The 139,965-nt window shown below is 35.3% G+C and overlaps 17 protein-coding genes, 2 long non-coding RNA genes, 8 other non-coding genes and 2 pseudogenes across 32 annotated transcripts in view; 12 read left to right on the plus strand and 17 right to left on the minus strand.

The window, feature by feature from the left end:
- Window positions 1-6,780: 6,780 nt before the first annotated feature.
- On the plus strand, window positions 6,781-12,121 carry LOC149379944 (Zincin-like metalloproteases family protein). Its single transcript, XM_089604413.1, has 17 exons — window positions 6,781-6,986; window positions 7,083-7,164; window positions 7,249-7,301; window positions 7,400-7,454; window positions 7,741-7,879; window positions 7,995-8,049; window positions 8,499-8,718; window positions 8,856-8,951; window positions 9,164-9,283; window positions 9,371-9,496; window positions 9,635-9,790; window positions 10,064-10,180; window positions 10,420-10,545; window positions 10,625-10,692; window positions 11,168-11,303; window positions 11,386-11,551; window positions 11,672-12,121. The coding sequence occupies exons 1-17, from the start codon at window positions 6,811-6,813 to the stop codon at window positions 11,914-11,916; spliced, it is 2,136 nt and encodes a 711-aa protein (XP_089460539.1). The 5' UTR covers window positions 6,781-6,810; the 3' UTR covers window positions 11,917-12,121.
- Window positions 12,122-13,317: 1,196 nt separating this feature from the next.
- LOC149379945 (DNA photolyase) lies at window positions 13,318-17,029 on the minus strand. Its single transcript, XM_089604491.1, has 14 exons — window positions 16,622-17,029; window positions 16,404-16,537; window positions 16,152-16,301; window positions 15,949-16,066; window positions 15,524-15,833; window positions 15,189-15,402; window positions 14,923-15,012; window positions 14,517-14,772; window positions 14,318-14,430; window positions 14,128-14,226; window positions 14,006-14,053; window positions 13,806-13,916; window positions 13,630-13,720; window positions 13,318-13,541 (listed from the first exon to the last, which is right to left on the minus strand). The coding sequence occupies exons 1-14, from the start codon at window positions 16,869-16,871 to the stop codon at window positions 13,438-13,440; spliced, it is 2,088 nt and encodes a 695-aa protein (XP_089460617.1). The 5' UTR covers window positions 16,872-17,029; the 3' UTR covers window positions 13,318-13,437.
- An 874-nt stretch (window positions 17,030-17,903) lies between these two features.
- On the plus strand, window positions 17,904-19,364 carry LPA2 (low psii accumulation2). The gene is made up of 2 exons (XM_089603477.1): window positions 17,904-18,327; window positions 19,085-19,364. Exons 1-2 carry the CDS (start codon window positions 17,931-17,933, stop codon window positions 19,228-19,230), a joined length of 543 nt encoding a protein of 180 aa, XP_089459603.1. The 5' UTR covers window positions 17,904-17,930; the 3' UTR covers window positions 19,231-19,364.
- Window positions 19,365-24,446: 5,082 nt separating this feature from the next.
- On the minus strand, window positions 24,447-25,741 carry EXL3 (EXORDIUM like 3). Its single transcript, XM_089603808.1, has one exon. The coding sequence runs from the start codon at window positions 25,639-25,641 to the stop codon at window positions 24,616-24,618; it is 1,026 nt and encodes a 341-aa protein (XP_089459934.1). The 5' UTR covers window positions 25,642-25,741; the 3' UTR covers window positions 24,447-24,615.
- A 15,410-nt stretch (window positions 25,742-41,151) lies between these two features.
- Window positions 41,152-44,703, minus strand: LOC149379948 (uncharacterized). Of its 2 annotated transcripts, none has more exons than XR_016294222.1 (2): window positions 44,470-44,703; window positions 41,152-44,277 (listed from the first exon to the last, which is right to left on the minus strand). It is a non-coding gene; the product is annotated as an uncharacterized LOC149379948 (long non-coding RNA). The 2 variants fall into 2 exon arrangements; XR_016294223.1 differs by having other exon boundaries at window positions 41,152-44,300.
- Window positions 41,570-41,673, minus strand: LOC149379949 (small nucleolar RNA snoR100). Its single transcript, XR_016294335.1, has one exon. It is a non-coding gene; the product is annotated as a small nucleolar RNA snoR100 (small nucleolar RNA).
- LOC149379950 (small nucleolar RNA snoR99) lies at window positions 41,880-41,987 on the minus strand. Its single transcript, XR_016294329.1, has one exon. It is a non-coding gene; the product is annotated as a small nucleolar RNA snoR99 (small nucleolar RNA).
- On the minus strand, window positions 42,376-42,496 carry LOC149379951 (small nucleolar RNA SNORD14). Its single transcript, XR_016294336.1, has one exon. It is a non-coding gene; the product is annotated as a small nucleolar RNA SNORD14 (small nucleolar RNA).
- On the minus strand, window positions 42,855-42,936 carry LOC149379952 (small nucleolar RNA snoR116). The gene has a single exon (XR_016294330.1). It is a non-coding gene; the product is annotated as a small nucleolar RNA snoR116 (small nucleolar RNA).
- Window positions 43,156-43,276, minus strand: LOC149379953 (small nucleolar RNA SNORD14). Its single transcript, XR_016294340.1, has one exon. It is a non-coding gene; the product is annotated as a small nucleolar RNA SNORD14 (small nucleolar RNA).
- LOC149379954 (small nucleolar RNA SNORD14) lies at window positions 43,380-43,499 on the minus strand. The gene has a single exon (XR_016294325.1). It is a non-coding gene; the product is annotated as a small nucleolar RNA SNORD14 (small nucleolar RNA).
- On the minus strand, window positions 44,203-44,322 carry LOC149379955 (small nucleolar RNA SNORD14). Its single transcript, XR_016294306.1, has one exon. It is a non-coding gene; the product is annotated as a small nucleolar RNA SNORD14 (small nucleolar RNA).
- A 2,472-nt stretch (window positions 44,704-47,175) lies between the features above and the next one.
- Window positions 47,176-48,092, minus strand: LOC149379956 (small ribosomal subunit protein uS10y). The gene is made up of 3 exons (XM_089604280.1): window positions 47,854-48,092; window positions 47,634-47,747; window positions 47,176-47,558 (listed from the first exon to the last, which is right to left on the minus strand). The coding sequence occupies exons 1-3, from the start codon at window positions 47,963-47,965 to the stop codon at window positions 47,416-47,418; spliced, it is 369 nt and encodes a 122-aa protein (XP_089460406.1). The 5' UTR covers window positions 47,966-48,092; the 3' UTR covers window positions 47,176-47,415.
- A 1,136-nt stretch (window positions 48,093-49,228) lies between these two features.
- Window positions 49,229-49,424, minus strand: LOC149379957 (U2 spliceosomal RNA). The gene has a single exon (XR_016294311.1). It is a non-coding gene; the product is annotated as a U2 spliceosomal RNA (small nuclear RNA).
- A 921-nt stretch (window positions 49,425-50,345) lies between these two features.
- LOC149379958 (nucleotide-sensitive chloride conductance regulator (ICln) family protein) lies at window positions 50,346-52,216 on the minus strand. Of its 4 annotated transcripts, none has more exons than XM_089602301.1 (7): window positions 51,941-52,216; window positions 51,723-51,846; window positions 51,343-51,457; window positions 51,171-51,230; window positions 51,013-51,072; window positions 50,811-50,902; window positions 50,346-50,602 (listed from the first exon to the last, which is right to left on the minus strand). In XM_089602301.1, the coding sequence occupies exons 1-7, from the start codon at window positions 52,105-52,107 to the stop codon at window positions 50,531-50,533; spliced, it is 690 nt and encodes a 229-aa protein (XP_089458427.1). In that variant the 5' UTR covers window positions 52,108-52,216; the 3' UTR covers window positions 50,346-50,530. The 4 variants fall into 4 exon arrangements, with proteins under 4 accessions (XP_089458427.1, XP_089458426.1, XP_089458425.1 ...); XM_089602300.1 differs by having other exon boundaries at window positions 50,811-50,905; window positions 51,941-52,214; XM_089602299.1 differs by having other exon boundaries at window positions 51,013-51,075; window positions 51,941-52,214.
- Window positions 52,217-52,966: 750 nt separating this feature from the next.
- On the minus strand, window positions 52,967-54,736 carry LOC149379959 (small ribosomal subunit protein uS15). The gene is made up of 5 exons (XM_089603673.1): window positions 54,626-54,736; window positions 54,467-54,539; window positions 54,224-54,362; window positions 53,516-53,702; window positions 52,967-53,213 (listed from the first exon to the last, which is right to left on the minus strand). The coding sequence occupies exons 1-5, from the start codon at window positions 54,646-54,648 to the stop codon at window positions 53,180-53,182; spliced, it is 456 nt and encodes a 151-aa protein (XP_089459799.1). The 5' UTR covers window positions 54,649-54,736; the 3' UTR covers window positions 52,967-53,179.
- Window positions 54,737-59,794: 5,058 nt separating this feature from the next.
- LOC149379960 (glutamate receptor 2.7-like) lies at window positions 59,795-65,687 on the plus strand. Its single transcript, XM_089603532.1, has 6 exons — window positions 59,795-60,090; window positions 61,783-62,201; window positions 62,819-63,754; window positions 63,841-64,153; window positions 64,228-64,622; window positions 64,956-65,687. Exons 1-6 carry the CDS (start codon window positions 59,814-59,816, stop codon window positions 65,457-65,459), a joined length of 2,844 nt encoding a protein of 947 aa, XP_089459658.1. The 5' UTR covers window positions 59,795-59,813; the 3' UTR covers window positions 65,460-65,687.
- Window positions 65,688-65,918: 231 nt separating this feature from the next.
- Window positions 65,919-70,091, plus strand: LOC149379961 (glutamate receptor 2.7-like; annotated as a pseudogene).
- A 1,646-nt stretch (window positions 70,092-71,737) lies between these two features.
- Window positions 71,738-73,765, plus strand: LOC149379962 (glutamate receptor 2.9-like). The gene is made up of 5 exons (XM_089604081.1): window positions 71,738-71,828; window positions 72,243-72,299; window positions 72,455-72,763; window positions 72,861-73,252; window positions 73,559-73,765. Exons 1-5 carry the CDS (start codon window positions 71,738-71,740, stop codon window positions 73,763-73,765), a joined length of 1,056 nt encoding a protein of 351 aa, XP_089460207.1.
- Window positions 73,766-78,509: 4,744 nt separating this feature from the next.
- LOC149379963 (glutamate receptor 2.7-like) lies at window positions 78,510-84,084 on the plus strand. Its single transcript, XM_089603568.1, has 6 exons — window positions 78,510-78,769; window positions 80,073-80,491; window positions 81,109-82,044; window positions 82,129-82,441; window positions 82,538-82,932; window positions 83,528-84,084. Exons 1-6 carry the CDS (start codon window positions 78,547-78,549, stop codon window positions 84,029-84,031), a joined length of 2,790 nt encoding a protein of 929 aa, XP_089459694.1. The 5' UTR covers window positions 78,510-78,546; the 3' UTR covers window positions 84,032-84,084.
- Window positions 84,085-85,730: 1,646 nt separating this feature from the next.
- On the plus strand, window positions 85,731-87,758 carry LOC149379964 (glutamate receptor 2.9-like). The gene is made up of 5 exons (XM_089604082.1): window positions 85,731-85,821; window positions 86,236-86,292; window positions 86,448-86,756; window positions 86,854-87,245; window positions 87,552-87,758. Exons 1-5 carry the CDS (start codon window positions 85,731-85,733, stop codon window positions 87,756-87,758), a joined length of 1,056 nt encoding a protein of 351 aa, XP_089460208.1.
- Window positions 87,759-92,501: 4,743 nt separating this feature from the next.
- On the plus strand, window positions 92,502-98,076 carry LOC149379965 (glutamate receptor 2.7-like). Its single transcript, XM_089603593.1, has 6 exons — window positions 92,502-92,761; window positions 94,065-94,483; window positions 95,101-96,036; window positions 96,121-96,433; window positions 96,530-96,924; window positions 97,520-98,076. Exons 1-6 carry the CDS (start codon window positions 92,539-92,541, stop codon window positions 98,021-98,023), a joined length of 2,790 nt encoding a protein of 929 aa, XP_089459719.1. The 5' UTR covers window positions 92,502-92,538; the 3' UTR covers window positions 98,024-98,076.
- Window positions 98,077-98,454: 378 nt separating this feature from the next.
- On the plus strand, window positions 98,455-102,016 carry LOC149379966 (glutamate receptor 2.9-like; annotated as a pseudogene).
- Window positions 102,017-103,602: 1,586 nt separating this feature from the next.
- On the minus strand, window positions 103,603-104,239 carry LOC149379967 (uncharacterized). The gene is made up of 3 exons (XR_016294121.1): window positions 104,184-104,239; window positions 104,036-104,119; window positions 103,603-103,712 (listed from the first exon to the last, which is right to left on the minus strand). It is a non-coding gene; the product is annotated as an uncharacterized LOC149379967 (long non-coding RNA).
- A 4,513-nt stretch (window positions 104,240-108,752) lies between these two features.
- On the plus strand, window positions 108,753-114,080 carry LOC149379968 (glutamate receptor 2.7-like). Its single transcript, XM_089604084.1, has 6 exons — window positions 108,753-109,020; window positions 110,283-110,695; window positions 111,363-112,298; window positions 112,383-112,695; window positions 112,789-113,183; window positions 113,521-114,080. The coding sequence occupies exons 1-6, from the start codon at window positions 108,753-108,755 to the stop codon at window positions 114,010-114,012; spliced, it is 2,817 nt and encodes a 938-aa protein (XP_089460210.1). The 3' UTR covers window positions 114,013-114,080.
- Window positions 114,081-119,844: 5,764 nt separating this feature from the next.
- LOC149379969 (uncharacterized) lies at window positions 119,845-120,920 on the plus strand. Its single transcript, XM_089603318.1, has 2 exons — window positions 119,845-119,909; window positions 120,031-120,920. The coding sequence occupies exons 1-2, from the start codon at window positions 119,850-119,852 to the stop codon at window positions 120,694-120,696; spliced, it is 726 nt and encodes a 241-aa protein (XP_089459444.1). The 5' UTR covers window positions 119,845-119,849; the 3' UTR covers window positions 120,697-120,920.
- Window positions 120,921-125,205: 4,285 nt separating this feature from the next.
- On the minus strand, window positions 125,206-127,814 carry LOC149379970 (uncharacterized). The gene is made up of 3 exons (XM_089603603.1): window positions 127,454-127,814; window positions 125,369-126,151; window positions 125,206-125,261 (listed from the first exon to the last, which is right to left on the minus strand). The coding sequence occupies exons 1-3, from the start codon at window positions 127,461-127,463 to the stop codon at window positions 125,227-125,229; spliced, it is 828 nt and encodes a 275-aa protein (XP_089459729.1). The 5' UTR covers window positions 127,464-127,814; the 3' UTR covers window positions 125,206-125,226.
- Window positions 127,815-130,263: 2,449 nt separating this feature from the next.
- Window positions 130,264-134,330, minus strand: LOC149379971 (Pentatricopeptide repeat (PPR) superfamily protein). 2 transcript variants are annotated; one of them, XR_016294271.1, is made up of 3 exons: window positions 134,298-134,330; window positions 130,989-134,220; window positions 130,264-130,549 (listed from the first exon to the last, which is right to left on the minus strand). XR_016294271.1 is itself a non-coding variant. In XM_089604354.1 (2 exons), exon 2 carries the CDS (start codon window positions 133,929-133,931, stop codon window positions 131,604-131,606), a length of 2,328 nt encoding a protein of 775 aa, XP_089460480.1. In that variant the 5' UTR covers window positions 133,932-134,220; window positions 134,298-134,330; the 3' UTR covers window positions 130,651-131,603. The 2 variants fall into 2 exon arrangements, 1 of the variants encoding a protein (XP_089460480.1); XM_089604354.1 differs by lacking the exon at window positions 130,264-130,549 and having other exon boundaries at window positions 130,651-134,220.
- Window positions 134,331-138,838: 4,508 nt separating this feature from the next.
- Window positions 138,839-139,965, plus strand: part of LOC149379972 (uncharacterized) — a 1,311-nt gene continuing 184 nt past the window's right edge. Inside the window, exons 1-2 of the mRNA XM_089602311.1 lie at window positions 138,839-139,233; window positions 139,655-139,965. The exon at window positions 139,655-139,965 is cut by the window's right edge and continues 184 nt beyond it. Of these exons, the coding sequence (XP_089458437.1) occupies window positions 138,901-139,233; window positions 139,655-139,965 (644 nt within the window). The 5' untranslated portion in view covers window positions 138,839-138,900. The remainder of the gene's footprint in view (window positions 139,234-139,654) is intronic.

Genomic DNA, 139,965 nt, shown 5'->3' on the forward strand with positions numbered 1-139,965 from the left:
CACACCCCGACATAAATAGAAGTGAATCTAATAACAAGTACAATAATAACTTATTTTGTGCATATTTCCGATAAAAAGAAGAACAAAAAACATATTAAATCGAACGAGCGTTGCTAATCATCACGGGCCACGACCAGGGAACGATCCACACATATTTTGACACGTGGCACTGTGCTGCCACGTGTCAAAATATGTATGGATCGTTCCCTGTCGTGGCCCGTGTCACAAAGCTTTTCCGTAAATCGAACACATATAAGTTTTTTTCAAAGTACTTAAATTAGTTGATGGATAGATCCATTCAATTGATATCTGAAAATTATGAGAAAAAAAAAACTTCAATTTGTATATATTCAAATTTAATAAAAAAAAATCCAAACCTAACATAAAACTCAAATTGTATTAGGGGATAACAGCTGATCCGTTTTTCATCAAAACCAAACAAAAACAAAAATCTAACAACAAAATAGAATGTTCATCAAAACAAAATGTGGTTGGAAATACAAACCCATAAGGGAATCAAACATAAAAGTAAAAGTACCGTTTAACTAGGCGACCCAATTAGGTAAGATATTATTCCAAACATACAAGTACATGGAATTGAAGAGTTTTTCCAATTATTTGTAAGGGTTTTTTTTTTATCACTTTTACGTTTATGATAACATGTGATGAAAGTTATATTTAACAAATACTATATCATATAAAAATTGGTATTTAACGATATTTAACAAATACTATATCAAATACTTTTGAAAAAATCTTCCAATTAATCATATTTTTTAAATAATTTCATAATCATTTTGTTTATTTAACAAAAGATAGAGAATCCTAAATTAAAGACAAGAATAACGATTTACACTCAAATAAACGTGGTCATGGGAAAGGGAAATTTAAGAGAATTCTATTCTCTTCTCTTTCTTTAGGGGGAAGAGAAATTTCTCTTCTATTTAAATGTGGAAAGAGAATTTCCCTTCTCTTTGCATTTCAGGGAAGAGAAAAAACCCCAAAATATATTCTCTTCTCCTCCAAACCGTAGGTTTATTTTTTTAAATCTGAGCCATTGGATTTATGACCGTTGGAGATCCAATGGCTCAGATTTTTTGACCGTTTCAGCCCAAATATTATCATTTTATATCCGTTGGAACCCCAAAAAATTTAAAAAAATTAATTTTTAACCCCCTCATTTCTTTCTCTATAAAGACACCCATATATCTCCAATCTTTTTTTACAAAACACTCTCAAATTCTCCCATTCTTCTACATCTCTCTCAAAATTCATTTCCCATAGTTATAAATTTTATCATATAGTAATAATTTTATCAATGTCCCGTAAATCGTCTAACTCGTCCCGATCCCATCATCCGCCTCCTTTACCCCAAAACACACCTCCCACAATTCCTCCACCACCCCAACATTCCCCGACCATCCAATTTCCTCAAAATTGGTTAGGATTAAACCAAATTCCTAATTTTGAAAACACCGAGTTTGACCCGACTCCATTACCTTCATCTTCTTACCAACCTCCATCATTCAACATAACCCAATACGAAACCGAGTTCAACCCAAATCCCCCTTATGTTCAACCACCTAGTCAAATCCAATTTCAAGTCTAAAATTCCCAACAAGCCCGAATACCACAAGAGGATGATGATGAAACCCCAGATCCTTGTATAGTATATCGACAATATGAAAGTGAACATATTAACCCCGAGGAGGAGGAGGAGGAGGAGGAGGAGGCCAATGAGGAGGAAGACAATGAGGAGGAGACCAAGAGGTGCAACCACATCATCCTCCAATCCAAATACCACAACCAAGACAACAAGGGCAAAGGCCCCGAAAGAAAAGAAAGGTTCGATCCCACGTATGGAAATTCTTCGAGCAAATGGGCGAAAGGCTCTACCCGTCGAGGAAAATGTCTAGCATGTGGAAATGTCATCAAAGCTCAAAATGGCGTGCAAGGAACTTCTTGTCTAAAACACCACTAAAAGAAGTGTTCCTCGATTGGTTCTTCAAGTAATGTAAGTATTCACAATCCCTTAGAACATAGGACACATTTAGTTGAGTACATCATTTCCACGAACCAATCGTTTAGTCATGTTGAGGATGAAGGTTTTATTAAATATGTTAGTTATTTGGTACCTGGTATTCAAATTATTTCTAGATCAACATTGAGGCGTGACGTACTCAAATATTTTTTGGAAGAAAAGGAAAAAATGAAAGCCATTTTATCTTCTGGAACGTTTAGTGTAGCCTTGACCTCTGATATATGGACGGGTAAATCTAGGATGGATTTTATGAGTGTGGTGGTTCATAACATAGACGAACAATGGAACCTTAACAAAAGGATTATAGCCTTTAGGAGAATAGAATGAAAGCACACCACCAATAACATATTAGAGATTATATTAGGTGTTATTCAAGAGTGGGAACTTAGTGCTAGAATTATTTCCGTGACCCTAGATAATGCCACTAGCAATGATTCCATGATTAGAGGACTACAAACCAAAATACTTTGTGAGGAAAACCTTATGCACCAAAGATGTGCCACACACATCATTAACCTTATAGTTCAAAGTGGGGCACGAGCTTTTCATTATGGGATTAAGAGAATTAGACATGCTATAAGTTGGATCAATAGTTCAACCCCTATGGTAGATGAACTTAAGAGGAGATTTTTACTTCATGGACTACATGAAAGAACCTTTCATGTAGACAATAAAATTCGTTGGAACTTCACATACTTGATGTTAACAAATTTCTTATCCGAGGGTTATTATGAGGTTATTGTAGCTTTTTACAATTCAAGTTTGAGTGAAGGTGAAGGTGCACTAAGCGAGGAAGATATTAACATGGCTAAAGTTTTTGTTACTTTTCTAAAACTTTTTTATGACCAAACTTGTTGTTTATCTGCTGTTTATAAACCTACTTCTCATTTAGCAATTCATAGTCTTTGTGCAATTGCTCAACATTTTAAAACCAATATGGACAATGTAATTTTTCAAGATTGTATTTCCTCTATGAGAGACAAATTTTTAAAATATTGGGGTAAAGGCAAAATTCCTTACTTGTATGAGTATGCTTGTATTTTAGACCCTCGTATTCAAATGGATGGTTTTAAAATGTTTTTAAATTTTTTACAAGATATGTTCATCGGGGAAGATTATATTACACATGATCACAATAGGATTGTGGAGGGTTTTTATAATCTTTTCAGGGTCTATCAAGAACGAGTTCCCCCCCCCCCCCCCCCCCGTATTCAAATGGATGGTTTTAAAATGTTTTTAAATTTTTTACAAGATATGTTCATCGGGGAAGATTATATTACACATGATCACAATAGGATTGTGGAGGGTTTTTATAATCTTTTCAGGGTCTATCAAGAACGAGTTCCCCCCCCCCCCCCCCCCCCCCCCGAAATGCAAGGTAAGAAGAAGAGTATATGTTCTTGTCTGTTCACCGACACTTTCGTGGAGTTGATGGATCTCCACAATCGTCTCCAAGAGGGAGAGGAGGGAGATGATCTCCACAACCGTCTCGACCGATATACGAAAAAATATCAAGATACACTACTCATCTTCACGTTGAGTACTCGAACACCAAACTTGACCTCTTGGATTGGTGGAGGCAACACGAAGGAATGTTTCCCATTTTAGCAAGTATGGCTCGTGATATTCTGACGATTCCTGTTTCAACCGTTTCCTCTGAATCCGTATTTAGTTCTTCGGGGCGTATTATTGATGATAGGCGTTGTAGTTTATCACCTGAGATGGTCGAGGCTTTAACGGTGGGCAAAGATTGGATTCTACATAGCCGACGAGCACAAGAGACATTTCGCGAAATTGAAATCATTGATGATTTTGATACTCGATTCTCAAACATAAACCTTACCAACCCTTAGTATTTTATTTGTAATTTCCTTTTAATTTTGCTTTGCTTTGCATTTTTTTTTTTTTTTTGCTTTGTAATATCTTGTGTAACCACGGTTAAACACCACGTTTCCCTTAAAAAAAATATTTACATACAATTAAATAGAACAACACATTTAGTCATGAAATAATTATACACACATAAAAATATCTTTGTTTTTTAGTCCCTTCAATTAAAAACACTAAAAATAAAATACCATTAAATTTAAATCAAAAATATTTTAGGAGAAGGGAATTCTCTTTTAAGGGAAGAGAAATTTTCTTCCCTTATTTTAGGGAATTCTCTAACAAAAGAGAAGAGAATTTGTGTTCCTTTCTTTTGGCACCGTTTACACTCAAAGAACGACACCAATATAAGATTTAAGCATCAAACGATTGTTCCACTTTAACCTCTTTCTAGATCATCAATGATTCCACTTTAACCAAGTCTCTTTCTAGACCATTGATGTTGTTGAGATTTTTGCTCATCGTCAAAGACACTACATTCAACTTTGTTAATAAACACTAAACATTACCTAAACAAAGACAATTGTGTTAATAGAATGTTACTCTGTAATTGCAAATAGGATTTTAGTTGTTGAACTATTTCATTTATCGCCTAATGTTTGGCGGCGTTTATAAAAATGAGTGTAGTGTAATTAACTATATAGTTTTACATACAAGAAACAGTAAAACTTATCAATCCATGTGGGAGAATTGCTAAATATGGCAATGAGTAGAGTTTGATAGGGTCATGCAAACCCAAATTCCACCCACAATTTTTATTTTTTTAATCATATCATGTTTATACCCATTTATTTTTAATGGGTCTGGATATGAATAAAACTCTAAAAAGTATAAGATAACCTATGAGTATTTTTTTTTACCAATTTAATATTAAATTTATTAATAAAAATTGAACAAATCTAAAAAAAATACTTAAATTAATAAATACATACACTAAATTTGCTTATAATTTATAAATGTAGTAATAAGGGTAGGCTTGGTATCTAGCCCAATAGCCCATCTATTTTAAAATTATAGTCCAACTATTAACATATTTATGAAAGTAGTCAATTTGTTATAATAACATTCTAATATTCCAATAATACCCTTAAGAGTTGTTATTATTAACTGTCACAGTAAATAATATTAACGGTAACAAGAAAAATAGCAAGTCTCATTACCCGTAACAAGAACAACAGTAAATCTTAATAACTAGTAACAAGAACATCAGTAAATCTTATTAATTTCCATCTCCGCCGTCTCCGGCGCCGAAGTCCGAGTTTTATCAAAGTTTCAAACGGAAAAATCTCAACCATACCTTCAAACGGTCGGATCCGTGGACCCGCAGAACTCGCTGATATTCGATATCGTTTCCGGAAAAGGATCGTCACGGTTAATCGAATTAACCTTCACAGTAAATTTGATTAACTATCACAGTTAATATGCAGAACTGAACTAACGACCTTCGAATCGGCGCAATCGCGAGTCTCGCTGATGTTCGAAATTGTTTTCGGAAGAAGTTCGTCACAGTTAATCAGATTAACTTTGACAGACATTTAATCAAATTAAATGTGATAGTTAATCAAATTAACTGTCGTACGAAAAACCCTGGAATCTGAAAATCGAACCTCCACCGCCGTGTGCCCCGGCTCCGCCTCCGCCGCCTTCAAGTTTGACACGCGATTTAACTCTAAATTCGGCGACCCGAGCGACAACCATGTTGGAATCAACCTCGGAACCACTAGTAAAGAGAATCGGTGCGAGCTTCTCCGAAAGGGACACGAGGCGGTGGCGATCGAGTCCGGAGCTCCTTCTTCGGCGCCGACTACGGCGAGTCTCCGGCGAAGATCAAGTGGGTCACTGAAGAAGATTGTGGTGTGGTGTTTGAGTATGGATGTGGTGTTTGAGTTTAGTGTTTGGGTGTGTGAGAGAAGAATATTTTTGAGACTTTAATCAATATTGGCTATCTTTTAAAATAAATTGATGATTTGACTACTCATAGCGTGTAAGACCCTACTCATGGCGGGTTGGATCTTGCGGATACCTAAACCCTACTCTCACTCTCAAGGGAGAATAATGTGGCTTATATGCTTGTGAGTTCTATCCATGTGCCAAATATTTATTGACTTACTAGTTCTATTTTTTTAAAGTTCCATTTTTTTATTGACAACATAATTGACTATAATATTAATATTGACCCTAATTTGAATTTGTAACTACAATTTTGTCCTTAATGTATATATTTTTAATAAGATTGCGTTATTACTTGAATATAAATGTATATATTTTAAAATACATCAATTCAAATGCAACTCACACATTAAAAAAATTAAAAAAAAATATTACAATTAAACCACACTACTACATAGATAATTGAAATAAAAATAATAAAGACATTAAAAAAATTAAAATAATTGCAATTAAGCCACAATACTACTACATAGACAATTGAAATAAAAATAACAAAGTATAAATTTGATGATATAAAAAAAAATTATTTTAGGAAAATTTGTAAAATATAAAGTACTATAAGTTGAACATTATAATTCTAAGAAAATTAAAGTGGGAAAAATATACTTAAAATACTCTTTAAGTAGGGGTAAAATAAGATGAGTTTGAGCTGTAAAATAACCCTAAACCCTAAAATATTGTTCACTTATGCAAAAATGTTTTAGATAAAAAATTTGCATTTGTATCGGAGATGCTCTAATTAACAAGACAACTTTAAGTTTGGTTCTAATAGAAAAATCATTAAAACAAGAAGAGAATAAATGTTTATTTTCCCAAAAACGACATGTCGTCAAGAACGGTGGAAGAAGTTGGCGCTGAACTGGAAACATATATCACAAATTGATCTTCTTCATTCTGCCGCCACTGCTAAAAGAACGAGGAGGAAGAACCAAATGGCGATAGTCAATCTCATCCGACGAAATAATGGCGGGAAACTCGTGAGATACTCTATTCTCAACCGCCGAACCTCGTCGCCTCAGAGAACCTTCACAACCACCGGCCTCTATGGCTTCTCTCACCTGAAAATCCCCGTAGGCTTTCAACGCTTCGTCGACGACGCAATTGAACGGTATTTCCAAAGCTAGGGTTTCGGTTTTCCTTGTTCGACTGCAAAGTTTCAATCGACGAATTTCCGTAGTCCACCAGTGATTCAATTGTGATACAGGTCCGGTGAGATAATCGAGTACATCGCGAGTCAGCCTTCTTCGCTGGAAATCGTCAGAGCGATGGACGAGCTCTCCGACACAGTACGTGTTACTTTGAATAGGCGTGTTTTTTCTAATAATAATCTGCGTGATAGTGATTGTTTTTCTTCTGCCTGATTTGATTAGGTTTGTTCAGTAGTAGATTCCGCTGAGCTCTGTAGAAGCACTCACCCAGACAGGTTGGTCTTCGCTTCTTATTTTAAAAAAACTGTTTCCATATCTGATTATTTTTTGTTGTTTGGCTTATTACATTGATATTACATTTTGATGTTCGTAGGGAGTTCGTTGAAGAGGCAAACAAAGCTTCAATGCGAATTAACGAGTATCTACATGTGAGGTGACTGTTTCGAATGATTTAGTTTTGATCGGCTTGAAACTTTATCTTGCGTGTTTCTCGTTGGTTGACGTGTTGGTCAATTAGATTTCCATTTCCAGATGTGTTGTGTTTTGGTTGGCAATTCCTGGATTTGTAAACAAGCTTTAAACTCGGTATTGAGTTGAGTATTCTGATGTATTGATTAGGAAATTTGTTTAAACATTTAGGCGGAGATGTATCAAGCCAATGAATCGCGACGTTATCCTGTACCGTAACATGATAATTTTCGTTCTGAATTTCAGTACCTCAATACGAACCATACCCTGTATGATGCAGTGAAAAAGGCTGAGCAAGAAAAACATTTGCTTAGCGAGGAAGCTCATAGAGCAGCACGCTTCCTGCGCATTGACTTTGAAAGGGGTGGAATTCACCTTTGCAGTGGTACCTATTGTGTTCTTTCAATCTTCAATTTTTCCCCTTTTGCATGAGATTTAATTCTACCTAGCTAAGCATTGATCCATTATAAGAAAATTCTTTTTGACCTTCACTTTTGCAGATAAATTGGACCGGGTGAATCAACTAAGTCTAAAAACTTCTCAGATGTGCAGAGAGTAAGTATTGTACTTTATTATCAATCATTCACTTTGAGTGTTAACAGTAAGTTTAATGTATATATGTATTGCGTGATGTTTCCAGTTATATGTAAAGGTTGGGTCCGAAACTAACTCGAATCGTACTCTTTCCAGATTCACAAGACTCTGCAAAGAGGCTATTTCTTAGATCTTCAGTAGTTTTGACGAGGTCCAATAATATTTTACAATATGTGCACCTTGGTTTAGGAATCTGCTCCTCCTAAACCTAGGACTGCTAATTGAAATTTCTTTACTGTTTGATTCTGATGTCTGTGTCGAAAGGACTGCTAAGTTCCTCATTCCGAAAGAAAAAAGGACTGCTAAGTTCTAGGAGTTGAAATTGGTTGGGTTTTGTGTGGAAGTGTTTTTGTATTGCAAGTGGCTGTTCCGAAACCATTTATCTCAGAGTTTGTTTTTGCATATGTCAGGTTTAGTGACAACATCATCATCGATCCAGGCTTTGTGGATATATATCCATCGTCACGCTTTCCCAAGCATTTGCACCACCTCGCTAAGCCCATATATGGTTTCTCATCTGCAACAAGTCAATCAATAAAGGGAAGTAATACTTCGAAACAGAAAGGATTCCGCATAAGTACAGATCCCTCTGCTCTGTCTCTACTTTTGCAATCGACCCCTAATGAGGAGGTAGTTTTCTTCATATTGGTGAATTCTAATATAGTTCTGTGAATTGTATGTATTGGATGCTGGTTGAGTAGTTTTGGACTCTGTGGATTTTTTCTTCTTGATGTGGCGTAATAGTTTTGAGTAATTAACTTCTGTAGGTTAGGAAGTTGGCCTATGTTAAAGGAAATTCGTGCCCTCAAGCAAACCTTGGCGTTCTTGAAAAGCTTATAGGTGCTCGTCATGAGCACGCCCAGGTAATTATATGCAATGCTTGCTGGATCTTTATTTCTGATCAGATCGTAAAATTCGATTCACTTCAATCCTCATTTTTATCTCATAATACCAAAAACTTAACAATTAAGTTCATGGTGCACTACTACCAGACATGGTTTGTTTTCGGTAAAGAGTTCATGTATACCACTTTATCATGCTGAATTAATCACATTACTTATTGTGGTGAATGCAGTTATTGGGGCATAGAAACTATGCTGAATACTTAGTGAGTCTGAACATGGCTTCATCACCCCAAGTTGTGATGTCATTCTTAAAAGAGATGAGCAGGATGATCAGGCCTAGTGCTGATGAGGTATCATTTTTGTCTTAATGGATTTACGTTCCAGTCTCGGTACTTCCCCACAGGTCTACTAAGAAAATGATTCAATAAGTTTTGCAGGAGTTTAGGCAAATTAGGGAATTCAAGAGAGAGAAATCTGGTAGAAGAACTGCAGATCTAGAGCCATGGGATGAAGCGTACTACACATCGTTTATGAAGTCAGAAACCTATGACTTGGACTCTACGGTAACTTACACAGTGCTTTACCTATATTGGCATTATAATTTCTTTATTAATCTTCAATTACATGTGTGGTTGAATATTAGTCTGTTTCAACCCTCACGATTTAGATTAACATTATTTGAGCAACCATCTTTTCTGCAGGTTGTAGCATCATACTTTTCCTTGCCCCAATGTATTGAGGGTTTAAAAGCGTTGGTGCATTCATTATTTGGCGCAACATTTCAAAGTGTTCCACTTGGACATGGTGAATCATGGCACCCAGATGTGCTCAAGATGTCACTTCATCATCCCGATGAGGTATTTAAGTGTATTATTGCAAATCCAGGCCATTGAAACTCCATAAGATTTGAAATCTTTTAAATGAAGCTTAGCCGAGCATAACACTATAGATACTTCTAATCTACCCGGCATAATTCTATAGACAGAAGTAACTCTTTATAAAGAAAATAAGTAGCGCAAGGAGAAATGTTATTGACAAATCTAACTGATTTTTATAAGACATACTGTTTGGAATACAGTTTTGCTGCTTATTATATGCCAATAGGGACGATTGACATACATATGTTTCAGGGTGACTTGGGATATCTGTATCTTGATTTACACTCCAGAAAAGGCAAGTATCCAGGTTGTGCTCATTTTACAATTAGAGGTGGCCGCAGAGTTTCTGAGACAGAATACCAACTCCCTGTAAGTTTTCTCTCTGATTAGTTAAATAACTAGAACATCAAAATTGGTCACTTATGTTTATGTCAGTCTAGTCTTCCACCGAATTTTCTGAGAGATGCATGGCATTAGGAACTTAGATATCGAGGATACGCTCAATAAGTTCCCTAAGCCATTGTCCTCAATAAGTTCTATTTACAGATGATATTTCCAAAATATTTTAATCCTTCTGAATCTGAACTCTGCTTCTTGTGAAACAACAGGTTGCAGCTCTTGTCTGCAATTTTTCAGCTTCTCGAGATCCATTTAATGTGAGATTAAATCATTCGGAAGTAGAAACACTTTTCCACGAGTTTGGACATGCACTTCACTCATTGCTGTCAAGAACGGTATCAGAAAACAGTTCAACCTTTCTGTCTCGTCTGTTTTTTTTTACCTTATGACAGATTGTTTTCTCTCTCCCTGCAGGATTACCAACATTTTTCTGGCACCCGGGTGGCTCTTGATTTAGCAGAAGTGCCTTCAAACCTATTTGAGTGAGTATTGTTTTGCAATCTTTTCCAAGTGGTTCAATCAATTTTGTTACTTTTTTTTTCTTACACAAAAAGAGCTTGCTAGAACTTAGCAATTTAGTTTGCATTTTTTTCGTAATTTCTGTTGAAAGAAAGGGAAATAAAAATAATTGGTTTTCGCAGCTACTCTAAAAAACTTGAGATGATAATACCCACTACCCAGTACACCATCCATTATATCGCAACAAAACATAGTAGACAACGAAATTTTCTGAAATTTTACAAACATTCCACTATTAGTATTAGTGGCCATTATGTTCTCTCTTCACCCATATCTCGGTCGTCACAAAACTCACAAAGCGGGAATGTATGATAAAAATTTTGGTACTAATATTATGTGCTATGAATTTTTTCCCCGTACACAAGTTTTCTTTTGTGTATGTTATTGATTCTTTTTTATTCGGCCTTTGGGTGGTAATGATCTAGGTGATATTCGTAGGTACTATGCATGGGATTATCGAGTTTTGAAGACATTTGCCAAGCACTATTCAACTGGTGAAGTAATACCGGAAAAGTTAGTTGAGTCGATGAACGGAGCCAAAAAGATGTTTACAGCGACAGAATTGCAACGCCAGGTCTAAACCCCTTTATATGTTCACATGATTTAGTCAGCCCCGACAATGAGAGTGCTGACCGATCTTTGCTTAAATTTCTCAGGTATTTTACGCAATACTAGACCAAACACTGTACGGTGAACAGCCAATCCCGCCAAGAGACACAAGTTCTATTTTTGGAGATTTGAAAGTAGAACATACTAGCTGGACACACGTAGAGGGAACAAATTGGTGCACTCGATTCAATCACCTCTTAAGTTACGGTGCAGGTGAGTCAAAATCATGCGAGATCTTTACACAATTGCCACTAAACTAACACTGCTATTCCAATTGTTTTAGCGGACAAAAATAGACATTATATTCGAATTTTATGTGGACAAAAATTTTAGGTTATTATAGCTATTTGTATGCAAAGTGTTTGGCGGCGAGCGTATGGAAAAATGTTTGCAAAGAGGATCCGTTGTCGTTGAGCACAGGGACGGCTCTGAGAGCGGAGCTTCTGCAGCACGGGGGAGCCAAGGAGCCGGCTGATCTGTTGAAAGGTCTCGCCGGGGACGGAATTTTGAGATATTCGAATGGCGGGTTTGTTCCTGATATCACAACGCTTTGTGAAGAAATGAAGCTCGGGTCTTGACACCACCACAAGGTAATATCATTCAGCCACCCACCATTCCCATACAGAGACTGAGACTTCGAGGGGGTTGTGCCAATAAAAATGGATTGGTAAAGGTTAGACGAATATAAGTGAATGCTTGATTCCTCACCCTCTAATCTACCAACTACATATTCAAGTTTTCTCTCGAATAAAATAGGGTTAAATGAAATATTATTATTTATTCTGATTTGTGTTTTGTTATTTAGTTGTATTTTTAGATTCGTGGACATGTTTGTGTGGTTATTGCTGAGGGAAACCGTGTCTATTAAACTATTGGAGAGTTAAGTCATGATGTTATTTCAGTTAGTTTCTTTATAAAAAATCAAAATGCATTAAAAATATATTAAATAACTTGTTTCCGATAAGTTTTCTATAGAAATTATCTTATTTTCTGGGTTAAAATATTTTAAATATTTCTTATGACAAAAAAAATTTAAATGATAGATTTCATAACACTTTATTAATTGATAAAAAAAAAGCTGTACGTTTATTTCAAAATTGAGAAACTCTACACATTTTGTAATATATTCCAAGTATTTTTAATCATTCTTCTATGTTCATATTTATCTTTCAAAATATCAATAACTACATTCTGTTTTTTAACAAGTGAAAAAATTAAAACATATTCAAAATTGAAACTAATGTAACTTTTTTTTTTTTCTTGTTTTTTTGGATCGGAGAACTAATGAACTTGGGAAATAGCTCAAATTTGTTAAAAATTAGAGAAAAGAATATTCGCTGTCAATAACTGAAATATTATTTTTTTCGTTTTTTATTTCGAAGTAGACACCAATTAATTCAATCGGTACCCATCAAATATTTTGACGTCCATTGAAATGATCTGAAAATACGAAGAATCTGATTTTGACATTTAAATTTCGACGAAGATTGAGAAGAAAAAGAAAAGCAAATATGAATTATTCATGGTTAATTTTGTTTCTATCTGAAAATGAAAAATGTATGTTGCTCTTTTATTTTGAAATAAGACTGTACTTATAAATTAAGGTGAGTGTTTAGAGATTTTATTAAACTTTGCTATATAAAGCCAAGACTACTAGTGCCTAATTAGTAATTAGCTACTTCAACGTAATTTTTTTGTAAACTACACATTCAAGTTCTAAACAATTAATTAATTAATCAACTGGCGTATCACTGTTTCTTTCGGTGACAAAAAGAAAAGGACAATATCGGTGCAACGAGCAGTGTGTTATTTTTTTAATTACTACAATTAACGAATAATTTTTAGTCTTTTTTCATCATCCTAAAAACTAACATAATATTTTAATATAACTCAAAAATATCAAAAATTTTTATAAATTATGTTAATTTATTTTGAACATTTTAATCAAGTGTGTGCTTTCAAAACAAAATACGCATTGATACAATACTTTTTTTTTTTTTTTTTTTTTTTGCTGGGGATAGAAGAAATGCCATAACCAGCAATTGTTTCCACATGTTTTTGCCATTTTTTTCTTTAAAAAAATATTCAAGTATAATTAGTTAGGCAATTGTGCCCACTCGAGTCTTACTCTGTTGGGCCTTTTTTACCCATTCACAAATGATCGAATTCACCAAATCCGGAACCTCATCGTGGGGACAATGACCTACAATTTCAAATGTTTTATATTTCACACAAATAAACATAATATATAAATATTCAGCAAAAATATAAGAACACAAACGCAGTCTTACCAGCATCCAGTTCCTTGATCGCAACCCCCTCGCAGTGCTCTTTGATCATGTCCAATTTTGATTTGGAGTCAGAAATGGGATCTTTCATTCCCTTAAAAAAAAAAAACAAACAAGATTTAGACGTTATCAAATTCGGCCGAATTCATTATTAAACAAGATATAAGAAATAAGTTTACCTGTATGACTAGAACTTTGTCACTCAAATCTTTCAAGAGAAAGTTGAGCGGGAGCGAGAGATTAAAGCTGAAAATACTTTCCAGCACCACTAGCACCCCCGGATCTTTCGACTGTTGTAATTTTATGTTAAAGACAAAAACATTACTAAAATACATATTTGGTTATATTGATAAGAGAAGCTGGGAAAAATAAAGGATACTGCTCTCAGCATTTCGTCAATAAGCTGATCATCAACTCTCTCTTTTCTCTGCAATGTACAATATATGAGTAAATATAGAACAGGCGAGAGAAAGTAAAAAAACAATAATGATAGAGACTCACAGTAGGGTAGCAATTCTTCAGTAAGTTTTTAATGCTCGACCTCAGGTAGAACGATATGAAACGAGCTCCAAGCCACGTGGCCCCTGAAGTTTGTCTCTCCTGAAACAGTTTTTCGTTGGTTAATTTACAGATTTTCCCAAATTTGTAGCGCTTTGGCACAACCATTTCTATTTTGACTTATTATACTTACTTTAGTGAATGGCACAAATGAATACCCCGGAACAATATTTCCAGCACTGTTGATAAGGACAAGAGATTTGGCCAAAGCGGGCCAGAGACGAGCAACGATAGCAATAAAATAACCTGCAGACAAGATTGTAAAAATTGGAGACAAAGAACCAAAGCAATGAATCACATTCTTGTAGCTGTGAAAACGGGTTATAGCGTACCGCCAATTGAGTTCCCCACAAGATTGGCTGGTTCACCCACGACTTCAATGATGAAATCTCTGAGTAGCTCTGCCCATATGAGTTCCGTATAGACGATATTTGGCTTTTCTGATCTTCCAAATCCCAACATTGTGATGGCCCAAACTCGATTTCCTGCTTCAGCCAAATCGTTTGTATTATCCCGATAATGCTCTAAAAAGGCTCCAAAACCATGGACGAGAAGAACAGCTGGACCCTTGTGACCGGATACTGTGTACTGCAAGAAAATAAAAAATAAAACGAAAGAATGCAGATGATAATTGAGTTATGCCGACCTACGGTCATCCAAGCTAGATACGACAATATCATAACATAATATGAGGGAACGTGATAAAGACACTTCAAATCAGTATATGAAATAGCTTACCTGAATCAGATGATTGTTCCATCTCCAAATCCGAACACCGCACCTTGTGGCATCACTTATTTGACTTTTACATGACATGAGCCAATACCACTGTTATGAAAATCATTCACATTAAATAATTATGCAAAACATGTACCTTATCAAAGAAAATTACCAACCAATCATTACAATCAATAACAGTCTGTACTTCTCCATCCTAAAAAAATAAATCAAGACGAAAAAAAAAATTCCCAAAATGACTGTTAAATTAGTTGTAAGACTAGTACCTCCATAGAGCAAACTGCATCAATTGCTGCAGCGACCCAGACTGTTGAATATCCAAATGGAGAGAGGAATCCACCGTTTCGCTCCCTCTCGTATTTCATGGCTTCATAGTGCACTCTCCTTCTAGATATAATCCCAAGAGCAAGGGCAGGACCAAAGAGTTTGGTGAACGAGGCTCCTTCTCGAGCTTCTGTTCTTCGCACACTTTCGTGAAGCCTGCGTAGTATTTAACTCAATGAAGCTGAACGTATATATCAACTGAAGTTGCATTGAAGACTGTGAAAGAAAGTGTTTACACACAATTAAAAGAAACGCACGACTAGAAGTGACAACTTACTCTTGCCAGTCATCTCGGGCTGTTCCCTCTAAATATCTCAAATACGCAGCCAATGCGTTTGACACAGTGCCTGTCCCACCTCCTACAACACTACCTCTACGTGTGACAAACACAGAACTGGAAACTCTCTTCCTCTGGAAATTCTGGTCATTTTCAAAACTGGAAATGTTCTGATTACTTTGACCAGGCTTCAATAGCTCCATTAATACAGCCTCAGCTGACTTCGCCTTGATCGAATTCCAACTCTTCACAGGTTTCGGTGAATTTTCCTCCATAAAATCCATCAGATCACTAAACGATGGAATTGAGCCTACCACCAAAAAAAAAAAGCCACTCTCTTAACTCCGAAACACAAATTGCACCCCGAAAGCTAATCTATGTTCATTCTAATTTCACGATTGGAAGTTAAAGAAAAATTAAATTACCCCAATCTATTTCCATATCTACACCAGGCAGAGCTAGCTCTGAGGTTGGAAGCGGCGAGGAAACTCTGACTTTACGTTTTTTGAAGACATCATAAGAATCGGGAATATCCATCAATCTCTACACAAGAACATACAGTCCTAACTACTTGCAATGGCGAAACTATATAATAAAAAAAAAACATATTAATGGCAATGAAAATAACCTCAACATCATAAAACTGAGTTCGCCAAAGAACAAGCTCCGGTCCTCCATTGGAAAACTGCATTGCCTTCAAAGACTCATCGGCCAAATACATCAGCTCACGAAGGTCGTGCTCAACCTCTTCCTCTGCGTATACATGTGTGGAATTGACCTATTTCCCAATTTCAACTATCAAGTTCGAATCCTCAACAAAAATGAATATAACAGTGACTATGCTAAGGTTAACTATTTATCAACAGCCATGAACAACAACCTCTATCGCCAGCTTTGGTAGCACATTTTCAACTCTTCCAAATCTAACCATCAGATTCGATCCACGGCTTCTCAAACAAGCTCTCAAATCCTCCAACGCCAAAATCACCATTTCCAACATTTCATCAGAAAATCCTATATCAAAATGTAAATGCATATGCATAAGTATAAACACATATTTCTTAAGTTCAAGAGATACAAAAGAGGAAGAGAAATTACGGCGTAGAATTCGTCGATCGAAGACGTAGAGAGGAAAGAGACTTCCGTGCTTGGACGCCGCGGCGGCGAGTCCGGTGTGATCGTCGGCGCGAAGGTCGTGCTTGAGCCAGACCAAAGCAGAGCTCCGATCTTCAGTCTGAGCTCCGACAGAAAGCAAGGAGAGTCGGCGACGCTGTTTCGGCGGCCGTAGAGCGTTCGGGAAGAATGAAATGGAATGAGAATGAGGGAAAGAAACGAAGAGCGACGCCATGGGAATGGGAAGAGGAGCGAGCGAGAGCGAGGGTTTTCCATTAACGAAATAAGAGACAGACTAGTTTTGTGTTTATGTTAGGGCTCGCATTGCCAATGGTTGAGACTGCGAAATTCGATTCTGTGGTGTTCGAGTGAAGTGAGTTGGAATTTCATGTGGAGTTCAGACTATATGCTTTTCTTTTCTGTTTCTTGGAATCTCTCTCTCTCTCTCTCTCTCTCTCTCTCTCTCTCTCTCTCTCTGCCTTTATTTGCTTTCCAAACCCCTATACTCTTTGTTATTACCACTGATGCCCCATATTTTGTGAATTTATGACTTCTTTCCCAGACATTAATATATAATAAGTAGGAGGGCAAGCTCTCCAAGCCATAGAGGGTATCTTTGACATATCTCGAAATATTTTGTGTTGTCGTTGGAAAATTCGGCAAAGGAAACTTCGCCGGAGACATACGATAAAGTTGTGTGTTCCGACTATAATTCTATAAAATCAACGGAATTAATGTGTTACGTTTTAATTATAACACAAATCTAACGCTCATATAATGATCGAATTGATATTAACGTGTGTAATATGAGTTTCACTTTGTAGTTCAAATAACTTTTTCTCAAATTACTTGAACTAAATTTTTTACATGCGACTAAAAATTCTATTATGCGGAGAGACAAATGGTTCAAACGTACGGTAATTGTCGAGTTTATGTGTATTCAATAAAGTTTATGTGGCTAAACATATGTGAGAGAAAATCAATCGAAATTCATAAACATATACGTGAATTTTTTTTATTATTATTATTTAGCTCATTGTCGATCAACTAAACTACTTATCGATCATCTATTGCACTTCTTCTTACGTGGAGTGAGTCAATACTTTGCCTAACATTACTAATTAATGATTTTGTTAAAAGTGTTAATTGAAGAAAACAGTTCCTTGGGAATTATAACTGAAATAACACAAAAGCAAAGGGCGTATTTAGAAAATAGGAATATCACACAATTACACAAATAATATCATATCCACTAAAAAAAAAAAAAGAAGAAGTTAACCAACAAAACAGAAAAATGGCGCTAATAATGAACACATCGACTTTGGGCATCACAGTCACCACCGCTAAACCCTCTCATCGCCTTCCTCGCTATTTCCGCTCCGCCGTCAGATCCCAATCGGACCCTCCCGTCGAGTCGGAGGCCCAATCGCAGGCCCAGCCCAAGAAGCTCGGCTTCGGATCTCCGACTCCGACGAAGGAGAGCAGCAAGAAGAAGCGGAAGGGAAAGAGAGAGAGGGCTTCGATAATCCGTCGGTCTCCGGTGGAAAATCCGGCTTTCGCGGCCTCGGCTGTGTCGGCGGAGGAAGAGAAGAAAGCCAAGGAAACTGGAAGGAACGAGAGCGCGTTTCTTCTGGCTTGGCTTGGTCTCGGCGTTATCATCCTCGTCCAAGGCCTCGCTCTCTCCGCTTCTGGTACGCTTTTTTTTTTTTTTTTTTTCCCTCTTCTGCTTGGATTCGAACGAGTCTGTGATTTGTTGCGGAATTTGAGTTTATTGAGCTGTGTTGTGACTTGTGATGGTTTAGCCAGTGATAAGTGTTTTTAGCCTGTGTGAATCAAAGCTGAAATGTGCGCGATAAATTCAATTGATTCTATTACGATCGAGCAGAATTGAGATTCACAGAATGAGAGCTTGAAGCTTCTCAATCGTAATTTGAGTTTATTGTGCTGTGTTGTGATGGTTTAGCCAGTGATATGTGTTTTTAGCCTGTGTGAATCAAAGCTCAAATGTGCGCGATAAATTCAATTGATTCTATTACGATCGAGCAGAATTGAGATTCACAGAATGAGAGCTTGAAGCTTCTCAATCGTAATTGGGATGAACAGAACGAGAGCTTTGAAGTGAACAAAAACTGACAGCTTGCTAAATATTCTGTAATGACCTAATCATACGAGATTGTCAAACAAATCGGAAAAATAAGTTGTTCAAAGAATTGATTTTATAGCTTCCGTCTTCGTCGTGTTGATTGGAAAAAAGCAACACATAAATGCCTTGCAACTAAGAACTCTCCGTGGAGATTTTTGAAGTTTAAAAGATGTCCAAATATCGTTTTTTCTTCATTACCACTTAGTACTGCTTTAGGTTCATATATTTACTAAACAAACAGTAATTTTCAAATTTTGTTTCCTTAATAGTGCGTAATGGATAAGCTGATTCGATGGTTTATGCAGGTTTTCTGCCGGAAAAGTGGGACAAGCTCTTTGTGAAGTATTTGTATCCAACATTCACGCCAACGGTCGGGTTGTTCGTCGCCGGAACAGTCACTTATGGAGTGACTAAGTACCTACAGAATGAAAAACTCAAAGACCAAAAATGACTTTGTAATTAATTGGCTGTTAACTTTCTTGTGTAATGCGACAACAATTTGCTTGCGGCTATGAGAAAGAGTGATTGAGTATATTTTTAGGTTTCACCTGTCAAGTTTTCCAAGCTATTGTCTTTCACTACTGATTTATTGCTCTTAACGGTTTGGATTGACATTGGATATGACTAAGTAAGAAAATAAACTCTAAGAGCATCTTTAATGGTACATTGGCTTAATTTGTCAAATCAATTTTTTAAGGTATAATTTTTTTAAGCAAAATTGCTCTTTAGTGGTAAGCCAATCTCCATCTTTTTGCTTAAACATTAACCATATTTTTTTTTACATTTTATTGCATTCTCATTGGTTGAAAAATAAGTGGGACCATTAGCTTAGTTTAGAGCCAATTTGCTTAATAGAGCTAATTTGCTCTACCAAGCAAATAGCTAAAATGTGCAACAATGGTTAAGCTAATAGCTTAAACTTTTCAAAATTGCTAGCAAGTCCCTCTTTTTGCACCATTAAAGATGCTCGAGCATCTTTAATGGTGCAAAAAGAGGGACTTGCTAGCAATTTTGAAAAGTTTAAGCTATTAGCTTAACCATTGTTGCACATTTTAGCTATTTGCTTGGTAGAGCAAATTAGCTCTATTAAGCAAATTGGCTCTAAACTAAGCTAATGGTCCCACTTATTTTTCAACCAATGAGAATGCAATAAAATGTAAAAAAAAATATGGTTAATGTTTAAGCAAAAAGATGGAGATTGGCTTACCACTAAAGAGCAATTTTGCTTAAAAAAATTATACCTTAAAAAATTGATTTAACAAATTAAGCCAATGTACCATTAAAGATGCTCTTAGACTGCTCCGGTGCGGTTTTTAGACCCTTTTTAACATTATTTTATTTAAAAAAAAATTAATTGGAAAACGTATTTAACGTAAACAAACAAAGTTATCACATCTTGAAATAAAGATGTTGATACTTAATATTTTATAACCAGTTTGCTCCGGTCTAATTTGCGATTTCAATGTTTGGAACAGGCCGTTTGAAACAGCCAAAAAAAAAAAAATCTTAGACCAAACCGGAGTTTAAAAAAAATAGTGGTATGGTCTGTTTTTCAGTTTTTATTTATGCCTTTAAATTGTTGAGCTTGATTTTTGAGCTACACTAGGATTATATAATTGAGCCTAGGCCAGCTTAGCCTTCTTCTATGACCAATAGTGATATAACCTTTATGTAATTTTACTCAGATAGGTACAGTCAAAACATCTTTATCAGCCTATAATCATCAATCTTCAGTAAGTAAGTACAAACACAGTTGACATGAAATTCACTTCTCAGTTCATTTCCTTTACTATTCACTTTTTTCTTTCTTTCACCATAACTTGGTTGCTGTTCCTGCTTTCAGAACCATTTTTTACTGCTCAATACACTCTAAATGCTGTTCATATTAAAACCCTGCTTCATTTCTTTCCAATTCCAGTGCTAGTCTCCACTGACCTGTCTTCTACTCTGTATATGACTATTTCAATCTCTGGCCCTATTAGATAATATCTTATGCTAAGAGTTTAATTTCTGAGAAATTCGCTCAAAGCTCCCTAACTTTTTTGGTACCAACCGAGCAATTAATTCTATGGTAATGAACAATGAGCCAAATAACACACACGCACACAAGTGCACGTGTGTTTGTGCGTGTGTGAATGTATATCAGCTCAAAAATATCCAAAGAAAATGATGGATCTGAAGTACGGACTGGATTTATTTCTGGTTGTTGTTCACTTCATGGTGTTGTCAAAAAAAAGGTTAGGCCTACACTAGTTATTTTGACAATTTAGTTGTTCTTCAAATTATTAGATACATACAATGTTTATTATTTTATCCTATCCTTCTTCCTTCTTTTTTATGTTTTTTTCTTATCTGTCATCTCATCCCTTAAATTGAGATGTTAAGTGTGAGAATGGATATATAGTCAATGCCATAAATGTCAAGAAGCATGAGTATGAACTACTTCAAGTTTGAGACCTGAATTTCAACACAAGTAGAATTTGTTGAGACTTTTTGACAATGTCTTTTGGGTGCATTATACTATGAACTGTCATCCAAATAATTTTGGAACTTTTGGTATGTTTGAGTACCCAATATTTCTTCTTGCACAAGCTTTACAAGTATTGAAACTCGGTACAAGCTTTACATATACGATTGCTTATACTATAAGCACCGTATATTTTTTTTTTAAGGCAGTTTTTGCTGCAGTGGAGATTGAATCCACGACCTCCACACAGGAAGTGGCGTGGAATTCCACTAGGCTATCCTAGGTACCACATAAGCACCGTATATGTATAGCAAGTATACATAGATAGATAGGTACAATATATGGCCAACTTATCAGAATAAATGGGCTAAAAAAGACCCCAATATTTTTAATTTCTATTTTTTTCCGTGCAAAAAAGAAAATCTTGTTGAATTCGAATTCTTCAAAGATAAATGTTTTTTTAGAACGAAAAACTATATTATTGATGATAATGATATTGATGAATAGTTAAATACAGAGTTAGCAGAAGATAAAATGTTGAATTTCATTATTAGCAAAAAGAAAACATTGAATTTCATTTGAAGAATAAATAAATAATTTGTTTTGGAAGGGCCAATCAAGTGGGTCTTCTTTTCTGGGGGTCATTTTCACTTTCGTATTCTCTCCTATAATTTCTTTAAAAAGACCGCATAATCATTAGGATTAGTCGATTGTGGTTAGCTTCAGCTTCACAATCACCGAGTGTCACTTCATCAAAATTGTAAGAAAAAGAAATGTTGCCACCAAATAATAACAAAGCCATACAGTTAACAAAAACTTACCACTACTCTTGTTATGAAAAAAAAACAGTAATAAAAAAAAAAGTGAGTGGAAAGCAAAGAAGTAGAAATTTTAAATAACAGCATAATGAATATTCCATGCGCTCTTATTTTTATTTCCATTAATTTTTTTTTCAGGTTTTTGGTCACTGGCCACTGACAAACTTCTTCATTGTCATGTCAAATCCAACCCTATTCTTACGAAAAAGATTAATACAAAAAAAAAAAAAAAAAAACCCCTTCAATCTGGCTCAAATTCCTTCAAGAGAACTTAAACTCATCCATGATGGACCTTTAAGGGGACATGGTACATGTACCATTGTTGTTTTCTAAGTTAACATTAGCAGTAATAATGAAATGAAAGAAGTAATTAAAAAAAGTGGTCACATTTTTTCAGTTATAATAACAATCCCAAACGTGCTTTCATAAGGTCATACAATAGGTCACAGGCGCCGCTGCCACTTTACGGCCTATAAGAAGATTTGGTTAAGAAAAATAAGTGTTTAATGATTACAAAATTAGAAGAAAAAAATTAGTCAAAATTAAAAAAAGGCCAAGTATGTGTGTGGTAGCGAAAGAAAAATACAATATAATGCAATAACTTGCATGGTGATGTTAATTGAAAGTGAGAGACAGCTGGTTTTCTCCTAAATGAGATCGACAATTGATCTTTAAATAACCGGAAGAGAAAAACATTTAATGAATTTTAATTGCCTAATGGACTGTCTTTTTCTCTTCTTTTCGTGGGGAACGATACCCCAAGTCCACATTTAGTGATAGTTACGAAAGTAAAGGTGCGATTTAGGTTTAATCTTTTTTCCTTGGTATGTTTTTACTGATAAATTATACACTATTTTAGAAATTAAATTTATGCTTTGTAATATTTTTTTTATTTGAAAAGGCTAATTCATATTAATAGAGTCTTTATGTGAATATATATTAATAATTTCGGTTTTATCGGGAGGGAAAACATTGGAATCACCAAAGAAAAAAAAAAGAAAAAAAGAGCTATTATCTCGTGAAAATTGTGGAAGAATCAAAAAGCCCAAAATTCGTAGTCAAATTTTAGGGCTCTTTGAGCCACTCTAGTATCGTGTCTCTTGGGTGGGTTTAAATCCAACACACAACTAGGTTTTGGTGCCCTCTTGTCTTGACTCTTGACTACAAAACAAAACGTGCCCACTTTTGAGTAAAAAAGAGCACTGCGAAAGAGAAAGAAAAAGAAAAAGAAATCCATTTCTTAAATTATAATATTTGGAAAAAATTAAATTTAAGTTAAAGTATTATTTTTTTACATAATTATTAAATTCTAATCATTTTATTAAAATCGACAACAATTTAGCAGTTTTACTATTAAAATCAAGCGAAAACATTATTTTATTTTCGTGATCATTTTCTTGTTTCGGATATTTTTTTATTTTGTGATTGATATTCATAAAATTTTGTTATAGAATTGTCACGAAATTTTGTAATTTGTGATCAGTTTATTGCGAAATTATATAGAACACTATAATTTTGGTAACATTTATTTAATAATAATAATTTTAAATAAATTTTATTTAATTTTTAGTAAAATTTATAAATTTTTGTGTCAAAATCAAATACAATAAATAAGTGTCGTGGCTCAAATCCCTATAAAGTTTTCACCAAAGAAAATACTGAGGAAAAAAAGGAATAAGTGGGTCCTATTATATACACTAAAAAGTACTGCCAAGTGCCAAGAGTTGTTGGATTTAGAAGACTAGTTGTCTGAAAATGACGCTTGTCTTTTTATTTTCATTTCCGTTTTTTCAATATAATCTACAATTAAAAAAAAAATCTACAACAAAAAATCCAAGATTAAACTAATGTCTTCTGGATAATCATATAAGATTACAAACTAAATAACAAATAAATTAGCTAGATTCTACAAGCATGTGAATTAAACCCAATAACTAATAGTCAAGAGCGTTATATAAACTGCCAATTTGGGGTCTTTAAAAACTGACCAAAATTCCAATTTTGATTAAAGTGTGACATCTCAACCTCCTCAAATGGTATTCAATTAACGTTATTGCACAAATATGAGTAGGTTCTGATATAATTAATTCTCAGCAAATGGCCCACTGAAATTCGCTTCTAAATTTATAAGTACTTTCTCAGAGTAGAGAGATATAATATTATTATCACCTACCCTCCCTGATCTATGTTTTCTAAAGCATAATAAAAAAAATACTGTAGATACTTAAACAAACAGTAATTCTTCAATAGCAAGCTTGAAATAAAAAGGCGGGAACGCCGTACTACTTAATAGTAATTATACCAGTATCCAAATTCCAAATATATATTATAATAATAATAGTATATAGCAAAATATCATAATAATCATTACAACAATTATAAAAAAAAAAAAAAAAAAAGCTTTCACTAATCTCATAATATATAACTAAACTTATAATCAACATCCCATAAAACAAAAAAGCAAAGCACAGCTTCTTCACAAGAAAATGAAAAAACAGGAAGAAAAAAAAAACAATTAAAAAAAAAAAAGTCTCTTTTTTTTTTTCTTTTTTTAGTGGTCGAGAGCATTGGGCCCACTACAGTATCCCAAGAGATGGTTCCAAACCCACTGGACCAAAAAGCGCCGTCTAAGTCCGTTCATATTATACGTCGCTCCGTCACGTCCGTCAATAAGCTGCCCAGTGTAGGACCCTCCTCCACCGGTCCCGTAAATCCCCTCGCAGAGATCCGCAATCTCAACGGGAAAGCTCGGATCTTGACCGGCGTACCAGGCGTTGACCAGCGGGTTCGTGGCCAGCTCAGCAAGCTCGTGCCCAATCACGCTCACCATCCCGTCCACGCCAGCATCGCCGTTCGGCGCGCGAAGCGGCTTCAGCCCGTTCATGTACTCGGGAACCGCGAAAGGATAAGCACAAACCCCGGGACACGTGGCACCGGAGTTTCCGACCCACGCGTAGGGAAGGGTATATCCGACAATCGACGGGAACGTGAAGTAGTGGAAGCCGCAGACTTGGCGGCAGAAGTCTTGGACGTAGACATCGTCTGCGGTGAGGACCAGGTACACCCCGCTCTGGGGGTTCACGGGAAGCGGACGCGTGGAGGCATTGACGGCGCTTTTGATCACCGACTGGATGTCGAGCCGGGTCAGGGATTTGCCGTGGGAGTAGAACCGGTCGTTCTTCTCCGACCCGAGCCGGACGGTTCGGGAGATGTTTCGGCCGGTTTGGTCCGTGTACATCTGGACCGTCCGCCACCACCCGGCCACGGAGGGGCTCGGGGTTTCGACGGCCGAGATCGAGTTGATGAAGCCGCGGATTATCTTCTTCTGCGAGGGCTTCCATTTGCCGTACCAGATCGTGTGGACGGTGATTTCGGCGGTGAGGACTGGTCCCATGTGGTACTTGAGCTTCACGAACTCCGACGAGCCTTCGTACTTCTTCGAACCGCCGTAGAGGAGGTCGGTGGGTGACGTGGCTGTGGTGTTTGGCCATGGACGCCACGAGAGCGAGGGTTCCGGGGAGAGGAGGAGTACGGTAAGTACGGTGAGGATGAGGAGCACCGGAATTGGGGTCTCCATTTTTAGAAGGGTGTCTTTGAGAGAGGGATTTGTGGAGTGTTCTTGGAGAGTGTTTGTAACTTTATATAAGTGGGTGATTTTTTTTATTTAGAAAAGGGTAAATAATAAATAAACGGAGAATTTTATTTATTCATTTTGAAGTTTATTTGATTTTTGAATTTTTTTAGTTTTTATTATTATAGGGGCATTGGATTGCGGGTAATGGAGGACAGATAGATTCTTAAAGCGTAGAGAGTAGAGACTAGAGAGAGAGGTGGGTCCCACAAAGTCAGGCACTCATGATGATCAACTCATCGTCATCTTATTAATCTTATTCATATTAATAATCAGATTGATTTTGTTACTTTTGTTTTTAGGGAAAATAACACATTTATACCCTGTGTTTTAGTGAAATGTCAAGTTTAACCTTCGGTTTTCAAAAATGTCGAGTTCATACCCTCTGTTTAACTAAAATGACGAAATTATACCCTTTGTTTAACTAAAATGACGAAATTATACCCTGAAATAGACAACAGTGTCTTAAATATTCTTTTTATTGACTTTTCATTGACGTTGACTATAATATTTATAATATAAACACCAATTATCTTTATTCATTCGCGTCATATATGTAATTTATTTAAAAACTAAAAAATAAACAACAGTTTCTTAACCGTGAAGAGCATAGAAAGAGGCAAAGGGGTAAACATCGATAGTTGATAGTCATCAAAATTGCATATTCGAACAGAGAATCCAAGATTTAGAGTTACAATTTGAACACAGAATGAAGTCATTTCTTAGGCGGTATGAGTTTTATTATTTAATTTCAATTTGAGGCTATTTTTATTTCAAAATTGAGAATTTGGAAATTAGGGTACTGATTTAGATTTGATTCGGTTTTTCTTATATAAGAGTTAATATCAATGAAAGAGAGATTTGTGACGCTGTTATTCATTTCATGGTATAATTTCGTCATTTTAGTTAAACAGAGGGTATGAACTCGATATTTTTGAAAACTGAGGGTTAAACTCGACATTTCACTAAAACACAAGGTATAAATGTGTTATTTTCCCTTGTTTTTATGAAGCGCGGGAATTAAAATTTAATAGGGGTTTAAAAAAAAGTTAAACTTGGTATAGGGGAAGAGGGTTCGGGGAAATGATACTGTGGAACCGCGATGACACGAGGTACGGGAACGTCACGGGAAAGGTAGTGCCACGTGGCGATAAAGTTTAGAGTGTCAGTGGTTCTGGCGATAGTGTACCATTGCCATATAAGGTTAAGCAAAAGTTACAGCCCACTCTCTCTCGAGTCTCGACCTATCCTTTGAATTGTTTTTTCCAATCGGGTCTTTATCAATCAACACTCTTATCCAACGAGTTAATTAGGAAGACAGATTCTTTGATTCTATCTGTGTGTCTACATATATATAATTTTTTTTTGGGATTTTAAGCACAACTAGTCCTTGAATTTTTATGATTGCGCTTTATTTATCCCTAACTTTTCCTAACACTTTTAGGCCCCGTTTGGTTAAGTTTTCCATTCCTGTTTTCTGTTTTCTGATTCTAAATTCTAGAAAACAGTTTTTGAAAAACTGTTTGGTTATAAATTCAGAAAACAGATTTAGAATCATGTTTCTGTTTTCTTTGAAATTTGTTTAGAAAACAGAAAACAATGAAAAGTTGTTTTCTATTTTATCTCTATACAATTGAATGGAAAACATAACCAAACAACATTTAAAATATTCCGAAATGTAATTCTAAATCTGTTTTTTAAATTTAAAAATTAGAATCAGAAAACAGAATTTAAAAACAGAAAACGAGTTTAGAAAACTAAACCAAACGGCCCCTTAGTATTTTACGAAGAAATTTTTTCTATAAAATTCTACATCTAAACAACTTAAAATATGAGCTGAAATAACTTGTTTTTAATTTTAAAAAGAATAATTTAGATAAATAATCCTTTTAAAATTTTAAATTGTCTGACTTTGATTTAGTATTTTAGGGTTAAAATATAAGTTTGTTACTTTATCTTATCAAACTAACAATATATTTTAGTTAGTAAATATGTGTTAATTACTTAAGTGTCAAATTATATTTTGAAAAGGACCAAATAAATTAGTGACTAAAATGTTTGAAAATTAGGGGCTAAAATAGCATATGTACATTTCAGAACCTGGTTAACAAAAATTAAAAATATATATTAAAACTACAATCACAAAATTCCTATCGAGATAAATTTATGATCTTATATTTGTTTCAGTGCTCGTGAATTGTCTAGGGATAATTTCACTTTATGAAAAGATATATGATATGTAAACTTTTTATAATACTATGGTATGATTTGGATTGGATTCATGGCTAGTGGACACGGAAACAATATCAGTTTTGTTTGTTGAACCTTATTTCATTTTCAGAACAACTTGAGTTTTGGCTTGATGCTTAGTTCTAAAACTCAGGTACAACTGAAAGTAATGTAAATTAAATAAATTTTGGATTCCAATTTTCATGTATTTAAAGAAGGCCACCACTGATCGGTGGTCCTTTGATTTTGTTCTTTTGTAAAACAATTGCAACAGAGTTCGGGTTACTACTATATTTTTTTTAATTTTTTTGTTTCCTGAAATTCTGATGGTTCGGATGACTACTTAAAAATATTTGTCCACAAGAGTAGCATTGACGTGGCAAAGATAAACTGTTTGCTATCTTCTTTCCAAACATAATTTTTTTTATCTATTTGACAAACTTGTAAATTTGTAAATATGTCAAAAGAATTCTTTAATGGGAAATTTTGTGTACTCTAAACAAGTATAGTCAAATAAGATAGAATATGAACGTCAAATAATTAATCGTGCAAAAGCACAAAACAATTAACACTACTAACTACATGGATGTTGGTCATTAATCCGCGATTTACAAAAATATGTGGTTATCGAGCTGAGAAAGTGAAAAATAAATTTATTATCACCGTGGTTGTCATTATAGGTTTTATTCGTTGAGGGAATTTATGAATCGGATGTCACTCTAATGGTTTGTTTTCGAATTATGGTCTCGACATTCAGTTGTAGTCGCGTGAAGATTGAATTTAGCTAGCTTCTCTTATTTGACACGGATAATTGCAATTTAGTTGTGTGGACGAGATAACGGCAATTTTTGTGGTGGAATTAAGCAAAAAAAAATGTAATAATAATAAAAAGCCGTCAGCATAATAAATTACGCAAAAATAATCGAGGGATTTCAAACCCCTAAACACACAAGTCACAACCCTCGTTTCACTCACACGAGAAAAAAAAAATCTCATCAAAAAACTTGAATCTCATTAATTTAAGACCTTCGACGAATAAAATAAAAAGAGAGACAAGTAAATAATTGTGAATACAATATGATGCTCATGAACAATCAAAACAAAAATTAGTCGTACGTATATTACAGTAAATAATTGTTAATATAGTGGTAATGCGATTTTTCGGATAACATTCATGAAACACATGTACGGGTGCGAGCTTGCGATGTGTAAAATTTTTCATGGTTTCGAAAGGATCGTAACGGAGAAAGGATATCCATAGTGTAGCAATAATGGTCAACGTCTCGTTTTCTTTTTTAGAAATGAAACTTCACCTGTTTGGATAAAATTCGTTTATATTTTTTAACTAGTTAAGACATAATTAACCTTTCAATAAGGTTAAACGCTCGTGTTCGATAGCTATCAAGTTCGTTTTTTAAAAAAAATTATGATATAGAGAGAGGCATGTTAGTCTCCATTCAGCTAATATAAAGTTTTATTATTAACTAAAATCAGCGGCTAAATGACGAACCATTAAAACAGACGACTAAAATAGTTTGGTGAGTTAAACTAGTCCAATAATGTCTTCATTGTGTACTCACAGCTCACAAATTTAGCAATACAATATTTAATCTATTACAAAAATTCGGTATATATTATATATATGCAGTTATGCACAAGCACAACGCATGGGAGACAAAGTTGTACTGAAAGTACTGTCTTTTTACGATCATGAGGAACAGAATCCTCTCAACTCGCCTCTCATCCTCAGTGCTGACCATATGATATCATTTTCTGATTTTTATTGAGTAAATAAAAAAGGACGATAAAAGAAAAAGAAAAAAAAAAGAAAAAAGAAGGATAATATCATCATTCTGCACAAATACTGCATCCAGTTCAAAAACTATCAATAGCACAATTTTAGGAACGTCGCTAGTTTAGTGACTTTAGTCACAATATATATATATATTAAAAAAAAAACCTAAATAATCTCTCTCGACTGAATTTTTCTTAGAACCCAAGACAGTGCGTGCAGAGAAGACTGAAAGTTAATATAAAGCGACAAGGAATACGCTGAATACGTACGTACTGTATATTTCTGTGTTTTATTTTACTTATTATTTTTTTTTTATCACGAATAATCTATAAGGTTAATTCGGGTATATTCTTGAAGAGGAAAGGGATTTTTGGCATTGGCAATCACGGAGTAAATTGCGCAGCTTCTCAGTGCCAAGTAGGAGCGAGAGAGTAACAACGCTACAGCAGAGCCTGAAAGCGACACCGTTGATGGGACCCACAGGGCAACGTGTGGGCCAAGTCAGTGATTAATATCGGGTTATCGGCTAATCGCAGCAAAAAACAACTTTGGCCGCGAATGTGGGTCCCGCATTCCAATTCATTGCCACGAGTAAGGTGACGTGTTCAACGCGCTCTCGAGCTAATTCGGCGCGCGTTTGTTTTACGTGCCATAATAAATGATCTAATTACCTCTAAAATGTTACTTGTTAATGTTATGATACAATAATGTCTCTATTATTTAGGACTCGTGTCGTGTAAGGTGTTAGTGGGATAAAAAGGTTTATGAAGGGAATATTCACCATTCAATTTTTTGTTTCTATCTCATACCACCTATATAGTTTTACTTTTTTTTATTGGAAAAAGACTAAATTAATTAATTTATATATTAAAAGAAAATAGTTTATCTTAGTGCTTTCAATTGAGCCGGGCCGCCTATGGGTTAACCTGCCCAATCCGGCCCTCTTTTTTGGAGATTTTTGGTTGACCCGACCCTTTACGAAAAAAAGATCAAGATGAACCGAACTTGTTGACAAAATATAAAATGTAGTGTAAATGGATATTGTTGTGCAAATATAATCTCTAAATAAGTTATAAACGAATAATCGGAGGAAAATCCGCTTATATATTGTATTGTTTGTCCGATTCGGTCCGACCATTTTCCAAAAAAAAATCTGACTATCCAAAATCTCTAAAAAAAAAGATCGGGTTGGGGCGGACCAATTAGTCCACAGGCATTCCGGCCTAATTGATAATACTAAGATATGGTTTGTTTCTATGGGCGCGAATTTCGATTGAGAAATGTCCCATAAAACACAATCGGCAACATGTGGTGATAAGTGTTACCTTAACATATTGATAATTTAGTATACTTATTGTATTATTGTGATTATGTTTATAACCACTTTATATCTTTTAAGCAGTTTGAATTTTTGATTGAGCTTGATTTTTACAATCTAAAAACTTACTTTTCTTTAATCAATATATACATGTGATCCAATTTTTTTTTTAATATATTGATTAAAGGTTTGGTTAAAAATAATATATATATTGATTGAAAAGGCTTAACGAAATTAGTAGAGTTTAATCAATGTTATATTAAAAATTATTATATTTTACCAAAACTAGAAGGGTCTAAAAAAATGTATTTACCATAAATTAATTTAAAAAATTAACTGAAATTTAGTTTTAACCAGTTATAGAAAAAGTATATAAAAAAAAGATCAAAATTTAACCTTTTCCTCGTACCTCTGTAATTTAACAAGTTAATTATTGCATACAAAACCCTAACTAGGCGTGCTTGATGGTAAAGTTCTTACGCTTTTGGGGTTGAAATTTGTGTGTGTGGTCTTCTGTTCGTGGGGGGCCATACAAAATCGTAAGACAAAGGGCTTATGAAATGCCCTTCAATTTAGGCCAATTTAGTCATGTAATGAATCAATGTTTAATAGTGGATGACTGCGTAAAGTAAATGGGGGAGAAAATGGAGAATTTTATACGAGAAAAAAATGCACATCTTTAAATGATTAAAAAGTAGTGTATTGTATTTGTATACTAACTCAGAATCTTAATTTTTACCAATTGGACTTTTAAGTTTTAAAAATCTTTAAATTTTACAATTTGCTTAGAATTATATAAAATATTATATTAAGCTCTTAGCTATTCGCACGTAAACACACTTTTGGAAAGGTGATAAAAGTAACAAAATAACAATGCTTGATGTATACACTATGAGGGCAGAATTATGACGGTAATTGATAACTGAAAAATAATATATGTTTTGGATACAACTTTTATTAAAAGCAAGGAAATTCAACGGACTAGGAGTAGTGGGAATCGATACAATAGTCGTCAAGACTCAAGACCGAATAAACAACAAAGTTCTAAGTATCTTTTTTCTTGGAGTGGTGCGAAATGTCAAAGATATTAAAGTAGAGATATTTAGAAACAAAATGTACTATACTTAGATCTTTGACTATTTACACAACTGATTTCACACTTGTTTCCTTGAAAATATTACAATTATTGAACTAAAATCACCTCAATCTTGTTGTAGAGTAATTTTTGTTTATTTATCTCAAATGAGTATGTCACAATTGTCAATAGGGTTAGTTTAGTAATTGGCACCCATTAGGGAAAAGGACCATTTTTTTTATTTAAACCATTTTCCTATACAGATTTAATAATTATATGCAATTCTAAATAATAATATATATTTGATGTAAAATGTATGACAATTATGGTGCACATTACTTACGAAAATTCCAATTACTATATTTTCATGTACGTAGCTCAATTACTATTCTAAAAATTTATATTTTCAATGTTTTCTTAAGGCCTCTAAATTTGTTAAACTGAGCCTAAATGATCAAATGAGTTTGAGTTAAGATAATAAATTATTATTAACATATATATATATATATATATATATATTGCCACGTATGTACCCAGCTACATAAATTTTGCAATGACTTTTCGCACCAACTTAATCACCAAATAATCATAAAGGTGAAATTACACATTTCTAGATAAATTATTTCAGGTATATACTATATACCACATTTATTTTGTTACCCCCACTAGAATGCATATTCCAACACACAAAGCCTAAGTCTAAACAAATAATGAGTTATAGATTTAGATGGCCCTAGAAGGGATCTAGAGACTAGATATGTATGTTATGAATAACATGCCATGCGTGTAGTAATGTATATATCAGTAATTAGACGGGTCATTTTAATATTGTCACCAATAAGCAGCTGCGATCTTGATAGGGAAATTAATGCAATGTTTTCTTCACGCGATTTGAACTTGCAAGATATATACCTTTCAAATTAGGCTTGTTTGCATATATGTCCTCTGAATTTTACGGCTTGTGACAAATTGGCTAATTTTTTGGTTTTTTATTTTACTTTAAGAGTCCTTGAACTTTGACATTTCGAGAGTCATACATTGGACAACAAATTTATGCCTTGTATGTTTTTTTTTTCAATTGGTTGACAAAACAATACTCTGTAAATGACGTGAAAAATAGCTGAATTTGAGTAGAAAGTAACATATATGTTGTTTTACCTTTTAAATAGGGTCACTATGGTTCCTCACTTTAGAGAATTCATCCAAAAATCGACCAATGTTTAAAGAAAAAGACAGATTACAAGTTTTCAAAATTCAAAGATTATTGATGAAAACAAAAAGACAAAAAAAATCAATCTGTCAAATTTCAAAAGTCATTAGACGATGAGCCCAATATAAGTCTTCAAGCTATTAGCTAGCTCATACATATAGTTTTCAGATCTGACTGGTATTTACTATTTAGTGGATATGAAAATTGAATGCTTTGCTTTAGAAGGGCTTTGTATGATGCAATAAGCATATTGTCATAATTATATATAGTCTTTTCATAATCTTGACGGATATATATTTTTGTATTTATAAAAAAAAAACTCAAAATTTTCATTTCATTATATAATGGCAACTCTGTTAGTTGCATAATATTTGAATTATAATAATAAACTCGTTACATAGCTCTTTCTTCCAAATTTTATCCGCCGCACAAATTCTTCCAAATTTTATCCGCCGCACGCCCTCACAAAAAATCAAGATTTGAGTTTTCAATCTTCGGTGTCGTCGCTTTCCCTGAGATACAGAGACTCTGATGGTCTCGACCAATGGAGAACTTTGGTTTTTGTCATGTGATATCGTGAAAATTTTTCTCGACCAATGGAACTTAATATTTGCTTATTTTTTCATGTTTTTTTAGTATGTTCAATAATCTATACTTATTATATATGGCTTTTGTATCGTCCGATCTTTAATTGGAATGGTTTTGAATATTTTTTCGTATATGAATCTCATATCTAAGATATTTTTTTCTTCGGGTGTGAATCTCAGTCGGGCAATACTCATATAACCGATATTTGCAATAGGCGAAGACCGGCGTTTTCGCTCGTGATTCGTGAAATAATATGATAATGACTAGTTATCTAGATAGACGGGTAACACACATGTTATTTTGTTATATTTATGATTGTCTGTTATCCATTTTTCATCTTTTTCGTAAAAGTTTTAAATTTTAGTTATTCTTGTAATCTAAATATTTTGCTTTTTATCAATATATCAATTTGAAAAGCCTTTTATAAAAAAAAATATTATTTGAATTATAATTGGTAACTTTGGTGATTTATAGTCAATGGTAATTAGAGAATAATTAGATAAAAATGAAAAGAAAAAAAAAACACAGATTTTTTGGGAAAAAAAAAAACTCTTTTATGCAAAAAAGAAACACAAAGAATGGGAAAGAAGTTCACAACATTGACAGAATGAGAGTATTTTAGTAATCTCGTATATTTAACCGCACCGAAGAAAAGATTATTATTTTGCACCAAACAAAATTTATGTTACCAAACCTCTTCCACTTTGGTCTTCCCCGATTTTCAACCTCAACTCTTTGGAAAAGCGTACACATTTGTCGTCGCTTCACACACACACATAGATATGCAATGCACGTATAAATTATTGATATTAATGTTATATATTATTTTCCGGGATTGTGCTATACGCAATATCCCCAAAAGCACTAGTCATATACAGAAGACATATTTACACCGGAAAGACTATAGTAATTGATCCTGCATCATTAATGTTGGATTTATTATTATCGTTGTTGATGTTACAAAGGGCATATATATATATAAGGCAGTTAGCAAAATAGTTAAAATGAAACTATAAAATTTGTTTTTAGCATGTTTCACAACTATTAAACAAATAACCAACAAGTTTATGTGGCAATAAGTAAGGTTTGATTTGTCATTATTTATTAACAAATTCGTCATTTTCTCTCTCCTACTTTTTTCCTACACATTTTTTTACATAAAAACTTCAAAAAACCATATCTATCTCATATGAACTCGAAATTGAGTGATTCCAAATCATACGGATTCTTGATGCCGAGATCTTCAAAAATAGATCCATTGCGTTTGATGAAAATCATGTTTAATATCATAGATGTAGAAAAATCACGTTGCTACCTTAAATATGGAAATAACTGAATTTTTTTAAAATTATCGACATAAATATAACTTTTCACCAAACATAATGGATCTATTTTTGAAGATCTCGACGCCACAAAGTTGTAGGATCTGAAATCACTCAATTTCGAGTTCGTATGAGAAATATACAAATTTTTGAAGTTTTGATGCAAAAAAAAAACTATTTGAAAAAAATAGGAGAGAGAAAGTGACGAATTTGTTAATAAATAAAGGTAAATCATACCTTAATTATTGTCACATAAGCCATTCGACTATATTCCTAAAAATTATCAAACATATGCTAGATCCAAAATCACATGTTTAAAGTGGCCTAATTAGTTACAAATCTCTGTATATTAATGTATGTATGATATATTATAGAAGAAACTATATTACAACCTCCACGGATACAATGCATTTCCTATTGAAAATAAAATAAAAAAGGTATTTTAAACACCCTTTGTGTGTTTACGTTTATGCATTTTTAAATGTGTTTTAGATTTTGGGAAAATAAATAATTTCATTTCATCTATTTGATTTTTGTTTACTTTTAAATAAATTATTAGTTAAAAAAACTAAGTTATTTCTATGAAGAATTTGTTGAAACTAACCAATCTCTTAGTTTTTTTAAAAAAAAAATTATAGCCAAAGTTTTATTTTATTAAAAAAATAGATTATCAGGCCCCATTAAATTATTTAACTAAAAAGTAAATTTAATTTATTGTTTTAGTTAATTAATTCAATTTACTCTTTAGTTAATTAATTTACTGCGCCTCTGGTGAAACATTTTCTTAATAAAAAAAAAACTTTGACTATTTTTGAAAAGAGACCAAGCTATTGAGCTACTAACCTAAGTATATAAATTATAGTCAAACATCATGTGATATCAGTGAAAAATCTTTGTGATTCTAATGATTGAAATTATGAGTATTGGAAATTTTATTAAGGGAAAATAACACATTTATACCCTGTGTTTTAGTGAAATGTCGAGTTTAACCCTCGGTTTTCAAAAATGTCGAGTTCATACCCTCTGTTTAACTAAAATGACGAAATTATACCCCATGTTTAACTAAAATGACGAAATTATACACTGAAATAGACAACAGTGTCACGAATATTCTTTTTATTGGTTTTTCATTGACGTTGACTATAATATGTATATATAAACACCAATTATCTTTATTCATTCGCGCCATATATGTAATTTATTTAAAAACTAAAAAATAAACAACAGTCTCTTAATCGTGAAGAACACAGAAAGAGGCAAATGGGTAAAAATCGATAGTTGATAGTCATCAAAATCGCATATTCGAACAGAGAATCCAGAATTTAGAGTTACAATTCGAACACGGAATGAAGTCATTTCTTAGGAGGTATGAGTTTTATTATTTAATTTCAATTTAAGGCTATTTTTATTTCAAAATTGAGAATTTGGAAGTTAGGGCACTGATTTAGATTTGATTTGGTTTTTCTTATATAAGAGTTAATATCAATGAAAGGGAGATTTGTGACGCTGTTATTCATTTCAGGGTATAATTTCGTCATTTTAGTTAAACAGAGGGTATGAACTCGACATTTTTGAAAACCGAGGGTTAAACTCAACATTTCACTAAAACACAGGGTATAAATGTGATATTTTCCCTTTTATTAAAGTTAATTTAGTTAATACTTGGTATCTATGGTAGAATTAGACATTCCTTAAGATAAACAATATAGATTTGACATAAATACTTTTATATACTACTATTTAAAATAAAAATAAAAAGAGCAAATAACTCAAACAAATTTGAATTTCAGAATTTTTAAAATTAAGAAAAAACACTTCCCAACGAAAAAAATCATATCTATTAACATCAGAAAAAATATAAAGATACGTCGACGCTTGTTGGATTGTCTCATTAAAGTGTTATTTCTCTCTCATGGGTGCTAAAAAAACCCGAGTAAACTCCTCCAAAGAAACGACGACGTTAAGAATTAGAAAATATGAGCACCCTAATTCCCAACTCCACCTACCATAATAAAGGAAAAAGAGTCGAGGATAGTTTTCGAATAACTAATAGTATTCGATGTGTCTCGAATGAGAACATCAGAAACGATTATTTGAATAACGTTAAAAAATGTTTTAATTTGTGAAGAAAAAATCCAAATACGATTTCAGGAGGTAAAAAAGAGGAAGAAGTAAGGAATCTACCACACCACCAGACCCGTCGATTTGGTCGGTATATCCTAACTCTTCTACAAAATTTGTGTTATTTTTTGGGACTCAAACCGTGCGTTGTTAAGATAAGCCTATTTATACAGTACAACATCTCTTTTTCAAATGGAATTTAGAATTTCCATTTCCCTTCACAAATTTATGGTGTTTTTTATACATATTTTGAGCATCAATTTTTTTTTTTTTTTTTTTATTAGTTCCAATTTTTTGCCAATATATAATCGATTTAATGCATCCCGTCATGAGTAATAGGCCCTAACGAGTAATAGTAATCAGATTTAATAATATCGTTTTGATGAATATATCTCTCTCAATAATTTGCCGTAAAATGAACGATTTTCATAATTTAAAGACTCTTTGAGTTGCATTTTTTTTTTCTAGTAGATGGAAGACGAAAATAGAGATGATATATTCTTAGAAATAATTTTTTTAAAATGCATTTAACTAAGTTTTTGGTTACATGCACGGCGAACAAAAAACAATCTCTATGCTAACTCATATGCGAGTCGACTATGATATATGTAAGATCAATATAATCGCTGATTACCAGATTTTAATCAACTAAATCTTTGATTATCAAACCCGTTCTACGCTAGAGCTTACTCTATTTACGCAAAACGTATGCAAATTTCGACGAGATAGTTGAAAGCAAAATTGAGAAAAAGCCAACGAAAGGACGACACACAGGATACAAAAATGTAATTACGGCCATTAATATTGATCTTATTAAGTACATCAACCGAAAAGAGCACTCATCAAATCTGTTTTTTCTTTCTCCTCTTCAACCTAACTGTTTATAAAATAAATTGCTTGTCCTGCAAATATTAATTAATCGATCTAACTAGCTGAACGATTGTACGTATGCATTTCAAGACAATATAATAGAGTATATGGTCTTTGAATACATGCATGGATGTTGCGGCAGGATGTATTTATTTTAACAAATTTATTTATTAAAAAATTGCAATAGTAATTAATAGATCATGTTTTTCACTTTTGTAAATGATAGCTAATTTTTTATTTTATTTTTGAAAGCACGTAAAGAATATAAATATTGTTTATAAAAATTTACAATAATAATTTTCGATTAAGACAAAATGATTTAAAAAGAGTTGTGATGTTCATTAGCGCGCTGATGACCCTCACACATAATATGTGGGGCTCACCTATGTGAGAGCCATCACCGTTGATGAACATCATTATTGTTTAAGAAAAGCTTGCACACATAATTATTATGCTAAAATTTGGACATCAACGAAAATGTAAAAGGACAATAGAAAGAGCCGAAAGAGACTGTAGAATCATTCAACATTTTCCCGGAGAAATACATAAATTTTAAAGCAAATTGAAAGGCTTTAATTGTATGATATAGTGAGTGAACGATCGATCATTAGGATCACCAATAAAAACATCACTATTAATGATTGAAAAAGAATTGATGGATAACTACTTTTGGTTATGGTCATTGAGAACTTGGACCTTCCCAAATATCTCGTACATTGTCTTTACTCGTATATTATAATCACGGGTTCGGAATATTTTAGCTAACTTTCGTATTTTACTCTTGAATTACATTTACTTGTGTTGCCAAAAACCCTAGAAGACATATAACATACTCTATAATTGAGGATAGGCCAACACTTGCACTGTTTATTTTGTCATTTATTTTCTTGAATACTTATCTTCCTTTTGTAGTTCATAATCTTTTGTTGGCAATAACAAGATTAATAATTTTTATTTTATTTTTGGGATTCTTTAATGGGTGTTGTGTGGCATAAAGAGACAGCAAAGCTGTTGTTGAGCACTCCAAATTTCTGAGTCAGCATAAAATTTCACTTTTTTTATTCTCTTTTTTGCTTTAGGGATGATTTTATTTTTCTTTTTTGTGAATATTTACTTTAGGGATGATTGAATAATCATAATTACCATTACCGAAAAAACAAAGGAAATTAGGAACCGAAAGAACCCTTGCCCACAAATCAAGGTCTCACGGACTTGACATGCGATTATTAAGTTGTAAATCTTGTTTAAGAGGTGAATTAATCAGTGGACATGAATGACATTTGAATTTCCTTTCAACATTGATTTATTTATATGAACGAGGTTTATTTATTTGTTTGCATCACGAGGAATATTATTTGACTGTACTAAACCAGACTTTTTTATATAGTGAAATTGATTGGACCTTTTTTCTTTCACGTTTCCATATATATTCGCTCCAATGACAATATCCAAGTAAAAGCAGGATATGTATCTCCGGTTCCTCATGATATGTCTTATCTGAAATGCATCCATGAAGAAAAAAACAAACATACCAAAATTAATAATATATAATGTGATGCAGTTAATTCGCCACATCTTCTCGGATTGTCTCTTTGGCTTGGTCACCTCGAATCATGGCATAGATATCATCTTCATCCTCATCACCACAAAATTGTGCCCCTTGAAAAAATATGAATTTCTGTATGATAATGTGGTAAATTTTACAAACTTGTAAGACAATAATAGTTGGAACGTAGACGCTTCATAATAAGGTCGTGGATTTACACCAGATTTAGAGAAAGCTTAGGTGCTAGTCAATTATGGAGATTGTTTCAAATTCAGACCACATTTTAGGAAAATGTGATTTTGGACATATAGTTGTGGTGATGGTCGGCTGTGTTTTTGGTCGAGTGCTTCTTGAGCTACTAGATCGATAAGATAAAAGAGACACGGTGTCTTTTTTATAGAATGAATATTTAGGAATTTTGTATCTTGATTGAATGAGAAATCAAATGATTTTGAAGTATAATTTGAATGAAGGTACTTGTTAAAAAATTACCGGTAATTTTTTTTGGTAAATTTTGTATACAATAATTGAAACTACGCCTCTATTTTTTTGAAATACAACTCTACATTGGAAGAGAATGATTTAGAAGGGAACGCCGATGAACTTTGCAAGTCAATTCCTAAAAAATGAGATTAACCTATGTTAATGTCAAAAATGGATGAACATTAGAACTCACGTGGTTCAGTACAATAAAACAATTCTTTCAAGATCCCAGATTAGTCCATACCATAAATCTTACGACCTAAATTTACACCATGAAGAAATTATATAAAGGTCCCTTATATAATTATAAAATACTGCGTGTTCAACTTTAACTCCTACATTACAGTACACCCCGGATCAACATTTAGAACTCCAATAAAACAAATCTTTCAAGATCCCAAATTAGTCCATACCATAAATCTTAGGACCTAAAATCACACCATGAAGAAATTATATAAAATACTGCCTGTTCAACTTTAATCCCTAAATTATAGCCCATTCTACGATATACATTCTCTATTTTGCCGTTGTGAATCTTTTAGGAATACGACATTCGTATATAATATCGCAACAAATAAACCAATTATCGAGTTTTTCCCACCTTTTATACGCTATGGCAAAGTTACTTATGACCATGTCAAAATGTCAGAAAACGTTTGTTTTATTTTCTGTTTTTTATGAGAACAATTCTGAGCACAAAAAGACACAGAAAAAACTTAGGAATTGGCTCATTTGACATGACCTACCTAATCACCATAGTGCAAGTTACAACATTTCTTTGGTAATATCTGAATAAAAACCACTGTTTAGATTAAGATTTTTTTTTTTATAAGAGAAATTTTTTTGCAGAATTTTTAAAAAAATTTAAATACTGTCCAAGTAATAAAATGGTAGGCAGGTAAACCCCACAGCATATTTTTTTTTACTTTGTATTCGAGTTCATAAAGATCAATAGTGACAAAAACATAATGCTCGACCATTTTCATACTACAAATACAGTTGCAATCAGTTGATTAATAAAGAAGGTAAAACAGGGCCAAGATATTAAAATATATATATATATTTTTCATTAAAATTAATTAAACATTAGTTGTATATTTTATAATTAGAAAAAACTTCAAACGCAAAGATGAATACTTAAAAACACAGTATTCTTCTTGATTCCCTCGTGTTTGTCCGTCCAACAAATCTCACTGACCAGAAGCTAGTTTCCGTTGTGCTCTTGAAGTTGCCTTGATTTCCAAGCATAGTCCAGCTCATCCCGAGGCAGCTTTGGGATTTTATGCAAAAGAAAACAATAAAAATGAGATAAAAAGAAATTGTAGGTCATCAACCAGGCCCTGAAATCAGAGATCAGAGAGGGCAGACATGATGACCCAATACTCTTGATTTCCGTTCACACTACCATGCTTCCTTCATAGCTTTTGATCCAGAGCATCGGCTTATTGTGGACGGAGACTCATACTAAGTATCTTATGCCCAGAAAAATTCAGAAAAACACAAATGCATCATCTGAAGTGAGTCTCTACCAAAACAAAAATTTCTAAAGGGTCAGAAATTTTGGAAGACACTTATAAACAAAGGACGAGATTATACCTAAAGCTAAAACATGATGATTCAAGAACCGAAATTTTCCGACCAATAATGATCAACAGGACAAAAGGGTCGACAGCTGACAAAGTGATAGGGCGGATGAAGATTGATGTTGGGGGACAAAATTCATCCCTGATGTTGATATTGCAACTTAAAGGGCAAATTGAAAAAAGGCCCCCGAAAACATAAAATCATAAATTGACCTTCAAGGAGGCAAAACACCCAAAAAAAAATGACAAATGAATCGAGTTTCAAACATCCAAGGAAGGATAAAGCAGCGATAGCTCTCAAACGCGAAAAGGAAAAAGCCCCAAGGCTGCAACTGCGGATGTTATGAGAAACAAGCATTGAATTTATCGTCGCAAGCAAATTACCAACATGACATGGAAAGCAAAATCAACCCAGCAGAAAACAGACTTGACATGTAAGGAAGAGATCCATGACTTGATTATATAATAACAAAACAGAAACTACCCACAGAGAAAAGAATTCAACATAGAAACAAGACACTAGACCAAACAAATGAATTAAGTTTCAGACATCCAAGGAAGGATTAAGCAGCATTAGCTCTCAAGCCTGGCAGGGCGAAAACTCTTAGGCGGCAACTGCGAATGTGATGAGAAACAAGCCTTGAATTTGTCATCATAAACAGATATTCAAAGGGAAACAAAACTATGAATTGAAATTCCATATACTAGCAATTAAAAGATGTCAAATTCTGTACGGGTTATGAAGTATGATGAATTAAATATACGTATACATAATTATATTTTAATGTAGGAACGATTGAATGCAAAAGCCTCAGTCATAGAGAAAACTGCCAGGAATCAGCTCCTATAAGAATCACTATTGGCAATGTACAGCGCTGTATACACCATTGAAATGAAGCGCACCAGAGACTCTAATTTATTGCCTTTTTAAGTTTATATACTATTAACTTCCCATACACGATTTTAATTTTCTAAATTTAGAATCTAGACCTTCACATTATATTAGTAAACACAGTAGTAGGCTCAGGATATAAATTTTTTTAGCATCAACGAGCAGATGGCTCTCATAGTTTGATGGTATAATTTTCATCTTCATAGCCTCCCCTTTTACAAGAAAAAGCGTAGTAATTACTGAAAACTTGAATACATAAATGGCAGAGAAAACATATTTCCAACTGAGATAACCAAGCGACAGGATTCACCTTATTCTATTTCTTAGCTAATGAATCTCTTGACAGCAGTGTGACATGTCAGAGAAAATCAAATGCACCTACAAAGCAATTGATATAAAGAAAGAAACCAACATACAAAAGTGAGATTAATTTCAGACATCCAAGGAAGGATTAAGCAGCAATAGCTCTCAAGCCCGGCAAGGCGAAAGCTCTCAGGCGGCAACTGCGAATGTTGTGAGAAACAAGCCTTGAATTTATCATCATCAACAGATTATCAACATGCTAAAAAAACAAGACCAACAACAGAAACAAAGATGACAAGTCCTAAAGACAACAGTTACTTAATGAAATGGTAGTAACAAATATAATTTGAGTTTCAGACATCCAAGGAAGGATTAAGCAGCATTAGCTCTCAAGCCTGGCAAGGCGAAAACTCTTAGGCGGCAACTGCGAATGTATGAGAAACAAGCCTTGAATTTATCATCATCAACAGATTTGAAAATTTAAGAAAAAGGGAAACGCGAACTTGAGATCAAATAAAAATTCACCACTAGAAATATGGTGAGGGCTGGGTAACAAAATTACTCCACACAGAGAGGCTTCAAATAAAGATCTAACGACAATCAGATAATTTATCATCTATTGGCTTCGGCTACAACCGAATTGTTAGTTCAAGGTCAGGGCAAGCCTCCATATTGAAATCAAAACTGAGAACAAGTTAAAAGAGTTCTTTTTAAAATATAGGAACGATTGAATGCAAAAGTCTCAGTCAAAGAGAAAACTGCCAGGAATCAGCTCCTAATAATATCACTATTGGCAATGTACAGCGCTGTATACACCAAGGAAATGAAGCGTACCAGAGACTCTAATTTATTGCCTTTCAGTTTAATTTACCAAAATCGAACTTAACCTAATTTTGAGTTTACTCTTTAGAGCATATACAAAATATATTAATACACAATAGGATAAGGGTGTAACTCTATCATTAACAAACAAAGAGCTCTCAAGGTCGCAAAGTACCAATACTTTCGTAAAGCTCTCGATCCTGGCAAGGCAAATCTCTCACGAAGCAACTGCGAATCTCGTGAGCATAAATTCTGTAACATCACTATCAACTATTTCAAATGCATAGCTAAAAAATATATGCACAAGACAATCTATAAATGTAAAGAAAATAATAATCAAAATTATTTCGAGTCTCAGACATCCAAGGAAGGATAAAGCAGCATTAGCTCTCAAGCCTGGCGAGGCGAAAACTCTTAGGCGGCAACTGCGAATGTATGAGAAACAAGCCTTGATTTTGTCATCATCAACAGATTTTAACATGCGATTCATACAATTCCGTTAATAGTAGTGAAATTCCAAATAACAGCTTACAATAACATTACTACAACTCTGTAACATATAAATACTACTCCAGATTTAGATCAGAAAAACAAGAACGGACTTCGGTGAGAAATACCTAATCCTCAACGAGACGAGTTCTATACCCTGAACCGGCATTAACGGCCGTTGAGAAAGCTGAATGAGGCTTCGGCGAGGATTACTGTAATCAAAGAGAGCTATTAGATCAGCGAAAGAGTAACAGAGACGGTTCGGCGATGTCTCGTAGCCGCCGAAGCGTTTCTCTAACTCTCTCGCCACAGTGAGAACCTAGGTTTTGAGAGAGAAAATACAACGAGTAGAGAGAACGAAATGAGTTAGGGTTAAACGTTGTATTCGTCGTCTTCTTATAGAGCGGGATGGGACATCAGAATTTAGTATGGGCCTATACCAGTCCGTGGCCCAACAAAAAATTATAATAAAAACTTGTTTCCCTATGGTTTAACCTAATTATTTAAAACTTTTTTGTTCCTTTTTCCAAAATAATTTTAGAAAATTTTAAATCTCACAATTTCGAAGATTAAACTGATTTTTTTTATTAGTATTCACCGGGAAAAAAAAAAAGTTGGTAGTCTCGTATTTTCCACGTAAAAACTCTAGACCCGCTATTTTCGCAATTAATTTCAACAATGTAATATCATATGAAAATTCCACGGAAATAATAGATGGATGTAATATATTTTCAATAGATAAGTGATTGATTTTGAATTTGTGATCGCTATAGATTTAATGCCAAAGAAAAAAACTACAACTAAAAAAAAAGATGTAGCATGAAATTTTGATTTATGTGATGTAGCATGAAATTTTGATTTATGTGATGTAGCATTACTATTGCTGGAGAAGCTTTATAAATGATAAAATGAGGTCAAGTGAGGTCTTATTGCTCTCCATGACAAATAAGACAATTGTAAAATGAAATTAATTCACATAATACATGTAAAAAAATGAATTTTATATACAACATAAAGACACAATTTTTTTAATTTAAGATAAGAGAACAAAATAAAATTCAATAAATAATACTTCATAAAAATAGAAGCAGTGTTAACTTCAAATGTTTTCCTTTAATATAAAGGTAGATACAAAATAAAACGTTATTGTTAAGTTTAAAAAAAATTAATATTAATTTTGTCCTCATTGCTTGTTTATAATTCTTTTAAAAATAATAATTATTGGAATTACAATAAATAGGGATTGAATGCATTAATTTCTCAAACAAATGAAATGAAATTGTGTTATTCTTTTTCAAAAAAATCCATTACAAAAACATTTATACTTCATGCTTTCTTAAGTTAGGTTTTTATTTTTTTTTATGACACATACCATCATACAAATTGTTTTTGAGCTATTCTTTTTTATAATATTGTATGATTGTAGTATCATTGATAGCGTATTCAACGTGCCCGGTTTATTTGCGTTTCGAAAATAAATTATGTGCTAGCTTATTTTAATAACTTCTCATGATTTTTTATTAAAAAATATATATATATATATATATATATATATATATATATATATATATATGTGTGTGAACAAAAAGACCTTAAAATGATTCATACGTACTGAATAGATACACAATTTAAATTTAAAGATATATGACCTACTATAGGCAATAATCCGCAGTAACACGCGGGCACCCTACTATTTTTTTTTTATAACCGTGGTGTCCGGGTTAGACCCGACTAATATCCACGAGGCCCTGGCATTATCGACCAGGAGACTACCCCAGTGGCCCCAATTGTTGCGTCCAGGCCCTGATCGAACCGGGGATGTGCAAGATCCCAAGAATCGCCCTTACCACTAGACCAACCCCTTGGGGTTACGCGGGCACCCTACTATTAAATAATGATGGTAATAAACTTTTCGTATTTATGATGATGAAATTCAAATTACGGATTTATTTAGGAAATGATGTATTGATCATTCGAATGAAGATGGTCTATGACTTGAATGATATGATCAAAATAAGCGAGTCGGTAGCCGACTGTTGGTTCGATTGAGGGCTTCACTTCATCCACCGATATGGAGAGACTCATCGGAAGGTGTTTCTTGAACTCAATCCTTGCGAAGTCCCGTGTTGAGCTCCTGATTGACATCGATTTCCTGGAGAGTCTAAGCGGGTTTGAGATGTGTTTTTAGCATTTATGTGGCTTTTCACATACAACTTCCTAACCTAAAAGAACTAACGGGACGCTTGGGATTTATGGCATAAAGCATTGTTTGCTTCTTTTCTTTTTTAGTAAAACATATTCAGCTGTTGTAGGAGATTTGTCATCTCAATTCCAATAAAATGTCACTAGGATAGCCAAGTCCAAAGAAATGAACTATGAGTTCATGCAATACACGGAACATTTACACTCGTACCGCCCAATTTATGCTCATTAAAGTGAGCATAGACTGAATCCCCGCGTTTCTGATAATGTGATTAGGGGCCGATAAGAGAAGGTGAGTTTGAAGATTCAGAGATGATACGGAGGCAAAGAATAGAATCAGAAAATCAGTCAGAGATGATAAGGAGGCAAAGAATAGAATCAGAAAATCAGTGATGGTGAAGGAGATAATGGTGGGTTGTTATGTAAGTGTGATTGATTGTGGAGAGGTTGACGTGGTTAACTTTTTTTTTTGGGGGGGGGTCAATAACCATAAACTAACATTCATGAATAAGCAATCGCTCTCCAAATCTCAGTTTGGTATAAGCATCAGAAAACACACTATCTTAGAGCGAAACACAGTAACCAACCAAATTGAACTTCTATATGAGAGAGAGAGAGAGATAGAGATAGAATTGTCTCAACAAAATTTTGCTCGACAGTTACAATTCAACTATAATTCACTGGCACATTGCACTCATTTTTCGTCAGTCAAAACCCGAAGACTAGAAATCCAACAACAGAGAATCATCAGGAATAATAAATTACAAAATTCTAAGAAAGCTGAAAAAACAAGCAAAATTTAAAATAAAATGTGCCTATAGAGGCTTAAACTCTCTGGTAAACAGAAGAAAAAAAAAAGCAGAGATCACCATTTAAGAGTCGGCGATGGTGACTTCAACCTCGACACCGGGCTCGATGGTGATGGAAGTGATTTGCTTCACAACGTCCGGCGAGCTGAAGAGATCGATCACACGCTTGTGAACTCGGAGCTCAAACCTGTCCCACGTGTTTGTACCTTCGAAAACGAATTCAAAAGAATGAACAACAATAAACTGTACTCGGAATTATCGAATTGATAATCGATCAATACCTTCACCGCAAGGAGATTTTCTGGTGGTGATGTTCAAAACCTTGGTCGGCATTCTCACCGGTCCCTTCACCTTGAGCCTCTTGTCCTTCGCTCCCCGAACCAAATCGCCACAAACTATCCACACGATACACGCTAATTATAACCTAAATCTCAAATTGCCTATTCGATCCGCTATGTTTGATTTGAAGAGGAGAAAAATGAGTGTGAGAGAGAGAGAGACCTTTCTCGAGATTCTTGACGTTTTTGGAGGAGAGAGTGATTCTGATCCTGTGGACGAGCTCTTGGGGGTCCTCGAGACCTGGCTTCGTCGGCTTCATCGCAGCGTACGCCATGGTTGGACCTTCTGTGCTTTATTTGGCGGCGGAGGGATGGAAAAGGACGATGAAGAAGCTTTAATACTCGAAGTCGTGAGAAGAAGAAGAAAGCTGAAAGAGAGCTTGTTCTCTCTATATTAGGGTTTCTTTTCGTTCTCTGCTCTGATGAGTCTATTATTGGGCCGGGTCTAATAAGCCTCCCAAATTATTAACCCAAGCCCGTTTATTGGCCCATTAGCTTGTGAATCGCTTTAAACGTTTTGAGGAAATTACCTCCATTACACCTCTTAAAATATATGCCCGTAAACGCTACATAAACATAAGCGTTTGCGTTTTAGCCAACGTTTCATAAATTTTTCGTAAATAGTCAAAAACTTTTGTAAATGTTTTATAAATAACCATATTTACTAGAAATTTACTCTGCGTTTTTTTATTATTTTGATAGCGTAAATAGATTTACGTGGCTATTAACAAAAAATTAACAAAACGAAGAAAAAGGGGATGTTTTGTTAATAGGAAAAAGCCTCAAAAAGTCAAAGGCATTAAACAAAGAACTCTACCCATTAAATTAACTGCATTAATAGCTTTCCTTAAAAAGGAAGTTGATTCCTTAAAAACTCAAATTAAAAGTGACCGATGGAACCTGGATCTTCGATGCCTCGGTCAAACTGTCAAAACTATACCGTCACTTTTGGTATTACTGTCTCGGTACTCACGAATTTCATCTAAGGTGTTTCATCCTATTTCCTTTTTTATAGAATGAAGTGAAAATCCACTCTTTGTTCTCTAATTCTTTGTTCTTGCTAGCTATTTCAAAATTTATAACGTTTCATATGACTAAATAGTCACTAGACCTTTTTTTTTATTCTATATACATATCTATCTCAACAATATTTAATTTTTTTAGAGTTTTATTTGACTTTAATTTTTCTTTTAACTTTCTCTTTTTACCGCTTTATTTGTGATTAAGGAAAAATTGTGTGAAAACAAAAAAAAATATAATATTTATGCAAGGTTTAAAAATGAGATATTCTACAAAGTAAGATTTTTATGAAATTTCACCATAAACTTTTGATCTAGTATTTTTTTTTTCTTCCTCTGTAAAATGAGACGTATAAACTATAATTGTACTTTTCAATGTTTTTATTCACTTGTACCTTGGTAATTTAGGGGGGAAAAAAAAAGAAACATAAAAATTAGTTTAAGGTGATGTATAAATTTACTAATGCATGTTACGTAGTAAAATAATTAAGACATATAAACTCCTTTAGACTAGATTAGGTGAGGTGCGCCAAGCCCATGCAGTAGTGCAAAACATGGGCGACACTCGTAGGCCCCATTAGCAAGCTAATGTGGCGGACCCACCCTCATAAAAAATTAATTTAATATCGTGTGGACCATTGGTCCACATATCAGATATTAAACTGATAAGAACAGATACTACACTTGATCTTAGCCAAAAGGCCGAGAAAGGTATGAATTGTAATTGGCTATCTTAGTCAAGTTATACTAAGCTTCTCTCAAACATATTGGTTTTCCTTGTCGATGTGGGACTTTGAGAAATAACAAACAGACCAAACACTTACTTGAGAGTTGACAGATATCTATCTACTCTCTAAAGTGAAGTTAATTGACACAAACATCGGCAAAAAAAAGGTTTATCTCTTAAGTTCTTAACATTTAAATATATAAAGAAGAACTTGGAATCTAATTTTTAAATTTTAGTTTTAAACTTTTAATGCAATCAACAAGCCAGTAAATCTTAATTTCATCTCCAAATTTCAGTCTTGATATCTCAAGTTGGTTTGTATTGTTGATAGCTCCCAGTGATTCAAATTTACATTCTTGATCCATGGTTTATCGACCAACGATAAGTTTACTCTTAATACTAACACTTCCCACTATAACCCCCATCCAAGCAAGCAGTGAAATGTGGGAAAATCTTGATAAATTATATGCATACCAACGCATATATGAGAGAGGATATACAATTACGCAGCTATCTAGAAAACCAATTTTGTATAATGAATTCAATTGTTTGTTACATGAATGGCATGGTATACTGGGTGTTTCTGCAAATGTCATTCCGGAGAGAAAAAAAAAATTCATTTCAAATTAGTAGGTTTAGTTATTTGGGTAGCAAAACTAAAACACAAAATTTCTTACCATCCTCATCGCACCTCGGAAGAGATTTAGTGTCATTCACCAGCTATAACTATACGAAATATAACATTAAGAATGATCTATTTAGGAGACCCTGTCTATTGGTATAGCGACAATTCTTTTTAGAAGGCCTTACTTTTCCAATAAGAATGAGGAAGCTGAGTAGTTTACCTTGTGTCCTGAATTTCTTTTGCTCAATCTATATAAATTTTATATGAATATGTGAATCTCTATCTACACAATGTTAAAAGGGCACACACTCACATTATCTTCATATGTCAACACTACATCCGGCATTGTTATCTGCGTTCTAACTTTCAAACAAGTCCTAGAACCAAAAACTTGTAAATATTTGCGCGGATATACAAAAAAAAGACACTGAAATGAAGGTAAATAGAGATCGAAGAGACACAAAGAAACTCAGTGCCGGCCAGTGTCAGCATCACGTTCCATTTCTTCAGCATCCTCAAACCGCTGGTCATTGATCTGAAGCTGCAAGATTTAAGTTTAACCACCATTTATTAAATCAATAAACTACAATGATGGAAAAAGCTAACTTAATGTGAAAAATAACTTTAGCCCACAACTTACTACAGCCTAAACCACATAACTTTTGTTGCTTATAAAATTATTAAACAGTGTCATAATAAATTAGTCGAATGACAAGCATCCGCAGAAAATAAGTACTTTCCACGCATACCTCAAGCACTGTACGGACTAGATCATGATCCCCGTTGGAATGGCCAATGGTGCTCGGCGTATTTTGAAACACAGGCCAATCAGGTTCTTCCTCTCCTAGAAGAACCAATTCGAACATGAATAGCATTCACACTTTATTAACTCCTTAAAATTCATTTTTAATAACAAGTAAAAGACAACCTAATATTGATGCGTATCCATACCTTCAGCCTCATCGACGATCTGATCAGCATTGAAAATCCAGTTATGCTCTTCTTCCTCGCCTTCTAAAGAGAGTAGCATATTAGCACGGACAGGACATAAAAAGATGAGACGATTAAAAAAAACAAAAAAAACTATCTACGGAAATGTTGTTTTATACCTTCGATCGGGTCTGGGTTAAGCTCTGCACAATCGCAAAACACCTCGAACAACTCATCCACTAAAGCAGAAATGATTTCGTTAGACACGGTACAATTAATTGAGTAAATAAACAGCCATATCACACCATTTAAAGCCTAAGTAAACATCAGAGTGTGGTGTGAGAGACATACGATGGGCTGGGTCCGAAGGAACAATCCTAATCTCTTTTATGGTGGACAAATCCAAGGCGGCGTTACTTTCTGAACCTGAATCATCGGACTCATTCTCTTCATCACCTGTTTCAATCTTTCCAAAACAAAACCAAAGGAATGGAAATCGGAATTAGTTTAATTAAACTTGTCTACCCCTAGAGCTTTGAAACAAGTCAACAAACACGAACTTTTAGAGACACAATCGGAGCCAATCTCAGTATCAAACCGACGATTACCACAGTGCTGGAATAGAATAGACACACGTGATCAAATTCAAAACTGGAGATATCTACAACTTCGACATATAATTTCTCGTATAAACGCAAATAACACACTGACACACGAACAAACGCACAAACCTGAGCATAAATACACGGAGATGGATAAGCTTCAGGGTCTCTCGATATGGCATGAAGCGATATTGACAAGAAATCTACGGCATAACCTTTCTGCAAATCAACATCGCTCAGCCAAATAACCTTTCTGCAAAATCCAATCAGGCGTGAAAATATGAGATGAGAACTAGGTTCGATGCAACAAGAACTAAATTATTTGTTCGTTTCGGGGAATATCATACTTGGAGGTGATGTAAAGAGTGCCATGAGACAGAGGAGCGTGGTTTCCGAGAGCAATGGAGACCTGAGGAGAAACGTGCATGACTACTTCGCCGTTTTGGGAGTCCAAAACCGGTTCACCTCTTCCTTCTCCTACTCTCTCCCTGAACTCTCTCATTCCCACTGCCATTTTTCTTGCGCTGTGATCGTTTCGTGCTGGTTTTTAGGGTTTTTAGGGGTTTTGGTAAAGCGCCAAAATAAAGGGAAATAAATTCGGACGGTTTTGATGTTGGGAAGAAATTGAGAAATTGGACAGATATGGGCTTTCTTTACACCTGGGCTGTTTGGTTTGAAATTTGAATAGATTGCGGAAATTTTTTAGTCTTTTTTAATTTAGTATATCTAATATAATTAGGCTGTTTTAATTTTCTTTTCTTCAAAATAGTGCTATTTTAAATTGTATACAATTATTTGAGATTAATTCCTTCATAAATGAAGAATTAAATAGAGTACAAAATTATATACTATACTATATTGGGGATAAAAACTTTGACACTATTTTTAAGATTAACCAAAAAAACACCAACCCATACAATTTCCTCAATAGATTATGGGATTTTTTCCATTCAAGATTTCAAATACTAGTTCATTTTCTCTGTTTGTGGACCATCTAAAGAGTTGGTATTTGACCGATGAATATAAATAAATGAATGAGTTAGTAGGAGCTGCAAGAAAATGGCATTTTCTATCAAACGGGAATAAAACTCATGCCTCGGCAAACGCGATGATGCCACCAAGGGTTGATTGTTGTTTGTGAAAATTTCGAATTTTTACTCTTATGATAAATAATTCGTTGATGTTGTAGCGTAAACAATTCTAATTACTTTCACTCAATTTCATTCATCATCCTAATAAACGAACATTTACTATTATGATAAATTCACTCTATAATTATTCTCATGCTTATAACGTTTTGAATGCAGTCTCTGACTTCTACTTCAAAACCCCCTAATCATCCCTAATGCACAACAGCAAATAATGCACAAAGGTGAAGAGTAATGAAACTAATAATTTGCAACTCAATACTGAATCAAGTCTCACTCATTCGTCCTCTCCTCGGAACAAGTCAACCATATTTTCCAACTTTCATTAATTCTAAAAAAACAATCCACATTAAAAATCAAAATTCAAGCACCACCACCGCATCCGTTGTAGTACATCAGGCGAACGCAAAACTGAAGTGAAGAAGAACCATTGCTAACCTAAGCAACAAGAGTGCTCGCAGTTGTCGACTCGCTGAAAACCAAAAAAAAACAGAGTTAAGAAAAACATCACAACATTTAAACAAACAAAAAAAAACAGACCATATACAAATTGGCATCACTGATATAGCCACCAAACTAATCAACCAACCGATAAGCCATATACAAATTGGAATCATCTGTTGGCGGGATATAACCCTCCAAACTAATCAACTAACTGATAAACAGAAAAGCAATTTTATAACTAATATTCTAGGTTTAATAAACTGAAAAAAAAAATCAACAACGGTACTAAACAAGGATTAGTGAAACTGAAAAAAAAAGATTGGGTCTTACTATTTCCAGACTGGTGGAAGCTTCTTTGTCTTCTTGTAGTAGCGAGCGAGCCTGTGGATCCTGCTCTCGACCAAGATCAACCTGAACTTGGAGTCCTTGTCCTTCCTGTTCCTCTCAAGATGCTTCCTGATCGATACCGCCTTCTTGATCAAGTGGTACAGATCCTCAGGAATCTCCGGTGCAAGACCTAACACAACCAATTAGATTAATTCAATCCCGTGAAATTTCCAAACCCATACACTAAAGCCACACTGATAACTCAATACACAATAACGCTAGAAGAAGAAGCGCTATTGCAGAGAATTTCCAGGAACAATATTGGAGTTCACCTTTACACCACCATTTACACTCTACCCAAAATTAAATAATTAAGCAATACATCAAAAAGGCATTTCCAATTCCAGTTTCATACCAGATATGAAATTCAATCACTGGGTACCGAAATTCCAGCAAAACAATATTGGAGGACCATTTCGCAATTTACATTCTACCCAAAATCAGATACTTAAACTATGCATCAAAAGGAATTTCCATTTTCATAACAGATATGAAATTCACAGTCTACCAAAAATAGTGGAAATAATTAGCTCTAATCAACTAACCCCAAAAATGTATCCAAGGTTAAAGGTTAGAGATTCTCAATCCGTAATAGCACGGCAAAAGTAATGAGCAAAAAAAAAAGCTAGATTAATTGAGTAAATATATTACCGTGAGCCTTGAGGATACGAAGGACCTTGCTTCCGGTGACACTCCTGACCTGGGCGATACCGTGCGAGTCACGGAGAATCACTCCGATCTGCGACGGAGTCAGACCTTTCTTCGCAAACTTGCATATGTTCTCTTCGACCTAATACCCCAAACGAATCACTCTCATTCACTCGTTCCAATCAAAAAAAGCCAAAACAACAAAACAAAAATGAAGAGAATCGAACAAATAAGCAATCGACTTACGTCCTGCGAAGAAATCTTGAGCCAACTCGGCGCAGTTCTTTTGTACGGAAGCGCCGAGGAGGAAATACCCTTACTGAAACCAAACACCACGAATTCATACATCAACACATACATACACTACGGCAATATAACGAATTCATATATAGATGTATAATGTACCCGCGACTGTGCATACGTCCCATGGTGGCGTTCTTCTGTGCTTTGAGACTGGTTTGGTTGGATCGAAGAGAAGCGACGAAGACAAACCCTAGCGAGTTCTTATGAAACCTTATATATATTTACGATCTTCAGAGGGCTAATTATATTGTTTTGTGTTTGGGCTTGGGCTTCGACTTGGTATTATGCTTCAGCTCGGGCTTAAGCTTAAGTGACTATCGGCCCGTACCCTTTTCTTTTTAGGGAAAATTACAAAAATAACACTTTTGTAAGGTAATATTCTCAAAATAATGGTTATTATAAATCCTTTAAAAAATAATGTTTTTTCAAATGATAAATAGTTATTTTTTTATAAATGAAATTTTAAACGATAAATAAATTTAAGAAGCGTCCAAAATAATAAATAAATTACAAAAATTATAAACATAAAAAATAACGGTTTACAAAAATCCCAATTTTTCATTAAAAAAAATTTAACACGCTATTCTTGAGATAAAACACGAAAAATAACTACCAACAAAAATTACAACTTCTTTTTAGAGTATATTAGCTCTCTTCGTTGTAACTATGGCAACTACTTCTGTCAATCTTTTTAGAGTTTTCTAAGTAATTAAGCCACTTATAACATTAGGTTTGAGATTTAGCCTATGTTTAGAGTTTTTTAGGAAAATAGCCAAACGTATTAGGTGGTTTTACTTTTTTGTCCTTCAATATTTTAAGTCAGTTTTTTTAAGTCAATTTTGTTAGCGTGAGTGGGTTAATTAAAATTAGGTCAATTAACTTCTATATTTAAGGGTTTTATGACACGTTTTCTTTTTTTGTTTGTGCGTGTGTTTTTCTTTTCTTCACATAAATTTTGTTGCTATTATTAAGGAAGCAGTTAGATTTCTCTCTTCCACGTTCTCTCTCTCTCTATCTCCACAAAATCAGATCTGGCTTTTTTTTTTAACCTTCAACATGTCAAGATGACGAGGAAGAAGCCGAGGTCGCGGGCCAAGGGGGCAGTCCAGCCGAAGAAGTTGCGCCGATGATGCAGATCGGCCGGAGGCGGCAGAGGAGGTCGGCGAAGGCTTGTCGGAGCCAGATCAACGCCCACAGGAGGCGGTTGACGAAAGCGTAGGGGAGGGAGCCGGTGTTCTCGGAGTCCGGAGGGAGGCCGTGGTCGGCGCTCCGGAAGGGGGTCGCGACGAGCCTCACGGCGGTGGTTGGCGAGAGAGACGATCGGAGCTTGGTTAGAGGTGGCCCGACTCTCACTGTTAAATTTTTTTTTTAACAGTGAAGATTTTCGAATGTTAGTTTTTGAAAAAAATGTAGAGGTACATATGATTTATTTACAGTTATTTCCATTTATTTCCATTCAAATGACTTAAATGTGGAGAATGAGATAATTTCCAGTAATTTACGTTTATTATCTGTGTTGACAGGTTCCCAACAGTAACGTCAGTCTTGGTGAAGCCGTTCTAGATTAGCGCGCCGCGTGATTAATGATATATTTGATAAAATATTTTGTTGAGATTTGTTAGAGGTTAAAGGCTACGTATAACAATTTTGAAATTGTCTGTTATTTTATATTATTATTGCCTATTATTTAATATAATTATATTTCCATTTGATTAAGTAAAATGGCAAATTAGTCTATTAATTATTGACACCTAAGCACGTTGGCTATTTCCCTGAAAGTTATGAAACATAGGCTAAAAACAAAATCTATAGTTTCAAACTGGCTATTTAACTACAGTGCCCATCTTTTTATATACTTTATCTCCAAGATAGTGTTATGAAAGTTTTTCTTGCAAAAACGGCATTTAGAGTTGTAAACAATAATTTTTCTAGATGTTCACATTCTTTTTTTACTAATTTTATTTATTTTTTTGGGTTCTATTTTATTTTATTTATTGTTTACAATTTCATTTACAAAGAAATAAATGTCTACCGCTTAAGAAAATGCTGACACCCAACGCAGTGCGTTGGTGCACGCGTTTGAGCGTAGTCTATTTCAGTATATTCACCGCGGCGCGCTGATGACTTGCACACCGCGCCGGAACGTCGACCAGCTCAAATCTTCGTTGACTTTGTTAAGAGTTGCCGTTTTGCTCCGTTTTGACCTCCGATTTTTAACAAATGATTCCCTTGATGTCCTGATACTCAATTATGCACCCAAAATATGAAATTCAGTACAAAAACACAAGATAAGCTCAAATACATTGGAGAACTCGCTAGATTCGATTTGTAGTATAAAACGTACTCGCATAAACAAGCACAAACTCAAAAATAATAATCAAAAGCAATAAAATCAACATTGAAAAGAAAAAGAATTCATATTAAACAAGTTTCAAAAATAATCTAGAGCAATAAAATAAATAAAAGAATAAAAGAAAGAAGAACGAGAGAAGTAGAGTTCGAGGGACTCGTTGGGTTGTCGATTCTGCTGAAGAACATTTTTTCCTCTTTCAAAAGCTCTAAAAACAATCAAACACTGTAGCAAAAACTAAAATAAAGGGAAATATGTGTTTTGAGGTTACAAAGTCGAATATATAGGTCAATGAATATTTTTTGGAGCAATATGGGCGTTTGGATTGGATCCAAAGGCTAAAAAATGCTAAAATCGGGAAATAAAAGTTGCCATTCTGGGAGTCAGTGTGGCATGCGCCAAGACGAAAACTGATGGATTTCTTCGAAAATTGCCTCTGCGCGTCGTGCGAATGGGTCTTCGTGAAGCACCGAGACCAAGCGGGGCGCGCTAGTGTACGCGTTTGAGCGCGGTCTATTTCAATATATTCACCGCGGTATGCTAGAGACGTGCGCGCTGCGCCGGAGCATTGACCAGCTCCAATCTTTGTTGACTTTGCTCAAAAGTTGCTATTTTTCTCCGTTTTGACTTCCGATTTCTAATAAATGGTTCTCATGATGTCCTGATACTCAATTTTGCATCCAAAATCTGAAATTCATTATAAAAACACAAAATAACCTTAAATACACTTGAAAATTCGCTAGATTATTGTCTATGAACGAGAGATTTGTACGTATAAAACGTACTCACAAATCATTTAAGAAATTTTTTCACATCTCAATCACATAAAGATTCAACGTCATCGACAATATAGTCATCTAAATAAAGATGACACGAAAGAGGAACAATCTGACTAACTAGTGAAAAATTCAAATTGGATATCTAAAGAGTAAATCAGTATAGTAACACCACTAAAAAGTACGAGCAAGATGCAAAGATTCTTACCTCCAAATTAAAGCAAAAAAGACACCGTTTGATTACCCGATCTCTTATAAATTGCCCAAAACCATAAAAAATTCTCTCTTTTTTCTCTTCTCTTTCTCTTTGCTATTTTATATCAAGGACAAAACGCAAAGCTTCATTTTTTGTTGTTGTTTTACTTTTTTAATTGACTCAGGCTTTAAGCCCTTATTTCACAATCCCATCAATTATAATTCTGAAAATAATTTATATAAATATAAATCCAAGAATCAAAAGAAAGAGTCTAAGTATAAAAAAAAAAGAGTTAGATTATTTATTTTGGCAAGTAACCACGGTTCAAACAGTCATTATTGTTTTATGTAGTTGTCAACTGTCATATATATATATATATATATATATATATATATATATATATATATTTTAAATAGTCAATTGTCAAACGTACGTTTCTCTTTTTTGTTTGCTTTTTCGTGCTTTCAAGTTGGACTTTAATTCTGCGTATGTTTGGAAGTTGGACTTGGAACCAAGTAAATATTTTAAGTGTTTTCTCACACCGTAAAAATAAAAGATTCAAACTAACGCAAAGACTGCGATAGTCCAATGATATTGTTGGCCTCATTGATTATTGATAAAGTCAATCATCTTCAAGATTCTGTGTATATTTGGCATCGTGAAAAATAATTAAGATACGTGTTTTTTTACACGCCATAAAAACCAAAGAAAGCAAACAAGTTTGAAGAGACTGCGATATAGTTGTATTATGTAGGCCTTAAATTGAATGCAGTCGTGTTAATGCTCACGTATAGGATACGGTGCTTTGCTGTTTGCAGGCCTGTCTGTTTGTTTGTATATATATATAGTTAGTGTATACCCAGCCTGTAATAATAGGAGGTTCTCTATATGTTTTTTTTTTTAAATAATATATAATTTTATATTCAAAATGCCTATGGACGACCTTGACATGTGATGATAAGTTGATAATTAAGATACATGGCCTAATCTCAGTCGTCTCTCTTGGCGTTTGATATCTCAAGACCCAACCAATTACAATTCTAGGGTTTATTTTTACATATATTTATATCAGTATGAAACTATTAATACTATAAAGGCTTATAAATAAACTGCATTCAATTATAAACAAAAACTTTACGAGGGAAAGTGGTTACTGAATATTAAAAAAGGAGAGTGGTTATGATTTTAAAACTGGATGGAAATATTTTATTTTTAGTTGATAATACGTGGAAATATTAAGAGGGATATATGCCAACGAACTTGATGAATGCAACAAATAATAGGCGGGTTCTAAAAAAACAAATAATAGGCGAATTAGAATAAAAATAACAATAATGCAAATTTGAAGAGACTTGAAATATACTTAAAATAATAAATGAAAATCAAATATCATTTTATGAAATAAAAACAGTATATTGATTATCTTTAAGGAATGTGAGTTTTTCTTCTAATATGTTATAAATATATACAAATTACATACATAACTTCTAAATATAAAAAAAAATATCGACAAAAATATATTGTGACATTATTTAAAAAGTCGTGGTATTCTTGATTTTACGACATTTATGGATTGTCATTAAATACATAATTCACAACATTTAACTTGTAAATGTCACTAAATATACCAAATATTCTTAGTTACACAAATTTATGACATTTTTCGATTACATGTCATTGAAAACATGATACACCAACATTACCAAATAAATGTCATTAGATATGTGTAGGCAAAAGTCTGGACATTAAAGTTTACGCAATATCTAACATACACCGGTGAACAATTTGTATTTAATTAAAAAAAAAAAATAGTGGCACTGATTTGCTCAAGGTACAAACTGCGACTTTCGTGGAAACCGCGTCTTCATTAACAGTACAGTTTAAAATTTCTACAAGGTATTAATATTTCCATGAGAAGAGAAGAGAACATAGAAATAGCAAAAGCTAAAACCTCCTATTAGACTGAACATGAAGAAATTCACGAACACTCTCTTCTTCTCTTTCTTTCTGATTCCAGTTTACTTATTGACGAATATGGTCGTCGTCGCAGCACAAAATAGAACGATAAGTGTGAAGGTGGGCGTGGTTTTGGACCATAATAGCCCTGTCGGAAGGATGGGATTGAGGTGTATCAGAATGGCAATTTCGGAATTTTACTCCTCCTCAGAAGGTCGGAGCTATAAAACGCGAATTGTGGTTCATTCCAGAGATTCGAAGTCAGATGTCATCGGAGCGGCTTCGTCAGGTATGACTTCTTTTCTTGTACGTCAAGTTTGCCCTTGTAATAATATATTTACCGTTAGGGACCGTGTGATAATTAATTAATAGTACTCTTGAAGGGTATTCCGGTAAACGTTGTTTGCATTTATGATAACATTGAAGTGTTCATAGTCTTTAATTGGTGATTCACTGATTTGGTACCTTGGTGCAAACGAAACAAAAAACCCAGCTGGAAATAGAATACAAATTTAAATGTTAGAGTCTAGTTTTAACGCTTATGGTGTATTTCAAATTTCAACGTCACCAATTGTGTGGCTCTAATTGGTGGACCCAGAAATCTTCATTTACAAATATGTCTATATATATATATGCAGGTTTATTTGACTTATATACTATATATATATATATGTAAGCATGTATTTATGTTTGCATCTGTGTATGTCATGTGCGTTGGACTTGATGTCTACTTCGTATTGTATCCATTTGGAAAGAGTTTTTTTTTTGGCCTAACTACATATATTAAGAAGAATTCAATGTCAATTTTGGAATGTCCGTAATCTTGGCACCGGAAATAGAACTGGCCGGAATTTCTAGTTCCAACCGCCCACAAGAAATTTATCAATTTCTGTTTTGATGGACATTTGGAATTGGTAATTCCGGTTCTGTAAAAAAAAATCAAAGGTGCACGGTATAATCTGAAAATCCTTGCTTTGAGGATTTACGGTCTTGATTTGGTGTATTTTTTTTAACAGGCCGTTAGATTCATCTCTAATGGCCCGATTTATCTTCCTCAACAGTTCGTCGCGATAATAGTCCAAATTTGTCGATACAATTGGTCGATATAAATGATTTATAAAATGTTATTTATTTACTTTTTATTTATTTTTGGAACCGATTTTTTTTATCTTTTATTTTGAACCGAAAATTTTCATTCTGGACAGACGATACTTCCGGTCATTATTATAGAAAAATACATTTACAGCCATTCGTCAAAAACATGTTAAATTTTGACTTGGAAAAAGACAAAAAAGAAGCCAACATGGATTGTTATGGGTATGATATTTTATTAACTTTTTTTTTTAACTGTTAAATTATTATTAACAAAATGTGTAAATATCTATCTGTTTTTTTTTACTGCATCGAACAGCCTTATATCATGTTATTCATGTTTTTATTTTGTCTGTCAATGCAATTCATAAATCATGCAATAAGCCTCACAACGAGAGAACTCCAAACTGTTTTATGCCATATATAATCTAGCTTAATTAACTAGTTTTGATCTCAATTCTACAAATAGCTCTAGACCTAACGAAAAACGTACGAGTGCAAGTCATAATCGAACCGTTAACATGAAGAGTCATGTAAAGAAGACGCAAAAAATATGGAATATTCGGAACCAAAAAACATTTATATTTGAGAGTACCAAAGTATGGTTTTAATAGTAGTCGTATATATATATATTATTTATTTATTAGCTCAATTAGTCACTAAATCATCAACAAATGCATATACGACTATTCTTCACAAACATTTTAATCAGAACGAAAAAAATATAGCCACCGAAATGGATTGGAATATGTATATCATAAATTAATTCACCCACAAAGTAAACATTTAGATTGAAAAACCTTCATGTTATTCCGTCTTGATCATTTTTTTTATTTCCTATCCAAAATATCATCGAGCTTAACTACTTAATTTTGGTTGATTTTAACAGCTCTAGACCTGATAAAAAACGCCCAAGTCCAAGCCATAATCGGACCGTTGACGTCGTCGCAAGCGAGCTTCGTGGTGAACCTCGGAGAGAAAGCCAAGGTTCCGATCATCTCATTCTCCGCCACGTGTCCCTCTCTAACCACTCGGAGCTCATACTTCTTCCGAGTCACGGGAAACGAGGCTTCTCAGGCCGAGGCCATCGCGTCCCTAGTCCGAGCCGCTGGATGGAAACAGGTGGTCCCGGTCTATGCCTCCGATGCCTACGGCGAAGGCCTTGTGCCCTTCCTCGTCGATGCCCTCTTCCGAGCTGGGGCCCACGTGCCTTACCGGACCGCCATCGATCCCTCGGCCTCTAACGAGACACTCCGGGAAAAGCTCCGGGGACTAAAGGACAAACCTGTTAGGGTTTTTGTCGTGCAGGTATGGACCTACAAAGCTTTGTTGTAACCTAGTTTTATATTAATTACGGACTATTTGCATGTTAAGTCAGTAGCTTAATAACTCACCATTATTTTGAAAAATAGTAAAAATGTTATTTTATTAACAAAATAGTTCATCAGGTCGAAGTAAATTAAATTAACTGATTTAATTTATTTCGGCATGATGAGCTATTTTATGAATAAAATGAAACTTTGGTTAGATCTTAGAAAAAAATTAGAAATTGGTTAGGTGTAACAAATTCTTTTAAAAGTAATAAGGGACGTCCCCATATTATGTATTATCTTTATTTTGATAGTTTATGCATTAGAAAGTAGAAACCACCATTTTTAAAAAAAATATGACTACAAAGTATGTTAATTATTTTTTTTCTCTTTATTCCACGGAAAGTTTAGAATATTTAATATTTAAACCCTTAAGTTCTTAATTATCGAATAATTCTGAAAATAGCTAAAACTAAGATCATAAACATGAGATAGTACGAGAGATTTTTTTTTTCTTAGACATGAGTTAGATTAAATTTGAAATAAATTTAATTGAGCGTAATTGTTTCATACATACAATTTTTCAATTACTTTCTAACTTATCTTTGCATCAAGACTAACACGGCGCTTGGGAAGAGGATTTTCGATGAGGCTGAGAGATTGGAGATGATGAAAGAAGGGTTTGTTTGGATTGTGACTAGCGTGATGGCCAACCTCTTAAACACTTCTTCTATGGGTTTTCGTGATTCCATGAATGGTGTGTTGGGGATAAGGAGTTACGTTCCGAGGACGAAAGAGGTAAAGGATTTCAGAGATCGGTATCGAAAGAATCAATTTGGGGATGATGATCAAGAAGTGAATGTTTTTGGGTTATGGGCTTACGATGCTGCCAAAGCCTTAGCTATGGCCGTTGAAAGGACTTGGGAGAGCGATACTCCTAATGATGATCGTGACAAAATTAGGGTTGTCAAAAAAAGGAATAATAATTACTCAATTGACCTCGACTCGTTTGGAGTATCTTTAAATGGTCCAAATCTTAGAGAGATATTTACAAACGTGAGATTCAAAGGGCTCGCTGGGAATTTTAGTCTTGTGCATGAGGAGTTACAAGTTTCGGCTTATGAGATCGTCAATGTTGTTAATGACGGCGTGATCGACGTGGTTGGGATTTGGAAGCCCAAAATTGGGCTCATAAGGGATTTGAATTCTTCTACACATAAAAATAATCCTCACTTGTTTACGTTGAAGGAGAATTTGAGTCCAATTACGTGGCCAGGAGGAACTAACAAAGACCAAAAAGGATGGGAAATTCCAATTAACGGTAACAAACTGAAAGTCGGTGTTCCAGTGAGAGGTGGTTTCAAAGAGTTTGTCGACGTTGAATATAACTCTGATAACACCACCAACGTAACCGGTTATTGCATAGACATCTTTAGGGCGGTAATGGATTCTTTACCTTATAAAGTTGAGTATGACTTGATTCCATTCGCCAACTCTAGCCACGAGAGTAATGGAACTTATGATGAAATGGTGTACCAAGTTTTTCTCGGGGTACGTGGCATAAATTTATATCTGTTATTGAGATTAATTATTATGCTATTTTATATGAGCTTATTTGTGTACCATTTGTATTGAAGAATTTCGATGCAGTGATCGGAGATGTGACGATCAGATCCAACAGATCTTTGTATGTTGACTTCACTTTGCCATATACAGAATCTGGGGTGTCGATGATCGTCACAGTCAAGGACGAAAGGAACAATAATGCATGGATTTTCACGAAGCCTTTGACGTGGGATCTCTGGGCCGCCATTGTTTGTTTCTTCGTTTTCATCGGCTTCGTCGTGTGGGTCCACGAGCATCGGATTAACGACGACTTTCGAGGCTCTCCGTCGCACCAAATCGGCACTAGTCTTTGGTTCTCCTTCTCCACCATGGTCTTCGCTACTCGTAAGTTCAATAATCCACCCAAAATTATGTCATTGATAGTAGATCACAAGTAAGCTTTCTTTTTTCACACACAGGGGAGAGAGTACTAAGTAACTCTTCAAGATTTGTGATAGTCATATGGGTATTTGTGGTATTGATTTTGACCCAAAGCTACACCGCGAGCTTGACTTCGCTCCTAACGGTCCAACAACTCAAACCGGCCATCACCAGCATTAGGACGCTCATCGAGAAAGGTGAACATGTGGGTTACTTAGAGGCTTCTTTCACCTATGAGATGTTGAAGAACCTAGGCTTGAAAGAGAACCAGCTCATGGTGTACGAATCTGCGGAAGATCTAGCCCGAGCCTTTTCGAAGAAAGAAATTGTCGCGGCTTTTGACAAAAAACCTTATATGGATGTCTTCCTCAAAATGTATTGCTCCAAGTACACCATGATTGGTCCGACTTTCAAAACCCTCGGCTTTGGATACGTAAGCGCTCTTATAACTATCATATTAGTTGATCAAAGTTACATATAATTTGAAATGAAAAGATTATACAAAATAGTCGTCTGAAATTAATTGATTAGAAAAATAGCGCTACAATTTTAATTTATTTTTTACAATATCATTAAATTTTTTGACGATATATATAAGAATTTAATCACGAGATGAAAAAATGATTGAAACCTAATATTTCACATTTGTTTATTTTGACTATTTTATTAATACTAGAAAAACCAAGATTAATTCGAAAATATGGCTATTTAGTTATAAAACTCATTCGAAATTACAATATTATCCCTTGATGGGCTAAAATTTCAGGCTTTTCCGAAAGGGTCTCCGTTGGTTTCTGATGTGTCACTTGCGATACTAAACGTAACCGAACGAGGCAAGTCAAAGGAAATAGAGGAGCACTGGTTCGGGAAAAAAGAAAGATGTCCGACCCTGAGCTTTGAAGATACTTCAAGCAACCTCGGGCTCGAAAGCTTCTGGGGACTATTTCTCATCACCAGCGTTGCGTCGTTGTTCGCTATGGCGCTTCATGGGGTTATGTTCTTCCACGGGAATTGGCATGTCATCAAAAGCTCTATCCCATCAGAAGCCTCGGTGTGGGAAAAAGTTCGTGTAGTGTTTAGGGTCTTTGATCAAAAGGACTTGAGTTCCCACGCGTCGAAGAATCCCGCCAATCACCAAACGAGTGACTTGCGAAGCAATTTTTTTAGTGCTCGAGATAGTAATTTTGTTGTTCCGATTGACAATGCCACTCCAAGTGGAAATCCTAACCAGGTAGTTAGTTTGACGAGCCATTCAAATGGCTCGGTTTAGTGAAAGTGATGATTATATATATCTAGTGTAAATAAAGTATTTAAATATCTTAATTTAGGAGTCTTTTTTTTTTTTTTTACAGGATAGGATAGGATATTTTTTTTTTATTTGTAAGTAATTATATTCAGTACAATAAAGTTGAAAGCATTGTGTATTTTCAGAGCATTACTATACAGATAAATATATTTATAAGCCTAGAAAATAGTTGGGCTATTCTATGGACATAAAGTCTAATTCCTTTAAGTAAGCCCATTGCTTCTTAATTGATTGCTTGAATTGGGACTACGCTGCTTGGACTGGGCATTTTGGCAATAACATCCAGTTATTACAACGGGTAAAACTGGATACATACAGATGCAACAAATCGAAATTATAAATTTCACCAACCAAACTAATCGAATTATTCGAGACAACGAACTACTATCAAATATGTACCAATTATTTCACCAAGCTTCACAGATGTATGTACCCCCTTTAATATTTCCAGACAATATATATGTATTAGTCACAATCGATCTAGGCCCTTAAAATGCAAACGCTCATTTACAACGAGGGACCATTGATAGCAAAACTTAATCAAGGAAAAAAAATAAAATAATAAAAAAGGTGACTTATAAGTTACCACCTTTGACCTGATAACAGCTCTAGACCTGATAAAAAACGCCCAAGTCCAAGCCATAATCGGGCCGTTGACGTCGTCGCAAGCGAGCTTCGTTGTGAACCTCGGAGAGAAAGCCAAGGTTCCGATCATCTCATTCTCTGCCACGTGTCCCTCTCTAACCACTCAGAGCTCATACTTCTTCCGAGTCACGGGGAACGAGGCTTCTCAGGCCGAGCCGCTGGATGGAAACAGGTGGTCCCGGTCTATGCCTCCGATGCCTACGGCGAAGGCCTCGTGCCCTTCCTCGTCGATGCCCTCTTCCGAGCCGGGGCCCACGTGCCTTACCGGACCGCCATCGATCCCTTCGCCTCCAACAAGACACTCCGGGAAAAGCTCCGGGGACTAAAGGACAAACCTGTTAGGGTTTTTGTCGTGCAGGTATGGACGTATAAAGCTTTGTTGTAACCTAGTTTTATATTAATTACGGACTATTTGCATGATAAAAGTAAAAGACAATTAGGTCAGTAGCTTAATAATTCACTCTCATTTTGAAAAATAGTAAAAGTTTTATTTTATTTACAAAATAGCTCATCAGGCCGAAGTAAATTAAATTAACTGATTTAGTTAATTTAATTTATTTCGACGTGATGAACTATTTTTTTAATATAATGAAACTTTGGCTAGAAAATTAGAAATTGATTAGGTGCAACCAATTATTTTAAAAGTAATAAGTGATGTCCCTATATTATGTATTATCTTTATTTTAATATATAGTTTATGCATTAGAAAGTAGAAACCACCATTTAAAAAAAAAAAAAATGACTACGAAGTATGTTAAATATTTTTTTTTCTCTTCATTCCACGGAAAGTTTAGATATTTAATATTTAAAACCTTAAGTTCTTAATCATCGAATAATTGTGAAAATAGCTAAAACTAAGATCATAAACATGAGATAGTACGAGAGATTTTTTTTTCTTAGACATGAGTTAATTTAATTGAGCGTAACTGTTTCATACAATTTTTCAATTACTCTCTAACTTATCTTTGCATCAAGGCTCACACGGCGCTTGGGAAGAGGATTTTCGATGAGGCTGAGAGGTTGGAGATGATGAAAGAAGGGTTTGTTTGGATTGTGACTAGCGTGATGGCCAACCTCTTAAACACTTCTTCTATGGGTTTTCGTGATTCCATGAATGGTGTGTTGGGGATAAGGAGTTACGTTCCGAGGACGAAAGAGGTCGAGGATTTCAGAGATCGGTATCGAAAGAATCAGTTTGGGGACGATGATCAAGAAGTGAATGTTTTTGGGTTGTGGGCTTACGATGCTGCCATAGCCCTAGCTATGGCCGTTGAAAGGACTTGGGAGAGCGATACTCCTAATGATGATGGTGACAAAATTACGGTTGTCAAAAAAAGGAATAATAATTACTCAAATGACCTCGACTCGTTTGGAGTATCTTTAAATGGTCCAAAGCTTAGAGAGATATTTACAAATGTGAGATTCAAAGGGCTCGCTGGGAATTTTAGTCTTGTGCATGAGGAGTTACAAGTTTCGGCTTATGAGATCGTCAATGTTGTTAATGATGGCGTGATCAACGTTGTTGGGTTTTGGAAGCCCAAAATTGGGCTCATAAGGGATTTGAGTTCTTCTACAAAGAAAAATAATCCTCACTTGTTAACGTTGAAGGAGAATTTGAGTCCAATTACGTGGCCAGGAGGGACTAATAAAGACCAAAAAGGATGGGAAATTCCGATCAATGGTAACAGACTGAAAGTCGGTGTTCCAGTGAGAGGTGGTTTCAAAGAGTTTGTCAACGTTGAATATAACTCTGATAACACCACCTACGTAACCGGTTATTGCATAGACATCTTTAGAGAGGTAATGGATTCTTTACCTTATAAAGTTGAGTATGACTTGATTCCATTCGCCAATTCTAGCCACGAGAGTAATGGAACTTATGATGAGATGGTGTACCAAGTTTTTCTCGGGGTACGTGGCATAAATTTATCTGTTATAGAGATTAATTATTATGCTATTTTATATTAGCTTATTTGTGTACCATTTGTATTGAAGAATTTCGATGCAGTGATCGGAGATGTGACGATCAGATACAACAGATCTTTGTATGTTGACTTCACGTTGCCATATACAGAATCTGGGGTGTCGATGATCGTCACAGTCAAGGACGAAAGGAACAATAATGCATGGATTTTCACGAAGCCTTTGACACGGGATCTCTGGGCCACCATTGTTGGTTTCTTCGTTTTCATGGGCTTCGTCGTATGGGTCCACGAGCATCAGATTAATGACGACTTTCGAGGCTCTCCGTCGCACCAAATCGGCACTAGTCTTTGGTTCTCATTCTCCACCATGGTCTTCGCTACTCGTAAGTTCAATAATCCACACAAAATTATGTCATTGATCGTAGATCACAAGTTATGTTTATCAACAAACCTAAGCTTTCTTTTTTTTTCACACACAGGGGAGAGAGTACTAAGTAACTCTTCAAGATTTGTGATAGTCATATGGGTATTTGTGGTATTGATTTTGACCCAAAGCTACACCGCGAGCTTGACTTCGCTCCTAACGGTCCAACAACTCAAACCGGCCATCACCAGCATTAGGACGCTCATTGAGAAAGGTGAAAATGTGGGTTACTTAGAGGCTTCTTTCACCTATGAGATGTTGAAGAGCCTAGGCTTAAAAGAGAACCAGCTCATGGTGTACGAATCCGCGGAAGATCTAGCCCGAGCTTTTTCGAAGAAAGAAATTGTCGCGGCTTTTGACGAAAAGCCTTATATGGATGTTTTCCTCAAAATGTATTGCTCCAAGTACACCATGATTGGTCCGACTTTCAAAACCCTCGGCTTTGGATATGTAAGCGCTCTTATTATCTTATTTAGTTTATCAAAGTTACATGTATTTTGAAATGAAAAGATTATATAAAATAGTCATATGAAATTAATTGATTCGAAAAATAGTTAATTTTAATTTATTTTTTACAATATCATTAAATTTTGGGTCCAGTGGTTATCTAGCCATATGAAATGTTAGAAATTTTGAAATAACCAACATTTCGTTTATTTTCAGTAAATAGCCACGTAAATCTATTTACGCTATTAAAATAATAAAAAACGCAGGGTAAATTTCTAGTAAATATGGCTATTTAGCAAAGTTTTTGGTTATTTACGAAAAATTTACAAAACGTTGGTTAAAACGCAAACGCTTATGTTTATGTGGCTTATATCGCTAAATTTTTGTTAAATTTTTTGATGATATATATAAGAATTTACCACTTTTAAATTATTTAATCACGAGATGAAAAAATGATTGAAACCTAATATTTCACATTTGTTTATTTTGACTATTTTATTAATACTAGACAAACCAAGGTTAATTCGAAAATATGATTATTTAGTTATAAAACTTATTCGAAATTACAATAACATCCCTTGATGGGCTAAAATTCCAGGCTTTTCCGAAAGGCTCTCCGTTGGTTTCTGATGTGTCACATGCGATACTAAACGTAACCGAACGAGGCAGGTCAAAGGAAATAGAGGAGCACTGGTTCGGGAAAAAAGAAAGTTGTCCGACCCTGGGCTTTGAAGATACTTCAAGCAACCTCGGGCTCGAAAGCTTCTGGGGACTATTTCTCATCACCAGCGTTGCGTCGTTGTTCGCTATGGCGCTTCATGGGGTTATATTCTTTCACGGGTATTGGGATGTCATCAAAAGCTCTATCCCACCAGAAGCCTCGGTGTGGGAAAAAGTTCATGTGGTGTTTAGAGTCTTTGATCAAAAGGACTTGAGTTCCCACGCGTCGAAGAAACCCGCCAATCACCAAACGAGTGACTTGCGAAGCAATTTTTTTAGTGCTCGAGATAGTAATTTTGTTGTTCCGATTGACAATGCCACTCCAAGTGGAAATCCTAACCAGGTAGTTAGTTTGACGAGCCATTCAAATGGCTCGGTTTAGTGAAAGTGATGATTATATATATCTAGTGTAAATAAAGTATTTAAATATCTTAATTTAGGAGTCTTTTTTTTTTTTTTTACAGGATAGGATATTTTTTTTTGATTTGTAAGTAATTAATAATTATATTCAGTACAATAAAGTTGAAAGCATTGTGTATTTTCAGAGCATTACTATACAGATAAATATATTTATAAGCCTAGAAAATAGTTGGGCTATTCTATGGACATAAAGCCTAATTCCTTTAAGTAAGCCCATTGCTTCTTAATTGATTGCTTGAATTGGGACTACGCTGCTTGGACTGGGCATTTTGGCAATAACATCCAGTTATTACAACGGGTAAAACTGGATACATACAGATGCAACAAATCGAAATTATAAATTTCACCAACCAAATTAATCGAATTATTCGAGACAACGAACTACTATCAAATATGTACCAATTATTTCACCAAGCTTCACAGATGTATGTACCCCCTTTAATATTTCCAGACAATATATATGTATTAGTCACAATCGATCTAGGCCCTTAAAATGCAAACGCTCATTTACAACGAGGGACCATTGATAGCAAAACTTAAGCAAGGAAAAAAAATAAAATAATAAAAAAAGGTGGTAACTTGTAAGGTTCTAAATTATAAGTTACCACCTTTGACCTGATAACAGCTCTAGACCTGATAAAAAAACGCCCAAGTACTCCAAGCCATAATCGGACAGTTGACGTCGTCGCAAGGGAGCCATAATCGTTGTGAACCTCGGAGAGAAAGCCAAGGTTCCGATCATCTCATTCTCTGCCACGTGTCCCTCTCTAACCACTCGGAGCTCGTACTTCTTCCGAGTCACGGGGAATGATGCTTCTCAGGCCGAGGCCATCGCGTCCCTAGTCCGAGCCTCTGGATGGAAACAGGTGGTCCCGGTCTATGCCTCCGATGCCTACGGCGAAGGCCTCGTGCCCTTCCTCGTCGATGCCGTCTTCCGAGCCGGGGCCCACGTGCCTTACCGGACCGCCATCGATCCCTCGGCCTCTAATGAGACACTCCGGGAAAAGCTCCAGGGACTAAAGGACAAACCTGTTAGGGTTTTTGTTGTACAGGTATGGACGTAAAAGCTTTGTTGTAACATAGTTTTGTATTAATTACGGTTTATTTGCATGATAAAAGTAATAAGTGATGTCCCTATATTTTATTTTATTTTTATTTTGATAGTTTATGCTTTCTTTTTTTTCAGTAAAAAAAAAAATTAGAAATCACCATTTTTTTTAAAAATATGACTACAAAGTGTGTTAATTTTTTATTTTTTATTTTTCTCTTTATCCCAGGGAAAGGTAGATATATAAATATTTAGACCCTTACATATTAAATACATTATTTGTCTAAATTTAATTGAGTGTAAGTATTTGATCCTATTTCTTACAATTTTTCAAATAATTTATGACATATATATCCTTGCATGAAGGCTCAGACGACGCTTGGGAATAGGATTTTTTGTGAGGCTGAGAGGTTTGTGATGATGAGAGAAGGGTTTGTTTGGATTGTGACTAGCGTGATGGCCAACCTCTTAACCACTTCTTCTATGGGTTTTGGTGATTCCATGAATGGTGTGTTGGGGATAAGGAGTTACGTTCCGAGGAAGAAAGAAGTCGAAGATTTCAGAGATCGGTATCAAAAGAATCAGTTAATTTGGGGATGATGATCAAGAAGTGATGAATGTTTTTGGGTTGTGGGCTTACGATGCTGCCAAAGCCCTAGCTATGGCCGTTGAAAGGATTTGGGAGAGCGATACTAATGATGATGGTAACAAATTTAGGATGGTAAAAAAGAGGAATAATAATTACTCAAATGACCTCGACTCGTTTGGAGTATCTTTAAATGGTCCAAAGCTTAGAGAGGCACTTAAAAGTGAGATTCAAAGGGCTCGCTGGAAATTTCAATCTTGTTCATGAGGAATTACAAGTTTAGGCTTATGAGATCGTCAATGTTGTAAATGATGGCGTGGTCAACGTGGTTGGGTTTTGGAAGCCCAAAATTGGGCTCATAAAGGATTTGAATTCTTCTCAAATAAAGAAAAATAATCCTCACTTGTTTACGTTGAAGGAGAATTTGAATCCAATTACATGGCCATGAGGGACTAATAAAGACCAAAATGATGAGAAATTCCGGTCGTCAACGGTACTAAGATACTCAAAGTGGGTATTCCATTGAAAGCAGGTTTCAAAGAGTTTGTCAACGTTGAATATAACCTTGACAACACCTTCAACGTAACTGGTAAGTCTTTAACTTATAAAGTCGAGTATGAGTTGATTCCATTTGCCAACTCTAGCCACGAGAGTAATGGAACTTATGATGAGCTGATGTACCAAGTTTTTCTCGGGGTACGTGGCATCAACCTTTATACAATATTATTGATATTATTATGCTAGTTTATTTTAGCTTACATCATTTGTCCTTGAAGAATAACAGATCGTTGTACGTTGACTTCACATTGCCGTACACAAAATCTGGGGTGTCGATGATCGTGACAGTCAAGGAGGAAAGGAACAAGAATGCATGGGTTTTCACGAAGCCTTTGACACGGGATCTTTGGGCAATCATTGTTTGTTTCTTTGTTTTTATCGGCTTTGTTGTGTGGGTAAATGAGCATCAGATTAACGAGGATTTTCGGGGCTCTCTGTCACATCAAATTGGCACTAGTCTTTGGTTCTCCTTCTCAACAATGGTCTTCGCGACTCGTAAGTTCTATATAATCCATCTAAACCTATTGCATTAATTAAAGATTATATATTTTGTTAAATCAAAACCCTAAGTTCTTTTGTACACGCATGGGAGAGAGTATATTAAGTAACTCTTCAAGATTTGTGATAATCATATGGGTATTTGTGGTATTGATTTTGACCCAAAGCTACACCGCGAGCTTGACTTCGCTCCTAACCGCGCAACAACTCAAACCGGTCATCACCAACATCACAACGCTCATCAAAGACAATGAAAATGTAGGTTACTTAGAGGCTTCTTTCATATGCAAGATGTTGAAGAGTCTGGGCTTGAAAGAGTCTCAACTCAAGGCGTACAAATCTGCAAAAGATCTAGCCCGAGCCTTTTCGGAGAAAGAGATTGTCGCGGCTTTTGACGAGAAGCCTTATATGGATGTATTCCTAGGAATGTATAGCTCCAAGTACACCATGATTGGTCCGACTTTCAAAACCCTCGGCTTTGGATTCGTAAGCTCTATTTTTAATCCAATTTAGATCTTTCAGTTTCATTTAAATGTCTCCTACTATATATGTCCCTCCAATTAAAATATACCATGTCCCTCCGATTTATAATAATGATGACGTGGGGTATTTTAATTATATGATCATAAAAAAAAAGTAGTTAGGCGAACGATCTGATCATTCTAATTTAGTCTTTGTGAGGAAATTGTTATTATTTTCACTCAAGATTTGCCTAATTCATACCTTTACTTGATCAAACTTACTAATAGTTTCGAATAATATTTCTAATAATTTAATGATCCAAAATCACAGGCTTTTCCGAGAGGCTCTCCATTAGTTTCCGATATGTCACAAGTGATACTAAACATAATAGAAAGTCTCATATCGAAGAAATTAGAGGCCCGATGGTTCGGGGAAAAAGATAGATGTCCAAATCCGAGGATGCTTCAAATAGCCTTGGACTTGAAAGCTTCTGGGGACTATTTCTCATCGCCACCATTGCGTCATTGTTTGCTCTAGTGCTTAACGGGCTTACATTTTTTTCCGGGCACTGGAATGTCATCAAGAGCTCTATTCCACCAGAAGCCTCGCGCGCCGTGGGAAAAAGTTCAAGTAGTGGTTAGAGTCTTTGATCAGAAGAACTTGAATTCAAACACATTCAAGAGAACCACCCATTATCAAATGAGTGAAATGCAAAGCCATTTTAGTCGTGCTCAAAATAATAACACTGTAGTTCCAATCGACGATGCCACTCTAAACAGCAATGTTGTTGTCATCTAATTAAACGGAATTCAATAAGCGATGTCGGGCCAATACCGATAACAAGAGAGCGAGCTCAGTTTAGTGAAGGTGATGCTTGTATATAATTATAATGCTGGTCCATTTCAAATATCTTAGTCTCTAAGCTTATGAATCATTTTATATTTTATTTTGTAGATGCAGAGAATATATAAATTGTAGTTAGTAAGTAATTATACAGAATTAACACAAAAGAAAGTAGTTATATATAGAACACAATAAAGTTGTAACCAGGGGCGGACTCATAAACTCTAGTTGAGGGTGGCCGAAAATATATAAATAATAATAAAATATCATATAATAAACGATATCGTCTAATAAAAATAACTACATTTAAATAGTGAATCCCTTAATACTTGACTTTAGGGGTGTAATCGGGTTGGGTTAGTTGATTTTTTTCATGTGTTATCAACTCGAACCGCTACAACTAATTTTTTAGTTTTAAAACTCAAACCAACTCGATTGAAAGGTAAAACCAAACCAAACCAACCAAAAAATAATCGAGTTGATTTGGATTGGTTTTTTTTAATTATAATTCTTTACAAATGACTTTATAACTCGAATGAAAATCATATATGTATATTATATCTAATACGTTATGTCAAATAAAATCAAAATTTTACTTATCTTTAAAAAGTTTACATCTTAACATAAAAATTACGCATATTTTTAATTATCAGATCTTCATGTATTCGCAAATAAGAAAGTATAATAATGAGTATTTTATTTAATTATAATATTATTAAAAAAATGATATATTTTTTTTAACAATAGTACATATAAATATTTGCAATCTTAAACAAATTAAATGATTAACACCATCGGGTTGATTTGGTTCAACTCAATATCACGACTATAAAAACCCAAACCAACCCGAAACAATTAGGGTTTGGGTTGGTTACGACCAAAACGTCATCGGATTTTAATGGTACGGTTTCAAAAAGAGTGCGGTTTGGTTTGGATGATCGGTTTGTTCAGTTTGACGGTTTTCATGAACACTCTGATTGGCTTTAACTAATTATTTCATATATACTATAAGAGAACCGATAAAATCTACACTCGAATGTTTAAACAAAATAATTGATATAATTGAATTTTATAGATGAGTTAAATGCTCTTATTAAATTTTGGTGGCATATATTAAAATTAAAATTATTGTAAATTGTCTACGCATTTTCATTTTTGTTGTCATATATTTAAATTAAAATTATTATAAATTGTCTTCGTATTTTCGTAAATACTATTTAATCACCACCTACACTTAAATTTGTAGTATTGGATATTTGTATGATTCCATTATTATTATTATTATTATTATTATTATTATTATTATTATTATTCACCTACAACAATACGGGATTTGTTAAAGTGATTTATGTTGTTATGAAATTTTATATAAGTTATACTGTTTTTTAAGTGACTTGCACCGTTATAGACCTTATAAAATTCATGTAATAATAATAAGGTAGCTATGATATTTTATAAAACAAATGAGATAATTATAGAATTTTACATATTAATAAGTATTGATGAAATAATCAGATTAAAAGAAGGTAGTTATAAAATTTTCTCAGAAGTTGAAGGTGGCCTAGACCACGCTCAACCTCTACGTGGGTCCGTCCCTGGTTGTAACCGGTAAGCATTGTTTAATCATATAGTTTGATTTCTTTTTTGTACCCGTGTAGTTTAATTTTTCTGGATAATTTTAAGATTAATATTAATAATAATAACAATAGTAATAATAATTCCCTAATCTAATTAATGTACGTGTTTTCTTACACACCATGAAAATGAAAATTAAAGAAAGCAAACAAACTTTAGAGATGGGATATAGTTGAATTATACTGGCCTTATATTGATTATAAATGCCGCCATGTTATGTTAAGCCATTTATTACGGTATGGTTTGTTTGTATATAGTTCATGATATATAGTAAGTTGAATAAGTAGGAATGACAATCGGTCTGAATCTGATTGGGTCCACTTAGTATGTTACTCGGACCCAGTTAAAAAAAATGACCCATTACTAGGACCAAGTTAAAAAATGGATATGTTACTTGAACCCGTTTATCCATTTTTTTTAAGCGGACGGGTAACAAAAATATACCCACCGGATAAACTGCTAGAAAAGTGTCGGACGCGTTACTCATTTTAATTAATTTTTCTAATCATAAAATAATAAAATCATGTTAGTCATGCGGTACTAATGCTTGAAACAACCTAGTGGATCTAAGATCAATTTTTAATGAACGCGATTTTTAGTGTTTTAACGGGTTGGGTATCGGGTATACGAGCAAAAGTCCACCTATTATGTTACATGAAAAGAACGGACATTATCCGATCGATTAAAACCGGTGGGTAAAATTATGCTCCAAGTTTTTTTTTTATATTGTAATTGTTAATGCCGATTTTTGGAGTAACATTAAATATCCCATAAAGTCCAATCTAGGCCCAAACTTTATGAGCACATGTGGGATGGAAGGTGGTGAAGTCTACAACCCCGGTGATCTCGTCTTGTCGCTAGAGGGGGTCTAAGTCCCCTGACGTTAACGTTCTCTCTCGTGCTTAATATTAGTTTGATCATTAAGTGTGATTGTGTGAGGTGGGAGTCTAAGACCCGGTATACGAGCAAAGGTCCACCTATTATGTTACCCGAAAAGAACGGACATTATCCGGTCGATTAAAACCGGTGGGTAAAATTATGCTCCAAGTTTTTTAATATTGTAATTGTTAATGCCGATTTTTGGAGTAACATTAAATATCCCATAAATTCCAATCTAGGCCCAAACTTTATGAGCACATGTGGGATGGAAGGTGGTGAAGTCTACAACCCCGGTGATCTCGTCTCGTCGCTAGAGGGGGTCTAAGTCCCCTAACGTTCTCTCTCGTGCTTAATACTAGTTTGATTACTAAGTGTGATTTTGTGAGGTGGGAGTCTAAGTCCGGTCTCTAGATTTTGAAGAGAGAGAGAGAGAGAGAGAGAGAGAGAGAGAGAGAGAGAGTTGATGACTATTGTTTATTGACTTTGACATGTCATGATAACTGCATTCAGTGCTTACTTATATTATATGAAAAATTCTACGGATTAGGCTACTTGAAATATTGGATTTGCAATCTAGCAACGTTTTAAACATGTTTAAAATTTAGCCACATTTAGTGACATGGTCTCATTAATCAGATATTAATTTACATGATTGTCTTTAGTATTTACATACGTTAATATTGGTAAATCGCTAATTTACCAAAATAAACGAAACGTTGGCTAGTTCCTTAAAATCAAGCTTGAAATTAGCTAAATAACTACGACGCCCATATTATATACATCATATGAAAATAGAATAATTGATTCATACGGAATAATTGATTATGATACCATATATATTCGCTATAGTTTTATACAGTTGCTATTCTACACAAATGCAGTTTATAATAGAGAAAATATCAACAATATCCACTGTGTTTAATCGAAAATACGCGATTTATCCCCTCAATTTTCATAAATATAAAAAATTTCCCTTCAGTTTAATATAAATGACACATTCCTCCATTAAAAATATGTTATATCGTAAATATCACACTTTTCGTTTATTTTTTTTACAAAAACTAAAATTGAACTTCCCAAAATGCCCTTCATAAAATAAATATTTATTTACGATTTTATTAAAAAAATTATCTCTTTATAAAAAAATTCTTAACTTTTTATAAAGAAATCTTTTTATTTAATTTTTTTATATATAAAATAGAAAAAAAAAGTTATTTTATCAAGGGTATTTTGGGGAGTTATTTTTTTTACATAAAAAATAAACAAAAAAATTGTTATTTGCGATATAATATATTTTTAGAAAATGTATTTATCATTTATGTTGAACTGAATGAATGAAGATTGAAGAGTTAAATCACACATTTCGATTAAACACATATTCTTAATATTTTTTCTTTATTATATATTATCCCTTAAAACTTGAATACATGCATTTTGCCATCTCTCTGGACGTTAGATATCTTAACGAATACTTTTAAAAAACAAAAAAAAGAAAGATATTTTAACGAATATGTCAAGCTCAAATATTCTTACTAATAATTTAATTGTACACACTAAGCTAACATTAAAATTATCAGGTATAAGTGTATAACGCTTTCATTTTTGTATAGAGTATACTATAGAGTATAGACTAGAGAGTATATATATAACCAATATTGATGGTGACCTGGTCTTACATTGTTTTTTTTTATTTTTGAAAAATTTGTTTTACATTGAATTAGAATTTAGAACATATATGCATGTGTGGCACTGATTTGCTCTATGACACAAAGTGTGACTTTCGTGGAAACCGCGTCTCTATGTTTATATAATAATCAGATTCTAATAATGTAAACGTGAAACCCATATTTATACGAGAAGATAACATACAAATGCAAAAGGCTAAAAGCTCTCTTTTTTGAGATATTGAAAAAAAAATGAAGAAATCCACCAAAACTCTGTTCTTCTCTTTTCTTCTTGCAATGACGAACATGGTCGTCGTCGTCACAGCACAAAATAAAACGACACTTGTGAACGTTGGCGTGGTTTTGGACCATAATGACCCTGTCGGAAGGATGGGATTGAGGTGTATCGGAATGGCAATTTCGGAATTTTACGCTTCCTCCGAAGGCCGGAGCTACAAAACCCGGATTGTGGTTCATTCCAGGGATTCGAAGTCAGAGATTGTCGGAGCGGCTTCGTCAGGTATGATTTCTTAAGCGTTAAGTTTTATTTTTTCCGCTAGGGGTCGAGTGGTAATTAGTAGTACTCCTGAAGGGTATTCCCCAAGTGACGCACGTATTGCAATTCAGTCCCTTCAATGTATTTTTTTATGCTAAAATTGATAGTTGTCCTTTTATTTATTTATTTAAGAAATTTTAAATATTTAATATTTAATATTTATTGATGGAATTTTGTTATATAATTTGAGAATTATATTAAAAAAAATCTGATAGCTAAGTTTATATTTTATTTTTGGTCCTCTTTATATTTTGTTGTTGGCTCTGCCGTATTCCGGGAATGGAACATTTTCTTTTCTGTTTGAAGTTATCATTTTTTATAACATTGAATAAGCCTTTAGTTGGTGTGCCTTGCTTGAACCGAAATAGATAAAATAAAATACCAAAACTTTAAATAGAATAAAATTTGAAGTCTAGTTTCAAATTGAATAAAATTTGAAGTCTAGTTTTAAATTGAATAAAATAGATTAAGATTTCAACGCTGATCATGCGGTGTATTTCAAATTTCAAAGTCACCAACTGGGTGGCTCTTATTGGTGCACACAGATATCTTCAAAATAAAGATGCCATATTACGTAGGTAATAATATAGGTCCCCTGTTATATATGCAGGTTTTTTTGACTTATATATTAATGTATGTATTTATGTATGCATTCTGTGTATAATATGTGATGGACGACTTGATGTCTACTGTTCATTTGATTTTTTCCTTGGCCTATTTTAAATATATATCAGAAGAAACTCACTGTCAATTTTTGGAACATCCGCCAAGTTGAATAAATTTGTAGTTAACTTGTACGTAACTAAAGTCTAGTCGATTGAAAAAGTCCGTATTTTTAATATAAGTGTGAAACAGTCGGTCCGTTATTGCTATGAGAAACCATGCTACCATAGACCAGATTAAAAATTAGATAGTACTATTAATTTTTGCGTAACTATATATTGTTTAGCTTATATGTATATATTAGTCTCTTAATCATCATCTCGAAAAATACATTCACAACTATTTCTCGCAAACAATTTAACTATAAACAAGAACTAAAACATCCGCCAAAATGGATTTGAACGTATGGTATTTCGGACAACTATTTATAATATAATGATTCATGCATGTCGTGCTTCTTTTATTTTATCTGATCACAGTTTCTATTATAAATTCTGCAACAATCAGCACAATGACAGAAACTTCAAAACATTTTATGCCATATATATATAATCTACTATATAACTAATTAACTACGTTTGATTTATATTCTACAAATTAACAGCTCTAGACCTGATAAAAAACGCCCAAGTCCAAGCCATAATCGGACCATTGACGTCGTCGCAAGCGAGCTTCGTGGTGAACCTCGGAGAGAAAGCCAAGGTTCCGATCATCTCATTCTCCGCCACGTGTCCCTCTCTAACCACTCGGAGCTCATACTTCTTCCGAGTCACGGGGAACGACGCTTCTCAGGCCGAGGCCATTGCGTCCCTAGTCCGAGCCGCTGGATGGAAACAGGTGGTCCCGGTCTATGCCTCCGATGCCTACGGCGAAGGCCTCGTGCCCTTCCTCGTCGATGCCCTCTTCCGAGCCGGGGCCCACGTGCCTTACCGGACCGCCATCGATCCCTTCGCCTCCAACAAGACACTCCGGGAAAAGCTCCGGGGACTAAAGGACAAACCTGTTAGGGTTTTTGTCGTGCAGGTATGGACGTATAAAGCTTTGTTGTAACCTAGTTTTATATTAATTACGGACTATTTGCATGATAAAAGTAAAAGACAATTAGGTCAGTAGCTTAATAATTCACTCTCATTTTGAAAAATAGTAAAAGTTTTATTTTATTTACAAAATAGCTCATCAGGCCGAAGTAAATTAAATTAACTGATTTAGTTAATTTAATTTATTTCGACGTGATGAACTATTTTTTTAATATAATGAAACTTTGGCTAGAAAATTAGAAATTGATTAGGTGCAACCAATTATTTTAAAAGTAATAAGTGATGTCCCTATATTATGTATTATCTTTATTTTAATATATAGTTTATGCATTAGAAAGTAGAAACCACCATTTAAAAAAAAAAAAAATGACTACGAAGTATGTTAAATATTTTTTTTTCTCTTCATTCCACGGAAAGTTTAGATATTTAATATTTAAAACCTTAAGTTCTTAATCATCGAATAATTGTGAAAATAGCTAAAACTAAGATCATAAACATGAGATAGTACGAGAGATTTTTTTTTCTTAGACATGAGTTAATTTAATTGAGCGTAACTGTTTCATACAATTTTTCAATTACTCTCTAACTTATCTTTGCATCAAGGCTCACACGGCGCTTGGGAAGAGGATTTTCGATGAGGCTGAGAGGTTGGAGATGATGAAAGAAGGGTTTGTTTGGATTGTGACTAGCGTGATGGCCAACCTCTTAAACACTTCTTCTATGGGTTTTCGTGATTCCATGAATGGTGTGTTGGGGATAAGGAGTTACGTTCCGAGGACGAAAGAGGTCGAGGATTTCAGAGATCGGTATCGAAAGAATCAGTTTGGGGACGATGATCAAGAAGTGAATGTTTTTGGGTTGTGGGCTTACGATGCTGCCATAGCCCTAGCTATGGCCGTTGAAAGGACTTGGGAGAGCGATACTCCTAATGATGATGGTGACAAAATTACGGTTGTCAAAAAAAGGAATAATAATTACTCAAATGACCTCGACTCGTTTGGAGTATCTTTAAATGGTCCAAAGCTTAGAGAGATATTTACAAATGTGAGATTCAAAGGGCTCGCTGGGAATTTTAGTCTTGTGCATGAGGAGTTACAAGTTTCGGCTTATGAGATCGTCAATGTTGTTAATGATGGCGTGATCAACGTTGTTGGGTTTTGGAAGCCCAAAATTGGGCTCATAAGGGATTTGAGTTCTTCTACAAAGAAAAATAATCCTCACTTGTTAACGTTGAAGGAGAATTTGAGTCCAATTACGTGGCCAGGAGGGACTAATAAAGACCAAAAAGGATGGGAAATTCCGATCAATGGTAACAGACTGAAAGTCGGTGTTCCAGTGAGAGGTGGTTTCAAAGAGTTTGTCAACGTTGAATATAACTCTGATAACACCACCTACGTAACCGGTTATTGCATAGACATCTTTAGAGAGGTAATGGATTCTTTACCTTATAAAGTTGAGTATGACTTGATTCCATTCGCCAATTCTAGCCACGAGAGTAATGGAACTTATGATGAGATGGTGTACCAAGTTTTTCTCGGGGTACGTGGCATAAATTTATCTGTTATAGAGATTAATTATTATGCTATTTTATATTAGCTTATTTGTGTACCATTTGTATTGAAGAATTTCGATGCAGTGATCGGAGATGTGACGATCAGATACAACAGATCTTTGTATGTTGACTTCACGTTGCCATATACAGAATCTGGGGTGTCGATGATCGTCACAGTCAAGGACGAAAGGAACAATAATGCATGGATTTTCACGAAGCCTTTGACACGGGATCTCTGGGCCACCATTGTTGGTTTCTTCGTTTTCATGGGCTTCGTCGTATGGGTCCACGAGCATCAGATTAATGACGACTTTCGAGGCTCTCCGTCGCACCAAATCGGCACTAGTCTTTGGTTCTCATTCTCCACCATGGTCTTCGCTACTCGTAAGTTCAATAATCCACACAAAATTATGTCATTGATCGTAGATCACAAGTTATGTTTATCAACAAACCTAAGCTTTCTTTTTTTTTCACACACAGGGGAGAGAGTACTAAGTAACTCTTCAAGATTTGTGATAGTCATATGGGTATTTGTGGTATTGATTTTGACCCAAAGCTACACCGCGAGCTTGACTTCGCTCCTAACGGTCCAACAACTCAAACCGGCCATCACCAGCATTAGGACGCTCATTGAGAAAGGTGAAAATGTGGGTTACTTAGAGGCTTCTTTCACCTATGAGATGTTGAAGAGCCTAGGCTTAAAAGAGAACCAGCTCATGGTGTACGAATCCGCGGAAGATCTAGCCCGAGCTTTTTCGAAGAAAGAAATTGTCGCGGCTTTTGACGAAAAGCCTTATATGGATGTTTTCCTCAAAATGTATTGCTCCAAGTACACCATGATTGGTCCGACTTTCAAAACCCTCGGCTTTGGATATGTAAGCGCTCTTATTATCTTATTTAGTTTATCAAAGTTACATGTATTTTGAAATGAAAAGATTATATAAAATAGTCATATGAAATTAATTGATTCGAAAAATAGTTAATTTTAATTTATTTTTTACAATATCATTAAATTTTGGGTCCAGTGGTTATCTAGCCATATGAAATGTTAGAAATTTTGAAATAACCAACGTTTCGTTTATTTTCAGTAAATAGCCACGTAAATCTATTTACGCTATTAAAATAATAAAAAACGCAGGGTAAATTTCTAGTAAATATGGCTATTTAGCAAAGTTTTTGGTTATTTACGAAAAATTTACAAAACGTTGGTTAAAACGCAAACGCTTATGTTTATGTGGCTTATATCGCTAAATTTTTGTTAAATTTTTTGATGATATATATAAGAATTTACCACTTTTAAATTATTTAATCACGAGATGAAAAAATGATTGAAACCTAATATTTCACATTTGTTTATTTTGACTATTTTATTAATACTAGACAAACCAAGGTTAATTCGAAAATATGGTTATTTAGTTATAAAACTTATTCGAAATTACAATAACATCCCTTGATGGGCTAAAATTCCAGGCTTTTCCGAAAGGCTCTCCGTTGGTTTCTGATGTGTCACATGCGATACTAAACGTAACCGAACGAGGCAGGTCAAAGGAAATAGAGGAGCACTGGTTCGGGAAAAAAGAAAGTTGTCCGACCCTGGGCTTTGAAGATACTTCAAGCAACCTCGGGCTCGAAAGCTTCTGGGGACTATTTCTCATCACCAGCGTTGCGTCGTTGTTCGCTATGGCGCTTCATGGGGTTATATTCTTTCACGGGTATTGGGATGTCATCAAAAGCTCTATCCCACCAGAAGCCTCGGTGTGGGAAAAAGTTCATGTGGTGTTTAGAGTCTTTGATCAAAAGGACTTGAGTTCCCACGCGTCGAAGAAACCCGCCAATCACCAAACGAGTGACTTGCGAAGCAATTTTTTTAGTGCTCGAGATAGTAATTTTGTTGTTCCGATTGACAATGCCACTCCAAGTGGAAATCCTAACCAGGTAGTTAGTTTGACGAGCCATTCAAATGGCTCGGTTTAGTGAAAGTGATGATTATATATATCTAGTGTAAATAAAGTATTTAAATATCTTAATTTAGGAGTCTTTTTTTTTTTTTTTACAGGATAGGATATTTTTTTTTGATTTGTAAGTAATTAATAATTATATTCAGTACAATAAAGTTGAAAGCATTGTGTATTTTCAGAGCATTACTATACAGATAAATATATTTATAAGCCTAGAAAATAGTTGGGCTATTCTATGGACATAAAGCCTAATTCCTTTAAGTAAGCCCATTGCTTCTTAATTGATTGCTTGAATTGGGACTACGCTGCTTGGACTGGGCATTTTGGCAATAACATCCAGTTATTACAACGGGTAAAACTGGATACATACAGATGCAACAAATCGAAATTATAAATTTCACCAACCAAATTAATCGAATTATTCGAGACAACGAACTACTATCAAATATGTACCAATTATTTCACCAAGCTTCACAGATGTATGTACCCCCTTTAATATTTCCAGACAATATATATGTATTAGTCACAATCGATCTAGGCCCTTAAAATGCAAACGCTCATTTACAACGAGGGACCATTGATAGCAAAACTTAAGCAAGGAAAAAAAATAAAATAATAAAAAAAGGTGGTAACTTGTAAGGTTCTAAATTATAAGTTACCACCTTTGACCTGATAACAGCTCTAGACCTGATAAAAAAACGCCCAAGTACTCCAAGCCATAATCGGACAGTTGACGTCGTCGCAAGGGAGCCATAATCGTTGTGAACCTCGGAGAGAAAGCCAAGGTTCCGATCATCTCATTCTCTGCCACGTGTCCCTCTCTAACCACTCGGAGCTCGTACTTCTTCCGAGTCACGGGGAATGATGCTTCTCAGGCCGAGGCCATCGCGTCCCTAGTCCGAGCCTCTGGATGGAAACAGGTGGTCCCGGTCTATGCCTCCGATGCCTACGGCGAAGGCCTCGTGCCCTTCCTCGTCGATGCCGTCTTCCGAGCCGGGGCCCACGTGCCTTACCGGACCGCCATCGATCCCTCGGCCTCTAATGAGACACTCCGGGAAAAGCTCCAGGGACTAAAGGACAAACCTGTTAGGGTTTTTGTTGTACAGGTATGGACGTAAAAGCTTTGTTGTAACATAGTTTTGTATTAATTACGGTTTATTTGCATGATAAAAGTAATAAGTGATGTCCCTATATTTTATTTTATTTTTATTTTGATAGTTTATGCTTTCTTTTTTTTCAGTAAAAAAAAAAATTAGAAATCACCATTTTTTTTAAAAATATGACTACAAAGTGTGTTAATTTTTTATTTTTTATTTTTCTCTTTATCCCAGGGAAAGGTAGATATATAAATATTTAGACCCTTACATATTAAATACATTATTTGTCTAAATTTAATTGAGTGTAAGTATTTGATCCTATTTCTTACAATTTTTCAAATAATTTATGACATATATATCCTTGCATGAAGGCTCAGACGACGCTTGGGAATAGGATTTTTTGTGAGGCTGAGAGGTTTGTGATGATGAGAGAAGGGTTTGTTTGGATTGTGACTAGCGTGATGGCCAACCTCTTAACCACTTCTTCTATGGGTTTTGGTGATTCCATGAATGGTGTGTTGGGGATAAGGAGTTACGTTCCGAGGAAGAAAGAAGTCGAAGATTTCAGAGATCGGTATCAAAAGAATCAGTTAATTTGGGGATGATGATCAAGAAGTGATGAATGTTTTTGGGTTGTGGGCTTACGATGCTGCCAAAGCCCTAGCTATGGCCGTTGAAAGGATTTGGGAGAGCGATACTAATGATGATGGTAACAAATTTAGGATGGTAAAAAAGAGGAATAATAATTACTCAAATGACCTCGACTCGTTTGGAGTATCTTTAAATGGTCCAAAGCTTAGAGAGGCACTTAAAAGTGAGATTCAAAGGGCTCGCTGGAAATTTCAATCTTGTTCATGAGGAATTACAAGTTTAGGCTTATGAGATCGTCAATGTTGTAAATGATGGCGTGGTCAACGTGGTTGGGTTTTGGAAGCCCAAAATTGGGCTCATAAAGGATTTGAATTCTTCTCAAATAAAGAAAAATAATCCTCACTTGTTTACGTTGAAGGAGAATTTGAATCCAATTACATGGCCATGAGGGACTAATAAAGACCAAAATGATGAGAAATTCCGGTCGTCAACGGTACTAAGATACTCAAAGTGGGTATTCCATTGAAAGCAGGTTTCAAAGAGTTTGTCAACGTTGAATATAACCTTGACAACACCTTCAACGTAACTGGTAAGTCTTTAACTTATAAAGTCGAGTATGAGTTGATTCCATTTGCCAACTCTAGCCACGAGAGTAATGGAACTTATGATGAGCTGATGTACCAAGTTTTTCTCGGGGTACGTGGCATCAACCTTTATACAATATTATTGATATTATTATGCTAGTTTATTTTAGCTTACATCATTTGTCCTTGAAGAATAACAGATCGTTGTACGTTGACTTCACATTGCCGTACACAAAATCTGGGGTGTCGATGATCGTGACAGTCAAGGAGGAAAGGAACAAGAATGCATGGGTTTTCACGAAGCCTTTGACACGGGATCTTTGGGCAATCATTGTTTGTTTCTTTGTTTTTATCGGCTTTGTTGTGTGGGTAAATGAGCATCAGATTAACGAGGATTTTCGGGGCTCTCTGTCACATCAAATTGGCACTAGTCTTTGGTTCTCCTTCTCAACAATGGTCTTCGCGACTCGTAAGTTCTATATAATCCATCTAAACCTATTGCATTAATTAAAGATTATATATTTTGTTAAATCAAAACCCTAAGTTCTTTTGTACACGCATGGGAGAGAGTATATTAAGTAACTCTTCAAGATTTGTGATAATCATATGGGTATTTGTGGTATTGATTTTGACCCAAAGCTACACCGCGAGCTTGACTTCGCTCCTAACCGCGCAACAACTCAAACCGGTCATCACCAACATCACAACGCTCATCAAAGACAATGAAAATGTAGGTTACTTAGAGGCTTCTTTCATATGCAAGATGTTGAAGAGTCTGGGCTTGAAAGAGTCTCAACTCAAGGCGTACAAATCTGCAAAAGATCTAGCCCGAGCCTTTTCGGAGAAAGAGATTGTCGCGGCTTTTGACGAGAAGCCTTATATGGATGTATTCCTAGGAATGTATAGCTCCAAGTACACCATGATTGGTCCGACTTTCAAAACCCTCGGCTTTGGATTCGTAAGCTCTATTTTTAATCCAATTTAGATCTTTCAGTTTCATTTAAATGTCTCCTACTATATATGTCCCTCCAATTAAAATATACCATGTCCCTCCGATTTATAATAATGATGACGTGGGGTATTTTAATTATATGATCATAAAAAAAAAGTAGTTAGGCGAACGATCTGATCATTCTAATTTAGTCTTTGTGAGGAAATTGTTATTATTTTCACTCAAGATTTGCCTAATTCATACCTTTACTTGATCAAACTTACTAATAGTTTCGAATAATATTTCTAATAATTTAATGATCCAAAATCACAGGCTTTTCCGAGAGGCTCTCCATTAGTTTCCGATATGTCACAAGTGATACTAAACATAATAGAAAGTCTCATATCGAAGAAATTAGAGGCCCGATGGTTCGGGGAAAAAGATAGATGTCCAAATCCGAGGATGCTTCAAATAGCCTTGGACTTGAAAGCTTCTGGGGACTATTTCTCATCGCCACCATTGCGTCATTGTTTGCTCTAGTGCTTAACGGGCTTACATTTTTTTCCGGGCACTGGAATGTCATCAAGAGCTCTATTCCACCAGAAGCCTCGCGCGCCGTGGGAAAAAGTTCAAGTAGTGGTTAGAGTCTTTGATCAGAAGAACTTGAATTCAAACACATTCAAGAGAACCACCCATTATCAAATGAGTGAAATGCAAAGCCATTTTAGTCGTGCTCAAAATAATAACACTGTAGTTCCAATCGACGATGCCACTCTAAACAGCAATGTTGTTGTCATCTAATTAAACGGAATTCAATAAGCGATGTCGGGCCAATACCGATAACAAGAGAGCGAGCTCAGTTTAGTGAAGGTGATGCTTGTATATAATTATAATGCTGGTCCATTTCAAATATCTTAGTCTCTAAGCTTATGAATCATTTTATATTTTATTTTGTAGATGCAGAGAATATATAAATTGTAGTTAGTAAGTAATTATACAGAATTAACACAAAAGAAAGTAGTTATATATAGAACACAATAAAGTTGTAACCAGGGGCGGACTCATAAACTCTAGTTGAGGGTGGCCGAAAATATATAAATAATAATAAAATATCATATAATAAACGATATCGTCTAATAAAAATAACTACATTTAAATAGTGAATCCCTTAATACTTGACTTTAGGGGTGTAATCGGGTTGGGTTAGTTGATTTTTTTCATGTGTTATCAACTCGAACCGCTACAACTAATTTTTTAGTTTTAAAACTCAAACCAACTCGATTGAAAGGTAAAACCAAACCAAACCAACCAAAAAATAATCGAGTTGATTTGGATTGGTTTTTTTTAATTATAATTCTTTACAAATGACTTTATAACTCGAATGAAAATCATATATGTATATTATATCTAATACGTTATGTCAAATAAAATCAAAATTTTACTTATCTTTAAAAAGTTTACATCTTAACATAAAAATTACGCATATTTTTAATTATCAGATCTTCATGTATTCGCAAATAAGAAAGTATAATAATGAGTATTTTATTTAATTATAATATTATTAAAAAAATGATATATTTTTTTTAACAATAGTACATATAAATATTTGCAATCTTAAACAAATTAAATGATTAACACCATCGGGTTGATTTGGTTCAACTCAATATCACGACTATAAAAACCCAAACCAACCCGAAACAATTAGGGTTTGGGTTGGTTACGACCAAAACGTCATCGGATTTTAATGGTACGGTTTCAAAAAGAGTGCGGTTTGGTTTGGATGATCGGTTTGTTCAGTTTGACGGTTTTCATGAACACTCTGATTGGCTTTAACTAATTATTTCATATATACTATAAGAGAACCGATAAAATCTACACTCGAATGTTTAAACAAAATAATTGATATAATTGAATTTTATAGATGAGTTAAATGCTCTTATTAAATTTTGGTGGCATATATTAAAATTAAAATTATTGTAAATTGTCTACGCATTTTCATTTTTGTTGTCATATATTTAAATTAAAATTATTATAAATTGTCTTCGTATTTTCGTAAATACTATTTAATCACCACCTACACTTAAATTTGTAGTATTGGATATTTGTATGATTCCATTATTATTATTATTATTATTATTATTATTATTATTATTATTCACCTACAACAATACGGGATTTGTTAAAGTGATTTATGTTGTTATGAAATTTTATATAAGTTATACTGTTTTTTAAGTGACTTGCACCGTTATAGACCTTATAAAATTCATGTAATAATAATAAGGTAGCTATGATATTTTATAAAACAAATGAGATAATTATAGAATTTTACATATTAATAAGTATTGATGAAATAATCAGATTAAAAGAAGGTAGTTATAAAATTTTCTCAGAAGTTGAAGGTGGCCTAGACCACGCTCAACCTCTACGTGGGTCCGTCCCTGGTTGTAACCGGTAAGCATTGTTTAATCATATAGTTTGATTTCTTTTTTGTACCCGTGTAGTTTAATTTTTCTGGATAATTTTAAGATTAATATTAATAATAATAACAATAGTAATAATAATTCCCTAATCTAATTAATGTACGTGTTTTCTTACACACCATGAAAATGAAAATTAAAGAAAGCAAACAAACTTTAGAGATGGGATATAGTTGAATTATACTGGCCTTATATTGATTATAAATGCCGCCATGTTATGTTAAGCCATTTATTACGGTATGGTTTGTTTGTATATAGTTCATGATATATAGTAAGTTGAATAAGTAGGAATGACAATCGGTCTGAATCTGATTGGGTCCACTTAGTATGTTACTCGGACCCAGTTAAAAAAAATGACCCATTACTAGGACCAAGTTAAAAAATGGATATGTTACTTGAACCCGTTTATCCATTTTTTTTAAGCGGACGGGTAACAAAAATATACCCACCGGATAAACTGCTAGAAAAGTGTCGGACGCGTTACTCATTTTAATTAATTTTTCTAATCATAAAATAATAAAATCATGTTAGTCATGCGGTACTAATGCTTGAAACAACCTAGTGGATCTAAGATCAATTTTTAATGAACGCGATTTTTAGTGTTTTAACGGGTTGGGTATCGGGTATACGAGCAAAAGTCCACCTATTATGTTACATGAAAAGAACGGACATTATCCGATCGATTAAAACCGGTGGGTAAAATTATGCTCCAAGTTTTTTTTTTATATTGTAATTGTTAATGCCGATTTTTGGAGTAACATTAAATATCCCATAAAGTCCAATCTAGGCCCAAACTTTATGAGCACATGTGGGATGGAAGGTGGTGAAGTCTACAACCCCGGTGATCTCGTCTTGTCGCTAGAGGGGGTCTAAGTCCCCTGACGTTAACGTTCTCTCTCGTGCTTAATATTAGTTTGATCATTAAGTGTGATTGTGTGAGGTGGGAGTCTAAGACCCGGTATACGAGCAAAGGTCCACCTATTATGTTACCCGAAAAGAACGGACATTATCCGGTCGATTAAAACCGGTGGGTAAAATTATGCTCCAAGTTTTTTAATATTGTAATTGTTAATGCCGATTTTTGGAGTAACATTAAATATCCCATAAATTCCAATCTAGGCCCAAACTTTATGAGCACATGTGGGATGGAAGGTGGTGAAGTCTACAACCCCGGTGATCTCGTCTCGTCGCTAGAGGGGGTCTAAGTCCCCTAACGTTCTCTCTCGTGCTTAATACTAGTTTGATTACTAAGTGTGATTTTGTGAGGTGGGAGTCTAAGTCCGGTCTCTAGATTTTGAAGAGAGAGAGAGAGAGAGAGAGAGAGAGAGAGAGAGAGAGAGAGTTGATGACTATTGTTTATTGACTTTGACATGTCATGATAACTGCATTCAGTGCTTACTTATATTATATGAAAAATTCTACGGATTAGGCTACTTGAAATATTGGATTTGCAATCTAGCAACGTTTTAAACATGTTTAAAATTTAGCCACATTTAGTGACATGGTCTCATTAATCAGATATTAATTTACATGATTGTCTTTAGTATTTACATACGTTAATATTGGTAAATCGCTAATTTACCAAAATAAACGAAACGTTGGCTAGTTCCTTAAAATCAAGCTTGAAATTAGCTAAATAACTACGACGCCCATATTATATACATCATATGAAAATAGAATAATTGATTCATACGGAATAATTGATTATGATACCATATATATTCGCTATAGTTTTATACAGTTGCTATTCTACACAAATGCAGTTTATAATAGAGAAAATATCAACAATATCCACTGTGTTTAATCGAAAATACGCGATTTATCCCCTCAATTTTCATAAATATAAAAAATTTCCCTTCAGTTTAATATAAATGACACATTCCTCCATTAAAAATATGTTATATCGTAAATATCACACTTTTCGTTTATTTTTTTTACAAAAACTAAAATTGAACTTCCCAAAATGCCCTTCATAAAATAAATATTTATTTACGATTTTATTAAAAAAATTATCTCTTTATAAAAAAATTCTTAACTTTTTATAAAGAAATCTTTTTATTTAATTTTTTTATATATAAAATAGAAAAAAAAAGTTATTTTATCAAGGGTATTTTGGGGAGTTATTTTTTTTACATAAAAAATAAACAAAAAAATTGTTATTTGCGATATAATATATTTTTAGAAAATGTATTTATCATTTATGTTGAACTGAATGAATGAAGATTGAAGAGTTAAATCACACATTTCGATTAAACACATATTCTTAATATTTTTTCTTTATTATATATTATCCCTTAAAACTTGAATACATGCATTTTGCCATCTCTCTGGACGTTAGATATCTTAACGAATACTTTTAAAAAACAAAAAAAAGAAAGATATTTTAACGAATATGTCAAGCTCAAATATTCTTACTAATAATTTAATTGTACACACTAAGCTAACATTAAAATTATCAGGTATAAGTGTATAACGCTTTCATTTTTGTATAGAGTATACTATAGAGTATAGACTAGAGAGTATATATATAACCAATATTGATGGTGACCTGGTCTTACATTGTTTTTTTTTATTTTTGAAAAATTTGTTTTACATTGAATTAGAATTTAGAACATATATGCATGTGTGGCACTGATTTGCTCTATGACACAAAGTGTGACTTTCGTGGAAACCGCGTCTCTATGTTTATATAATAATCAGATTCTAATAATGTAAACGTGAAACCCATATTTATACGAGAAGATAACATACAAATGCAAAAGGCTAAAAGCTCTCTTTTTTGAGATATTGAAAAAAAAATGAAGAAATCCACCAAAACTCTGTTCTTCTCTTTTCTTCTTGCAATGACGAACATGGTCGTCGTCGTCACAGCACAAAATAAAACGACACTTGTGAACGTTGGCGTGGTTTTGGACCATAATGACCCTGTCGGAAGGATGGGATTGAGGTGTATCGGAATGGCAATTTCGGAATTTTACGCTTCCTCCGAAGGCCGGAGCTACAAAACCCGGATTGTGGTTCATTCCAGGGATTCGAAGTCAGAGATTGTCGGAGCGGCTTCGTCAGGTATGATTTCTTAAGCGTTAAGTTTTATTTTTTCCGCTAGGGGTCGAGTGGTAATTAGTAGTACTCCTGAAGGGTATTCCCCAAGTGACGCACGTATTGCAATTCAGTCCCTTCAATGTATTTTTTTATGCTAAAATTGATAGTTGTCCTTTTATTTATTTATTTAAGAAATTTTAAATATTTAATATTTAATATTTATTGATGGAATTTTGTTATATAATTTGAGAATTATATTAAAAAAAATCTGATAGCTAAGTTTATATTTTATTTTTGGTCCTCTTTATATTTTGTTGTTGGCTCTGCCGTATTCCGGGAATGGAACATTTTCTTTTCTGTTTGAAGTTATCATTTTTTATAACATTGAATAAGCCTTTAGTTGGTGTGCCTTGCTTGAACCGAAATAGATAAAATAAAATACCAAAACTTTAAATAGAATAAAATTTGAAGTCTAGTTTCAAATTGAATAAAATTTGAAGTCTAGTTTTAAATTGAATAAAATAGATTAAGATTTCAACGCTGATCATGCGGTGTATTTCAAATTTCAAAGTCACCAACTGGGTGGCTCTTATTGGTGCACACAGATATCTTCAAAATAAAGATGCCATATTACGTAGGTAATAATATAGGTCCCCTGTTATATATGCAGGTTTTTTTGACTTATATATTAATGTATGTATTTATGTATGCATTCTGTGTATAATATGTGATGGACGACTTGATGTCTACTGTTCATTTGATTTTTTCCTTGGCCTATTTTAAATATATATCAGAAGAAACTCACTGTCAATTTTTGGAACATCCGCCAAGTTGAATAAATTTGTAGTTAACTTGTACGTAACTAAAGTCTAGTCGATTGAAAAAGTCCGTATTTTTAATATAAGTGTGAAACAGTCGGTCCGTTATTGCTATGAGAAACCATGCTACCATAGACCAGATTAAAAATTAGATAGTACTATTAATTTTTGCGTAACTATATATTGTTTAGCTTATATGTATATATTAGTCTCTTAATCATCATCTCGAAAAATACATTCACAACTATTTCTCGCAAACAATTTAACTATAAACAAGAACTAAAACATCCGCCAAAATGGATTTGAACGTATGGTATTTCGGACAACTATTTATAATATAATGATTCATGCATGTCGTGCTTCTTTTATTTTATCTGATCACAGTTTCTATTATAAATTCTGCAACAATCAGCACAATGACAGAAACTTCAAAACATTTTATGCCATATATATATAATCTACTATATAACTAATTAACTACGTTTGATTTATATTCTACAAATTAACAGCTCTAGACCTGATAAAAAACGCCCAAGTCCAAGCCATAATCGGACCATTGACGTCGTCGCAAGCGAGCTTCGTGGTGAACCTCGGAGAGAAAGCCAAGGTTCCGATCATCTCATTCTCCGCCACGTGTCCCTCTCTAACCACTCGGAGCTCATACTTCTTCCGAGTCACGGGGAACGACGCTTCTCAGGCCGAGGCCATTGCGTCCCTAGTCCGAGCCGCTGGATGGAAACAGGTGGTCCCGGTCTATGCCTCCGATGCCTACGGCGAAGGCCTCGTGCCCTTCCTCGTCGATGCCCTCTTCCGAGCCGGGGCCCACGTGCCTTACCGGACCGCCATCGATCCCTTCGCCTCCAACAAGACACTCCGGGAAAAGCTCCGGGGACTAAAGGACAAACCTGTTAGGGTTTTTGTCGTGCAGGTATGGACGTATAAAGCTTTGTTGTAACCTAGTTTTATATTAATTACGGACTATTTGCATGATAAAAGTAAAAGACAATTAGGTCAGTAGCTTAATAATTCACTCTCATTTTGAAAAATAGTAAAAGTTTTATTTTATTTACAAAATAGCTCATCAGGCCGAAGTAAATTAAATTAACTGATTTAGTTAATTTAATTTATTTCGACGTGATGAACTATTTTTTTAATATAATGAAACTTTGGCTAGAAAATTAGAAATTGATTAGGTGCAACCAATTATTTTAAAAGTAATAAGTGATGTCCCTATATTATGTATTATCTTTATTTTAATATATAGTTTATGCATTAGAAAGTAGAAACCACCATTTAAAAAAAAAAAAAATGACTACGAAGTATGTTAAATATTTTTTTTTCTCTTCATTCCACGGAAAGTTTAGATATTTAATATTTAAAACCTTAAGTTCTTAATCATCGAATAATTGTGAAAATAGCTAAAACTAAGATCATAAACATGAGATAGTACGAGAGATTTTTTTTTCTTAGACATGAGTTAATTTAATTGAGCGTAACTGTTTCATACAATTTTTCAATTACTCTCTAACTTATCTTTGCATCAAGGCTCACACGGCGCTTGGGAAGAGGATTTTCGATGAGGCTGAGAGGTTGGAGATGATGAAAGAAGGGTTTGTTTGGATTGTGACTAGCGTGATGGCCAACCTCTTAAACACTTCTTCTATGGGTTTTCGTGATTCCATGAATGGTGTGTTGGGGATAAGGAGTTACGTTCCGAGGACGAAAGAGGTCGAGGATTTCAGAGATCGGTATCGAAAGAATCAGTTTGGGGACGATGATCAAGAAGTGAATGTTTTTGGGTTGTGGGCTTACGATGCTGCCATAGCCCTAGCTATGGCCGTTGAAAGGACTTGGGAGAGCGATACTCCTAATGATGATGGTGACAAAATTACGGTTGTCAAAAAAAGGAATAATAATTACTCAAATGACCTCGACTCGTTTGGAGTATCTTTAAATGGTCCAAAGCTTAGAGAGATATTTACAAATGTGAGATTCAAAGGGCTCGCTGGGAATTTTAGTCTTGTGCATGAGGAGTTACAAGTTTCGGCTTATGAGATCGTCAATGTTGTTAATGATGGCGTGATCAACGTTGTTGGGTTTTGGAAGCCCAAAATTGGGCTCATAAGGGATTTGAGTTCTTCTACAAAGAAAAATAATCCTCACTTGTTAACGTTGAAGGAGAATTTGAGTCCAATTACGTGGCCAGGAGGGACTAATAAAGACCAAAAAGGATGGGAAATTCCGATCAATGGTAACAGACTGAAAGTCGGTGTTCCAGTGAGAGGTGGTTTCAAAGAGTTTGTCAACGTTGAATATAACTCTGATAACACCACCTACGTAACCGGTTATTGCATAGACATCTTTAGAGAGGTAATGGATTCTTTACCTTATAAAGTTGAGTATGACTTGATTCCATTCGCCAATTCTAGCCACGAGAGTAATGGAACTTATGATGAGATGGTGTACCAAGTTTTTCTCGGGGTACGTGGCATAAATTTATATGTTATAGAGATTAATTATTATGCTATTTTATATTAGCTTATTTGTGTACCATTTGTATTGAAGAATTTCGATGCAGTGATCGGAGATGTGACGATCAGATACAACAGATCTTTGTATGTTGACTTCACGTTGCCATATACAGAATCTGGGGTGTCGATGATCGTCACAGTCAAGGACGAAAGGAACAATAATGCATGGATTTTCACGAAGCCTTTGACACGGGATCTCTGGGCCACCATTGTTGGTTTCTTCGTTTTCATGGGCTTCGTCGTATGGGTCCACGAGCATCAGATTAATGACGACTTTCGAGGCTCTCCGTCGCACCAAATCGGCACTAGTCTTTGGTTCTCATTCTCCACCATGGTCTTCGCTACTCGTAAGTTCAATAATCCACACAAAATTATGTCATTGATCGTAGATCACAAGTTATGTTTATCAACAAACCTAAGCTTTCTTTTTTTTTCACACACAGGGGAGAGAGTACTAAGTAACTCTTCAAGATTTGTGATAGTCATATGGGTATTTGTGGTATTGATTTTGACCCAAAGCTACACCGCGAGCTTGACTTCGCTCCTAACGGTCCAACAACTCAAACCGGCCATCACCAGCATTAGGACGCTCATTGAGAAAGGTGAAAATGTGGGTTACTTAGAGGCTTCTTTCACCTATGAGATGTTGAAGAGCCTAGGCTTAAAAGAGAACCAGCTCATGGTGTACGAATCCGCGGAAGATCTAGCCCGAGCTTTTTCGAAGAAAGAAATTGTCGCGGCTTTTGACGAAAAGCCTTATATGGATGTTTTCCTCAAAATGTATTGCTCCAAGTACACCATGATTGGTCCGACTTTCAAAACCCTCGGCTTTGGATATGTAAGCGCTCTTATTATCTTATTTAGTTTATCAAAGTTACATGTATTTTGAAATGAAAAGATTATATAAAATAGTCATATGAAATTAATTGATTCGAAAAATAGTTAATTTTAATTTATTTTTTACAATATCATTAAATTTTGGGTCCAGTGGTTATCTAGCCATATGAAATGTTAGAAATTTTGAAATAACCAACGTTTCGTTTATTTTCAGTAAATAGCCACGTAAATCTATTTACGCTATTAAAATAATAAAAAACGCAGGGTAAATTTCTAGTAAATATGGCTATTTAGCAAAGTTTTTGGTTATTTACGAAAAATTTACAAAACGTTGGTTAAAACGCAAACGCTTATGTTTATGTGGCTTATATCGCTAAATTTTTGTTAAATTTTTTGATGATATATATAAGAATTTACCACTTTTAAATTATTTAATCACGAGATGAAAAAATGATTGAAACCTAATATTTCACATTTGTTTATTTTGACTATTTTATTAATACTAGACAAACCAAGGTTAATTCGAAAATATGGTTATTTAGTTATAAAACTTATTCGAAATTACAATAACATCCCTTGATGGGCTAAAATTCCAGGCTTTTCCGAAAGGCTCTCCGTTGGTTTCTGATGTGTCACATGCGATACTAAACGTAACCGAACGAGGCAGGTCAAAGGAAATAGAGGAGCACTGGTTCGGGAAAAAAGAAAGTTGTCCGACCCTGGGCTTTGAAGATACTTCAAGCAACCTCGGGCTCGAAAGCTTCTGGGGACTATTTCTCATCACCAGCGTTGCGTCGTTGTTCGCTATGGCGCTTCATGGGGTTATATTCTTTCACGGGTATTGGGATGTCATCAAAAGCTCTATCCCACCAGAAGCCTCGGTGTGGGAAAAAGTTCATGTGGTGTTTAGAGTCTTTGATCAAAAGGACTTGAGTTCCCACGCGTCGAAGAAACCCGCCAATCACCAAACGAGTGACTTGCGAAGCAATTTTTTTAGTGCTCGAGATAGTAATTTTGTTGTTCCGATTGACAATGCCACTCCAAGTGGAAATCCTAACCAGGTAGTTAGTTTGACGAGCCATTCAAATGGCTCGGTTTAGTGAAAGTGATGATTATATATATCTAGTGTAAATAAAGTATTTAAATATCTTAATTTAGGAGTCTTTTTTTTTTTTTTTACAGGATAGGATATTTTTTTTTGATTTGTAAGTAATTAATAATTATATTCAGTACAATAAAGTTGAAAGCATTGTGTATTTTCAGAGCATTACTATACAGATAAATATATTTATAAGCCTAGAAAATAGTTGGGCTATTCTATGGACATAAAGCCTAATTCCTTTAAGTAAGCCCATTGCTTCTTAATTGATTGCTTGAATTGGGACTACGCTGCTTGGACTGGGCATTTTGGCAATAACATCCAGTTATTACAACGGGTAAAACTGGATACATACAGATGCAACAAATCGAAATTATAAATTTCACCAACCAAATTAATCGAATTATTCGAGACAACGAACTACTATCAAATATGTACCAATTATTTCACCAAGCTTCACAGATGTATGTACCCCCTTTAATATTTCCAGACAATATATATGTATTAGTCACAATCGATCTAGGCCCTTAAAATGCAAACGCTCATTTACAACGAGGGACCATTGATAGCAAAACTTAAGCAAGGAAAAAAAATAAAATAATAAAAAAAGGTGGTAACTTGTAAGGTTCTAAATTATAAGTTACCACCTTTGACCTGATAACAGCTCTAGACCTGATAAAAAAACGCCCAAGTACTCCAAGCCATAATCGGACAGTTGACGTCGTCGCAAGGGAGCCATAATCGTTGTGAACCTCGGAGAGAAAGCCAAGGTTCCGATCATCTCATTCTCTGCCACGTGTCCCTCTCTAACCACTCGGAGCTCGTACTTCTTCCGAGTCACGGGGAATGATGCTTCTCAGGCCGAGGCCATCGCGTCCCTAGTCCGAGCCTCTGGATGGAAACAGGTGGTCCCGGTCTATGCCTCCGATGCCTACGGCGAAGGCCTCGTGCCCTTCCTCGTCGATGCCGTCTTCCGAGCCGGGGCCCACGTGCCTTACCGGACCGCCATCGATCCCTCGGCCTCTAATGAGACACTCCGGGAAAAGCTCCAGGGACTAAAGGACAAACCTGTTAGGGTTTTTGTTGTACAGGTATGGACGTAAAAGCTTTGTTGTAACATAGTTTTGTATTAATTACGGTTTATTTGCATGATAAAAGTAATAAGTGATGTCCCTATATTTTATTTTATTTTTATTTTGATAGTTTATGCTTTCTTTTTTTTCAGTAAAAAAAAAAATTAGAAATCACCATTTTTTTTAAAAATATGACTACAAAGTGTGTTAATTTTTTATTTTTTATTTTTCTCTTTATCCCAGGGAAAGGTAGATATATAAATATTTAGACCCTTACATATTAAATACATTATTTGTCTAAATTTAATTGAGTGTAAGTATTTGATCCTATTTCTTACAATTTTTCAAATAATTTATGACATATATATCCTTGCATGAAGGCTCAGACGACGCTTGGGAATAGGATTTTTTGTGAGGCTGAGAGGTTTGTGATGATGAGAGAAGGGTTTGTTTGGATTGTGACTAGCGTGATGGCCAACCTCTTAACCACTTCTTCTATGGGTTTTGGTGATTCCATGAATGGTGTGTTGGGGATAAGGAGTTACGTTCCGAGGAAGAAAGAAGTCGAAGATTTCAGAGATCGGTATCAAAAGAATCAGTTAATTTGGGGATGATGATCAAGAAGTGATGAATGTTTTTGGGTTGTGGGCTTACGATGCTGCCAAAGCCCTAGCTATGGCCGTTGAAAGGATTTGGGAGAGCGATACTAATGATGATGGTAACAAATTTAGGATGGTAAAAAAGAGGAATAATAATTACTCAAATGACCTCGACTCGTTTGGAGTATCTTTAAATGGTCCAAAGCTTAGAGAGGCACTTAAAAGTGAGATTCAAAGGGCTCGCTGGAAATTTCAATCTTGTTCATGAGGAGTTACGAGTTTAGGCTTATGAGATCGTCAATGTTGTAAATGATGGCGTGGTCAACGTGGTTGGGTTTTGGAAGCCCAAAATTGGGCTCATAAAGGATTTGAATTCTTCTCAAATAAAGAAAAATAATCCTCACTTGTTTACGTTGAAGGAGAATTTGAATCCAATTACATGGCCATGAGGGACTAATAAAGACCAAAAATGATGAGAAATTCCGGTCGTCAACGGTACTAAGATACTCAAAGTGGGTGTTCCATTGAAAGCAGGTTTCAAAGAGTTTGTCAACGTTGAATATAACCTTGACAACACCTTCAACGTAACTGGTAAGTCTTTAACTTATAAAGTCGAGTATGAGTTGATTCCATTTGCCAACTCTAGCCACGAGAGTAATGGAACTTATGATGAGCTGATGTACCAAGTTTTTCTCGGGGTACGTGGCATCAACCTTTATACAATATTATTGATATTATTATGCTAGTTTATTTTAGCTTACATCATTTGTCCTTGAAGAATAACATATCGTTGTACGTTGACTTCACATTGCCGTACACAGAATCTGGGGTGTCGATGATCGTGACAGTCAAGGAGGAAAGGAACAAGAATGCATGGGTTTTCACGAAGCCTTTGACACGGGATCTTTGGGCAACCATTGTTTGTTTCTTTGTTTTTATCGGCTTTGTTGTGTGGGTAAATGAGCATCAGATTAACGAGGATTTTTGGGGCTCTCTGTCACATCAAATTGGCACTAGTCTTTGGTTCTCCTTCTCAACAATGGTCTTCGCGACTCGTAAGTTCTATATAATCCATCTAAACCTATTGCATTAATTAAAGATTATATATTTTGTTAAATCAAAACCCTAAGTTCTTTTGTACACGCATGGGAGAGAGTATATTAAGTAACTCTTCAAGATTTGTGATAATCATATGGGTATTTGTGGTATTGATTTTGACCCAAAGCTACACCGCGAGCTTGACTTCGCTCCTAACCGCGCAACAACTCAAACCGGTCATCACCAACATCACAACGCTCATCAAAGACAATGAAAATGTAGGTTACTTAGAGGCTTCTTTCATATGCAAGATGTTGAAGAGTCTGGGCTTGAAAGAGTCTCAACTCAAGGCGTACAAATCTGCAAAAGATCTAGCCCGAGCCTTTTCGGAGAAAGAGATTGTCGATGCTTTTGACGAGAAGCCTTATATGGATGTATTCCTAGGAATGTATTGCTCCAAGTACACCATGATTGGTCCGACTTTCAAAACCCTCGGCTTTGGATTCGTAAGCTCTATTTTTAATCCAATTTAGATCTTTCAGTTTCATTTAAATGTCTCCTACTATATATGTCCCTCCAATTAAAATATACCATGTCCCTCCGATTTATAATAATGATGACGTGGGGTATTTTAATTATAGGATCATAAAAAAAAAAGTAGTTAGGCGAACGATCTGATCATTCTAATTTAGTCTTTGTGAGGAAATTGTTATTATTTTCACTCATGATTTGCCTAATTCATACCTTTACTTAATCAAACTTACTAATAGTTTCGAATAATATTTCTAATAATTTAATGATCCAAAATCACAGGCTTTTCCGAGAGGCTCTCCATTAGTTTCCGATATGTCACAAGCGATTCTAAACATAATAGAAAGTCTCACATCGAAGAAATTAGAGGCCCGATGGTTCGGGGAAAAAGATAGATGTCCGAATCCGAGTTCGCAGGATGCTTCAAATAGCCTTGGACTTGAAAGCTTCCGGGGACTATTTCTCATCGCCACCATTGCGTCATTGTTTGCTCTAGTGCTTAACGGGCTTACATTTTTTTCCGGGCACTGGAATGTCATCAAGAGCTCTATTCCACCAGAAGCCTCGCCGTGGGAAAAAGTTCACGTAGTGTTTAGAGTATTCGATCAGAAGAACTTGAATTCAAACACGTTCAAGAGAACCACCCATTATCAAATGAGTGAAATGCAAAGCCATTTTAGTCGTGCTCAAAATAATAACACTGTAGTTCCAATCGACGACGCCACTCTAAACAGCAATGTTGTTGTCATCTAATTAAACGGAATTCAATAAGCGATGTCGGGCCAATACCAATAACAAGAGAGCGAGCTCAGTTTAGTGAAGGTGATGCTTGTATATAATTATAATGCTGGTCCATTTCAAATATCTTAGTCTCTAAGCTTATGAATCATTTTATATTTTATTTTGTAGATGCAGAGAATATATAAGTTGTAGTTAGTAAGTAATTATACAGAATTAACGCAAAAGAAAGTAGTTATATATAGAACACAATAAAGTTGTAACCAGGGGCGGACCCATAAACTCAAGTTAAGGGTGGCCAAAAATATATAAATAATAATAAAATATTATATAATAAACGATAGTCTAATAAAAATCACTACATTTAAATAGTGAATCTCTTAATACTTGGCTTTAGGGGTGTAATCGGGTTGGGTTAGTCGATTTTTTCATGTGCTATCAACCCGAACCGCTACAACTAATTTTTTAGTTTTAAAACTTAAAACAAACCAAAAAATAATCGGGTTGATTCACTAGGACAAAATACGTTATCCGGTGCGACGAATGTCGCACCCAATGCTTCAAATGTCGCACCTAAAAGTTTATTAGGTGCGACAGAGTCGCACCGGATAACCCGTCGCAGAAGGTATTGGGTGCGACATGTCGCACCTAATAAGTCCCCCTTTAGGTGCGACACTTTCAGGTGCGACATGTCGCACCTAATGCCCAAGTTATTTTCCTGCCAAATTTTATAGAATTGGCGGGTAAATGCATATCGGGTGCGACATGTCGCACCGAATATGTTCGCGCCATGGTATTCGGTGCGACAATGTCGCACCGAATATGTTTTTTCAATTAAAAAAGTAAATTAACAAAATAAAAATGAATTACATCATTCTAAATGAAATAAAAATTCAAATAATATTAATTAAACAAAATTCTAAATGAATTAGAAATAATATTCTGAAAATAGAATTCTTAATTAAAAATACAAATTCTTTCCAAAAAAAGCGAAAAAAATGAATTCCTATTTTTTTTTCTTATAAAACTTATCGATAGTAGAATTTCCTCTACCGAATAAGTTGCCAGAACTTCGAGAACCGCTTCCGCGTCCTCGTCCACCGCTGCCTGACGCGCTGCCGCTCGTTCCGCCGCTTCCGTAAGGACGGTCTCGCAAGTAATCCATAGAACCAGGCGTAGAACCCGGCGTGGAACCTGGCGTCTGCTGATCCGTCCCACCTGGTTGCGATGCAGGCGGAGGTTGAGGAGTCGTGGGAGGCTAGTTGTGCTGCTGGCTGAGGAAGGCGATCTGTTGCCGCATCACTTGCAGCTCGGCTTGTTGGGCATCCATCTGAGCTCGCATCTCGGCAACCAATGGATCGGTCTGAGATGACGAACTTGACGAGCCTCCATCTAGCATTTGGGCAACACCCAACGATGACCTTGGGATCGAAGGCCCTAAACCGACTTCCCAGTCTCTGCGCAATCCCAAAACATCGCGCATCGCGTACATCTCCGCATCTTCTTGGGAGATCACGATGTTTTGCTCCTCCGCTTGCCGCAAAATATCTATCGTCCGCGTACAAATAACTAACGTTTTTCCGAGGCGACGACGAGGCACTGAGACGACGAGGCTGCGGCGACGGCTGGGCCGAGGGTGGGCCGTGGGCTGTTCTGCGTGAGCGATGGCTGAGGCCGTTCGAGGGCTGTTGTGCGGCGGCGCTCCGATAAGCTAAAACAATAATACATATTGACAAAAAAAATGACGATGACGAAATTTAGTCTTGTGTTGTGGTGGCAGTTGAGATTTTCCAACTAACAAAAAAAAGAAAAGAAACAAAAACAAGGCCGGGGCGCTGAGATTTTCGTTCAAGTGGTGGTGTTCGAGGAGGGAGCGAGGTGGTGAAGTACCGGGGAGCAAGGCCGGAGCGGTGTACGAGGTGAGGACTAGTTCGCCGGAGGATGTTCGGGTGGGTCGGGCCTGGTCGGAGAGAGACAGAGTGAGATTGACGGAGAGAGAGTGAGGCAGAGAGAGAGAGAGAGAGTGAGGCGTACCTGGAGGACGGCGAGCTTCACGGCGTGGCGGGCTGGAGGCGGGGCTGGTCGCGCCGGGGACGAGCGTCGGAGAGAGAATCGGGCCTGGTCGGAGAGAGACAGAGTGAGATTGACGGAGAGAGAGTGAGACAGAGAGAGTGAGGCGTACCTGGAGGACGGCGAGCTTCACGGCGTGGCGGGCTGGAGGCGGGGCTGGTCGCGCCGGGGACGAGCGTCGGAGAGAGAGAGAGTTAGAGAGAGAATAGAGAGTTATAGAGTGAGAGAGTGAGTTTGGGCGAAGAAGAAGACGCTCGGGTATAAAACATATCCTAAAACTATTAGGTGCGACATTGTCGCACCTAATAGTCATATATGTCGCACCTAATATGACTATTAGGTGCGACACTGTCGCACCCAACGTGAAATTCCAGAACCCAAAATATTCGGGGGGAATTTCTGACCGTTTTAAATTTTTAAACCCATTAGGTGCGACACTAGTCGCACCTGATAGTATTAGGTGCGACAACTGTCGCACCCAATAGTATTAGGTGCGACAATATCATATCGGGTGCGACAAAGTCGCACCGGATAGCACTAATCATCTGCGAAATTTTTAGTCGCTTGGAAGACTATCTGGTGCGACATGTCGCACCTAATATGTGCTTAGGTGCGACATTTAGGTGCGACATGTCGCACCTAATACCCTTCCGCACTTAATATGTTAATTTGTAGTAGTGATTTGTATTGGTTTTTTCGGATTATAATTCTCCACAAATGACTATATAACTTGAATGAAAATCATATATGTATATTATGTATATTATATCTAATACGTTATGTCAAATAAAATCAAAATTTTACTTATCTTTAGAAGTTTACATCTTAACATAAAAATTACGCATATTTTTAATTATCATATCTTCATGTATTCGCAAATAACAAAGTATAATACTGAGTATTTTTATTTAATTATAATATTATTAAAAATGTTATATATATTTTTAACAATAGTACATATAAATATTTGCAATCTTAAACAATTAAAGGATTCACACCATCAGGTTGATTTGGTTCAATCCAATCTCACGACAATAAAAACCCAAATCAACCCGAAACAATTGCGGTTTGGGTTGGTTACAACCCAAACGTCATCGGGTTTTAATGGTACGGTTTAAAAAATAGTGCGATTTGGTTTGGATGATCAGGTTGTTTGATTTGACGGTTTTCATGAACACCCTGGTTGACTTTAACTAATTATTTCATATATACTATAAGAGAACCGATAAAATCTACACTCGAATGTTTAAACAAAATAATTGATATAATTTATCACAGATTGGAGAAATTGAATTTTATAGATGAGTTAAATGCTCTTACTTTGTCATATATTTAAATTAAAATTATTGTAAATTGTCTACTTATTTTCATTTTTGTTGTCATATATTTAAATTAAAATTATTATAAATTGTCTACGTATTTTCGTAAATACTATTTAATCACCGCCTACACTTAAATTTGTAGTATTGGATATTTGTATGATTCCATTATTATTATTCACCTACAACAACACGGGATTTTTTTAAAAGTGATTTATGTTGTTATGTAATTTTATATAAGTTATATTGTTTTTTAAGTGACTTACACCGTTATAGACCTTATAAAACTTATGTGTAATAATAAGGTAGTTATGATATTTTATAAAACGAATGAGATAATTACAGAATTTTACATATTAATAAGTATTGATGAATAATATAAATATTGATGAAATAATCAGATTAAAAGAAGGTAGTTATGAATTTTTCTCAGAAGTTGAAGGTGACCTAGACCACGCTCAACCTCTACGTGGGTCCGTCCCTGGTTGTAACTGGTAAACATTGTTTTAATCATATAGTTTGATTTCTTTTTTGTACCCGTGTAGTTTATTTTTTCTGGATAATTTTAAGATTAATAATAATAATAATAACAATAGTAATAATAATTCCCTAATCTAATTAATGTACGTGTTTTCTTACACACCATGAAAATGAAAACTAAAGAAAGCAAACAAACTTTAGAGATTGGATATAGTTGAATTATACTGGCCTTATATTGATTATAAATGCCGCCATGTTATGTTAAGCCATTTATTACGGTATGGTTTGTTTGTATATAGTAAGTTGAATAAGTAGGAATGACAATCGGTCTGAATCTGATTGGGTCCACTTAGTATGTTACTCGGACCCAGTTAAAAAAAATGACCCATTACTAGGACCAAGTTAAAAAATGGATATGTTACTTGAACCCGTTTATCCATTTTTTTGAAGCGGACGGGTAACAAAAATATGCCCACCGGATAAACTGCTAGAAAAGTGTCGGACGCGTTACTCATTTTAATTAATTTTTCTAATCATAAAATAATAAAATCGTGTTAGTCATGCGGTACTAATGCTTGAAACAACCTAGTGGATCTAAGATCAATTTTTAATGAACGCGATTTTTAGTGTTAACGGGTTGGGTATCGGGTATACGAGCAAAAGTCCACCTATTATGTTACATGAAAAGAACGGACATTATCCGATCGATTAAAACCGGTGGGTAAAATTATGCTCCAAGTTTTTTTTATATTGTAATTGTTAATGCCGATTTTTGGAGTAACATTAAATATCCCATAAAGTCCAATCTAGGCCCAAACTTTATGAGCACATGTGGGATGGAAGGTGGTGAAGTCTACAACCCCGGTGATCTCGTCTCGTCTCGTCACTAGAGGGGGTCTAAGTCCCCTGACGTTCTCTCTCGTGCTTAATATTAGTTTGATCATTAAGTGTGATTGTGTGAGGTGGGAGTCTAAGACCCGGTATACGAGCAAAGGTCCACCTATTATGTTACCCGAAAAGAACGGACATTATCCGGTCGATTAAAACCGGTGGGTAAAATTATGCTCCAAGTTTTTTAATATTGTAATTGTTAATGCCGATTTTTGGAGTAACATTAAATATCCCATAAATTCCAATCTAGGCCCAAACTTTATGAGCACATGTGGGATGGAAGGTGGTGAAGTCTACAACCCCGGTGATCTCGTCTCGTCGCTAGAGGGAGTCTAAGTCCCCTGACGTTCTCTCTCGTGCTTAATACTAGTTTGATTACTAAGTGTGATTTTGTGATGTGGGAGTCTAAGTCCGGTCTCTAGATTTTGAAGAGAGAGAGAGAGAGAGAGAGAGAGAGAGAGAGAGAGAGAGAGAGAGAGTTGATGACTATTGTTTATTGACTTTGACATGTCATGATAACCGCATTCAGTGCTTACTTATATTATATGAAAAATTCTACGGATTAGGCTACTTGAAATATTGGATTTGCAATCTAGCAAACGTTTTAAATATGTTTAAAATTTAGCCACATTTAGTGACATGGTCTCATTAATCATATATTAATTTACATGATTGTTTTTAGTATTTACATACGTTAATATTGGTAAATCGCTAATTTACCAAAATAAACGAAACGTTGGCTAGTTCCTTAAAATCAAGCTTGAAATTAGCTAAATAACTACGACGCCCATATTATATACATCATATGAAAATAAAATAATTGATTCATACGGAATAATTGATTATGATACCATATATATTCGCTATAGTTTTATACAGTTGCTATTCTACACAAATGTAGTTTATAATAGGGAAAATATCAACAATATCCACTGTGTTTAATCGAAAATACGCGATTTATCCCCTCAATTTTCATAAATATAAAAAATTTCCCTTCAGTTTAATATAAATGACACATTCCTCCATTAAAAATATGTTATATCGTAAATATCACACTTTTCGTTTATTTTTTTTACAAAAACTAAAATTGAACTTCCCAAAATGCCCTTCATAAAATAAATATTTATTTACGATTTTATTAAAAAAATTATCTCTTTATAAAAAAAATTCTTAACTTTTTATAAAGAAATCTTTTTATTTAATTTTTTTTTATATATAAAATAGAAAATAAAAAGTTATTTTATCAAGGGTATTTTGGAGAGTTATTTTTTTTACATAAAAAATAAACAAAAAAATTGTTATTTGCGATATAATATATTTTTAGAAAATGTATTTATCATTTATGTTGAACGGAATGAAGATTGAAGAGTTAAATCACACATTTCGATTAAACACATATTCTTAATATTTTTTCTTTATTTTATATTATCCCTTAAAACTTGAATACATGCATTTTGCCATCTCTCTGGACGTTAGATATCTTAACGAATACTTTTAAAAAACAAAAAAAAAAAGAGAGATATTTTAACGAATATGTCAAGCTCAAATATTCTTACTAATAATTTAATTGTACACACTAAGCTAACATTAAAATTATCAGGAATAAGTGTATAACGCTTTCATTTTCAATTAATGCTGTATATAAAAAGAAATAATTTACCTCATAGTCAGATAAGATTATGTATAGAGTATACTATAGAGTATAGACTAGAGAGTATATATATAACCAATATTGATGGTGACCTGGTCTTACGTTGTTTTTTTATTTTTGAAAAATTTGTTTTACATTGAATTAGAATTTAGAACATATATGCATGTGTGGCACTGATTTGCTCTATGACAGAAAGTGTGACTTTCGTGGAAACCGCGTCTCTATGTTTATATAATAATCAGATTCTAATAATGTAAACGTGAAACCCATATTTATACGAGAAGATAACATATAAATGCAAAAGGCTGACAGCTCTCTTTTTTGAGATATTGAAAAAAAAATGAAGAAATCCATCAAAACTCTGTTCTTCTCTTTCCTTCTTGCAATGACGAACATGGTCGTCGTGGTCACAGCACAAAATAAAACGACACTTGTGAACGTTGGCGTGGTTTTGGACCATAATGACCCTGTCGGAAGGATGGGATTGAGGTGTATCGGAATGGCAATTTCGGAATTTTACGCTTCCTCCGAAGGTCGGAGCTACAAAACCCGGATTGTGGTTCATTCCAGGGATTCGAAGTCAGAGATTGTCGGAGCGGCTTCGTCAGGTATGATTTCTTAAGCGTGAAGTTTTATTTTTACCGCTAGGGATCGAATGGTAATTAGTCCTCCTGAAGGGTATTCCCCCAGTGACGCACGTATTGCAATTCAGTCCCTTCAATTTATTGTTTTATCCTAAAATTAATAGTTGTCCTTTTATTTATTTATTTTAATAACTTTTAAATATTTTATTTTTGCAACTCCATTTAATATTTATTTATGGAATTTTGTTATTTAATTTGGGAATTATATTAAAAAAAATCTGATAGCTAAGTTTATATTTTATTTTTGGTCCTCTTTATATTTTGTTGTTGGCTCTGCCGTATTCCGGGAATGGAACATTTTCTTTTCTGTTTGAAGTTATCATTTTTTATAACATTGAATAAGCCTTTAGTTGGTGTGCCTTGCTTGAACCGAAATAGATAAAATAAAATACCAAAACTTTAAATAGAATAAAATTTGAAGTCTAGTTTCAAATTGAATAAAATTTGAAGTCTAGTTTTAAATTGAATAAAATATATTAAGATTTCAACGCTGATCATGCGGTGTATTTCAAATTTCAAAGTCACCAACTGGGTGGCTCTTATTGGTGGACACAGATATCTTCAAAAATAAAGATGCCATATTACGGACGTAGGTGATAATATATAGGTCTACTGCTTTGTATCCAGTTGGTTTGATATTTTCCTTGGCCTATTTTAAATATATATTAGAAGAAACTCACTGTCAATTTTTGGAACATCCGCCAAGTCGAATAAATTTGTAGTTAACTTGTACGTAACTAAAGTATAGTCGATTGAAAAAGTCCGTATTTTTAATACAAGTGTGAAACAGTCAGTCCGTTATTGCAATGAGAAACACCATGCTACCATAGACCAGATTAAAAATTAGATAGTACTATTAATTTTTGCGTAAGTATATATTGTTTAGCTTATATGTATATATTAGTCTCTAAATCATCATCTCGAAAAATACATTCACAACTATTTCTCGCAAACAATTTAACTATGAACAAGAACTAAAACATCCGCCAAAATGGATTTGAACGTATGGTATTTCGGACAACTATTTATAATATAATGATTCATGCATGTCGTGCTTCTTTTATTTTATCCGATCACAGTTTCTGATATAAATTCTGCAACAATCCGCACAATGACAGAAACTTCGAAACATTTTATGCCATATATATATATATATATATATATATATATATATATAATCTACCATATAACTAATTGACTACGTTTGATTTATATTCTACAAACAGCTCTAGACTTGATAAAAAACGCCCAAGTCCAAGCCATAATCGGACCGTTGACGTCGTCGCAAGCGAGCTTCGTGGTGAACCTCGGAGAGAAATCCAAGGTTCCGATCATCTCATTCTCCGCCACGTGTCCCTCTCTAACCACTCGGAGCTCGTACTTCTTCCGAGTCACGGGGAACGAGGCTTCTCAGGCCGAGGCCATCGCGTCCCTAGTCCAAGCCTCTGGATGGAAACAGGTGGTCCCGGTCTATGCCTCCGACGCCTACGGCGAAGGCCTCGTGCCCTTTCTCGTCGATGCTCTCTTCCGAGCCGGGGCCCACGTGCCTTACCGGACCGCCATTGATCCCTCGGCCTCTAACGAGACACTCCGGGAAAAGCTCCGGGGACTAAAGGACAAACCTGTTAGGGTCTTTGTCGTGCAGGTATGGACGTACAAAGCTTTGTTGTAACCTAGTTTTATATGAATTACGGTCTATTTGCACGATAAAAGTAAATGACAATCAGGTCAGTAGCTCGATAATTTACCCTCATTTTGAAAAATAGTAAAAATTTTATTTTATTTAAAAAATAGCTCATCAGGCCGAAGTAAATTAAATTAACTGATTTAGTTAATTTAATTTATTTCGACGTGAAGAACTATTTTTTTAATAAAATGAAACTTTGGCTAAAATATTAGAAAAAAAAATTAGAAATTGATTAGGTGCAACCAATTATTTTAAAAGTAATAAGTGATGTCCCTATATTATGTATTATCTTTTTTTTTTTTTTTGAAAGGTATTATGTATTATCTTTATTTGGATAGTTTATGCATTAAAAAGTAGAAACCACCATTTTAAAAAAAAAAATATGACTACAAAGTATGTTAAATATTTTTTTTTTCTCTTTATTCAACGGAAAGTTTAGATATTTAATATTTAAACCCTTAAGTTCTTAATTATCGAATAATTGTGAAAATAGCTAAAACTAAGATCATAAACATGAGATAGTACGAGAGATTTTTTTTTTCTGACATTAGTTAATTTAATTGAGCGTAACTGTTTCATACAATTTTTCAATTACTCTCTAACTTATGTTTGCATCAAGGCTCACACGGCGCTTGGAAAGAGGATTTTCGATGAGGCTGAGAGATTGGAGATGATGAAAGAAGGGTTTGTTTGGATTGTGACTAGCGTGATGGCCAACCTCTTAAACACTTCTTCAATGGGTTTTCGTGATTCCATGAATGGTGTGTTGGGGATAAGGAATTACGTTCCAAGGACGAAAGAGGTCGAGGATTTCAGAGATCGGTATCGAAAGAATCAGTTTGGGGACGATGATCAAGAAGTGAATGTTTTTGGGTTGTGGGCTTACGATGCTGCCATAGCCCTAGCTATGGCCGTTGAAAGGACTTGGGAGAGCGATACTCCTAATGATGATGGTGACAAAATTACGGTTGTCAAAAAAAGGAATAATAATTACTCAAATGACCTCGACTCGTTTGGAGTATCTTTAAATGGTCCAAAGCTTAGAGAGATATTTACAAACGTGAGATTCAAAGGGCTCGTTGGGAATTTTAGTCTTGTGCATGAGGAGTTACAAGTTTCGGCTTATGAGATCGTCAATGTTGTTAATGACGGCGTGATCGACGTGGTTGGGATTTGGAAGCCCAAAATTGGGCTCATAAGGGATTTGAATTCTTCTACACAGAAAAATAATCCTCACTTGTTTACGTTGAAGGAGAATTTGAGTCCAATTACGTGGCCAGGAGGGACTAATAAAGACCAAAAAGGATGGGAAATTCCGATCAATGGTAACAGACTGAAAGTCGGTGTTCCAGTGAGAGGTGGTTTCAAAGAGTTTGTCAACGTTGAATATAACTCTGATAACACCACCAACGTATCCGGTTATTGCATAGACATCTTTAGAGAGGTAATGGATTCTTTACCTTATAAAGTTGAGTATGACTTGATTCCATTCGCCAATTCTAGCCACGAGAGTAATGGAACTTATGATGAGATGGTGTATCAAGTTTTTCTCGGGGTACGTGGCATAAATTTATCCGTTATAGAGATTAATTATTATGCTATTTTATATTAGCTTATTTGTGTACCATTTGTATTGAAGAATTTTGATGCAGTGATCGGAGATGTGACGATCAGATCCAACAGATCTTTGTATGTTGACTTCACGTTGCCATATACAGAATCTGGGGTGTCGATGATCGTCACAGTCAAGGACGAAAGGAACAATAATGCATGGATTTTCACGAAGCCTTTGACATGGGATCTCTGGGCCACCATTGTTGGTTTCTTCGTTTTCATGGGCTTCGTTGTATGGGTCCACGAGCATCGGATTAATGACGACTTTCGAGGCTCTCCGTCGCACCAAATCGGCACTAGTCTTTGGTTCTCATTCTCCACCATGGTCTTCGCTACTCGTAAGTTCAATAATCCACACAAAATTATGTCATTGATAGTAGATCACAAGTTATGTTTATCAACAAACTTAAGCTTTCTTTTTTCACACACAGGGGAGAGAGTACTAAGTAACTCTTCAAGATTTGTGATAGTCATATGGGTATTTGTGGTATTGATTTTGACCCAAAGCTACACCGCGAGCTTGACTTCGCTCCTAACGGTCCAACAACTCCTACCGGACATCACCAACATTAGGACACTCATCGAGAAAGGTGAACATGTGGGTTACTTAGAGGCTTCTTTCACCTATGAGATGTTGAAAAACCTAGGCTTGAAAGAGAACCAGCTCATGGGGTACGAATCCGCGGAAGATCTAGCCCGAGCCTTTTCGAAGAAAGAAATTATCGCGGCTTTTGACGAAAAGCCTTATATGGATGTCTTCCTCAAAATGTATTGCTCCAAGTACACCATGATTGGTCCGACTTTCAAAACCCTCGGTTTTGGATACGTAAGCGCTCTTATAACTATCATATTTAGTTTATCAAAGTTACATATAATTTGAAATGAAAAGATTATACAAAATAGTCGTCTGAAATTAATTGATTAGAAAAATAACTACAATTTTAATTTATTTTTTACAATATCATTAAATTTTTTGACGATATATATAAGAATTTAATCACGAGATGAAAAAAATGATTGAAACCTAATATTTCACGTTGTTTATTTTGACTATTTTATTAATATTAGACAAACCATGGTTAATTCGAAAATATGGCTATTTATTTAGTTATAACACTCATTTGAAATTACAATAATATCCCTCGATGGAACTAAAATTTCAGGCTTTTCCGAAAGGCTCTCCGTTGGTTTCTGATGTGTCCCATGCGATACTAAACGTAACCGAACGAGGCAGGTCAAAGGAAATAGAGGAGCACTGGTTCGGGAAAAAAGAAAGATGTCCGACCCTGGGCTTTGAAGACACTTCAAGCAACCTTGGACTCGAAAGCTTCTGGGGACTGTTTCTCATCACCGGCATTGCGTCGTTGTTCGCTATGGCGCTTCATGGGGTTATATTCTTTCACGGGAATTGGCATGTCATCAAAAGCTCTATCCCACCAGAAGCCTCGGTGTGGGAAAAAGTTCATGTGGTGTTTAGAGTCTTTGATCAAAAGGACTTGAGTTCCCACGCGTTGAAGAAAATCGCCAACCACAAAACGATTGAATTGCGAAGCAATTTTTTTAGTGCTCGAGATAGTAATTTTGTTGTTCCGATTGATAATGGCACTCCAAGTGGAAATCCTAACCAGGTAGTTAATTTGACGAGCCATATTTAAGTGGCTCGGTTTAGTGAAAGTGATGAATAGATATATCTAGTGTAAATAAAGTATTTAAATTTCTTAATTTAGGATTTTTTTTTTTTTTTTTTTTTACAGGATAGGGCATATTTTTTTATTTGTAAGTAATTATATTCAATACAATAAAGTTTAAAGCATTGTGTATGTTCATAGTATTAGGGAAATTTGCGTCAATGTCACAAATTCGTCGGATTTTTGCATTTGTGTCACAAAGTTGTCAAAATTGCTTTTGTGTCACGTATTTACATTCGTGTCACATGTGCAAATTTGAAATTATTCTCTTTCATCATTTAATCTTTTTATTAATTACTTCATGTCTTTTGAATTTTTACAATACCTCATTAAAAATCAATTCATCTTCTTCTAAAACTTTCTAAAATTTTTGCGTGTGACTTATTTGCAATTGGATTGTCAATTTGTGACATAAGATGCAAATATCACATAGTCATAATACTACAAGTTTTGAATTTATAAGCGAATAATAGTTTTTTTTTTATTTGTGCAAATTATACTCTTACATTCTTAAAAAACTAAAAAATTCGTGCCATATATTGAAAATTTTACTGCATGACACATAATACAGCTTGAGACAAATATTAAGGTCATTTTAATATTTAGCTGAAATAAATATATATCTCCCATTTATAAATTTTTTGTAATGGCTAATAATGGTTATCTTTTTCTCACTTAATAATTCTCCCCCCCCCCCCCCCCCCCCCCCCCCCCACACATATATATATATATATGTGTGTGTGTTGTGTATATAAGCAGAAGCCCTCCTTAAAAAAAAGCAGAAAACCAAAATTCAATATATGTGTGTCATTCTTTTTCTCTTTATATATATAATAATATATGGAAGCTAAATATCAATATATACGCGTGACTAACTCCTAATCTAAATTATTTTTTTTTCTCTCATTTTCATTTTATTATGAATTATATAGTACAAGTTTGTTGGGTGTTCCTCAACTAACAAGCGGGCCTGATTTATTTGTCTATAAAAAAGTAATGACTTGATTATACGACGTTGTCCTTAACTATTTGGACAAGTACAGCTTATCTTTGCTGACTTATTACTGCTTACTAATTGCGTGGAGCCTTCATACGGTACCTTTCTAGCTAAACTTACACCAGTTTGAATGATATCTCAATAATTAGTTTACGAATAAAATAGCACAAAAGTACTTTTCGATAATTAAAAATAATAATACGCTATTGTGTTTCCTGGAAGCTCGCATAGAATTGAAATTTGTCCAGAAATGTAAAAATATTTAGAGCTCCATGTAAAGTGTAATCCGTATTTTAATAATTTTCCATTTTTTTAGAATAAAATATTTATATAAAAACTAATAATAATTAAAAAAAATATTGTATTGTCATATCTAGCTAGTTGAAATGGGGTTCACTTATAAAATTATTAATAAAACATGGCCAAGTTGGATTGAGACAGCTTGCTTGGTGTCGTTTCTAAAAACAAATTCCATCAATCCGTCATTTGATTGTCTAATAGCTTTACGCACGCATATATATAAACCCCATTCTCTCCAAAAAGAAAACCAAACCAAACCAAACAAACAAAGCTAAGAAAGTAATAAGCACATACTCAAAGAGAAAATCCACACATTTCATTGTTACATCTCTCTCGTTCCAAAAACAAAAAGAAAACTAAAAAAAGAAAAGAGAAATACATACACTACCAGAAATATGGGATACAACTACAGTTTTTTTTTTTTTAACTCCAGTTTAACCTTTTAATGGAGTCTTTCAATACAGACTACGGTCACCTTTTTTTAAGCCTATATTAGACTCCAGTCGAATATAAAGCTGTAGAGAATGATCTATTTTTCTCTACAGCTAATATAAAAAAGTAGTGGTAATACTCAAAAAATTGAAAATGATCAAAATTTCACCATTTTTAAATGGAGGGAAATTTCCCACAAAATTTTGACACATTTACATTACAGTCAAAGGTAAAAAAGGAGTTGTAATACTTAAAATATAAAAAATTAACAAAATTTTAGTTGGAGGGAAATTTTCCACAAAAGATTTTGTTTTTGGCGGTGTACGAAAACTTCAAATTCCACCAAGTATAGAAACAACACTATATTCACTTATACTAATTTCAATTTACCATTTTTTTATTCATCAAAGTCTCACTCTCATCCCGTTCTCCCTCTCTCACACGCACTGCATCCGTCTCACCACCTCTGTCATGCGCTCGACCGCCTTTAGCCCTACTTGAAGCCTTTGAAGTTTCTCTTTGCTTCTATTCTCGTCACATTACTACCAAGAACAACAAAAGGAAAAAAAGAAAAAAAAGAAAAGAAATGGGACTTTGCTCTGGGCGATTTCGCGAGGGAGAGTGAGCCAGAGAGATTCCGAGAGATAGTTCGTGGCCCGTGGCTCGTTCATTAACAAGGTAGGAGTTTCGATTTGAAAATATTTTCCTCTTTGGTCCGATTTTAGTGTTTCTGATTAGGGGTTTTAATTTCTTAGCTTGAGTTTCGTGGTTTGCTTATGCTTGGGCACGGTTTATGCTTATTTCTAATTAGAGTTTGTGAGCTAGGGTTTGTGTTTATGAATTTCTCTTCTTTTTGGCCGAAAATTGGATTTTAATTTTTGGGGTTTTTACAATCTGAAGCTTGAATCATTGGATTAATACATGGGTCTCAATGTTTAAGTGTTGAGTTGGAGTTTTATTTGCTCAATTTCTAATTTTTTGTTCATATTATTTGCTCGGTTTTGTGACGTGTTCTTAAAGGGTAATATTTGCATTAAGTGTTTATAGCCACAAAAGAAATGAAATATTTCTTTTCATACCTCTGCTTGTTTATTTATTTATTTTTCTAGAGAATACATAAATGGATTTTTACTTGCCAATTGCCGCCGCAAGGAATCAGAGGCGGTGCTGGTCGCTAGAGCTTCACAGCCGATTCATCAGCGCTGTAATTTTACAAGTTAAATGTAAAATACAAGTTGTGAAGATTGCTGTAATTTTCCACAGGTGCAACTCCAAAGCAGATTAGAGAATTGATGCAAGTCGATGGACTCACAAACGACGAAGTCAAGTCATTTGCAAGTAAGTCCAGTTTTTCCGTGGTATATGGATTGGATTGGGCTCGGTTTGTTGTTGTTCTTGATCTGAAATTCTTTGAGTTAGGGTTCCTGAATTTTAATTGATTTTTTGGCCGAAAATTTGTAAAGAAATTGGGTTTTTTCTATGTTGTGTTAGCTTGAACCTGTTAATTGATTTTTGGGTCTTGGTTTTGAGAGTTGAATTGGAGTTTTTGCTTGGTCAATTTCAGATTTTATGTGAATTGGGATTTGATTTAGTCTCTTACATTTGACGTGTGCAAGGAATAGGTTGGCGGAAAAATAGAGGGTTCTCGCCGGAGAAGATTCAAGGTCGCTGGACATCATTCAAGGTAAAGGACATCATTCAAGGTCTAGGGATTTGAATTTCAAATTGATATGGGGCTTTTTGAGGTATAAGGATTCTAGAGTGTTGATCTATGTGCGATGATGATTCTCGTACTTTGGCTGATTGTTTGGATATTGGATTCGCTGTGGTTTTTCTCTCGCTTCTGACCTCTGTTTGTCTGATTTTTGTAACTTGGAATATCATATTTTTGGCCGTGCTTTTAGGTCTGAGATTGAGATTGAATTCTGATATCATGTGTCGCAGCGTTCTGTGCTCGCAAAGCTCTGGAAATAGAAGCGCAGGGAAATGAACGATGCTGCACGATATGTACGAGTTCTCAGCCTTTCCGCTCCGCCTCCGAATCTGATAGCCGGAGCTCCGTCACTCTCTGCCGCCTCTGCAAAGGAAGCTTTGCCGACTCTGTTCTCTGGTCGCGATTGTGTTCTTCACTCTCAAGTCTAGATTATCGTTGATATTTCAAAGCTGATATGGTTCTCTTTATCTCTCACATTTGTTTTTTCCATTTTTCCTTTATGATATTCATCATGTTTTCTCTATTCGATGTGATAGTCTTGTTGTATCAAAGTAAGATTTATGTTGGGTGACTTTCTGAGACAAAATATTATGAATGGGATGACCTTAACTAAAAATGGTGCATTCAATTTAACTTATATAATAATATGAATGAATAATTTTGTCTGGTATATATTTTCTCATACATACCATCCTGCTTCTATTATTTTTTTTTCATCTAGCTTAGATTTTGTATACTTGTGCAAGCATTTTCTCATATTTCAAGCTTATAAAATGCCTAGTGCAGAACATTGTGGTTGATATATCATTCACTCAGTTGGGAGGGCTTTGTACACTAAGCTTTTTGGAGCAGGTAATTTGCTGATAAAACTTACCAGAAATAAATTTTTTAGCTCTAAATCAATGCATCCATTTTAATCTCTCATCTTTATTGTCCACCACTCTTATGTGTTTCTTATACAACTTGTGCCCTCGTGATGCTTTGTTAACTGATGCTATTAGCTAACCCATTTTCGAAATTGTACTTCTCTGCTATAGTGTCTTACAATAATCTAATTTTCTTCGTTCTCTCAGTTATCTGTAGCATTTTCTTTTTGTAAAATACAGTGTCTTATGTGCTTCAATTTTCAGCTTCACCTTATTTTGGTTTCTGGTTTATATCTGTCTAATTGTATGCCCAAGTTCAAAATGAGCACAAAAGATAGCTTGGCTCCGGATTTTAAGATCAATGTCCTATAGCCCTTTGTAGCTAATAGATGTCCCTTTTGCAATTTGTATGCTATCATGACAGGTTGATCGCCTCAGCGGAAAAGATCACCTCTTCAAGCGAAGTATTATACTAATAAAGGCATGGTGCTATTATGAAAGTCGTATTCTCGGCGCTCATCATGGTCTGATTTCTACATATGCATTAGAGACATTGGTCTTGTATATCTTCCATGTGTTTCACGACTCCCTGAGTGGCCCGTTAGTTGTGAGTGCTTAAAAGCAATTGCTACACTTCCACATTGACGTAAAATCTAAATTTTAATGTGGATGACCTGAAGGTGAGGTCTCCAATTCCATAATGATTTGATACATTTTGTGAACGTCTTGACTTTTGAATGCCATACTTGTAATTTGTTGTGGAAGTTTTGGAATTTGTTGTGTGTTTGACATACTTGTAATGAAATGAGATTTATGATTGATTTATTGAAATATGAGTTTTTTTTTTTGGAAATTATTAGGTGTTTTTTGGATATTTATTTATTATAAATGTATTTTATTTATATTTATTTAAATATATGTTTTTAGTAAAAAAAAATTCTCTACATAAATAAGATGTAGTCTATATTGTTAAAATATAACTTCATGAATATAAACTACACGTAAAAGATGTAGTCTGTCAAATTCAATTAATTAAAACTACTTTATAAAGCTGTAGTGTTTATACACTCTTAACTTCAACAACTACATTTTAAAGATGTAGTCTTCTACAGAAAAGACTGGAGTCATAGGCAAAGAGATAAGACTCCAGTGCAATAGATGCCACAAAAACGCCGTAGTCTGTCTAATTGACTCAATTAAGACTACTTGTTAAAACTGTAGTTTTTTTATCTTATGTAATTGAGTTCTATATAACTACAGCATAACGTTGTAGTATTTATAGATGTCACTAGTAAGACTACATCTAAACAATGTAGTTATATATTTTAACTACAGTCTTATAAAACAGATACACTACGGCCAAACACTGGAGTCATAATCAAAGAGATAAGACTCCAGTGCAATAGATGACAGTCAGTAAACTGTAGTGGATTTAAAATGACTACAGCGTTCGGCAGTAGTTAGAGGCCAAATTTCTGGTAGTTATATATCTAAAATGGCTGGTTTATGGTCTGCCGAGAATGCCACAAAAGCCTACCTCAGAACCCTAAAAATGGTAAGTCTCTCTCTTATTATATTCTAGCTCGTCACGTACAATAAAACGGTACATTATTATTATTGTTATTTATATATAGCTTTTTGCTAATCTTTATTTTTTTCTTTCTTTTTCTGAATAGGGAAACAAACAAAACGAGCCAGACGAAGTGGAGTTCATATCGGCTTTAGCCGCCGGGAACAACGCTCAGCTGATGGTGGCGGCTTGTTCCGGTGCGGTGGACCCCGCAGCACTGGGCCTGGTCGCGGCGGCCCAGCAGACCGGAGGGCGCGTGGTGTGCATTCTCCGCGGCTCCGACGAGTTTGACCGGTCCGAGGAGCTCATTCTGGGCCTGGGAGTGTGCCACGTGGAGTTCGTCATCGGCGACGCCCAGACGCTCCTCCTGACCCACTACGGGGACGCCGACTTCGTCCTCGTCGACTGCCACCTGGACAACCACGAGCGGATCATTAGGGCGGTTCAGATGGCCAAGAGTGACAGCGCTGTCACCGTAGTCGTCGGACACAACGCCATGAGAAGAGGCCTTTGGAGGTGCAATAACACCGTCTTGGGTTGGAGGACTCAGCTTTTGCCCATCGGAGAAGGCCTTTTGGTGACTAGGATTAACAATAATAATAATGTTAATAATCAAGCCACAAGGGTGATTAGTGGGGCTGGTAATAATAAAAATGGAAAGATCAGATCATTGTCCGGTTCTCATAGTTGGGTTGTGAGAGTGGACAAATGTACCGGTGAAGAGCATGTGTTCAGGGTCAGATCGCCACGTGGAACGCAGATTAGGGCATAGGATTGTTTTTATTTATTTATTTATATGTTAGGGGTTAAGTATTAATTAGCTGGTATCATCATCATCTCGTTTTAGTTTTGGGGTTTGTTGCAAAAATGGTGAATCATGTTGCTGAGCTGGTTTTTGGGATGTACTATATATGTTATCACTAGGATATATATATATATGTGGTGTTGTAGAGAGACAAAGAATCTCTACCGAAGCATGCGATGAAATTGTACAAAGAGTTAGATCGTACTATATATGGAAATCGAAATGTAATTAATTTATACTTATATACGTATTTAATTATTATTATTATGTCATTGTTGTTAACATTATTTATTACAAATAAAACTCATTTAAATTATTAAATAATATTCTAAATACATAGTTTAAATTTTATAAAATCATTAAAGATATTAAATACGTACTGAAAATTCTTAAATCAAACAAATAATTTTATCTTCAAATTTTTTTTTTTAAAAAAAGGCTACGAATATCATAATAAAAAGAATCTAGAGATATAACGTAAAAAATAGGTTATAAATTGTAAAGAGAAAAAAGTAATTTTCCAAGAAGATGATCTGCCACCACTACCGAAAACTATAGATGATTAAGGACTGATTTGATGAACAACTACTCTTCTTAATTACTTTAATTGCGGATTAGTAGCAAACAAAACTAATATGCCAAATAATTAAACCGCAAATAAAGATAACATTTTAAAAGGAGAGGTGTAAGAAATAATAGTCTCTAATCCGAACATATATGATTAGAAACATGAACCCAAAAGCGGAAGCGAAATGGATCAAGCGTTTACCTCCGGCCATTGTTATCGGAAAATCGTCGGAGCTTTAACGGTGACTCGGAACGTCGGCGGCGGCGTCCCAATGAACACGAAAACGAAGTTTTGCTCTTCTAAACCGTGGTAATCTCGAAACTAGATGGTGTGTGTTTTATGAATGAGATTATCGGATTAGGGACCAAAACGATCGGTCTCAATTTATAACCCGAATTCTTTCCCATCAAAGTAAAACGGAAATGAGACATTAATTGGATATTATTTCGTTTGATTTAATAGACCATTATTATGATATATGTATATTCTATATACGTTAATTATATCTTACATTCTCCCACTTGGTCTATAAAATCTAATATACGTCACAAAGAAAAAATTAATATATGGATCATGGCGATAGGTCCTCTATAAATAAGTATTATCTTCCATGTATCACATATATAATTTCTTTCACATAATATCCCATCAAATATAATGAATAAACCATATGTTTATTCTAGGTCCAAACTTAAGAAAATACTTCTCAATTCAATAATGAAAATGAATGTGCACAAACCATACGAGAAATATTAAACTGAATACGAGTTTCATAAATGGAAATGTAGCGTACTATGAAAAATTACATTATGGAACCAAGTCCCATATTTTCCACATGATCCTTAAATTTCTTTGGTGGCATGCCTTTAGTCAAAGGATCGGCAATCATCAACTCAGTGCTAATGTGTTGGATGAGCATTTTACCATCCTTAACACGTTCTCTTATGGCTAGATACTTGATGTCGATATGCTTACTTCGACTTCCACTTTTATTATTCTTAGCCATAAAGACAGCAGCTGAGTTGTCACAGTACAACTTAATAGGCCTAGAAATAGAGTCTACAACTCTAAGTCCAGATATAAAACTCTTCAACCAAACACCATGTGATGTAGCTTCAAAACAAGACACGAACTCGGCCTCCATGGTGGAAGTAGCGACCAGTGTCTGCTTCGTGCTTCTCCAAGATACAGCTCCGCCGGCTAGCATAAACACATATCCTGAAGTGGATTTTCTGGAATCTATGCAGCCTGCGTAGTCAGCATCAGAGTAGCCAACCACCTCCAATTCATCGGTTCGTCTGAACATAAGCATGTAATCCTTTGTTCCTTGAAGGTATCTCATAACCTTCTTTGCAGCTTTCCAATGGTCAAGACCTGGGTTACTCTGATATCTACCCAATACTCCAACAGCATATGCAATGTCAGGTCTGGTACAGACCTGAGCATACATAAGGCTTCCTACAGCGGAAGCATATGGAATATTCTTCATTTGATCGCGCTCAAGATCATTCTTTGGACATTGATCAAGACTGAATTTGTCACCCTTCACAACAGGTGCTATACTTGGCGAACAATCTTTCATCCGAAATCTCTCTAGAACTTTGTTGATATAGGTCTCTTGAGACAAACCCAAAATGCCTCGTGATCTTTCTCTATGGATCTTAATGCCAATGACATAAGATGCCTCACCCATATCTTTCATATCAAAGTTCTTAGAAAGAAATTGTTTCACCTCGTACAACATTCCATTATCATTAGTCGCTAACAAAATATCATCCACATATAAAACAAGGAAACATATATTACTCCCACTGACCTTCTGGTATATACATTGATCCATGACATTCTCTTCGAAACCGAAAGAAGTGATGACATCATGAAACTTTAAATACCATTGGCGGGAGGCTTGTTTTAAGCCGTAAATGGATTTATTAAGTTTGCAGACTAAATGCTCACCGTGACTAGAGGAGAATCCTTCAGGTTGTTTCATGTAAACCTCTTCCTCTAGATCTCCGTTAAGGAAGGCCGTTTTCACATCCATTTGATGTAGCTCGAAGTCAAAATGAGCTACTAATGCCATAATTGTGCGAAGTGAATCTTTCTTTGATACGGGCGAAAATGTATCAGTGTAATCAATTCCTTCTCTTTGAGTGAACCCTTTGGCTACAAGTCTTGCTTTATGTCTCTCGATGTTGCCTTGTGAGTCTTTCTTTGTTTTAAAGACCCATTTGCATCCGATGGCTTTTACACCATCAGGCAACTCGACAAGATCCCAGACTTGATTCTTTCCCATAGAGTTCATCTCCTCAATCATAGCCTCGTGCCATAAGTTAGATTCTTTAGAACTTACAGCTTGTGAAAACGTTTCAGGATCATTCTCGGCTCCAATGTTGCCATCCATTTCTTGCAGATATACTTCATAATCACTAGGGATTGCTGAATTTCTAACTCTAGTAGATCTTCTTAATGGTGCTTCATCATTCTCTTGATGATCTTGTTGTTCAACAGGTTGTTCAACATGATCTCGATCAGCAACTTGATCTACAGGATCAACATTATCAGCTCGTGGAACTTCAATAGTTGGTTGTCGTACACACGATTGAACTTGAGGAGTGTGTATGATAATCAATCTATCACTTGAACTAGAGGGTTCAGCTTCATCGTGATCCATTGCAGGGACCGAATCACGCAATGGTTCACTCCCACTAATCAAGTCATTCTCAAGAAATTTTGCATTCCTTGATTCCACAATCCTAGTACTATGAGACGGACAATAGAATCTATAACCTTTAGACTTCTCGGCATATCCAATGAAATACCCACTAATAGTCCTAGGGTCTAGTTTCTTTTCTTGTGGATTATAAATTCTCACTTCACACGGGCATCCCCAAATGCGTATATGTTGCAAACTGGGTTTCCAACCTTTGAATAACTCAAAAGGCGTTTTCAAAACAGCCTTGGTTGGAACTCGGTTTAATATATACACAGCCGTCTTTAGTGCTTCAGTCCACAAGAATTGAGGAAGTTTCGTGGTACTCCTCATACTTCTCACCATGTCCATTAAAGTTCGGTTTCTTCTTTCTGATACACCATTTTGATCTGGAGTACCAGGCATCGTGTATTGGGCAACAATCCCATGTTCTTGAAGAAACTTCGCAAATGGCCCAGGTGCTTGTCCATTCTCTGTATATCTACCATAATACTCACCACCTCTATCTGATCTCACTATCTTAATTTGCTTACCGCATTGTAACTCTACTTCAGCCTTGAAAACTTTAAAGGCATCTATAGCTTCATCCTTAGAACGAAGTAAATAGAGATACATATATCGTGAGAAATCATCTATGAAAGTGATAAAGTATTTTGGACCACTAGCATCCATGTCTGGACAACAAATGTCAGTATGTATGATTTCTAACAATTCAGTACTTCTCTTTGCACCCTTTTTAGACTTATTGGTTTGCTTTCCCTTTATGCAATCCACACAAGTCTCGAAGTCAGTGAAATCAAGAGTACTAAGTACCCCTTCATTCACCAACCTCTTGATTCTTAAAATGGAAATATGTCCCAATCTCCGGTGCCACAATAGAGAAGAATTTTCATTCATAATACAACGTTTCAACCCAGCAGTAACATTCAAAGAGTTATAAGCAGTATTATTTTGCAAAGTAACAGAATAAAGACCATCATGAGACAATGTACCATAACCAACAATTTTGGATTTATTTAATAATGTAAAACGATCATCCAAAAAGTTAAAGCCAAAACCAAAAGGTACAAGTCTCGAAACTGAAATTAAATTCCTTGAAAAACTAGGAACATAAAAAGTCTTTTCCAAATGCAAAATAAAACCAGTACTCAAAACCAAATTGCAAGAACCAACAGCCTCCACATGTGAGCTCATTCTCCCTCCTGAGAGGATGTAGCACTCACTTCCCACTGGCTTCCGTAGGTTTTGCAATCCCTGCAAGGTATTTGAAACATGGATTGTAGAACCAGAGTCAATCCACCAAGTATTATGACCAACATCAGTTAGATTTGATTCATAACATACAAACGAAAATTGAATACCTTTCTTCTCAAGCCAATTCTGGAACTTAGAGCATTCTTTCTTCATGTGTCCTTTCTTATTGCAAAAGAAACACTTTGGCTCTTTCTTAATGTCCGGTTTGACAGAGAGCTTGCCTTTGCCTTTGGCACGATCTTTCTTCTTCCTTTCGGAGAAAGTCAGATTCACTTTCTCACCCTGTTCCATAGCCAACCTATGCTCCTCTTGAACACACATGGTCATGAGTTCATTAATTGACCATTTATCCTTATGTGTGTTATAAGAAATCTTAAATGGACCATATTGTTGGGGCAGAGTGCACAGAATGAAGTGAACCAGAAAGGTTTCAGACATTTCAACTTCCAGCGTCTTTAATTGAGCCGCAATATCCCTCATACGCATGATATGATCACGCATACCTCCTATTCCAGTGAGCTTAATGGATGAGAACTGCATGATGAGAGTACTTGCCAAAGCCTTATCTGAAGTGACAAATTGATCGTCAATTGCTTTCATTAAGAGACGAACATTGTCATATTCCTCAATTGAACCCCTAACCCCAGCAGATACTTTGGTCTTTATGAACATAACGCAGAGGCGATTAGATCGCTCCCACTTTTCATAAAGATCAACCTGATCAGGGGTACTTTTCTCAGTGATTTTAGGGGGTTCAGGCTTCCTTATGGCATAGTCAATATCCATCCATCCCAACTGAAGGAGAACTCTTTCTTTCCAAACCTTAAAGTTGTCCCCTTTGAGTTCGGGAACATCGCACTTAACATCAGAGTAACTAACAGTTTGACTAGCTGCAATTTAAAGAAATTAAACATGCTTATTAAACTTATGTTTTGAAGAAATTAACTATATCATGATTTACCAATGTAAAATATGTACTTAATGAATCTAGAGACATAAAATTTGCCTGTGGGCTGAAATTCTAATTCCATTAGATTCACACGTTATGATAAAACTAACAAACTATGTTCCTTTTCCTAATACCTGTGGGTTAATTAGGAAATATAATTTGATATTTTATCCTAATTAATTATACAAATATTATAAAATTTCCTGTGGGTATATTTTATAATATATTATATAATTAACTACAACTATTGTTTTATGTGATTTTATTTCTAAATTATAACTTAAATTAATTAAAGATGCTGTGGCTACTCTCTAATTAATTAAGATTATATAAATCACTTGACCTTATAATTATTTTAATAAGATTCTAACAATATAACCGTAACTGTATTATGCTAAATGTTATACATATATTACAAACGGTAATAATAAAGTGTACAACACAAATAACTAGCACAATATCATCGTATACAATAACACTTAAAATTTGCATATAAACTCCATCAAGCAAATAAAAGAGCAGCATATGTATATATACGATTAAAAAACATTAAATAAAACAATCAATATATTTCATGTACAGATTAAATAAAAGCATCAAAAGTAATGCTATTTGTAAGAATAAAAACAAAAGCATAACCGTATTGATGTATTACTAAAGTCAAAATTGATAAAATATAACAACTCTGCTTTATCAATCAATTCGTACATCAGTGCCAAAACCGAATACTAGCTTAATGGGTTAAAAAAAAAAAAAAATGAAGCCCAATTAATAAAATACACAAACCAAAGCCCAAAAGAGCCAAGCCCGTAACATTAGAAACAAGACAGCATAATGCTTTAAACGACATGATGAATAAAAACGACAATAATATTTTTAACAGCGTAAAACAAAAAACTACATGTCGTTTTTAGTCGTCTTCAACCTCCAGACGGGTTAAGATAACCCGGTTGAGACCCGTTTAAAGACCCGACTCGTTCTCCCTCATTACAGCACCAAATTAAGTGGTTCAAAAGCCAAAATAATCAGAAAACAATTTTCCAAAAGATTCGTATAAAAAATATTCGTGTTTTAACGTCACAAAATTAGAATCCGAAAAGCTCCATGAAAAAGTTTTCCAAAAACAAGACAAAGGTTTATGAAAGCTCTGATACCAAATGTAAGAAATAATAGTCTCTAATCCGAACATATATGATTAGAAACATGAACCCAAAAGCGGAAGCGAAATGGATCAAGCGTTTACCTCCGGCCATTGTTATCGGAAAATCGTCGGAGCTTTAACGGTGACTCGGAACGTCGGCGGCGGCGTCCCAATGAACACGAAAACGAAGTTTTGCTCTTCTAAACCGTGGTAATCTCGAAACTAGATGGTGTGTGTTTTATGAATGAGATTATCGGATTAGGGACCAAAACGATCGGTCTCAATTTATAACCCGAATTCTTTCCCATCAAAGTAAAACGGAAATGAGACATTAATTGGATATTATTTCGTTTGATTTAATAGACCATTATTATGAGATTATATCATAACGTATTCCTTAATATAGAATATATTGAATATACGATATTAATGTATATGTATATTCTATATACGTTAATTATATCTTACAAGAGGCCCATTGATGTGAAATTTTTATCATTTATATCAATATTACAACACCTATCAGCGATATGTTTGTTATTGGAGATTATTCGAATTTTGATTGTTCACAATGTAAATGTTAAAATATTTTAAAGGTTAAAAATTAAGAAATTGAACAGACAAAACCCACCAAAGATATAACATTCAATTCCAAGTTTTCAACAAACTATACCCACCAAATATCTCCAATTTCTTTTTAACAGATTCTGAATTTGTTTCATTAATATAAATCATTATATATAACAAACAGTTGCATACGACATATATGATGTGTACATCATAAATTGCATTTTTAGGGGATTATCAATGTAATCATAACATACTCATTTGTTTCCAAATCAATCATATACCATCTTTCAAACTTCAATATTCGCCAACGCATATCTATACACATGCACACGTGAAGATTCATATACACATAAACATACAAGATTCATTCAAAGTCAAGAGAAAAACACAAAAAATATATGCGCATATATACTATATAAAGACCATACGTGTGATCATAGTCTATACATATACATATACATTTATATACTATTATAATTAATTTGTAAAAAAAAAAAAAAAAAAGTGTAGTGACCCATTTAGTACAGCTGTGATGTCCCCTCAAGAGGATGCAAAACATGCCAAAACAGAATCTGAAGACCCACAACTTGCCCATAAAATGTATGCCATTAAGTACACAATCCTAATTTCTCACCACCTTCTCTCTCGCACGTTCTTTACATTACAAAAATTTATATTTTACAGTTTGCTAGGCCACATAATTGATCGTTTGGCATATGTTTGTGTGGTTAATTATTGTTCATTTCAAAGCTACGTACATGTGCTTACTGAACCGTACGTAAAAAGTCGCGATATTTTGTTTGTCCGCACACGAAACTAAATGTTGCTTGCTTGATTATCGATCTCCACCCTAGATATATTATAATTATTATTATTATGCTAATCTATTTAAGTGTCATTTTCTTATAATACCTAGCTAGCAATAGCGTAAGAGAGCCTTTTGTTGTCTGCGTTAAAATTTTGATATGTTTATGATTGGTATCATGATATTTCATCTCAAAATTAATTAAGAATGAAAAATAACATCATAATATAAATTTATTCGTTTTCCTTTCTGTTTAATATGAGATTTCTAACATGTCGCTATTAAGGTAGTTTTTTTTAAGTAGGCCCAATTTATTCCTTTTGTTGGGCTATTCTATGGACATAAAGCCCAATTTATTTAAGTAGGCCCATTGCTTCTTAATTGATTGCTTGAATTGGGATTATGCTGCTTGGACTGGGCATTTTGGCAATAACATCCACTTATTACAACAGGTAAAACTGGATACATACAGATGCAATAAATCGAAATTATAAATTTCATCAACCAAATTAATCGAATTATTCGAGACAACGAACTACTATCAAATATGTACCAATCATTTCAACGAGCTTCCCAGATGTATGTACCCCCTTTAATATTTCCAGACATTATATACGTATTAGTCACAATCGATCTAGGCCCTTAAAGTGCAAACGCTAATTTACAACAAGGGAACATTGATAGCAAAACTTAAGCAAGGAAAAAAAAATAATAATAAAAAAGGTGGTAATTTATAAGGTTCTATTTTTTTCAATAACTTATCTATTCATACAATTTAGTCTCAGGGAAATTAGATGAGGTGAGGCCTATATTATTTAATCAAGTATTGAACAAATGTGACAGTTTTAAAGTTGAATGGCAGCAAAAGATAAAGAGATATGATTGAGCATCATTTGAGCTCTCAAGATGTGTCATTCATGCCAAGAGTAATTTTCATTCCAAATCCAAGACTGTTTTCATTCCATGCAACCATTTTTTCTTTCATGATGTCGGAAATGGTTCATTGAGAATTTAGTTTTGCCATTTGTTTAAGAAAGACAAGCATGGAGTTTCACCTCTAATTATGAGTAAGACTCGATCATGATAAATAATAATATAAATAAAAAACACAATTATAATGCGCAACAATTTTAGTGTATATTAACATAAGGTAGAAGCATGTAATTTATTCTTTGTGAATGTCTAACGTAATTGATGATGTATTGTGTAATGTAAGAATGAAAATATGCTAAAAAAAAAGTTGTGGGTCTTTTGTGACATGGTTCAGAAGATATGCTTATCACAAAAATCAAAGACCAAATCAAAGTGAGGTCGTAGGAAGCATGAACTTGAATGGAAAAATGCAAGTAAAAAAATACACCAAACCGAAGGCATTTTGGGTAAAAACGTACCCTTAATCAACAGCTAAAGACAATCATATACAAAAGCCAACAACTAAAACTCTACATCAAAAGAAATAGTTTATTGATGTGAATCCAAGTTTTCCTGATCATTGTGACTGGCATCTCAAGGAAAAAAAAAAAATACTCAAGTCTTTGGTCATGATTAAGCTTTGTTTCCATAATTGCTTAAATAGTATGTAGAGGAATATAGGATAACATTTTTGTGCTTCTCTCTAGAAGATAAATAATGAGTGCATATCTCCTCTACCTCCTCCCGGATTTGTCCCGATCTTGATCGCCGGAGAAATGGCCTCGTAGGACTATTGTTAAGAAAGGAGGCTGATTGTTAAGAGAATCGAAGAAGCACAGAAAAGCTTGTGATTCCAATCCCATTCCTGGAGTAACTCCTCTAACAACCTATTGTTCAAGACTCGGTATCACCTGCAAACAATCAAATAAATCAAACTCACATACAAAGGACTATTCGCACAAAACAACACTAACTCACAACATTATTCGTGAAAACGCCTCCCGAATAGCCGAATACTCAAGTTATCGCCCTTAATTTACCACAAATCACTGTGCTTTCACATATCCTTTGATTTCAATGATCAGAAAGTTTAACCAAGTGATGATAATTAAGAGAGAGTTTTGGTTTATCCCACTTTCTTGGAGTCGAACAATGCCTTCATCTATGCCCCATATTCTTTCAATTAAAAATGGTACTTTTGTCTTCTTCCTTTTTGCCTTTTTTTTCTTCCTTCATTTCGCAAATCGTGAACGAAATGAAAACGGATTTTTTTTTTTTTTTTCTCATTCTGACAATAGGCCCGAACATCAACATAAAACCTTCTCAAAAATCAAAATTACTCGGGTGTACCTGGAACACGAGGATACTTCTTCGGTGTTGAACGAGCCTTTAGACATAGAACGGCCGTTCTCTGTCCGAATGGACTCTGAGATTCAACTGCACAACGAAATAATTTACGAACGAATATAACAGAGCAATATAAGCACTCAATACGCTGAAAGTAATCTTATTGGATTACAAATAGTCACGACAGTGAATAGGCACTTAACAATTAAATGTTTACCTTAAATGTCAAGGCTCAAACTCACAAACTCTCTTCCTTATTATGCAACAAACCAATGTCATGGGGCAATAAATAAATAATTGTTTATTGACCACAGAAATCAGTGGACGTTATTACAGAATTTAGGTTCCAACTAATGGCAAAACTGGATTATCACTGCCAACCTAATCCTAAAAAAAAAATTGGTTTTACAAAAAATGTGGCCCATTCAAGCTCAATCGCCATGTACAAGTATCTCGAGAACCCGGCACAAACCAGAAATTCACCGTTCCGGATAATCGAAATCGCCTGTCTGTTGACCTCGAGTAATAATGAGCTTATCTCAACATCATTTTGACATCAGATAAGAACAATGACTTGGCAATAACTCAAGAAGTTTCAAAGGCAAATTCAATTTCAAATCACGAGGGTCTGATGCGATAGCCCAGAAGAAGCTTCGTAGTCGGGTACAGATAGCCATCAACGCCGAGCTCGGAGGACTCTATCCTCCTCATGAGATCGACAGTGATACTGTTTTTACTCCGATCGCAGAGAAGACACTTGATCAGGTGGTTACAAGCTTTCCGTATCAAAAAGCCCTTCTCGAGGGCGTAAAGGAAAACGTTCACGGCCAAGTCCAGCCTGGCCTCCGAACAGAGAGCGTAGATCAACTTCACGCAGCTCGCCGGAGTGACATCCACGCCGTGGTCCCGGAGAGCCGCGAAAACCATCAGCGCGGCGTCGCACTTTCCCGCCTCGCAGTACCCGATGAGGAAAGTCACGTACGGACCCGAATCCAAGTCCTCGTTCGATTTCAGGTCCATTTTGAGGAGTCCCCGGATCGCCTTCTCTACCCGATTCCTCTTGAAATCCTCGGCAGCGGCGTCGACGACTTCTCCGTCTTTCCCCGGCCGGGTCCCCAAGAACCCGATCCAGACGCCGAACGCCAGAGCGAATTTTCCCCTCCGGCAAGACCAGATCATCAGCTGAGTGACGAGGTCGGGCTTCGGCGCGAGCCCGTTCCTCGTCATCTGGCTGTAAAGCTTGAAAGCGTCCTCTTCCCGGTCGGCTCTCTGGAGACCCTCGATGAGCGTCCCGTACGTGACGGAGTCGGGCGCGAGCCCTTTCGACTGCATGTCTTTGAAGAGCCTGATCGCGGCGTTGACCCCGCCGCCGGACTTGCAAAGCCCGTCGATGAGCGTGTTGTACGTCCAGGTGTCGGGCGACGATTCGCCGGTCTGGTTCGCGCGGGCCACGAGGCGGTAGGCCTTGTGGATCTGCCCGGAGGCGATGAGCTTCTCGACGGAGGAGGCGAGGCCCGGCCCGGCCCGGGAGAGGCGGAGGAATATCGACGGAGCTTTTCCGACCTCCATCTTGTAGAAAAGCATGTGGGCTTTGTCGAGCTCGTTGGCCTTGCAGAGGCCGCGGATGAGGGCGTTGAAGGTCACCACCGAGGGGACGCAATTCCCCGATCTCTTTTCCATCTCCGCGAAGATCTCCTCGGCCTCGCCCACGAGCCCTTTTTTGCACACGGCGTCCAAGAGGACGGTGTAAGTGTAGGTGTTGGCGAGGTCGCGGCGGTCCGCGTGGATCGAGCGAGCCTTGTCCACGAGCCCCGCCTCGCAAAGCCCCTTCACCACCGCGCCGTGGCAGTACGCGTTCGGAGCCACCCCGCGGAGCCCCATCTGGTTCAGGAGGTCCAGAGCGTCCCCGACCCGGCCCGAACCCGCCAATCCCCGGATCATGATGCTGTAGAGGACCACGTCCGGGGCTATCCCCGACTCGACCATCTTCCTGTACCACCCGTGGGCCTCGTCGAACCTCCGGGCCCGGAACAGCCCGTCGATCAGGCAGCTGTAGGACTCGAGGTCCATCGAGAACCCCCGGTCCCTCTTCGAGGCCTTGAGGAACGCGTAAGCCTCCTCGATCCGCCCCGTCCGGCAGTACCCGTTGAGCATCGCGGTGTGGGTCACCTGGTTCCGAGCCTCCGCGATGTCGAAAAGCCCCCGGGCCTGGTCCACCTTGTCGGCCCGGCAAAGCCCGTCGATCAAAATGTTGTGAGTCACCGTGTCGGGCACGAACCCTCTGCGGGACATTTCGTCGAGCATCTGGAGCGCGTCCTTGATCCTCATCGACTTGCAGAGCCCGCCGAGAAGGACGTTGTAAGTGGTCAAATCCGGCGCGACGTTCAGCTTCAGCATCTCGTTGTACACAGCCAAAGCGACCGAGAAAACCTGTTTCTGAACCGTGAGAGAGAGAATGGAATTGTAGGTGGCCAAGTCGGGGACGCAAGGGAAGTCTTTCATCCTGGAAAAAGACTCGACGGCCTTGTCGTCAAGCCCGGCGTTCCAAAGGGCCTTTATCATCACCCAAAAGGGGTACGAGTCCAGAGAGAGGCCGGCCTCGCGGGCCCGCTCCAGGGCGGCCCAGTAGAGGTCGGGGCCGGCGTCGTCGGCGGCGATGAGGCCCATCACGACGGCGGCGCAAGGCTTGCTGCGGAGCCTGGGCCACTGAGAGGCCCACACGAAGAAGCGGAACCCTAAGGCGCGGTCTGGCTGGCGCTGGACCACGGCGGCGGCGACGGCGCGGGAGAGCCGGGGGAGGGCGAGATCGAAGGCCGCGGCGGCGGGAGAGGCGTCGAGGACGGCCAGGATCTCAGCCGCCGCGGCGGAGTCGGAGGGGGTGGCGGTGTGTAAGAGGCGAGGGACGGCGGCGCGATACGAGAGTTTCAGGGCCGCCGCGACCATCATCGATTTTCTTTTATTTTGTTTTGTTTGGAAGTTCGGATCGGCGTGTGAGACATTGGGGTTTTTTTTTTTTTTTTTTAATAATTTGTCGGAGATTGGTATACAAACAAGCCTTCTTCTTCTGAAGAGAAGACCATCACGTTTAATAGAGTAGTTTTATTCACATTTTAAGAACTACAACAAAATCATATACCATATATTTTTATAACATCGATTCTCTTCTCTTCCCAGCATTTGATACAAACCATGTTGGTGTAACGCGTTCATACAAAATTGCAGCTTAATTTCAATCCTGCACACGAAAAAAGACATCAATAAAGCAACAATACAAAAAATCAAATTTAGTGGAAATTATGTTCATTAGTTTACCAAGCAAGCATGTTATTTACAATTTCGCTGAGGTGATGTTTCCGCTAATATTTTTATATCGGAAATATCCTTAATACAATCTCGATTTATTTGAAGAAATAATCATATGAATAAGTCAACAAATGGTTATCCAAATATATTGCATGATTTTCAAGGACTAATATCAACATATATCGTAGTTAAATAACTCCAAATTTATTCTCTATCTCTATCATTAATTTGGTAAGTATGTTGGTATCATTCTAATTCATATCAAAATTAGTTTGTCAAGAGTAGAGATAAAATAAAAACCCATATCACAATACTTTCGCCAATTAGTCTTCCATCAATTTCTCAACCTTCCTCTTCTCGCTAGAATCCCATCCCAACCCGCCAATTTCTCGTCCTCGCCGCCTTCGTCCTCAATTTCTAGCGACTCATCTCCCCAAAAACTCGTCTCCTCCTCCGTCATGTATGTCATCATAAGGAAAATTCGCCTCAATTCCTCAAGCCCGAGCCAACCAAGAAACATAAACATTCCGGGAAAAAGAAAAAAGAAAGTCCTCAAGCCATTAGTCCTAAACTCGGACATGCGATTCTCGGTGAGATTCAAAGAGTTGAAAGCATTGTGTATTTTCATAGCACTATGATATGAGAAATTGACTCAGTTACCACCATTTGATAAGTTTTTTTTTTCCGATTTTTCACCAAAAGCTTAATTTGGCAAAAAATATTAGTAAGTCATTTATACAAATACAATTTTGCTCTCAACATGATGTCAACAATTGACATCTATTGTTAACATCTGTGAGTTTTGGATTCTTTGTTTATTGACATAGATGTCAACAATTGACATCTATTATTGACATCTATATCAACAATGACAAATTGTTGACATCAATTTTTTAGGGATAAATTATATTTTTACAAGTGGTTTAGTAGTATTTTTGGTCAAATTAAACTTTTGGTGGAAAATTGGAAAAAACTTATCAAATGGTGGTAGCCTTAGGCAATTCCTCTTATTATATTATATAGATAAATTTATAACCCTAGAAAATAGTTGGACTATTCTATGGACATAAAGCCCAATTCATTTAAGTAGGCCCATTGCTTCTTAATTGATTGCTTGAATTGGGACTACGCTGCCTGGACTGGGCATTTTGGCAATAGCATCCAGTTATTACAACGGGTGAAACTGGATATACATACAGATGCAATAAATCGAAATTATAAATTTCACCAACCAAATTAATCGAATTATTCGAGACAACGAACTACTATCAAATATGTACCAATTATTTCACCGAGCTTCACAGATGATTGTACCCCCTTTAATATCTCCAGACATTATATATGTATTAGTCACAATCGATCTAGGCCCTTGAAATGTAAACGCTCATTTACAACGAGGGACCATTGATAGCAAAACTTAAGCAAGAAAAAAAAAATAATAAAAAAGGTGGTAACTTATAAAGTTCTATTTTTTTTTTAATAACTTATCTTATACATTTTTTTTTATGACTCTCATACAATTTAGTCTCAGGGAAATTAGATGAGGTGAGGCCTAAATTATTTAATCAAGTATGGAACAAGTGTGACAGTTTTAAAGTTGAATGGCAGCAAAAGATAAAGAGTTATGATTGAGCATCATTTGAGCTCTCAAGATGTGTCATTCATGCCAAGAGTAATTTTCATTCCAAATCCAAAACAGTGTTTTCATTCCATGCAACCATTTTTTCTTTCATGATGTCGGAAATGGTTCATTGAGAATTTAGTTTTGCCATTTGTTTAAGAAAGACAAGCATGAAGGGATTATTCCTAAACTATGACTTCTACAATAATTTAGGACCAAAATCAAATAAGTCTAATTTTATCCTAAACTATGACTACCTATTTTCCTAAAGTACAAAAATAACCCCACTTTGTTTTATTTTTATTTTATTGGAGTATTTGACTTCTGTTACAAATGAGATTACTTTTTATTTTAGTCAGACTTCTCTCTCTCTTCCTCTCTCTCTCGCGTGTGTACTCTGTCTTCCTCTGTTTTCATGTTCGTCTCTCTCTATCAACCCGTGTCTCTCATCTCGTTTCTCTCTCTGCTCTCATCTTGAACTCGTTTTCCACTGGCTTCATGCTCGTGGAAAAAAGGTATGGAAAAGCTTCATCATGAAAAAAGTTCGTCACTTTGATTATGGAAAAGCTTCATCATGAAAAAAGTTCGTCACTTTGATTAGGGTTTAATGGTTTTCATGAAAAAAAAGAGTTTTTGTGGTCTTTGAAGTTAAAAAAACAATGAAAGAACGATTCTTCGAAGGTTGGAAAATCTGGAAAAATTTCGTCACTTTGATTATGGAAAAGCTTCATCATGAAAAAAGTTCGTCACTTTGATTAGGGTTTAATGGTTTTCATGAAAAAAAAAGAGTTTTTGTGGTCTTTGAAGTTAAAAAAACAATGAAAGAACGATTCTTCGAAGGTTGGAAAATCTGGAAAAATTTCTTAAAATTTCTGAGAATCGTTGAAGATTTATTGACATTGTTGCATTTTTATTGACATTAATGTCAATAAATCTTCAACGGTTCTGGGAAAATCCTTTGAAGATTTATTGACATCAATGTCAATAAAAATACATTTTTATTGACATCAATGTCAATAAATCTTCACAGTTTTTTAATTTTTTTTGTTATGATTTTAAATATTTATAAAGGAATTTTAAACGTTTAAAATATGAAATTAACATCCCGATTACACTCTTTTATGCAGTAATGGGTGATATTTTAGTGTATGTCAAGCATAGTGGTACATGGGTGAAACCATGTGTATACAAAGAGGGTGCATCGTTTGTACTTGTGCTTTCGGATGGTTTTGAATACCACCATCTCATGGACGCCTTGTACGCTGAGATGGGGCTCTTACCGTCCACTCATTCCATTGTGGTCAAATATGAGACACCATTTTCGGCATTGCCAATAAAGATTACAAACGATAGCCACGTCAAAAGTTACTTGTATTTGAGGAGCCGAGACCTTTCCATGTCAAATTATCATCTTGTTATTGAGATAGTTAAGCTAACGCCCGATGAGGCAGCAAATCAGCCGTCCTCGTCTCGCCTAGAATTAAGTCCAATGAAGGGGGAGTCTCGATTTGAAGAGTTTGCATCTCCGTCCACAATTGGATTGGAAGAATACACATTTGAACAGCCGCGTGCGTTGGCATCACAGCCCCCTTCCCCGCCACAGAGACCGTCACAGCCAACTCCACCGACACATAAACCATCTCCACAACCTCATTCATCTACACAAGGACCCTCTCAACCCACTCCCTCGACACAACGACCTCCACAGCCCCCTACCAAACCGTCCAGGATTGGTCGTGAGCACATTGGGGAGAATGAAGTGATGGATTTGAACTCGCCTATCAGAGTCGAGCTAGGAGCTCTATACGCTACCAAACAGGCCTTGAAGAAGCATTTGAACATGTATGCGATAAGTAACCACTTTGCATTCACGACAAAGAGTTCTTGTAAGAAGTATCTCCACGTCGTTTGCCCGGGTGACAATTGTGTGTGGGCAATTCGTGCGGTTAGATTAAGGGAGACCGAGGTTTTTCAGATTAGGAGGTATGTGTTTCTCCCTATCTTTCTCTTTTTTACATCATTATTTAGTTATATTCACGAACCTTAATGCACAGTATTTATTGACATTAAATTCAACAAATACTGTGATTTATTGACTTTGATATCAATAAACACTGTGATTTATTGACTTCAATGTCAATAAACACTGTGATTTATTGACTTCAATGTAAATAAATACTGTGATTTATTAACAATCTATGTTATAGGTTTGTGATCTATCAACTGACATTCATTTATTCTTAATATAGGTTTGATTCTGAGCATACATGTTCCGTAGAGTCTAGAAAGAATCCAAAAGCCACGGCGCTATTCACAGGAGATGTTGTGAAACACAAGTTTGTAGATCCTCGACAAATGAATTGTAAACCGAAAGAAATCCTTGGTTACATGGAGACAGATTATGGAGTTCGTATGACGTATAAGAAGGCTTGGAGAGCAAAAGAAAAGGCCCTTGGGTTGTTATACGGAACTGACACTGAGTCGTACGCATTTCTGCCCACCTTAAAGTATATGATTGAGACAATAAATCCAGGGTCTGTTCTGGAGCTTACTGCTGACCGTGAACACAGATTTATAAATTTTTTTATGTCTCTTAGTCCCTTCATAAGAGGATGGAAGTTTTGTCGGCCTATCATCATTATCGACGCTACGTTCTTGAAGAACTATCATCGTGGAACTTTGTTTACAGCGGTAGCGATGGATGCAAATGAACAATGTTTTCCCCTCGCCTTCGGTGTTGGAGACTCTGAATCGAATGAGTCATGGTTGAATTTTTTGAGCACGTTAAAGGCAGCGATAGGGGAGATGCCACGTCAAGTCATTGTATCTGACAGGAACAATGGAATATGTAACGCTGTGGCAAAGGTTTTTCCAAATTCGGGACATGGGTATTGCGCGCATCATCTTCTTGGAAACGTGAAGAACAATTTCAAGGGTCTCACCAAGAGTTTCAACTGGAAGTTTTATGGTGCAGCAAAGGCATATACTCGTATGGAATTTGAAAAGTATATGCGCATGATCGACCGGGAAAATATTGAAATTCGACAATACCTTGAGAATGAAGTGAGACATGAAAAATGGGCTCGTTGCTACATTACCAATACAAGGTACTCAATCATGACCTCAAACAATGCCGAGTCTATGAATGCAATGGACTCCAAAGCTAGAGATTTTCCAATTTCGAAGTTGATTGATTGGTTGAGAGAGAGAATGCAAAAGTGGTTCTACGACCGAAGAGAATTAGCAACGGCTTCAACGAAGGTGCTCACTCCAAAATTTCAAAAGCGAATGGATGACTCTCATGCTCTTTCTACTTTAATGCTGGTAAGATCTATACTAATGTAATATGCTCTTTCTAAAAAAAAGAACAGGAATCCCATTAATTAATTATGTTTCAATAACTCACTGTGACTTTTTATTGACATTAATATAAATAAGTTCCAAGATTTATTGACATTAATATAAATAAAAAAAGAACAGGAATTAATTATGTTTCAATAACTCACTGTGACTTTTTATTGACATTAATATAAATAAGTTCCAAGATTTATTGACATTAATATAAATAAAAAAAGAACAGGAATTAATTATTTTTCAATAACTCACTGTGACTTTTTATTGACATTAATACAAATAAGTTCCAATGTTTATTGACATTAATATAAATAAAAAAAGAACAGGAATTAATTATGTTTCAATAACTCACTGTGACTTTTTATTGACAATAAATACTTGTTCATTGTAGGTGAGACCTTCTTCTGTTTTCGAGTTTGAGGTTTTAGATAAAGATGGAGAGAGATGGGCTGTGAATTTGCAGCATAAAACATGCTCATGTTTAGAATTTCAAACAGATAGTTTTGTATGCGCTCATGCGATTGCGGCATGTCATATTCGTAACCTTCCACCTGTGGACTTTTGTTCTGCCTATTATACCACCGAGTACTGGAAAGGGTGTTATTTAGGTGTCATCCACCCCCATGGCAGTGCTAAAGCATGGGACATTCCTGTTGAAGTTAAACAATTCAAATTACTTCCTCCTCACTTCAACAGCCGTCC

The sequence above is a fragment of the Urtica dioica genome, chromosome 12 (assembly GCF_054948205.1).
Source record: "Urtica dioica subsp. dioica isolate 48M chromosome 12, U.dioica_male_clone48M_v1_H2, whole genome shotgun sequence".
Taxonomy (NCBI): domain Eukaryota; kingdom Viridiplantae; phylum Streptophyta; class Magnoliopsida; order Rosales; family Urticaceae; genus Urtica; species Urtica dioica.

Excerpts from the sequence above, each read along its gene's own strand:
- LOC149379962 (XM_089604081.1), top strand. The coding sequence starts at position 71,738 with ATGAATGTTTTTGGGTTGTGGGCTTACGATGCTGCCAAAGCCCTAGCT. Across the intron at positions 72,764-72,860 it reads AACAATGGTCTTCGCGACTC|AGAGTATATTAAGTAACTCT; the intron begins GTAAGTTCTATA and ends CACGCATGGGAG. Across the intron at positions 73,253-73,558 it reads AAACCCTCGGCTTTGGATTC|GCTTTTCCGAGAGGCTCTCC; the intron begins GTAAGCTCTATT and ends CCAAAATCACAG.
- LPA2 (XM_089603477.1), top strand. The coding sequence starts at position 17,931 with ATGGCGCTAATAATGAACACATCGACTTTGGGCATCACAGTCACCACC. Across the intron at positions 18,328-19,084 it reads CCTCGCTCTCTCCGCTTCTG|GTTTTCTGCCGGAAAAGTGG; the intron begins GTACGCTTTTTT and ends TGGTTTATGCAG.
- LOC149379971 (XM_089604354.1), bottom strand. The coding sequence starts at position 133,931 with ATGATGGTCGCGGCGGCCCTGAAACTCTCGTATCGCGCCGCCGTCCCT.
- LOC149379956 (XM_089604280.1), bottom strand. The coding sequence starts at position 47,965 with ATGGCGTACGCTGCGATGAAGCCGACGAAGCCAGGTCTCGAGGACCCC. Across the intron at positions 47,748-47,853 it reads CGTCAAGAATCTCGAGAAAG|TTTGTGGCGATTTGGTTCGG; the intron begins GTCTCTCTCTCT and ends TCGTGTGGATAG. Across the intron at positions 47,559-47,633 it reads AAAATCTCCTTGCGGTGAAG|GTACAAACACGTGGGACAGG; the intron begins GTATTGATCGAT and ends TCGTTTTCGAAG.
- LOC149379945 (XM_089604491.1), bottom strand. The coding sequence starts at position 16,871 with ATGGCGTCGCTCTTCGTTTCTTTCCCTCATTCTCATTCCATTTCATTC. Across the intron at positions 14,773-14,922 it reads GGAACAATCATCTGATTCAG|TACACAGTATCCGGTCACAA; the intron begins GTAAGCTATTTC and ends ATTTTCTTGCAG. Across the intron at positions 13,917-14,005 it reads TTGACGAAATGCTGAGAGCA|TCGAAAGATCCGGGGGTGCT; the intron begins GTATCCTTTATT and ends AAATTACAACAG.
- EXL3 (XM_089603808.1), bottom strand. The coding sequence starts at position 25,641 with ATGGAGACCCCAATTCCGGTGCTCCTCATCCTCACCGTACTTACCGTA.
- LOC149379970 (XM_089603603.1), bottom strand. Across the intron at positions 125,262-125,368 it reads GAATTGGCTTGAGAAGAAAG|GGATTGCAAAACCTACGGAA; the intron begins GTATTCAATTTT and ends AATACCTTGCAG.
- LOC149379968 (XM_089604084.1), top strand. The coding sequence starts at position 108,753 with ATGAAGAAATCCATCAAAACTCTGTTCTTCTCTTTCCTTCTTGCAATG. Across the intron at positions 109,021-110,282 it reads TGTCGGAGCGGCTTCGTCAG|CTCTAGACTTGATAAAAAAC; the intron begins GTATGATTTCTT and ends TTCTACAAACAG. Across the intron at positions 113,184-113,520 it reads AAACCCTCGGTTTTGGATAC|GCTTTTCCGAAAGGCTCTCC; the intron begins GTAAGCGCTCTT and ends CTAAAATTTCAG.
- LOC149379959 (XM_089603673.1), bottom strand. The coding sequence starts at position 54,648 with ATGGGACGTATGCACAGTCGCGG. Across the intron at positions 54,540-54,625 it reads GGACGTATGCACAGTCGCGG|TAAGGGTATTTCCTCCTCGG; the intron begins GTACATTATACA and ends GTTTGGTTTCAG. Across the intron at positions 54,363-54,466 it reads TCAAGATTTCTTCGCAGGAC|GTCGAAGAGAACATATGCAA; the intron begins GTAAGTCGATTG and ends TTGGGGTATTAG.
- LOC149379964 (XM_089604082.1), top strand. The coding sequence starts at position 85,731 with ATGAATGTTTTTGGGTTGTGGGCTTACGATGCTGCCAAAGCCCTAGCT. Across the intron at positions 86,757-86,853 it reads AACAATGGTCTTCGCGACTC|AGAGTATATTAAGTAACTCT; the intron begins GTAAGTTCTATA and ends CACGCATGGGAG. Across the intron at positions 87,246-87,551 it reads AAACCCTCGGCTTTGGATTC|GCTTTTCCGAGAGGCTCTCC; the intron begins GTAAGCTCTATT and ends CCAAAATCACAG.
- LOC149379958 (XM_089602298.1), bottom strand. The coding sequence starts at position 52,107 with ATGGCAGTGGGAATGAGAGAGTTCAGGGAGAGAGTAGGAGAAGGAAGA. Across the intron at positions 51,231-51,342 it reads TCCTTCGGACCCAGCCCATC|TGGATGAGTTGTTCGAGGTG; the intron begins GTATGTCTCTCA and ends TTTCTGCTTTAG. Across the intron at positions 51,076-51,170 it reads TAACCCAGACCCGATCGAAG|AAGGCGAGGAAGAAGAGCAT; the intron begins GTATAAAACAAC and ends TACTCTCTTTAG.
- LOC149379960 (XM_089603532.1), top strand. The coding sequence starts at position 59,814 with ATGAAGAAATTCACGAACACTCTCTTCTTCTCTTTCTTTCTGATTCCA. Across the intron at positions 60,091-61,782 it reads CATCGGAGCGGCTTCGTCAG|CTCTAGACCTGATAAAAAAC; the intron begins GTATGACTTCTT and ends TGATTTTAACAG. Across the intron at positions 64,154-64,227 it reads CACCATGGTCTTCGCTACTC|GGGAGAGAGTACTAAGTAAC; the intron begins GTAAGTTCAATA and ends TTTCACACACAG.
- LOC149379965 (XM_089603593.1), top strand. The coding sequence starts at position 92,539 with ATGACGAACATGGTCGTCGTCGTCACAGCACAAAATAAAACGACACTT. Across the intron at positions 96,037-96,120 it reads TGTACCAAGTTTTTCTCGGG|AATTTCGATGCAGTGATCGG; the intron begins GTACGTGGCATA and ends TTTGTATTGAAG. Across the intron at positions 96,925-97,519 it reads AAACCCTCGGCTTTGGATAT|GCTTTTCCGAAAGGCTCTCC; the intron begins GTAAGCGCTCTT and ends CTAAAATTCCAG.
- LOC149379969 (XM_089603318.1), top strand. The coding sequence starts at position 119,850 with ATGGCTGGTTTATGGTCTGCCGAGAATGCCACAAAAGCCTACCTCAGA. Across the intron at positions 119,910-120,030 it reads ACCTCAGAACCCTAAAAATG|GGAAACAAACAAAACGAGCC; the intron begins GTAAGTCTCTCT and ends TTTTCTGAATAG.
- LOC149379944 (XM_089604413.1), top strand. The coding sequence starts at position 6,811 with ATGGCGATAGTCAATCTCATCCGACGAAATAATGGCGGGAAACTCGTG. Across the intron at positions 7,165-7,248 it reads TGGACGAGCTCTCCGACACA|GTTTGTTCAGTAGTAGATTC; the intron begins GTACGTGTTACT and ends TGATTTGATTAG. Across the intron at positions 11,304-11,385 it reads CGACAGAATTGCAACGCCAG|GTATTTTACGCAATACTAGA; the intron begins GTCTAAACCCCT and ends TAAATTTCTCAG.
- LOC149379963 (XM_089603568.1), top strand. The coding sequence starts at position 78,547 with ATGACGAACATGGTCGTCGTCGTCACAGCACAAAATAAAACGACACTT. Across the intron at positions 82,442-82,537 it reads CACCATGGTCTTCGCTACTC|GGGAGAGAGTACTAAGTAAC; the intron begins GTAAGTTCAATA and ends TTTCACACACAG. Across the intron at positions 82,933-83,527 it reads AAACCCTCGGCTTTGGATAT|GCTTTTCCGAAAGGCTCTCC; the intron begins GTAAGCGCTCTT and ends CTAAAATTCCAG.